This window comes from Nesoenas mayeri (assembly GCF_963082525.1).
Source record: "Nesoenas mayeri genome assembly, chromosome: 5".
Lineage (NCBI taxonomy): Eukaryota > Metazoa > Chordata > Aves > Columbiformes > Columbidae > Nesoenas > Nesoenas mayeri.
Genome location: NC_137548.1, coordinates 60,047,707 through 60,191,885, shown reverse-complemented (window position 1 = coordinate 60,191,885; position 144,179 = coordinate 60,047,707). Strand labels below are relative to the sequence as shown.

The window sequence follows — 144,179 nt, the reverse complement described above, 5'->3', positions numbered from 1 at the left end:
AGGATGGTTCTGCTTTCCCTGAATAAGCTTCACTGTTGTATAAGAGAGGCAAAGACTTAACACAATGCCAGCTTTGTGACAGTAATGTGTCTGCACTGCTACAGGAAAGAAACAAACCACTCTTATGGAAGGGGGGACTGCTGGAATCGTAATTAGCCAAGAGGCCAGGACAGCTGAGGGAGCGCTGCTGAAACCTGCTACACTGAAAAAATATAATGCAGAATTAATCCACTTCAGTTAAAATTATATTAAACAGGATAGACAGGATGAACAAGCTAAAGATACTTGCAAATTACAATTCTCTCCGCATTCTAGTGGTACAATAATATCATAGTAGTATCAGCACACCATATATCAAACAATACTGAAAGGACTATAAAATGATTACACATGAACACTGCAGCAGTAGCAGGACCGTGGTTTGTATTCTGTGCTTGGCAGGTGCTGCTCAACCTGCCTCTGCTTCTGCCTGTGCTTCCCGAGGGGGAGCAGAAATTGCACAACCCCGCTCTTACAGGTCCTTTCCCTTCACAGCACCAGGGCAGGGCCATGCTCGCCTTCCCATGCACTGCCTGACACTGCTTTTCCCAGCAAAACACTGGATTACAGTGCGTGCCTGCAGAGTCTTGACTATTCCAGGTCAGGAATAGACAAGAAAGAAGGTAACAACACTACATGGCCATAAATGAGTAAACGGGGTCCCAGATGCTGCTTCCATGCTGCATAAAGCCATCCAGACAGCTCAGGTTGAAAAACACTCGCAGACTGTTAAAAATTCCACTGACCCTTTTCCCAAATGGTTTAATGATGCTGCAATAAGCAGTGCTACAGTAACACTTCTTGGTATCAGTATTATGAAAGATGCAAATGTTACCAACCATTGTAATTTTGACCACTCCTCTATGTGACCTATTTAAGGTGACTACCTCAAAGCTGAAAGACAAGAAAAATCCAAAAGCAAGCCAAATTAATACACAGCCTCTGGATCCTTGCCAGTTTTAATTATTTTTTAGCATGTTCAGGGATGTTTCAAAGGCGTTCTACTTCCCCTCTTGCACCTGGGGCATATTTGCACTGTAAAAGTGAGGTCCAATTTTTTATCTGGATTATCTGCTATGTGATTCATGGTCTTAAGTCTCATGCATAAGCTTAGAAGACAACTGAAATCAGACATAACCCTTCACAAGGTCAAAGAATACGTCAGTTGGTAACAGGGAGCAAAACGTTTTAACATTCCAAAAACAGTATGAACTGACGCTAGGCAAAAGGAAATTCTAAAAATGAGGATGATTATCATAAGTAATAAAATTACATTAAAACATCATGTAAGTTAAACATGCTTAGACTGTTTAGATGGAAGTCAACATCATTGCAGAGGGAAGACAGCAAACAGTGGCGGTTGAAATACAACCACTCCACAAACAGCGACAAGTGTGTTTTAAATACATTGTCCATGTTACAACTACTCGAAACTCTTTATCTCACTTTCTGCTAAATGTTTGCTGTTTAGCCAACTCCCTAGAAAACTGACACAATCAGAAGTACTCAGCACGTGAATGCTGTGAAAGAGCTGTGTCAGTATCACACAAGTGGAATGATGCGCCTGGGTGAAAACGAAACAACAGAAACCCTTATCAGATTTTGGATCAGCAAGGTACTCAAAGTGACCAGTAAACTCCCAGTGACCATAACTTGCAGCACTTTTCACATTTCTAGAAGCAATCCTGGAACCTCTACAGATACAACAAAAATTTGCACCTTTTGGGAAAGGTGGGAGTCTTTGTTGTATGTTTTTGCTTCCTTGGAGACTTCCTCTACTTGACATTTTTGCAATCATAAGCATAGCATCAGAGAACGATTTTAAAACAGGAGCAAGCAGAAATACGACATAAAACGTATACAAATGGCCTATTCTATTGTTTTACTAATAGAATTAAAATAGATGAGTGCTTTAAGTATAAAAATACCTTTCAAACTTTGGAGAAAGAGTATTGCTTTTCTCAATAACATTTTTGTTAACCTCGCAAATCCCTGGTATGTAGAAATATGCACCAAAAATATGTCTGGTAGTACTAGCCAAAACAAGGTAGTTTTAATCAACTCTTCTACTTCCAGTAATGACAGAAAGAATAAAAATGGGAAATTGGTGGGGTTCGGGGTGGGGTGAGCTGTTAAAACGCTTCCCTTCACACTGAAGTTCCCTGAAGGGCTGATAACACCCGTTTTCACCTCTGCAATGAGGTGTTGGGAAAGGCAGGGCTAGAAGGCGACGACTCGGCCAGACAAAGCCCAGCAGTCCCTGCAGGGAACCAGGGACCGCCACAGCTGCAGGAACCGAGGTGCTGCAAAGCAGGAGGCCATTGGGTGCGGGCCAGGAACCCACCACAAACCTTGAAAAAGGATTCACCACCACTGTCCCTCCTGCCAGAGACGGTGCCGTGCTGCGGAGCCTCGGGGCAGCCTTCGTTTTACGCTCACTTGAGGGCCTGGCGGAGGGCGTCTACAGGTGCGCGCACCCGGGCTGAGGTGCCGCCGGGACCTGGAGGGTACGCACCTGCCTGCCAGCCTCACGCTCCGCAGGGGCGCGTCTTTGCGCGTCCAGCCCTGCTGCGGCCGTCCCGAAGCGCCCCGGGAGCTCCCACCGGGTCCGGGCCGCGGCGGGGGGGGCGGCTCTGAGCGGATCCCGCCCCCAAGCGCTCCTGCCGCGGCCCCTTCGCACCTGCCCGCTCTTGTTGCGTGGGGGCGGCACCGCCGGTCCCCGCGTGCGGAGCGGGGCGGGAAGCGGAGCGGAGCGCAGCCCGGCGGGCGCTGCCGCTGCCAAGGTCGGTCCCCGCGGGCGGTGCGAGGCGGGGGCGGTGCTGCGTGGGAGGGTGCTGGGAGGGAGGGTCCTGCCTCCGCGGGCAGCCTTTGCGCCGCTTGCCCCGGTGTTTCGGGTGTTCCTTTGGGCGCGGGTGAGGCGGCGGAGCGCCGGGCCGCGTTGTCCTGAGGCGGGTCAGCGGGGCACCGAGGCTCCTGGCCGGTTCTGAGGCGCTTGGGCTGTTTTTTAAAAGAGGATCCTGTTTTTTGACTGCGGATGTGACTGCGACGCCTGTTGCTTCTCCTTTTTACATACTTTGGTATCGCTGTGAGAGTTAAGGACTCCATACTGTGGAGAAGACTCTTAGATACACGCGGCTCCTGTAAGTTAAATATTTATTCTCCCACTGAGCAAAGCTTTGAAACTTGAGCTCGGTAAATAAACCGGTTTATTGACATAGAGCGGTCGATTCAGAAACTCAGCTGTCAGTAATGACATCCAGCTGCAGCCAGGTTTCTGAAGGGGAAGTCAGGTGTTCTCCCTCCCAGGTTTGTAATTGAAAATTAATGCAGAAAAGAGGTACGTGGGAGAAGTAAGATAGTTAATAGGCTGATGAGAAAAGAACAGCTGGAAGATGAAAGTGACTTTATGGGCTGTTTTACCAGCACAGAGATAAGGAAGGTAAAAGTATGAGGAGATGTCAAGTGATCTCCAGTTTTATCATTCAGCACTCATGTTATCATGCTACTATGATAAAAATACCTCTCCCTTAACGTTTACAAGAATGATAAGGAATCAGACACCTTTGTGTATGATCATTTGTTCACTTTTGCATGGGGCAAGATGTTAAGTATTAATTTGGTAGGTCAGTAACTGCAGATCTGGCTGTATATAGATGGTTTGCTATTTGTGTTTTTAAGGATTTGCATGCACAACACATGGTGTCATAAAGGTCTCCTATAATTTCAGATTTTAATTGCAGGGTTTTGGCAGGAGAGGGAAGAGTGAGGGACAATTTTCTGTGGTTTGTCTGGGGGGTTTTTTCTTGTTCTTGTTCTGGGTTTGTGTTGGTTTTTTAAAGAGCAATATGTGAACAGGTGTATTAATGGCTTCATTCTGAAACTTGTATGGAAATGTGGGAAGAGTAGATGGGAGAGTAAAGAAGGCTGAATTTCAGCTTTCAAGGTTAATTGGTTTTTTTTACTTGTGTTCCTGACTTTGACTTGGATCTGCTATATGAACTTAAGTAAAACCAATACACCTTTATGCTTCCTTGTATCTGTGTAGCGCAGAAATGCTTGGAGTATAACTCAGTATACCAGAAGAGTGAAAGGACAAATTGTGACAAACCTAAGCACATATGCGTTGGTTTTAAGTTATATGGATTTACTCTCCATTTGCTGATAGTTTCAGTTGGAGGCAATTGTAAGGGCCTCTTGAACCTAAAGGAAACCCAGTATAAGTTAGAGGAAGAACTCAAAATAACCTTGTCTTCAGGACAAGTATAAATTGGTACCAGAATATGAGGGGAAAATAGTATGTAAACAAATTATAATTTGTAACATAACATATTTGTTGTAACATAATTTCAAGTCCCTAATAATAACCCTTAAGCTGAGGGATAGCTCAAGACTGATCTTGCCACTGGCTGCTGATGTTTATATCTGTTGTAGACATGCATGATACACCTGTTTCAAACCAATGTTAGCATCACTTTTGAAAACTTAAATGCTTTGTTTACCTAGGCCAGGTAATGCTGAAGTGTCTTGGCAAAGCTTATAGTAGTTTATTTGTCATACATCTAGGACTCTGCGCTATGAAAAGCACCAAATTAAAGGGAGGGGGCATTAATCTCTGTGGCTGAAGCATGGTAGGAATTGAGCTGAGAGCATTGCTCCCTGGCTCTGTGTTCCCTTGTGCTTTCATCTCCTGCCCCAGGAAGTTGTGGAATTAGAGGAATGGTGACAGAGGGCACTGCTGCTACCATGTTTATTTCACTCCAGCAGCCTCATCCATTTAGGATTATGCTAGAAGCAGGGTGGACAGGAAGGAAGTAGGGAAGAAATAACTAGAGATAACAAGCACTATCCTCTTCTCACTCCTACTGTATCTTATCTCACTTCATCTTTGTTAAGGTGGTACCAGTGTTGTGGAAAAGTGATCAGAGTGTGTGTATCTGTAAACAAAGGGAGAATACAGCAGTGTAGGCATAGACTAGAGAAGTGCTTTTCTAGACTGTCTGTGCAGGTGCTAAGGCAGCATAATGTGACTTAATGTGGTAGAGTGTGTTTGAATGGAGGATGAGAAGAGAACAGACTGGAAAGAGTAAGTGAAGACCTTAGGAATCACCTTCCCTGAACACTTTGCCCCTTCTTTGCTGACTATATCAAAGTCAGAGTGATAATGTGCTATGAGTGGAAAACATGGGAAAATGAAAAAGGCCAAAAGACAGTGACCCACCTTTTTTTCCCAGGTGCAGCTCTGCTTCTAGCCCTCATTTACTTAACTTGTTTCCTGTTTGCCTCCTCCTTGTCTCTCTCTCATCAAAACAAACAAAGAAACAAACAAACTCCCACAAAAACCTGTAAAGCACTTATCCCTAGACACTCTTCTCACTCTTATTAAGCTGTTCAGAGACAGTTCCCTTTCCCCACAGCTAGGGATATGTTTGAGCCTTTCTGCTCAAACAAATGAGAGCCTAGACCTGGTAAGATCAGCAAAGAACTATGCTCATGCAGGTGATGCAGAGTCTTAGTGGGGCTTTGCTACTTAGCAAAAATCCACTTTGCCCTTTCCACCTCTCCTTCAAAAAGATATTTAAAGGAATAGGATGAAACCACTTCTTGCTTTACATATCTCTAGTATGATTCAGAGGATTTAGTGTTTATCAAAGCAGAGAAATCATGCATAAGGAAATGTGTTTTGTAATAATGATCACTCAGTATGGATGCAAACATGTTATCATTCAACGTACTGTACTAAGCAAAGCTTTTCTTCATTCTCCAGAAATACCTAATAGGGTAGAAATAGTAATGTGACAGAAGATTATGTTGTTTAGGGTAGTAGGTGACAACCTTCAGAAGAAATTTGTCTGCTAGTGAAGTTATATCATCCAAATTTTTGGAGATGTTTATCACGTCAGTTTGTCACCTCATGCTCAGAGTTCAGTGAATTCAACTTCTTAAGAAATAGTTTGGAAATTCTCCTAAGCTACTGAACAAAAGTTTAGCCAGCAGTGGGTGCCCTTGGAGGCACATGTGATCAGTCACCAGAGTTCTGTAGATGTGTACGAAATCATTTAGCTTCAGTAATGTGATCCCTCAAAAAGTGGAAAGTTTAAGCCATGAACTACTTGAAGTTCTCTAAATTTTCTCCAGTTTGCTCTTGTCTCTTCTGTACTATCAACTCACCTGTTACTTCGAAGAGATAAAGAAACTGAGACTCCCACCTTTGGGCAATCTGTTTATTAACTTTATCTAAGCACCAGCTCTGAGGTGATAAACTTTGATAAACTGTGACAGCTTGGAATTCTTCTTGCCACCTCTTTTCAGTATTTTATAGTTTGATGTTTAAATAGATGCACAACAACAACAAAATAAAGATACTTTTGTAGCTAGATGACTCTACCTGTATGCTTTAGCACAATGTTTTTATTTCAAGTCTTGCGTTACTTTTGTTTCCCTGCATCTTCGTGTGTTTATTTACTATAAAACCATTTCCGAATAGCACTTTGCTCTAATTTGGCAATTCATTGATGCAGAGAACAAAGAAGTTAAATTACAAAGATAATTCCTTTCTGAAAGAAACATAAAAAGTCAATCCTAATGGTACTGTTGCCAGTCTGGGTCAATTTGTGGATTTTATGTTTATATTGTGCATCTGCCAAGTTACAATGTAGTGGTTTAAAGGACTGTAATCATGAGCTGGATTTTAAACTCTAATTTGATAACCTGTAAAGCCAGATTGATATGAATACTGTGTAGCTTACTTAGTATTTCTGGAAGACCTGTAACCCAAAGCTACTGAGCAGAAAGAGATGCATATTTTTGTAGTGATTCAAGAGGAACATTTGGTATCTTCACATGCAGAAGACAGTACTCACATGCAGTTTCCCTTTCCTGCTTCCCGAGTTGCTCAAAGAAATAATACAGTCTCAGTTATGTAGGATGCATCTTTCAGCATAATCTTGGAGAGAATGCTATTCCTCTTTATGACAAATAATCCATTTCCAAGGCCACAGTGCTCTCTCATTTTGGAGTTTTTCATGGCTTTCTTGCTGGGAGCATGAGTCAGTTTAATTGTTTCCTAAACAGGTTCTTAAATGCACTGAATCTAGATCAGTTTCTTGCCCTTGAAGTTGTAAGGTAGTATGGTATCCTAAATTAAATTCATAGAGAAGTGTTTCGATTTATAGAAGGAATAACAACCAAAGTTCCAATACTAACAGATAGAACTGTGAAAATGATTCTTGACATTCTAGGTGTTTTTCTGTCATGTTTTTGTTTTCTTTTTTCTTAATTAATTTCTTAACGTTTTTTTTTTCCTTCCACCAGTAACGTGAAGTCTCCATATCCTCTACTGACAAGATTTCACATACTCCTTAATATTTATACAGAAAAATGGATGCTCAGTGTCTGCATGCATATTTTCTTAAAGCTCTTAATATGGCTGGTTCAAACTGAACAGGAGATAATGATGGCGCTCTTCAAAAAAATCATAACAAGTTTTGTCCAAAGAATAACCCATAAAAATCAGATGAGACAAGAGAAAATTATTTCTTCAACAAACTAGTAGGGAGCCATTAGTGTTTTTATGTGATACATAAAACATATTCTTACATTTATTGTATATCCACATAAAAATATATATTCATATGTCTAACTGAATTACCCAGGTAAAACCTGAAGTAACTGAAGACAGAAGTTGATAATTGAATACAGGAGAAAATAGAGCTCTCTGTGTTTTAGAAAGGGAAAAAGATATGTGATGGTGACCAGAAAGTATGTGACAGGCAAAATACCTGGAATGGTCAATGGGTGGATCTGACTTCCAAAAAGTTGTAATGACAGAGCGTGATTGTAGGAGAAGTCTTTTGCACATCACCCAGTGATGTGGTGCTAAGTTGATGATGGTTTCCTGAAGCAGATGTGAATTTGGAGAAAACAGATCAGTGGGCCTGATTCTCCTTCAGCAAAATCTTTAATTAGACTGGAGGGGTAAAATAAAACTGAAGGCTCGAAGTCAAGACATGCTGGATGGAGTAGAAAGGTCCAAAGCCTGGCTCTGTTTACAAGCCTTGCTTATCAAATGCTGACTGGGAGTCTTGTTTTCATTAAAGTAATGATGTAACATGTATGAATATTCATAGAGAATGATTCACTTGTTGGCTATGTCTTCATACTCTTTAACATCAACAGATTTTATGCCAGTTAAAGTAATTGCTAAAGATAAATCTAAGACGCTGAATTCTAATCTGGATTTCAAACACTGACAGTATGGGAACTGCTGTTTCACTTTGTCCTTTTCTGAAAACAAGTCTGGTTGGTCTCCGCATTCAGAGGTGACTTAGCTGGGAATACCTTCTTGTTTCCATCTGCTCATACAAAGAAGTAATTTTATTTCCAATTTGCACTATTTTCAACCCAAAGTTTATTTTGAAAGTCATAGTTTCACAGAGGAAAATATTTGTCAAGTGTCCATTGAATATAGTGAATCATATTTTTATTCTACTACCATACAGCACAGATGGTAGCATTTGCTTTAATAACTCATAATCTGAACATCTTAATCTAATGACATTCCAGTAAGATTTATGAATGTATTTCTGTGATGATGATAAACTAACACATGCCATCCAGTCAGCTCCTAAATTGAAGAATTTTGATGTTTCTCTCTGGAGTAAAAAAATTCTCTAGCAAAAACCTTGGGGGAGGTAAACCCAACATCTTAAATAGATAGAACACCAGCATAAACCATCCTGGAAAGCAAAGTTTTTGCATTTCACCTGGATGGTATTTTCTGCGTGGAGTATTAGACAGGGGATGTAATAAGATCTTCTTGCATAGGACTTCTCTGTCTTTTACTTAAAATGTTCTATCATTGTGTAGTCCATAATGAAATTTCTGTTAAATCATCTTATTCCTATACATTCAGTGTCTTGGTGACATTCCAGCAAATGTTAAGCTACATACTAATAAAAACAAGCTCTTAGAAATTGAAGTAGGTGATCAGAGAGGGTACCTTCTAACCTTAGCTGTTCTGTGACTCAATTATTCTGTGATAATACTCTGATATACTTTATAAAACTATTCTCATTAGGTTTAAGTGCAGATCTTCACAATATAGTTAGCATAAGCTCTTACCTGAAGTTTAGTATTAATTCTATTCCTTTCTTTCATGTGGAAAACTTCGTCTTTCAAGGTTCTATGCCCAGCCCAAGGTATGAAGTTGTGCTCTGGTTTATTTATGATTTTAACCTCTCTATATACTTTGCAGTGAGGGTACAAGTGAAACATCACATACACAAGGGTTTTCTTGCGTTGGCTATACCATTACTCCCTAAACAGTTTCACTGGCAGACCAGGAGAAAAAATGGCAAAACAAGTCACTGGTTCTTGAGGTGGGTACAGGACATGCGTAAGTAACTTCAGAAACAGTAAGACTGTAGGAAATGTGGTAAGAACTTCAACTTAGGTACTCAAAGACCACAGCTACACTTGTTAATTGTACATTAAATGTACTTACTACTAAAAACAAACATGCAATAAAAATCAAAACAAAGGAACACCACTCCTTCCAAACAATAAACACTCCTCTAGCTGAACTTAAGATACGTTTATTCAAGTGCTGTGTAAGCATACATACATATAGAAGCAAAGCACATTTTGTAAACTCTTTTGTAATATATACTTTAGTAATTGTTTCAAGAAGGGAAGAACAAATCTTAAAATTCAGAGCCACTTACATTGACCAGAAACACAGATTGGTTGTAAACGATCAATGAAAGTAGGACATATAATTCTCTTAAAGAATGTGTAAATTGCCTCAAAAAAAAAATCAAAATGAGTCAAATAAATAGTTTTCTTTTCTTGAACGTAGTCTTCTGTAATAAAAAGTATATATAAAAAGTATTTTAGTACATATTATTTTAAAACTCACTGTCTCGGTCATAAATGGTTAGTTACATATTTATTGAATTAAAGTGTTCTTCAATGTAGTAAGCTGAATGTATCCAAAGCAGTAATTTTATCTGAAACTGAAAAGATCAATTAATGGTCTGATCTGGCAAACGTTAGATGTACAAAAGGAAAATCATATTAGAACCTTTTGTTACTAGCAGAAGGGAGAGTTGTTACAACAAGCTTTTGTGCAAGAAGAAGATCTGTTCCGGTCTGCTTTGAAGAACATACTGTGCTGCTCTGAAAAATACTTACCAGTCCAGAATAGTTACTTACCTGTACTTTGTCAAGTGCGTATTATGTTTCATAACAGTTGTAGATTAGGATAAGGATTAAAAAACTGTTGCAAGAATTGTAGTCTGAATCTGTTTAGCTTTGATTGTATTCTCCATTTTAATTGGGAAATTTGGTAGGATCTTCAGTTTTGCTTATAGATTGTGAGGCCAAGCTGGTTCTCATTTTGCATAAAGTACTTGCAAAAGGACAGACTGTAGAAAGCTCCTTATATATATATATATATATATGGAAAGGAGTTTGTGCTCACAGTAAATTATTTGATACAAAGAGAATTCGTGCTCTAGAATGACTTTAGTTTGGATTCACCGGTCATTATTAGTTTGGGGGTTTTTTGTTTGGTTGGTTTTGGGTTTTGTTTGTTTGTTTTTTTTAATCACAGCTTATGATTATCCAGGGACTAATTCGGAAGAACAGGACTAGCAGCTGCTCATTTCCTCTGGAAACCCAGATTTGAGTGCTTACAAACAGAGGTTCCAAATTAGTTGAGACAGATAAAACAGCCATGCTAGGCAAGCTGCCTAGTTTGCTGGGTAGCGTGCCTGTAAATATCATTGTATAGTGAATACATTTTATCTGCTTTTCTTAACTAAAAAAGTAAACAGTACTGTTTATGTCATGGAGCAAAGCTACCGCTTATCAATAAGGACTAATACAGAAGAAACAATTTCCTCATGAGAGCATTTCAGTGTTTTTTTAACATCTATTTCTTTTCAAGTAGGAAAAGACTGGATATATTTTCTTAGGGACATGATTTAGTGCTAGAGTTAGGTTAGGTTATGGTTGGGCCCAAAGACCCTGAGGGTCTCTTCCAACTGGAAGGATTCTATGATTCTATGATTTTGTTGTTGGTGGTGGTGGTGGTTTTGGGATTTTAATTAATAAAACTGTCTTGATTATTTCCACTTGGAGTTTTTGAAGACCAGTGTAACACAGGGGACTAAATCTCTCTTGTATATAATACCAAATCAAATTTTACTTACAAATTTAGTATGAAAGTATATAACATGATCACCTATATGGGAGCAGACTTAGATCCATTTTCTGGAAAATGAAATAAACTGAAGAAGCTGTCAGTGGACTCTGATTTCCTTTTCTCTCCTGAAATAGAAGAAAAAAATTAATTTCACCCAATGGATGGTCATTTGAATAGTTCAATCTTCTTTTTTTTTTTTTGGAGCGGGGGGGAGGGTTGTTTGGTTTATTTTGGGTTTTGGTGTTATTTTATTTTAATGCACTTTCACTTGGCCCCAGATATAAGAAAATTCTGAGATAGTTTTCATAAAGACAAATCTTCTTGTTGCTGTTAGGGATTAAAGGACTTTGCAAGTCATTAGCCTGAAATAATTTCACTTTGTGGTTGTTTTAATAAACAGGTTCAATAAAGGCATTGTTACCAAACAGTAAAATACACAATTAAGTTATTACCTCAGGAAACTCCATAGGTCTATTCACACACAGTTAGACCAAATATGAGTAGTAAGCCTTTCAAACAGTTCTAAAAAGCAGCCGAGTCTTAACCTGAAATACTCTGCGGTAAGACAGGATGTGTCAAAGCCTGACACTCAGCATCCCCTCAGGTGTCATTGCTCTTGGGGACTGTGACAGTGCACTTTAGGACTTCTGGCCTTACAATGGAGACACCTGGGTCCTTTAAAGTCATATAATAATTCTGTTTCACTTTTCTTCTAGGTTAGTACAGATGTTTCTAATTCACTTATTTCAGAGCCAGTCAAATTTGACCAGCTTTCTAATAATAGGTGGCTTCAGGTAGTGTTATACTCTACCATTTGCAGTAACAACTGCAATTTTTCTATTTATTTCAGTCACATGAAAGAGCTTTTCTTTGAACTGGAAGTAACACATAGTAGCACAAACATTAGGCTACAGCTTTATTTTTTTTGGCAAATACTTGTGGGTTGTCATTGGTGTTCAAGTACTTAATTAAAATACTTACCTGAAAATGAATCTAGAGAAATCCTATGTGTATTCATTGTAATGGTTTGACTGATATTGTTTCATGCCTTAAATGTAATGGGAATTCACTATCAAAAGAGAACAAAAATTACCTTTTATACATACCCACTGGTGAATTATGCTGACAGCATCCTGAACTTCAGATGTAAATATGTATATAAACCCCAGAAGAATACTGAGTTTATGAATGAGTCTGTTTCTAGGTCCAGTTCTTGCATTCAGTTTGTATTGAGAAAGGCATTTTTTGATTTACAAATCTTCCAAAAGCTTTTTGAATTAAGTGTCCTAGCAAACCTGGAAGCCAGAATGATTAAACTGGAATATGGTAGCTTTGGAGGCTTGTACATGGAATGAGTTTTACTGAGCAATTAGTCTCTTTCTGGAAACTATGTATACTTTTTAAGTTTTGCAAATTCAAATAGGCATTCTGATCTATGGAGCTGCATTTTCTTATCTCTTTCTTCGTCCTACACATCATGTATATTGTATAGGAAAAAATTCAAATAGATTTGACTTACCCTTGATAACATGATTTGACACAGAAACTTGTTCACTTTACATTTGTATGGAACTGAGAATATGATTATTGAAAAGACTAGCGGACGTGGCATGATGGGCTTTGTGGTTGTTAAGACCTTGAGAATGCCTAGCACAGTTGATAATAAAAGGTGCTATATATAACAGTAGACTTCCAGAATCTCTTTCGTATCCTATGCCATCAACTGCATCCACTTTATGGAAGTAGAATTCTGGGCACTTCAGCACTCTTTTGTAAGCCTAAGAAAAGTTTGCACCAAATACTCCAAACTGGATGTACAGTTACCTGAAACTTACTTGTTTCAGCTGTGGCAATAGAGCAGAAACAGTAACAGTGCACACAGATGTATGTGAGATACAAAAGCTGAGCTCTCCAGTGAGTTTTCAGTGTGGTGTTTCTCTTTAAGTCCTTTGCTAGGTTAACATGTTTTTCTGTGAGCAAATACAGCTTCTCCATAAAATAGGTCATATAGGGAACCTATATATTTAGTCGCACATTCATTACAGCCTGCCTCTAAAGTCAGCCTGTGCTCTCAGTGGGTGCTTAATCTGTCTCTAGTCATATTGATATTAATTTTTCTCCTAGTATCCACTGGAAAAACAAGAATAAAGGATGTCACATTTTTCTTGCCACCTGTAATAATGTTTCTTCAGCTGGGAGATATTACAATTTTCTATTCCCCTATGTGAATCTTGAAAATATTAAATGTTGCTTTTAGATGTCAAGGTAATACTGTGTCTGTCTTGTAAGATTGCCTCTCTTTATAATGTTTTTTTCTTATAATTAGAAAATTGTATTAATCCATTAAGTATGGAAAGTAAATATGATAAAAGAATATGTCATTCTCTGATTTAGAAATCAGCTGTGGCACTATGTTCGATACAGCTACTTCCCTACTTGTTGACCAGTTCTGCAAGGAGTACAATGTCCCATATTCTGAGAACAGAGGAGCAAAATCAACCAAACGTGTCATTTTAGATCAGAATTTAACTTGCCATGGAGAATTTTTACCTCCTGCTTATACCTATTCTTTAGGCAGAGAAAGAGAAAAGCTTGAAGATGATTTTTTCTAAACATAATTTCATTAATCTTCAGGAAGCAATCAATATAAGAATGTTTTGTTTCTAAGCAGAAGCATTACATTGACACAGCTGTTAGAATTTATATTTTCATTGATGTGATGAGTAATATGGGATATGGTGCTTTTGATAGTGATCCATTTGTTGTTCCTACTTTAATGCTTTTAATCCAAGCAGATTCATTTATGTTGAATTTGCTGTTTCTAGCAGAAGTATAGTTTTCCTTTCTTTGTTTCCCACAGATACTTTCCTCAAAATAGCTACTGAGGCTTAAGTTTATACAGAAGTACTTGATACTGTCAGTTCCTGTTAGTGTGAATTCAGCATGTTTGTGTTCACAGATGCAGGGTGGGTCATATTAAAACAGCCTAGTAATGTTTCCAGTTATTTAGAAATTGCTGCACAAAATGCTTCAAAGAGGGAAAAACGTCAATATGAAATTGAATTTTAAAAGCTGTCTTTGTAGTATTCATTTTTAAGCCTTATGTCTAAAGCTGAGTTTAGACTTCACATAAAATCTTCATATCACATTATTAAAGTTTAGGCAAATTTGGGGCAGAGTTTTATAACCTGAGTAACCCAGGAGTAGATCATTTCATAATGAGAAATAATAATAAAAAATATCTCTCCAAGTTGTGTCTGGGTTGGATTGTTTCTCTGTGTAGTCTAACCTAGACTTCAGCTTTTTACCTTAGAAATCTTCTGGATGAAAATTGTCACTCTTCATTAAAGGAAACCAGTTTTCTAGCTTGTTAACCCTCTTCTTTGTTCTGAGGTTCTATTGCAGAAAAAGAGATCTTGGGTATCTCAGTGTCCCCTGGTGCCAGTTCCTCTACCAGTCCTCACCTACTTTAGTGTTTGTCCATTTTAAGGAATGCTCAGTGCTCTCTGATCTTCTAATCCTCCAAAGTGAGTTATTTCTGTAAAGTTTCGTTCCTTTTAGTCTGCATGGAAACATTCACATATTCACTTATGTCATCATGTATTTCTTTTGTGGCATTGCTCTAAAGGTCAGAAATGCCCTGCAACCTGAATGTAGCCTTGGTCAACTCATCTCAACAATGGTATAATAAAACAGGAAAAAGTATATGGAGAAGCAGCACACTGAAAATTGTGGACTGGGTTTACTCTGAGGAGTGACTTGCAGAATAACAACTTTAGTTAAACAGGGGTGTTTTGGGGGAGAAAAAGGAATAGGACTGGAAAGGGACTGAAAGACAGTGGCATGCAAAAGTAAGCAGTGATTAAACAGTTTGCTTTTTTTTCTATTATGTCAGAGCATTCACTGAAAAAATATACAAAATGGGTTTGAAAATAGATAAATCTACAGAGGGTAGGTACTTCAACATCTTTGAAACATGATGGTTCCTGTCCAGTCTCATACTTGCTGATTATTGGGAAAGGTGGAGTAGGAGACTGATCACTATGCACCTGTGTTGCACTGAACATCATCAGAGACAGAGCACTGGGCCAGACAGACTTTTAGTCTGAACAAGCATGACTGTTCTTACGGTGTTGTAAGAGTTTCAGAAATACATAGCTGTTTTCTGCCTCTGAGTCATATGAATTGGATGGATACCTGTCTTGATTACAGTACAGGCAATAATAAACAGAGACACTAGGACCAAGGGCTGTATGGGTTCTACAGACTAAGTCAGTTGGCTGAGTGTTTGCTGTTCAGTGTCAAAGCAGCTGATTTTTACAGCAGTCTTCTGTGTATATCAAGGAACTGAAGAAAATGGATGCTGTGAGCACATTTGAAAATTGGACCTCATTATATTTCTTTGAGATATCAGATCTTCTGGCCCTGTGTTAGCACTGTCCTCCTTCAATGAGACATCTGTGTTTTGAGACTAATATTAAAATAGTACCTGTATAAGGTAATACAAAATCTGTTTCACTATGCTCATATACACTTCTGTATCCCTAGTGGGATTTATACACGTGTACTTAATAGATTAATAAGGTAAGTTTTTAGTAGAGCTTATTCTGCTGAGTTGGTTCTGTAACAGCTTCTGGGCAGGAAGAATTATTTCTGTTTACAAAGCTTGCTGAAATGCAGAAAGGCAAACAAAAATTGAACACTAGGGTTTTCCATAAGGATCTGGGCCTGACCTAGTAAGTTATCATGTCCAGCCTAAGAAGCCTTTGTTACAGAGAGATTTGAAAAAGCCTGAGAACTATTTATGAACCATAAATGTTCCTAATTTTCAGGGTTTAAGGGTTTGTTGTTGTTGTTTGTTAATTTCCAGCAGTATAGCTTGTCTAAACTTTTAGGATTTTTATAAAGGATAGCTTTGAATACTTTTGTTAATCACGTATACCTAATGTCTCTCAATTTCTGTCAAGGTCATGTACTCTGTTTTACTCTAGGGCAAAGAGTTCATTCATGCATGAATTCTGTAATTTTGTGTTTACTTTTATTACCATTTCTCACCTTTCAGTTTACTAGAGCATGAATTTACTTTCATAGGCTCATTCATTATATCATTTCCCAGCTTAAATTTTTCAACTCTTGCATGGTTTTATTGGTTTGTTTTGGTGGTTTGTTTTTATTGGGGGGGATTGCCAAGGGAGAGGGAGGGGTGCATGCAGTTTCTCAGGCGTCGGAGCTGGAATGAAGTAAATTTGAAGACCTAGCTTCATGGAAGAAAACTTGAAGCTGTGACCTTGAGAGCAGTGAATACCTGTGATTAGAAGGGAAAAAAACAACAACCCACAAACTCAAAAACAAAAACAAACAAACCCCACATAAACAAAACCCACCATAATTTATTTAAATGTCAAAATTTTGGGGGTCCAGCTCTTCTTAACTCTAATATTTTTATAACTAAATGTGAACTGTAGTACCCAGTCTGAGTTTTGCATGCCATTCATTTTGCATTTAAGACCAGAAATGTTCATGTTTTAGTTCAGAAATTTTCCTCTGATGTATTTTACCAGTTAATGCTTTGTGCAGTTGAAGTGTAAATGCAAAACATTTATTCACTGTGGGTTGTTTTGTTTGTGTGTGTGTTGTTGTTTGTTTGTTTGTTTTTTAATTAAACTAGCTAGAAATTGGAACTAGTCAGGTGATAACTGAACTAAAATAATTAGTTGTGGGTTTGTTTTGTTTTGTTTTTTCCCCACTTAATATGATAACAAATAATGAATGCAGTTCTGGTTTAAAGATTTGCAAAGTTGGAAGCTACAACTTTTCGCTTTATACTGAAAAATCAAAATATCAGGTAACAATTTAAAATTAAATTATGAAGTGCTTTTTCAAGCTTTTAGGAAGAATGTTTAAAACAATACTGAAGGAATGAAGGCCTTTCTGCAGTGGATAGAACTGCTATAGAGAAGAGCTGAACAAATCTCCCTTTGCACATGCCATTCTATCAGCGTCAGCTTTTATATGTAGGGATGAGACTTTGTACAAACATGAGTCAGGAAATTCAGTTATGGTACCAATAGCAACTGTAACTTAATATCCATGGGTCCTGTGGAGGAGTTACTATGAGGTGATTTGTGTTCTTAAAGCATCATAAAGTATCAGTCAAATAGTTTAGCATCTTTTAAGGATGCTTTCTTTTTTCTTCCCCATTCTTTCTCCCAAAATCAAAATTCAGACTTGTATTAGCAAACTTAATGGGTTTATTTTTGAAAACAGATGTTGGCTTTGACTTTTCTACTTCATAATGCAGTAAATCTAACTGCATTCAGTTCCTTTCATATTTTAAATCAAATTATTTAGTATAATATTTTTAAAAGTGACATAGTTCTTACTGCTTGTCACTCCTCTATCATCAGCACACAAACATGGTTTTACAGTGCCTGGGTAATACCCAACTGCCTGCATAAGTTAGTTTAGCTTATTTAGTTAATAAGCTTAGTTAGCTCATTTCCCTCATGGAGGTATTATACTAGTACTGTGCTTCACCAAAGGATGTCCCTTCATATAAGGACTCCCACAATATGTTGACTAGAGACTTTACCAGTTCTTCTACCACCTGGCCACAGTAGTTCAGTATCAATCTGTTCAACTATCAATCTGTTCTATATTTCTCTCTTGAGTTCTCTCCCCACACACTTTATTGTGGACCATTTACACTTCCTAGCTGAAAGAAGTATTTTTTTTTATTCCCATTCTTCTTAAGAAAACCTTCTCTATTCTTGTTTTTATGTATTACATAAAGGGTAATCGATGAAGGAAGGGTTCTGTTTACCCTTCTGCCTATTCCAGTGAAGCATATGAAGCAGAAATAGAGCAAGTAGTGTCTGTATTAAAAAAAATAAATTAAATTTAAGCTATAATCACATGAATAGGATTTCTGGCTGAATAGTCCTGGAGGATGCTGTACAAGTAGTGTTCCTTAGGCAGTCATTCTAGTGATCACCAGAAACCCTTCTGTTCCCAGCAGCTGTGGATGGTTATTTAGAACTCAGGATTAACTTAATTAGAGAGGTATGCCAGATTCTAAAAGGCCAGGATCCAAATATGTATTTATAACTTTTGTATTTGATGGTGTCATGAGAACTACTGAGCCAGGTTGGAGAGATGAATCGGCAGTTGTGTTCCTGTGGAGTGACCGGATACAATACAGCAAGTGGCTGGGGAGAAGCAAGATGGGAAATGGTGGGGATGTCAACTGTGCACATTTGTTCATTCCAGCTCAGGAGTCATCTTGCAGCTGAAAAAAGCGTGGAGGACTTCTGAAGCTTACCCAAGCCGCTTGATATTTCATTATACCATTAAGTACAAAGAAACGTGATAGTTGAATTTGAATCTTTAAACTGTTTGCAAACATATACTTATTCAGCCTCGAAAAATAAGTGGTGGTAGTTAATTAATAGGTGTGTCTTCTAAATGTAAGAGGAATTTGTAGGCCACCCAAAACATTGATATTAAGGCAAGATCCAGATTGTAAGATTTCCTCTCAAAAACCACACCCCTCTCCATAACGGAAAAAGTTGACAATTTCATTATTAGGAGCAACCTTGGAAAAACATCTGACTTATGAGTTGTCTAAATGTTCACATTCTTATCTCAAGGCAGCTGCTGGTTCAAGGCAGCTATGAAAGTTTAGAATTTAATTAAGGCTTTTCATAATTCTGAAGAGTATCTTGCACATAGTGAATACATCTGTTAACTATTATGTTCTTTTTGGACACAATAACCTATACATGCAGAAAGTAGGTTAGGAAATTTGCAAGGGATATTGGCTCTAAGCACAATAGTTCTACCAGAGTGTTTTTTCATTTTATTTGAAATGCAAATCTCAGATTGGGATTTATAGGGTATAGCTAGCTGAGCAAAATAAATCTATGGCATTCAGATCAGTTTGCTCTGTCTGCACTTCCTGGAAGATCTTATTACTTAGGTAATTATACCAAACAGGGTTGCAATATCTTTGTCTGTGGGCTGGGCTCTAAATTAGTATGAGTGTGTGGCTTAGAAGGGATGATAATAATTTAGACTTATGTCTGCTTAACAGTAAAACTTTGGCTATTAGTAGTGAGCAATTTTTACTCATCAGACAAAAAAGTAAATTCTTTTCTTCTTAGTGACCTGAAAAGGTGAGTAGATTGGTTCTTGTATTTTGCTACTATATAAATTAATTTAACAAATCCCGAATTTAAAATTTGCTAATACTAAAGGTTGTACTGTAATGTTAGAGATAGTTTTTGTTCAGTGCTTACCAAAGCTGAAAAAAATATTTTTCAAAATTTATGTATATTTTTTACATAGGTAGGAAAGTCATGGTGCTCTGCATCTTTTGATGTAAAAGGAATTGCAGTTAAACTACCAGCAATTTTCTGGATCTTGTTTGAGGTACTCGGCATGACTTGGGATTGATACAGGTGTCTTGTTATTTAATCATAATAAAAAAAAAGAATCCACAATTGCAGGTATTTCTATAGAACTAGATCAGAAATGGTAACTGAAAGCATATGAGATCTAACAAGCTCTTTTCATAATATTGCTCAGAACAGTCACGCTGTAAGAAGGGAGTGTCTGGGAAAGTAAGACTTGCCTGAAGCAGTAGCAACAGGTCTGTCTAGAAAAAGATGTCAAGCAAGTAATATTACATTATCGCTCTGGAGCAAAGAACATTGCTTTTAATAAATCGTTGTTTGATCAGCAGGTTTTACTCCAGCTTAATGCAGTTAAGCAGCAAAACCACTGTGGGTACAGGTGAGAAAACAGGCAGAGTGTGGAGGCTGGGAGGAGATAGAAGACTTAATTCTGGTGCCATTTTACAAAAAAACTCTGTTTTGTGCCAAGGTCTTGATTGAAGGTTTTTCTATAAGTAAAATGTCAAGTTTGTAGTGTAATGTATTGGCATTTTCAATATGTTTTTCACTACAGACGGTCAAATACTATATTTGATGTTTAGAAGTAATGGTAGTCCTGCATTTCTTGTTAATAACAACTGTATATTGCTCCAGCTGCTTTAGGGAACAGTAGTTTATGGCACAAATAAGAGCATGCAATAGCAATAGGAACTCTATGCTCTTTTTTGGTGTTTTTCACTCTTTTTCTCCCTTCTAATTTTGAGCCAGTCTGCTGTCGTGAGTTACCAACACAGCTGGTGGCCATAGGTTTCCGGGGGAGTGGCTGGTGGCCACATCTGCCAAAGCAGCAAGGGTAGCTGCGGTGTCTCTTTGGCAGCTGCTTAGTGGAGGGGAATTTCCTTTCACTGTGGTGATTGCTACGGATGACATGGTTACTTTGAACTAGGGGAAGTATTGCAAGGAAAGAGGCTTATTGTGCTCGAGAATGAGGTATCTTTAAAGTATTCAGTGAGTCTACTAAGCTACTTGTAGGTAAATGTGACAACAGGAGATGGAAGTCTGCCCAAACCAACAAATCAAAGCAACAGAATCAGAGGGAGTGTCTGTAAAGTTCATGTGTAAGCATTCTGAAATTTTAAGTTTATGTCAGCTGACTTAATGACTTTCCAGATTATTCTGAGCATAATTTGTGTTATTTTCATTACCATTAAATGAAATATTTGGCTTAGGTGCATTTTGGCGAAATTCAGTCACATTTAGCATTGTTCATACTTCAATTATTGTTTTAACAAAAATTGAGAGACCAAACCCAACCATTAATTTACATTAATCTATGTCTTGGGTGACAGTAAAGATTTTTCTTCCATTTTCTGATAAGGCATTCTCACATTGCTCTTCAGATCAATTTTATCTGAAGTTAAATAATGGCTTACCCATTATGACAAGCTATAAATGGCAGAGCTCAAACTCCTGCATTTTACTCTTACTCCTGCATCTGTTGCTCTAGATAGTGGTGCTGTATACATTGACTAGAATGGACATGTGCCACACACCTTACTGACAACACAGAGGTTATTAGTAAATTATCATTCTTTGTGTATATTTCACCAGCACCAAGGAGAAAAGCCCATGTCTTAGGATTCTTAGTTTGTAAGAGAATGAAATAATTTTGTTTTGTTAGTAAAAACTTTCCGTTGCATTGGGCTTATTTCTGAGATTGAGTATTTTTTATAATGCAGTAATTTGGACTCACCCTTAAGTGTACTTTTAGGGATGTATATATATATTTAGATATATATATAGATATAATTTTTTTTTCTGATGAACCCTCTGAAACAAAAAATGCAAGTTTTTATTTTAAAGCTGACTTTATCCTCTGGCTTCTGATTCTACACTCTAGTCCTTAGGCAGGCTCCAACGGAGAGAGTAAATGTGGGTGGTTTAAGTACCAGTCATGTCATTGGTCGTGGTGGCCAGTGTCTGATCTATCACTTGACGAACACCACACAAAAACATTTTCATCTATGTGAATTGCCATTAGAGATTATTATTTATTTAAATTCAAAATAATTTAATTCTTAGCATAGGTAATTGCATGATAAATACAGATAGTGACATTTCAGTGGCATTAGAATAATTAGCCCTGCAAACATATGACTGTTGCCTATACATGTATGTACAACCTGCATCATTTGAAGGGTATCCCTAGCCATTGTCAGGGGTGTCTTGTGGTGCTTATAAAACTGTCAAAATTCAGCAGTTTTGAATCACAGATTTTAAAAGTCAGTGTATCAGGAGATTAGATGTCAAAAGACTGAATTGCATCCTTCATGGAAGAGAAATTAAATTCTGTGACCCTTTAAAAGCTCTGTCAGTATTTTGAGTGATGCGTTGGAGCACTGCAAAAGTTATGCACATGTCCGATGCCTGTTCATTGCTGTGTGGGCTCTGGTTTCATATTTCAGCGATGAAGTGATGTGTAAAAGGGCCTTAGTTCAGAGAGAATTTTCTCACTGGCAGTGAAATGGACAGCGTAATTTCTTTCACCCTTTGAAATGTCATCTGTTGACAATAGTGACTGCTACTGGACTAAGAATCCAGCAACACCAACTCACAAGTAGAGACCAATTTTGGAAATTATGTTATCCTTAATGTCAGATGGCAACATGAATGTCTTTAATCCTGTTTTAAAGAGGCAGCAGTAACTTTCATACTTGGAAGTATGAAACAAGAATTTCATACTTTTGGCCTTTTTGTTATAGAAACAGAAAGAATTGTATTTTTAGTGTCATGAAATAAGTGGTAGAAAGGTTGCATGAGGGAAGGAGGAGTAAAAATTATTTCAGAATTGCTGGACCTGGGGTGCTATAACATAGAGGTTGGAGATGAAAGGAAATGAGATACAGTTACTGTTGGAGTTGACCCAACAACACGTTTGTATCTGTTCGTTCTTTACTCTTACGGCAGCAATCAATAAACAGAGCGCCTACAGAGTTCTGCTTATAGGTAAAGCATGTTTTTCACCGTGTTCATTCCTTCACTGAAACTCAGTCAATCCTCTTCTTTCCCCGTAGTGCAAAAGGTTGAAATGCACTGAACTTCGAATGTAGGAAATCATTGGTAGCGATGAGGTGTAGGGGAATCTCAAGCTTCTAGAATTTTAGATCTTTTTTTTTAATCTGCATTTCCTTGTGTTAGTAAAATCTCTTAAAGAATCAATGATGAATGAAAACCTCAGAAATCCCAAGTCATTTATTGAGAATAGGAACAATTCTGTTAGTTTTCACATTACTAGGCTGTATTTTTTGCTAGTGCGAACTTTTGCTTGTGTGACTTAATTTACAATGTAACAGGGACATATATTTTCTATCAGGTCTGGTTTAGTGTAATACACATGGTTTCATCTGTCTTTTCAGTAGAAACACTAAAAGTCTGAAGAAATCACAGATGATGGCTTCTGATGCCAGTCATATGCTGGAAGCAGCTTTGGAGCAGATGGATGACATCATTGCAGGTATAACAATGTTTTATTTTACAACAAACTATTTTGAGATTTAACTGCATTTGTCTTTTCCCTTCCTGCAATTTTCCTCTTTGTTTTTGTTTGGTTTTTTTACTTTTTCATTATTGTTCTCTATTTGTCAAGTTCTCTGTGACACACAGATTTCTGTGGTTCAACAGTTATGTGAAGAAAATTTAAAGTAAAATAAAGGAAGAAAACTCACAATCCCGCCTCAAACATGTGAACATTGAGCTAAGATGGAGTTACTTGGCTGTAATGCCATATGGTAACTTAAACATTCTAATTCATGAGGTAACATTCTATATTGTATGTGTTAGGTTTTTGGTTTAGTTTGTCTTTGGAAAGGGTTTTCACCAAGGCTTCCAGTCAGCTGGATAGTATATATCTGTGTTTTACACACACACACAGATAGATATATATGTCTCTATTTAAAAATATACATAATTTTATTTATGATGTATATATTTAAAATAGCTTAGCTATTAGTTGCCTTTATGAGCTAATGAGTTAGAATGTGTATCTTTTTTTTGATATTTATATCTAGGAATGGAACTATGAATTTCTTTTTACACAGCTGTCCACTAGAAAAGGCATCTGATACAAGACAGAATTTGCTGTGCTCTCATGGTGAAGCAATTAAAAAGACGTTCTCTCAACATTGCAGCATCCAAGAAGAGAAGTCGATTTCTGTGGTTAGGACTCGGTAGCCTTGGGGTTTGTGCTCACACACCATTCAGTATGAGCTCCTAAAAGAAGTATCTGGGTAGGGCCATGATCTCACTTGTGCATAATGGGAAAGCATTCACTAAAGCTTTACAAATTTAAATAGTGACACCCATGCTGTGCCTTAATTTTTTTTCCCCTCATGATGAAGATGACATCAGCCTTCTCCTTTCTTTTCCTGAAAGCAAAACCTCATTCAAACAAGATTTTAACCAATAGAAGTTAATTGGGATTTTATTTTTTCACCTCTTATAAAACACATAGACAGGGAAGCCTTTGCCTTCCCTCAGTTATGTAAAGAGAGAACAAGAAAAGCAAGTCTATAAGAACTATAATTCATAAACTGAGAAACTGAAATAATTTCTTAGCCATTGCAAACATTGGGTTATGATCCTGGTTAGTGCTATAAAAGAGACAAAGTAACATAGAAGTTCATGTCCTTTTGATTATGCTATGGAACCTGTGCTCATAAATCACCTGCATATATCTGGACATTTTAATGCAATGTCTGTCTTCTGTGAAGACTTATATAGCCCAGCATACACTAATTCTTCAGAAAAATCAAGAGAAAGAAAAACAGACATATTCTATTTAAATTGATCTTCAGATTAGACACTTATTTTCTCCCAGGAGTTGTCAGAGCTTTGTGGTATGTTTTCATTTGAAGGAAAGGGTTAGAAAACTTTTAATGATTTTGAGGATTTTCAGGTTGGGCATTCCATAGGGTTTCATCTGCTTCCATCTTTTCCATTAATAGATCGTGCTTCCAACATATCTCAAATTGTCCAGTATTTCCTATTACAAACAATAAAAGACCATGTATTTAACAAACGGGTCTATCACCTTTCTTATCTGAGCAGTGCAAAATCAGTTTTATTTGAAGATGCCATTTCATATTCCCTTCAAAAAAGTTTTGCAGACTTACAGTCTATAGGTTTTCACCACTAAAAGGATAACATTGCTACTCAGTAGCACTTCCATGAATGGAAGCTCTGAAAAATGCTGGTTGTGAGGCTAGTTCAGGGTAAGACAACGGGTGTTTACTGTTGGATATTTTTTTCACGGTATGGAAAGATAGCCTTGTAATATATCGCATAACTGATTAAATGGCAATATATGACTGCCTAAGAAAATAACTTATTTCTTCTAGTTTCGTAGAAATATAATTAAGTTCAGAAGACAGGTTTGATCTTTTGTTGTTTTTAATATTCTTTTCCTCCATTTCTTTTTTAGATTGATTGTGCCCATGACTTTTGGGGGTTTAAAGTTGATAAATAAGCAAGAGAATAATTTTTTCCAGGTTTCCAAACAGCATTGCTTTTACTTTCCTCACTTAGTTGCCATGATGGTGAAGACAGTGATAAAGGGAAGCAAAGCAAATGATTTAAGAAATATTCTGTGTGAATCAGCAGATTGCACATCCTATTCACAAGTGTTTTGTGGTGATGCTGGTGCCAAAGACCTAAAACAGAAAGATTCAGGCATGCTAATGGTCTATAGAGTTTGTTTCCACAGTGCGTGGAAAGGCCATGAACAAATTCGCAACCTCTTCAAGAAACTTCACCTTATGACTTCACATTACTTACTTTAATGTCCACTGATATTCAGTATAATATGGAAAACAGTCTTATATAGAGGTACCTAGTGGGGAAAAGAACCAAGATGTTTCCCAGACAGTGCATCTGTCAAGTCTCATCAATGTTAATTGAATACTTCCCATATGATTTCAGAGTTATATTTACCTGTAGCAATAAAAAATCAAATTGCTTTATTCCTTTACTTACTTTATAGTTATAAAGTAAAAGCTCGATTGAGTGGGAAGGTTGTTTACCTTGTTTATTTATTTATTATTTTCCATTACTAGGAACAGATAACACATTTTAAGACAGTTTGACTGAAGTCTGTAGCTGTCGTTCTCCTCTAGGTAATGTTCTGTGTGTTCCAGAACTGTTTCTTGAACATTCTGTTATGATTGAAGGACCAAATCTATCTGCTGGAGCCTATGCTTGGATATGTTTATTATCCCAATTAATCTCAAATTGAGGAACACAGTAATTATTCAAGTTTGATTCTCTCTTAATTCAATCCACTAAGCTTCTGTATGCAATTTGGGCAGGGACTGGAAACCAGGAATGTTCTCTCTTCCTGTGTGGTGAGAGAACCAAATACAGTAGGAAACTCCTTCAGAAGGAGGTTTGTCACGAAACAAACTGGGACCAAAAGTCTTCTAACTGCAGATTTAGATATACCAGATTCTGCAAATATGGGACAGATCATCTGCGCAAACGTAGCTGCTCTTAGAGTAGACTGGGACTGCTCCAAGAGTAGACTTGTTCAGAGCTTGTGCTATTTCAGTTCACTGTGTCCAGATTCTGTAGATCTCTAGGCAGCACTGAACTCAAAGGCTAAAGCTAAACTTTGTGAGTTTTGGCAACTTATGTAGCTGATGAAAAATGTTTCCTCTAGCATGAGGCCTGAGTGGATACTAGGAGAGTTATGCTCTTCTCTTGCCCTCAGAAGCCTTTGCTCTATGCACAAAATGAGCATTAATCACTATTTTAGAAAAGTGAGAAGTCTGGAGATGTGTGATTTGCAGTGGTTAATTTTTGAAGCTTGAGTAGATGTGTACATATACACATGCAAAACCAGCATTCTCTGTTTAATGAGAAAACAGTCCTTATTTTTTTTATTAGCTGTAGTTGTTATTAAAATACGAGATTGTGGTCTTGTCCTTTAAGGTAAGAACTGGCGTGCAAATACATATTACAAATATTTACAGATTTGCAGTCCTACTTTGTCTTCTAATTTAAAAAGTCATACCCCTTACTCCAAATTATTATAGCTCATACATGATTCTCATTAATCCAAATAGAAAGTTTCACTGTAGACCGTGCATCTCAGTGCAATACAAAATATATTACTGTTAGAGTGCATAAGAGTAGGATTATGAAGCAAGATGAACAAATTGAATTTCATTTGGCTTGATCAAATTTGACAGATAGGTCCGTGTTCCCAAGTCTTTTATGCTTCAGTACATCTGTACTGATAACCCACCCTCATAGCTACATAAATTAGGCATGCTAAATGATTAGTCTTATTTGACTAAAATAGCAAAAAGGGCTAATGTGATTGTCAGTGAACATGACTTATCCATTAGCCAGAATGACTTGCACTCCAAACAGAGGCTTTCTCTAAAGAAAGCGCCCATATGTCAGACCTGTCTATGTATTCTTTATTTGAGGTGTGTGACTTGGGCATTGCTTCCCTCTGAGGCTGGACCAAGTAATTACTTTCCCTTTGATTCGGCTTGTACCCATTTTTTAAAATGTTTCTTTATAGAACTCTAGATTTTGATTATTTTTCTTTGCAATATATCATATTGAATTAAAATAATTTTTATTTTACTTGTATTTTATATCAAACTGCTTTACTCTATCGGCAAGCTGGAAATCCTATATTTCCTTTTGTGAATAATTACTATGATGGTAAGATCTAAAAACTCCTGTCACAATATTACAGTCTGCTGCAGCTCCAGAATCTCTTCAAATTCATCAAGTAATCAGTGTAATTATTGAGCTTCGTTTTAACCAGAGCTCCTGCAATTGTTGCCTACTGAAAACTAATGAGAAAGTTAAATGTGTTGTCACATGGGTGTGTACTGATATTTCCATATAAGTACTGAAAGATTAAAAACTATAAATAATCAAAAAGTTTTTCAAGAAGCTGTCCAAGAACTAAGCATGTTTAAATTCCCTTCTCTTGAGGTGGCGGAAAGCTTGTGTCCAGTTCATGGCTTTGGCTGTATGCTACAAACCCAACCACTTCCCACACCCTTGCTGAAAAAGTGGCCTTAACAGGAAATTATACTTAAGAGAATAACAAGATTTTAATTCAAGTTTAATATATTTTCGTCATGGGATCTATTTGCCAGAATTTGAAGGAGGACCTATTGGGGGGGGGGGGGGGGGGGGAGGTGTGTTTGGTTTTATATTATTTTTTTCTATATAATTTTATTATGAAAACAATAGAGTTCAAGCTCCAGAGCTATGCTAGGTCCTTGAATGTGTTAGATTACTAAGTCATTTCTAGTTAAGTGGTTAGAACTTGGATTACAAATGTAGGAGTGGACAAAAATACTAATACTCTCATTTGAACCCCTTTGGATGATTTTTAAGGTTTTGTGGAATAAGATTTTTCCCTGAGTTCCTACATAAATAATAGGAAATCAAAGTATTTCCTAGTGGCCTCATCCTTTACCCGAGAACAGTCATATACATCACCACAGGATTCATTCAGAATGTAAGGACTGGTTTCATAGTACTTTAAGCGAAAAAGATGGATAACTCTGTCCTGCTTCATAAGGAGTTGAAATTGTCCAGACCAGACAGAGAGCACTTAATCCTGTTTTTTGTGGTGTGTGTTGGGGGGTTGAGTGGGTCTTATTTGAAATACACGCTGGGTGACATGCAGCTGATGAGCAGTACAAGCCTCTTGCAATTGTGTAGAATTTTACAGAATAGCTTCTGTATTTTCTTTTCAATTTGTGTACTTCCCAATGGCTTTATATTTTCATCATTTTTGTCCTATTCAAGCTTCACAGTATTTTCAAATTCAAAAGTTTCTATAGCAAAGGTGTATAACTTTTTATCATTTTAATACAGAGATCTTTGTAGCATTTCCTTTTAGAGGACTGAATTGACACAGCCAGTTAAAATAAACATGAGAGAAACAGAATAGTTTAAATAATAAGCAACTGCTTTCGGTATAGATCAGAGTAGCTGAACAGCAACAGCTGCAGTGGTTTTTGTGTATATTCTAAATAAATTGTGATTGTGTTAATGAGCTGTGCTTCAGTTCTGATTAGTGTATTTTCATTTTGTTTTCCCTTTTTTTCAATCATTTAAGCACTTTTTTATGAACAAAAGAAATAAAATATATCTATCTTGTCGTCTGTCTTGTAGCTGCTATGCATTAAGGTGAGCATTTGTGAAGTTCTACTATACAAAATACTATAGTGACTTATCTAGAGCATATCTATGCATATATCTTATAGTAACAGAGATATGAAAAGGAAATTAAATAATAAATTACTTTAAATCAGGTCTTTCATAGAGAAATATCTAACTTCCTGTCATAATAGTTACAGAAAATTATGTATCAAGAATATTGTGAGGGGAAAAAAGTACAAAAGTAGTAACCTTTAACTATCCTGGAAATTAAAGTGGAAAATATAAAACCTCAAATATTTAAGGTTTATAATTTGTAGTTCAATATTTATCTTTATTGTATAACATTTCTCATAGCTTGTTAGATGCTGACATTCAGTTTCAGATACTTAACTTTGGGAATGCTAATTAGCTAATTCCTTAGATGTTGTCAGCACTTTGAAAATATAGCAATTCACTGTCTTTCTATTTATTTAATCCATAATTTTTCATGCCAGTTGTCTGTGGCCTTTATTTTACATTTGTTAATGACATCTAAGACACGGCCTCACAAACTGTGTGCGCACTTGAATAACCTTTACAGCCATTTGATACTGTGTTTTGCAGGGGCTTTACAGAGACCGTAGCCTTCAGGTTAAGATTTTGCGTAACTATTCAGGTGCACGCTTGACCTGTGTTTTAAAAGCATGTGGAAATCACGGCAACTTGCGTGTTGATTGCACGTGTGCAAGCATTTTCTACTCATTCCTTACCCAGGGTTACCAGAGCAACCTGAAGTTTGGAATTTCCTCAATTTTGAGTGCTTAACCTTGCAAGAGGTCATTATAGCTATTTGGGCTACTGTCCCAAAACATGCTTCCCATACTCTCACTATCCCAAGCATGTTTTCTCACAGATAGTGGCGGTCTGAGCACAAGATATAGTGAAGACTGCCTAAATTCTGTTAGTAGTATTGACGGAGTCCCTCTGTAAGCAGGGCAGTACTACAGAATCTTATGGAGCTGAAAGCACTGAGAATTTGTTTTCTATAAACACTTTTACAAAAATAGTTGCTTAATATTGTTTTGTATAAGACGAAGTTGTTCTTTGAAGGTCCAAGTCAAACAGTGGTGTACTGATCCAAGTAGGTCTTTGACTTCCCTTACCCGTGTTCCTGCTTTTCCAGTAAAAAAAAAGAATTAGAAGTTTTCTTGAAAATAACATTGAAGATTAATTCAAAATGGAGAAATCTTTGCAACTGAAATATGTTTCTTTAAATTCCTTATCTCTGACTAGAGATAAACAGGTCTGTCAGTATAGAACAAAAAAATAGTGATGTCCTAGACATCTAAATCAACATACCTAAAATGCAGTACTGCATAGTGTTTATGCAAAACAAAATCCATACATCATAGGTATTTGTATTAAGTTTTCAAAAAGGATGGAAAAGAAACAGAACTGTGGAAAGCTGCAGATACAACCTGTAGCAAAGAAAGGCGATTAAACCATGATGATTATAATCACATAGGACCGAAAATCTGAGACACAAAGGTTCTTTTGTGGCTTATGACGTGATCTGTTTTTCAGTACATGAGTCACTCAGTTGTTTAACAGACTAGTGGACAGATTTCTAAGGTTTAAATTTAAGCAAATTATATCAAGCACAAAACATAGAATACCAGGTTGGAAGGGACCACAAGGATCATCTGGTCCAGACTTTCCTGGCAAAAGCATGAACTAGACAAGATTTCTTTAAATTCAAAATCATAATTCTCAACTTCCTACTTTTAGGCAATTAAATTGATTTGAAAGTATCTTTAAAAAGAAATGAAAATAGCGTAACCTTTATAAAACAAGATGCCTTTATTTCCTCACAAACTGACTGCTCTTATCTTCCCAATGCTTTCAGAGATTTTTTTTTTTTTATTAAACAGTATGCATGTTACTAGTAGCTTACTACTGCATACTACAAACAATTCTGGATTTTTTAATATAAAAATAATAATGGAATACATTAAAATATGTATTTGTTGTCTCACAACACTGCTTTAGACTACTATCGAGGGTTTTGATTGCGGGGTGACAATAAGACCCTGGCAGATGTATTGTTAACCTCCTCTCCCCCGACACACACTTCCCCCTTCCCACTCAGGCCAGGCAATCGGGAGGGAAAGGACAGAGAGAAGAGAGTTGGAAAAATTAAAAATGTTTTACTAATGTTACTCATAAGAATAGAGAAAATAACACAAAATATACAAAACCAATCTTGAAAGCCTCAGCAACTGCAGAGCCGGCACCCAAAGTCCTGGAATGGACTCTGCAGCCAACCGGAGCTGGATTCAGTTTCTCACTAGGCCTCAGTTCGCAGGGATGACTAGCAAGGTCCTCTCCTAATGCCAGTCATAAGCAGAAGGGAAAAGGAAGAGACGAGATCCTTGTGATCTCCCACTTTTATATGAAGTATTCACATGAATGGAATGTTATACTCAGTTGGTCAGTTTCTTAGTCACCTGTTTCTTGTTGCCCCTCTCGTGAGATGTCCATCCATGCTTATCAATAACTTCACATTCCATTGCTGTGTTTACCAAAACATGTATCTGGTTCTCCAGGAAAATGCAGCTAATATGAAGGCTTTAGCTGACAGGCAAAGGAGGACAAAAGTGGTGCAAGTATTTGTTCTTCTTTGTCTTTAATAAAATGTGTTGATCCTGTTTTTCCTGTGTGACTGAGAATCTGCCTCAAATCTCCACATCATAGCTGCATAATCCATTTTCCTTTTTTCACCAGCTGTAAGGTTGCTTAGCTTGTGTTTCTGGCTAAGAGAGATCTTCATGTTGCAGTTGTATATACAGTACCTAATGTGCTGCACATCACAGCTCACAGTCTATAAGCATGTAAAAGAAAAAAGGTGGAATAATTACATAATTTGCATAAGAAATTATAGACAGGTCTTGAAAACTGTCTCAAAGATCCCACATGTGGTTGTAAAAGAAGTTCAGTTGGAAATCATCCAGGCTACATGAAACTTGCACCTGAATGTGGTCATTAATTTTTCTAGTCTTGGAAATTTTTTCCTAGGGCTTCCTGCTAATCCAGCTCAACAGTTACTGTTCCTTGTAGTTAAAGATCTAAAAGCTGAGATTTGAGAAGAAGCTTATATGAGCTATGATTCAAAACACACCAGTTGTGATGTATTTTGCATTACACTATTAAAAGGAAGGGTTGTATGAGCTACCTCTTCACTCCTTTGACAGAAGGCAAAGGGACAAGGAGGCTGAATTATGTCCCATCCAGACCTTACTACTAGTTTACATAAATTCACGTTTTCAAGGCTGTCTTCACGAGAAAGAGAGACTTGTGCTTCAAAGAAAATTACACATTGTAGTCTACAAGGAGAGAGGAAGAACTTGGACAACCTATATGCTCATTGAGTGAAAACTCAGGTAAAAATAAAAACAAAAACCAGGAAAGTTTTATAGCAGTATAATGACTGGCTGAAAGGCCAGAGAAAATGTATGTTTAAAATTTTATTCTAACCACTGTTGGTCAGATATCAAAACTGTTATGCTTGAGTAATTCAGCTTTATAGAAAACCATCCTTACTCTACTGTAGAAGTAGCTTTTGGGGGTTGTTATGGGGCTTTTGTTGTTTTTTTGCTGTTGTCTAGATGAAAGGAGTCAGCAGTTTTAGGAAAAGCTCTTTTTAAGTTGTGTATTACCAGGCTTTTTTTTTTTTTTTCTAAAACAGCCAGTTTTAGAGTGAAAAGACTGAGATAGTAAGAATGAATGCAGGGGATCAGAAGTTAAGGAGCAAGAAACAGTGAGAGATCAGAAAAGGTATCTATTGCTAAGAGTGATGAAAGGTGGGCAATGGATGAATGCATACGATGTAAGCTAAGGAGAGTGGATTTTCAGACTGGCAAGGATTTCTGCTTCTTTCTTTACTTCTGCTTAGTAACTTTTGTGAGTTACTGGTAGTGCTGTTTTTTGAACAGATTATGTGTTTGCTTAAAAGGAACATTTTTTTGAAGCCATGCAGTTAATTGCAAAGAACTTTGAACTCAAAAGGTGCTTGTGTGGTCAGGGTGTAGGAAATGTGTAACTTGAACTTTTTTTTTTTCTGCTTTCTTTATTACTTTTATTATTCTTTCTACCATACATGCAGCAACATTTAACCTCCTTCATTTGCTGTCTGTATGTGGAAGCCAGAGCTGATTGAGCTGATTGGAATGTCTTAGATCCAATACTTACTTTTCTTTCTGTCTTTGTTTCTTTCTTTCTTTCTTTGGTGGACATTTATGATGATTAATTGTATTCCAGTTTTACACTAGGAAACCATGGTGTTGAGTATTATATAAACATAATGACAAAAGGTTCCCCCCATGTGCTGTTGACCCCTGGAAAGACTGTGACTTACTCAAGGCTATACAGTGAGTCTTTTTGCAAGAGTTCAAAACTGTACTCATTTTTCCTGAGTATCTATAAAATTCTACTGCTTGAACGACATTCTTCTCCACTTCAGCTATCTATAATAAAGCTACACACAAATTAATCACTGTTAATGGTAGAGTATACTGGTAACCTGTAGTGTTCTGTTTGCACTGTGGCATGGCTTTTTTTGCATCAGTCTGCAAGAAGATCCAAATTCTTACTGTCTGGTGCTAAAACGTAATGTCCTTTGTAGCGTGATGATGTAAAGGTTTCAACTAATGCAAAGAAATATAATTATTTACTCCTACGCACTTTTACTTCTGTTTTCCAGGGTGTGTTCTTGTTCCTCTGGTGAGCAATATATATTCTACTTCATGTGAAACTACATGGAAAACAAATAAGAGAAGCAAGGCTTTGATTCATTTGAATTTGAGCAGTGAAACAGGAAGTTTTCTGAATTAAAATGCTGAGTTGAACTCTGCATTTCTGCTTTTATATCACTTCTTTACCTAGCATAAAGAGGAATTCTTCATTCTCATTTTCAGCCAGGAGAATAAAAGAGACTACAGTGGCAACCCAAGGCAAACCAGTTTAAAAATCATTTCACTAAGAAGTGTATGCGGATGTGTGATGGAGAGGTGTGAGGGGTCACGTTGTCTCAGTGATGCACTGAGATCTGTGGGCAGCTCCTGTTCCAGACAAGGAGGGTTGCTCAGGGGAGGGCTTTGTAACTTTTGTTGAGTACTCTGGCACCAACCCAGCAAAGTAAAGCACTTTTAAGTCCTTGCTTAATATTTTGGATCCCAGTGACTTGAAACTAGTGGAATTTGGATTGCTGAAAGCTAGAACCTTTAGCACTTGTCAGAATTATGCCTTCTATTCTCAGCATGACGAGGGTACAGATACCATTTGAGTTTTTGGTTGGTTTTCTTTCTGATAGTATCAGACATGGGTACATTCTTCTCTCAGCAGTGCCTGCTTTTTGAAGTCTAAACAGAAATCTTGGGTAGTACTGATATATATATATTTAATCATTTCTTTCATGGATAATAACCTCAGTTAAAGACTTAAAATTATGAATTAAATCAAGCCTTTCAATCTCTACTTCCTTCATTTAACTTTAGTTGGTACTAATCAAAGAGATGTTTTTCCTTTCAAGGTTTAATGGAACTAGTGCATATAAGAATTTACAGACAGTTCACTTGTAAGATCATTGCGTCTTTATTCATGTAAGCAAACACTGTGCTGTCTGTTTACTATTATTAGCTAAGAAAATTTTGAAGTATCTTTACAGACTTCTGCAGTTTAAAATCCTCTACTATTTATGCTCAAAATGAATTCCCAGTCATAAGTATGGGGTAAGTCATCAGATATTCCAGCTTTTGTGTGTTTTTAGGCAGTTCACAGAATCACAGAATGTCAGGGATTGGAAGGGACCTCGAAAGATCATCCAGTCCAATCCCCCTGCTGGAGCAGGAACACCCAGATGGGGTTACACAGGAAGGTGTCCATGCAGGTTTTGGATGTCTCCAGAGTAGAGACTCCACAATCACCCTGGGCAGCCTGTTCCAGTGTCTGGCACCCTCACTGAGAAGAAGTTTCTTCTGAAATTTAAGTGGAACCTCTTGTGTTCCAGTTTGAACCCATTATCCTTTGTCCTACCATTGGTTGTTACTGAGAAGAGCCTGGCTCCATCCTCATGACACTCACCCTTTATATATCTGTAAACAATGAGGTCACCCCTCAGTCTCCTCTTCTCCAAGCTAAAGAAACCCAGCTCCCTCAGCCTTTCCTCATAAGGGAGATGCTCATAAGGGAGATGCCCTTCGTTGCCCTGCGCTCAACTCTCTCTAGTAGTTCAGGAAACAGGAGTTTGCCATAAGGATGTCTTTCATTATTTTCTTCAATTGCATGTCTTTTGTTAGCAATGAGTAGAAAAATATTTCCTTCTTCTGACTTCTTTTTTATTTCTTATTTCATGAAAACTTGAATGGAGGAAAACTTGAGGCAGGAAAGGGAGAAAATATTAAAGATTATGACTTCTACTTCATACCTGAAGTATTGGTTGTGGGCCTGAAAGTTTGTGTGGTTTGTTTGAATTGTGTGGATTTTTGTTTGTTTTTTTTCTTTTGTCTGTATATAAAAAATATTTGTATAAATAACATGAAGAACGCTACAACAGAACGCTCCACTAAGTTTTCCTCATTCCTATCTTTTTTATATAGTCAGTTCATTGGAAGGATAGCTAGCAAAGCTGATCACATAGTAACTCTGGGTCATGTCTGCTTTTCTGATGTGTAAAGTACTTGTTAAGCAAACAGGAAAAAAAAGAAATAGTATGGATTTTTCAAAAAAAAAAGAGTGAGAAAACTAGTTTAAAAGTCGTAATGTCACAATAACCAAAGAAGCCACATCCTTAAACATGGCAGCAATGCTACTTGAGAAGGGAATGCCAGATTTCGGTTCCTGTGTGTATCTACTTTGGAAAGCAGTGAGCCACTCTGAGTGAACGAAAAGATTTAAGAGGTTATATGATCCAAATGGCTCTTACACAATCTGGAAATGTGCTATTTTTAGTTGCTAGGGTTTAATATTAATCTGCGTTAGGAAGTAAATAAACAGAAACAACAAAGCTGGCATAAGTAGCTGGGAGTATAGAAATACACAAGAAAACATCTTTTTAGTGCTTAGAATACTCAAATGCAGCAAACCAGTTAGGTGATCCTCTTCTCAGAAGGAAAAAGTCAGGAAGACAAGGTGATTTACGAGGTGAAGTTGTCTTGTGTAGCAGTCTTTCTTTGTAGCACCGGATATTGAAGAAACTTTATCTCGGACATGGTCTTAGCCAGAAATTAAGATGAGATCTCACACTTGAGGTATTAAAATAAACTCATATGCAGCAGAAGTCCACAGAACCAAACAGGGAATATTCTGAGTTTGAAAAGAAGTTAAGACTATACGAAACACGCCAGTAGTGAAAACAAAGAGTGTTGCTTTAAAAACAATAAAATAAGATAAAAAATAAAATCCCTACTACTGAGCCTTGCAAAACATTGGAAATTTCTAGGGATGTTTTTTCAATGTTTAAAACAACCAAACAAAAAAAATATAAATCACAGAGTAGAATTCAAACCACACAATTTTTTGCAAAGATAAATGATGTGATAGAATTCTTTGAGTCATTAAGACCGTAGTTCATGAACACCTGGTTAATATTATTTAGGATTTCTCAAAAATTTTGCATAAATGGTTCACAAAATGAGAGACAGAATATGATCTCCAATCAAAAACTGATTGAGATGGGAAACATAATTAGGATTAAATGATCAGTTAGCATTTTGGTTAAAAGCTCATCTAGGTGCTGAAGTCATTCCAGTGTACGGAGACCTAGAGTGTCAGTGTATTCAGAAGTGATACTCAGGTATTTGTTGTGTATCAGACTATACATAAAATGAACCATTGGGTTCAAACATAATTTGTAATGTCCAAATTGTGGTAGATAAATAACTATAGCAGGCAAACTAACATTGATTAATTCGAAGTAGTGTTCATTCAAGAGGAAAATTTGAATTACTTATATGTTTTGGCTTCAAATTAGACACATCTGCTCAGGAAAAAACTTAGCAAATAATTTTAAAAGGTGAAGATTTCTGTTCCTTTCATAACTAAGATGTGAATAATGTTAAACACAGGAGTAAAATTAAAAATAGTGTGGAGATTATTATAATCCCCTTGTGCAGATCAATGATACAGTCTTCTAAGGAATACTGTATGCTGTGTGGATCCAACATACTCCTGTAAAATATGTTACAAAATGAAAGGATGAGACAAGTATAATAAGAATGATCAAAATCCTAAGAAAAATATTTCCCGTGAAGTCAAATAAAGAGGAAAAATTTGATTGTTTATGCCAGAGGAACAGGAATGAAGACATGAGTATAATCTGTTATGTACATGAGGCAATGAATTGTGAATAAAAACTGTAAAAAGTAGAGCAAATAGAAGTTTTCTACCCGACCAGTTCCTAAAGAAACAAAGGGATATCAAATAGAATCAAGATCTGAAATTCAGGACTCATTGTAGTGCGAAGTTCATTGAAACGCAGATTATTAAGACAAAAAGATTTGGTGATGTTAGAATTTATGTTATTTATCATTCTTCCATCAAGTGAGATATGTTTGCTGTGCTTATTGTTCTCGAGAAAATAATATTGGTGCTGGAGTGCTGGCAGGAGGGAGATGGTGTAATTTAGAGAGGTATTTGTAATTTAGAGAGCTAGCAAACTTTCATGAACCTTTTTTATTGCTAACTTTTTGGATTTTGTTCTCTGTGGGAGGGGTTTAAACCTACTCAAGGTCACATATTTTTCTAGTTCTGGTGACAATCTATTTTCATCTAAGTTTCTTGTCAAAGGACTGCATCAATCTTACATTGCTTAATACTGCTGTGTGGAGACTTCTAACTATGTAGCTGAGAAGTTAGTGACATCTCATGGTAACCATGGAAAATTACAGGCAGTTTGTGGTAAGGGTTTTGTATTCGTAATTTAATGGACATTGCAAATGTTTCCTAACTAAAAAATATTTTAAATATGCTTGTACATACCTCTCCAGTGTTTGTTATTTATTTAGAGACTAACTCAAGTATTTCCAAGCCTGAAATACACACATTTGTCAGCATATGAAGCCTGAAAGTTGTAGTGTGTGGAATCTATATATTTTTCACTTACAAAACAATTATTTAATGTTGTCTCTCCTGGTTTTACTTGTTTTAGGTACAAAGTCAGCTACAGAGTATGCTAATGGTGGTTATGATATTGTGTCACCTGCTCCATCAGTATACTTGGGCACATTTCAAATTTTGCATCTCCTGGAAGATCTAAAGATGGCATTGGAAATGCTAGAGGATCCTCAAGAGAAAGAAGCCCTGCGGAATCAAATTCCAGGGGCCACAGCAGTGTGTATACGGGAATGGCTTGAAGATAATCTGGTGAGTAGTAATTTAAAACTTTTCCATTTTGTTTGCAAACACCATTGATTTAAGTATTTTGATACTTCTGTTATTTTTGTAATAACTGAAATCCGCATCCTTAGGGAACCGCAGGGGATGGCAGCAAACATAGAAAGCTAAAGATATTACCACTTCATGTGCTGATTACTAAAACAATGCAGATACAGGAGTATAAGAAGCTGGTAGCAGATCTTGTGTTTCCTTGGTGAGAGAAAATACAGTAAAAATGAACTACTGAAAAAGTTACATTTTCTGTAGGAGTTTTTTTTGTTTGGTTGTGGTTTGTTGGACCTTTTCTGGAGATAACAGACAGTTTTATGACTAACTAGTTATAAGACTTTTAATTTGAAAACTACCTATCTAGAATATAGTGGCATTGTCCATTGAAGGGACAAGTAGGAAAAACATGGATAATTCTGTGCTTTTCTTTGCTACATTTCCTTTACCATTAACTATCAGTATTATGAATCTCCAGAATACCTTGTACACCAGGCAATGGTAGCAGTAAAGCTCTAACTTCTGCATGTGAGACATTCATATTGGGATAGATGAGGAATAAACATTTGACTGTATTGGAAAAGATGGAGGCTCACCAGGTGAAAAGCAGATCTTTGGACAGACAGACCTTACAAAGAAAAGACCCATTAGATGCAAAGGAGGAGAAACAGCAGGTCCTGCCAGAACACTCCTCTGCACCAAACCTGCCTTTGCAAGTGAATGGTGGTTTCCTAAAGAGTAAAAGCTATTTATCGCTTTCTCAACTTCACATAAGTTTTCTAGACAAATGGATTTTCTTCTGGCTTTATCAATGCATGTTACTTCTATGTAATTGTGTCTGTAGCTTCTGCTTTTGCTTTTATTTGCCAACTGCTGGTTTGTCGGCGTTCTCCACAGAGCGCGTTGTCTATAGCTGGGAAGTCCTGTTTGGGACTGTATGAGAAAAAGGAATGAGAATTTGGTACCAGCTTTGAAAGCAAAAGGTGGAGGCAATGTTAAATTGGATTTATAGTGTTCAATTTTGAGTCTGGAAGCCCTGGAAGGTCTCTGAGGCAGAGTATGAGCACACAGCAGTAGTTGGGATTGCAGGTTTGAGGACAGAAGGTGACTTGAATGTTCTTTGTGTTGTTGGTTTGTATTGGAGTATCATCTAGAAACTAGAGCTCAATTGTACTAGAATGGGAAAAGTAACTTCTGCAGAAAAGTGCCCCTTGGCCTTATAATTCAAGTAGCTTTGCAGCTTTGGTAATTGCCACTTAGTGTGCTGAACTACACCTAGTGTTTAAATAAACCAGACTGTGGAGTTTATCCATTTGATCAGCTTTGAGGTGCATTGGCTTTTTACTACTCAGTCAGGAACTTCTGTGATGATGACAGATGCCATAGCTGCTCTCAATACAGTCTTACCTTCCTTCATTTCCATAGTACCAAACGTTGGAATTTATCAGTCATCAAATATCACCAAGTTGTGTTTTGTGGGGTTTTTTTGTTTTGTTTCTGTTTTATGGGGGGTGGTGTTTTGTTTTTGTTTGGGTTTTTGGTGAGTTTTGTTTGTTTCTCTTTGTATGGTTTGATTTGTTTTTTGGTGAGGGTTGAGGGTTTTTTTAAACATTTGTAACTGTTATTTAGTCTGTCTGCTATAGATGTGAATACGAAAGATGTGGGAAAATTTACATATGCCTAGATTGTGAAAATTTTAGACATCATGTTTCATACCTGATACTACCCTGATTATTCCCTCTTTTGAAAACATCTGCTTCATTCCTTTTTTTTTATGGAACCATTGGTAGGCATTTGGTGTTGCAGTGATTTGGTGGAGTTGGATTTTGTGCTTACAATCTACAATCCTCTAAGTAAAAGGAACACCATTTGTGGAACTAAAGGTGTGCTTCTCACAAAGGCTTCTTTTTGCATGTCTGTGGTCAGGGATCTGTGAACATATCAGGTTCTTGAGTTTACAGTATAACTGGGCACAGTAATTGTGCTGCCACTGCTTTCAGATAGATGAAATGGGTTTGACAAGGTTAGCGCTGAATTTAGAAAGATTACTACTACATATCATAGAATGAGGATTTAATAGTTGCTGGAACTGTGCAAATCTTCTGACAAAGCTAAAATGCAATAAAGCATCATTAATTATGGACTTTTAACTACTTAAGAACTGTATTGAAGTTTTTGCCTCGAAGTGAATGTCTGGAGTGTTTTACATGCTTTACAATTGTGAATTCTTTGGCCTTAAAAACAGAACAAAAAGACCTGAGCATTACCATGGAGAGTTCATATAAACCAATTTTGTTTATAGTTTCAATGCTTCCTGTTAAATATTTTAGTATTGCAAGTCACCACAGGACATATCACAAAGCAGGTAGTAATTTCAGCATTAAAAATTAACTGCTGCAGTAGCAACTGACTGTGTTTGACTTGATGAGCTATGAGAGAATGTATTTAGTTATAGTTTCATTTCATAACTCTACCCCATTTTTTTTTATGCTATACATCTTTATGGAACTCTTTTCTGAGTAAAGAGGAACCCTAGTGTTCTTACAGTGGTCCTAAAATTACTTTAAACCTGAGTGAAAGAAAGCCTTATTTCCAGGGTCACAAAACATGATCTTCCTTCCAGCAGAACATGTATATTTAAAGCAAGTCACTTCTCCACGTATCTTTATATACTGACCCTTAAAGTGCTGATTCTTGAAACCTCATTAGTATTTTCCTGATCATGTTTTTTCTTGGAAGCCTAATTCTTAAAATCTAAAAGTGTTCTAAATTTGAGAAAACAGGAAGAAGAGCAGAAAAAACAGTAGGGGAATGAGTTCTAGAACTAATTTGTTAAAATAATTTTATTTGCCTTATGATATATGCTGTGCTTTGTCTCATTTAATTCTCTGTGGTTTTTTGAAGTGGTAAAACCAGGCTTTTTAGCAGAAATATGATAAATTTCTTAGAGTCTTTATTGCCATTTGGTCACAATTAACATTCAGAAGACATTGTTTCTACTGCATGTTAAAATCAAGGAATTTCCCACCCCCCCCAGTGGCTTCACAGGGACAGGAAAACCCCAGTTCAGAACTCTGACTTAAGTGGAGCTTGTGAATTTTGAAATTACTTCAAAGCTTTCTGTTAAGTGTGTTGTTAAAGTGCTCCGCTCAAACGTAATCACTGGTCTCTTCATTTCACTTTTGTCTAAGATTCATTTTACAGAGCTGCTGAACAGAGACAGAAAATTACTGCAATACAGGGCATTTCAATAGACTTGAAAACTTGCTTTTATGAAAGTATCAATAGTATTTTTCAGCAACAGCTGAGTGGGAAGAGAATATGTTCTGAGCAATGCCAGTTAGAGCCAGTACACTTATCTGCTCGTCGATTTGACTGTGGGACTAGTCAACTGTTGAGAGCTGCGATGGAGCTATATATAGCTGAATCTTCCTATTGCCAAGTGGTATTAACACGTGTTAAATTGAAAATGGACCAGTAGAGCCTGCTTGGGACAGTGTAGAAAAGTCGTCATTCTGCAAGCATTCATGTTTATTTTTGCCAACTTGAAACATTAGATGGATGTGTTTTCTGAGCAGTAGTCAGAGTTGGAAGTTGTATGACCCAGGTCTCCACTGTACTCCAGCTCCTTTTCAATGAGTTGATGATGCAAGGGAAGTCCTGAACTGGGAGATCTGGTCCTCTCAGAGTTCCCCAAGCATGTTAGAGCAATTCACAGCACACAAGAGACATCGGAGAAGTGTCTGTCATGTGTGCAGCTATTTATGAATACTAGAGAGTGTCTTGGAGACAGTGGAAAAGGGGTGTACACAGCTTGCATGGAATTTTTCTAAACCAGACCTACTTTTGTTGATGTCCTGTGGGGTTGCTTTGTCTGGGAGTCAACCCTAATATCTCTGACTATGACAGCAGAGGTGGGAAAATCTTCTCTGCATGAAGAACTAATAGAAGCTTAAAAGTGAGTAGGGCTGGTTTAGCTTTCCTTCTTCAAATGACATGGTGTGATTAGTTTTCAGCATTTTCTTTCACCCTTGTGGTGATCAGTAATGCCACCTTTAAACTACAATGACCAGACATGATTAAACAGAGCTGTGTTATGGCCTTAGGCTTAGAGTGCTCATGGAAGAAAGGTGTTACTCCTGTTATAATAGCAGGGCCTGTATTTTTATATGTTGTTTTCCAAGATTTCAAGGTTGTCTACCACCATATTGTGAAGTTTAGCCCAGGGGGCAATCCTCACCTACCTGGGCTGTTCACATCTTGATACTCACAGAGGAAATAGAGGACTGCTCTGTAGGAAGCCATGATTGTATACAGAAATTGCATGTTAGCCTTCACAAGGATTAATACGATTTATTCAGTTCCATTTATCTAAGACTCTTTCAGCTGCTGGCTTCAGTGCTTTCCTTTGCACCAAGTTAGTTCATCTTTCCTTTTGTGTCTAAGGTTATGCATGGTGTCCTTTTTTCATTTTGCACTATGATCTGTCACTAGGATTTCCAGCTGCATTGCTTTTCACTGATTTAAAAATAATACCCTGTATTACTGAGGAAGTTGATGAGACCTTCTACAAGCAGCTGAGGGCAGCCTCGCAGTCACAGGTTCTGGTTGTCCTAGGGGATTTTAACTACCCTGATGTTTGCTGGAAGGACTACTCAGCCAGCCACAGTCCAGGAGGTTCCTCGGGTGCATTGACAATAACTTCCTTATGCAAATGATGGATGAGCCAACTAGGAGAGTAGCACTGCTGGATCTCATTCTGACTAACAAGGCAGGTCTGGTTGAGGGCTGCCTTAGTTGCAGCAACCACGAGATGGTGGAGTTCAGGATCTTATGTGGCAGGAACAGAATACCAAGCAGAATTGCAACCCTGGACTTCAGCACGGCGAACTTTGGCCGTTTCAAACAATTGCTAGGGGAAATCCCATGGGCAAGGATATTTGAAGGTAAAGGGGCCCAAGATAGTTGGTTAGTCAGAGACTGCTTCTGCCAAGCTCAAGATCAGAGCATCCTGACACATAGGAAGTCAAGGAAGGGAGCCGGGAGACGTGCGTGGTTAAACAGGGAACTGCTGAGTAAGCTCATGTGGAAGAGGAGAGTTTAGAGATCATGTAAGGAGGGTCTGACCACTTGGGAAGAATATAAGGCTGTTGTCAGAGGTTGTAGGGAGGCAACTAGGAAAGCTAAGGCCTCCTTAGAATTAAACCTGGCGAGAGGGGTCAAGGACAACAGGAAGAGCTTTTTCAAATACATGGCAGATAAAACTAACACCAGAGGCAATGTAGGCCCACTGATGAATGGGGTGGATGCCCTGGTGACAGAAGATACAGAGGAGGCCTTCTTTGTCTCTGTCTACTCTGAGGGAAGCTGTCCTGAGGAGCCCCGTACCCCTGAGGCCCCAGAGGAAGGCAGGACAATGGAGGAGTTTGCTTTAGTTGATGAGGACGGATTAGGGACCAATTAAGCAATCTGGACATCCATAAATCCATGGGTCCAGATGGGATGCACCTGTGGGTGCTGAGGGAGCTGGCTGAGGTCATTGCTGGACCACTCTCTGTCATCTTTGGTGAATTGTGGGCAACAGGAGAGGTGCCTGAGGACTGGAGGAAAGCAAATGTCACTCCAGTCTTCAAAAAGGGCAAGAAGGAGGACCTGGGTAGCTACAGACCAGTCAGCCTCACCTCCATCCCTGGAAAGATGATAGAACAACTTATCCTTGGTGCCATCTCAAGGCATATCAAGGATAAAAGGGTCATTAGGGGCAGTCAACATGACTTCACCAAGGGGAAGTCGTGCTTAACCAACCTCATAGCCTTTTATGAGAACATAACGAGGTGGATAGATGATGACAAAGTAGTGGATGTGATCTACCTTAATTTCAGTAAAGCATTTGACACAGTCTCCCACAGCATCCTCGCTGCTGAACTGAGGAAGTGTGGACTGGATGATCGGGTAGTGAGGTGGACTGCGAACTGGCTGAAGGAAAGAAGGGCATAATTTTTAAGTATTTCTGTCTATAACTTTTATTCAGATTTCACAGAATTTGCACAGGTCAACCTATCTCATTTGTTATATGTTGTCTGTTACGACAAACATAGCAATAGTATAATTCACAACAAAAATATTTTTGATCTTTTTTGGAGTAGTATGCTAATACTAGTGGTAAACAGACCTATATTTTTTCAGGTTTTGTGATTTCCAAAAAGGAAACCAAATTATGCTTATTTCAGACATACTATTCAAGATGTTGGCATGCTACTCTTCTTCATATGTAGATAAACATGTGCACTATTTTCCTGAAATAATGAAAAGCTTAAGAAGAAAATAATGTTTGTCTGTTCCTCATCCGAAATAAGGGATTGTAAATGTTTATCTACAGCTTACTCTGGTTTGGTTTGTTGCTTTTGTTTTGTTTGTTCTTTGTTTTGGTTTTGGGATTTTGGTAGTTTGTTTGTTTAATAATTTTTCTTGTTCTGAAATTTAAAAGAGAAAATCTGATGTGTGTCATACTGAGGAGGGGCAAAATGTTACCTGATAATGTGATTAATGTATATGCAAATATTTGGTAAATATCCTGTTTCAAATATTTCATATATTTATTTACTGCATACTTAGTAATTTTAGCATTTCTTTGAAACCTTTCAGAGTGAATTATTTTAATATGTTGTCTGGTAGAATGTAAATATATTTCTTTCAATATTTCCTTTACAAATCAGTATACTCTTTCCTTGCCTACAGCAGCTGGGGTGGGAGTGTTCAGAGTGATTTTGTTGTTCTGTTAAGCAGAAAACATTTCTTAGTTGTTGTGCAGAAACATAGTACTCAAGTTTCTTACAATCTACATTTTCTTCTGAATAAGTTTCATGCAAAAACTTACAGTTCTTCTAGAACTTGGGCTGGAAAAAGTATTTCAGCGTATGGCAAGGAATGTTTGAAACTGCCAAGAAAGTGCAAATGTCTTAGATGAAGTTACTGTTTGTTAATTCATCCTAAGTATTGGCAATACATTCTTTATGCAAGCCAAGGGAAGAGACCTACTTATTACTTGAGCAATGACCAGAGAGTAACAGTAGAGCTAGAGATCTGTGATTTCACATACCCTGCAGATGGGGATGACTCCAGAGATGTCAGCACCTGTTTAAAGTATTACCTGCCCTACACCATCCCTAAATATGCAATAAGGGTGAGGGTTGACTGTGCTGAGCTGGAACTAATGGCCATCTAAGTCTGATTATTTCTGAAGTACAGTTTTTAATCAAAGAATTAAGCCATTTGGATTGAGTGCTTTTTATGCTGGGAAAGAAATATTTGTTCACGGATCTACATAACATTATTTCTCATCTGTTTCCCAGGATACTTGTTGTGGTTTGTTTATTTTTTTAAGTTATCACAAATAAAGCAAATGTGCCCATATACAGATTTTTCTTTTTCCCCATTTCCTCTAAGTGTTTCATCTTTCTTTGTCACTTAGGCATTATCAGCTAGTCATGATTAAGACAAATTATCTTACTGGAAATGCTTAATCTTCCTCACTATGTAGAAAGGATTTCTTCATCCATTGTCTTTTACGTAAATGGCCTAGATTTCGTTTTACACAAGTATTCCTGTGCAGGCGTATTCTCTCTCATCACTCTGAACCTCCCTCCGTTTTCTGCAGCATGAGAGTGACAGGTGTGTGAAATGACATGCTGAGGAAATTTTTCCCTTTTAAAATCTGGTGCTAATCCCTTTGTTTCCAAAGCAGTCCAAACACTAGGCTTGGGAAGAGCACAGAGTAATGGATGTAGGAAAAGTTGATGCTACTTCTTGGGAATGAATAGATGTTTTTTTGTATGTCCATCCCAGACTCTCCTGATGAGGTTGGAAAAATGCATAGTGGGTCATTTCAGTTCTTAGCCTGAAAGCCCAAGTGTACGTTCTTTTGGTGTTTTCAGACATCGATGGGTTTGAAACCAAAATAACTCAGAAGTCATTGCTGAAAGGAAGAGAGGTGCTGTGCACACAGACCTGGACCTGGTGGAGGCTGAAGAGCTTCTTCTCTGCTGCCTGATCCCCTGCCCTCCAACCTGCCAGACAAGGCAGTGCCAACACCAGAACCCTATTCACACTTTGCTTCTGTGCTGCTCTGAAAGATCACAAAAACCTGTGTTTTAGCACAAATTTAAGTGAATAAAAGGTAAAATTGCTAAAATAACAGTAATAAATATAATTTCATAGTGTTCATAGGGCCTTAGCTCAGTGGACGAGACAGTGGAAAAGCAAACAGCTCTGTGCTTCTTCAGTTCCAGTGTTGGTAGAAGAAGGGGGAAAACACTGGAGAGTCAGGTTGCCCTTCCCTTAACAGTTCTAAGAGGATTTGTGGATATTTCCCTTGCCTCTCCATAGGTCTGGTATAGAGCGATGTGAGAAGGGCGACTGCTTGTTTAAAGCATTCTGTTACTTTCAGTTTCAAAGCAGATACAGCATGTATGTTTACTAGTTGAAACAGATTTAAAATCTTGTTTGAAATACTTAACATTCTGACTAATACAGTAATGTGTTGCTTAGCTGAGTGTATTTATGGGTTATGTATCAGCAGACATTCAACATTGCATTTATATTGCCAAAATGTGTATTTTGATTTATTTTTGGAGGTAGAGTTGGAGAAAACAAAAAATTTGTTGGGGGAGTAATAAGGAGATGCTTCTCTCTGGGGTAACACTTGAAGATAGTGGTACTGCAGGGATTGTGGGGGATTTTTGTTTGTTTTTTAATTCTCCATTGAACCAGAAGTTAGTGAAGAACTAAACACAGATGTGGAATTCCTAAAAATAAGAATAAAAATAGTGGTAACTCAGTGAAGCAACCTTCTAGATTGCAACATATTTTCCATATTTTCACAGTGCCCAGAGAAGCTAACCTGCTTTTCCAGTGAAACGGAAAAGTATACTAAGCAAATCTGGGGCAAGGGATTTGCATTCAGGTGATGTCTGAAACTTTTTCAGGCCAAAGCTCAAACAGGATGTAAAGTTCAGCATGCAGGTGACAGGCTAGAAGTGAACATGTGACTGTCTGGAATGTGTGCTGTAAACATTCACGGCTGATAAGATGCAGAAAATTCAGACACGTTTACCTTTTAATCAGGAAGAATGACTGTAACAGAATCAAGAGGCCTTTGCTTGAAATCCAGTATAAATGACAAGGGAGAAATAAGGTATGTTTGTAATTTTATATACTTTTAAGAGAAGAAATGGATACTCACCAAGCTGCAGACACTACACTGAGGCACTAATAAGTGGAATAATATCGTTTTCCTGTATTTTTTTTTAATTGAAAGCAAAATCATTAAGAGGTAATGTGTGATGGAATGTTTTAAGACAGGTATGTTTCCTCCTTCATTAAATAAGCCTGAAATGAATTGTAGAGCCTGTGTTTTGAAATGGATGAAATGTGGAACTTCTGGCTCCGTAGTGTGGGTGCTATAGGATATGCAGTACTTTGAGATAAAGTTTTATGTATTTGCTGTTCTCTATAATTAGATAACTAGTTTTCTGGCCGAGGGGAGGAAAGGCCTTAAGCTGTAGGGAGTTCATGTTTTAATGTCAAGAGAAGCCCTATTCACTCTTCAGTTTGTCAGCCATGACAGAGGCTGTTGTGCATAGAGAAGTGTACTATATTAAGTACATCTTAATTTTCATAATTTTCTTTTTTTAAGAATGGACCATTGACAGTGTGCTAAGACTTTTGCCAGATAGTGTAAGCTATCCAAGCAATAGCTGTTCTCATCAACTTTAAGATAGCACAAAAACTTGTACAAGCAGTGTAAAATAAGTTCTATGTATAGAGCAACATAAGTCCTCTTCAGATCAGTCTTGAGGCATAGTGTACTTTTGCAAACTGACAGTTATTTTATCTTGTCACATTTACTGGGGAATTTAGGTACCCTAGCACCTCTAGATGACTTGCAGTGCTAGCTTTCTGAAAAGCATTCGTATTTTTCTTGTCATGTGACTTTAAGTAACAACAGGTAATTAATACATGAAGAAAGCTGGAAGTCTAGGTTTATATCCTTCCCTCTTACTTTTTGAGAATGGTTGAAATAATAAAACCCCACATCCCCTACAGAAAGTCTTTAATGTATCTATGACTTCCACAGTTTGGAATGTGAGTAGATGGCTGAGGCAGGTCCCTGTGAGAACTGCTTTTCAGGGCATTATACAGCTTCAGGCTTTGCGTTCTTTGTATTACATAGATCATTAGTACGATGGGCAACTTTGACACTGGCTCTTCCAAATTGCTGGTTTACTTCAGCTTAAATGCAGGAGTGACTTTGGGTGTAGAAACTGAAGAAAACAGGGAGATAAGTAAATGTTCTGAGATCATCACAAAAATCCCGTGGGGACAGTTGTGTTTTGGTCTTACTAGGCATTGCCCAAGCAGTTGTCCTTGTGTGTGCAACAATCCGTTCTCAGTTTAAGGCCAAAGTCACTTTTACCCAGTGGCAGATACAGCATTAAAACTGGAGTTTATTAGGAAAAAATAAGACTTAATCATAACTACTGTGTGGAGGCACTAGAGGACACCCCAGTAACAGGCAATACTTTTAAACTTCCTTTCTTGCCAGAGCATTGCTTTGCATATGCATTTATCTTGGTGTTGCAAGTTTGAAAAGTTGCCATGCTGTGAGACTTCAGCTTCAGCAGAGGCAGACAAAAATCTTCGAAGGGTATCATCATCTTCTGTTAAGATGGAAAATTGCCTCTTTGGCAATAGCAGCATTTATGGGATAATTAACTTATCCACAGGCTCGTCCTTGAATTCCTCCTCCTTTATAATGTCTTTTGAGACGACAGGCAAGTAATTCAAAGAGCAAAACTTATTTTTAGGTTTAGTCTGAGCCTGAAATAAACCGAGAAGGCTGAGTAGTGTTACGATAAACAGGGAGTAAAACAGAGACAGGAAATAGGGGGTCTTAGTAATGAGTTCCAGGCACTCTTGAAACAGAAAGCCAGAGAAGGCATTACTCGAAAATAGTTTCTCAGTGACAGCTTAATAATTTTTAGCTTGTTATTCAACATTAAAAGGAAACAGTTTCTGTGGATTTATACTATTTTTGAAAGATCCTTTTTAAAAGATCATTTAGCAAGTTAAATTTTTGACATTTTTAGAGTTACATTGTTCTTGTTGCTAACCGATCTGCTGTTTAAAAAAACCAGATGTTTGGGGGAGAGTCTGAAGTTTATACAGTTGTGTTTTATATATACATCTGTGGGAAGCATTTGGGATAAGAGTGTGGGACAGAGGCAGATTTAGCTTAAAATGCGAACACACATTCAAGATTTTAGAAGTTGAGGGTTGAAAGGGGCGAAGTCACAGCGATATTCTTTAGAACAAAGCGGTGTGCTTGCTTCCAAAAGTTTCTTTTAACCCTGGGAATGTGACTGCTGCAATGGGCCCAAAGCATGGATGGTGAGATTGATATCTACAAGCACTTCACGTGGCTAAAGAGGGTAAGTGATTTGCTGGGCTTTGTTTTCTCTTTGTAAATGCACTTTAACAAATCTTAGTCAGAATTCTCAGCTTTGCGAAAGGGAACACGTTGAGTGCCTCAGACATAAAATACTGTAAGTTTCTTCATGAGAAATGAATTAAAGACGTTTCTTCATGTAGAAGGAAGAGGCTTAGGGAGGGGGGAGAGAATCAGCTGTCTTTGTCTTTAGAAATGAAGCTCTAGGATTAAACTTTGAACAAATGGCAATAGATTCTAGCAAGTGCTCATGCTTTCCTGAGATTTTAATACGACAAAGCAAATCTTGTGTGGGAATGTATAACAAAAAAAGGAGAATATGTTGTTTACCATGTTGTGCTTCAAAATGAAAAACTATTTGAGCTAGTTCACTTAATTCTTCATCGCAGTAAGTATACGAGACCTTTTAGGATGCCTTTGTTTTGGATAAAAATGCTGGTACTTTTTTTCCTGCACGTTACTCTGATAAAACTATATATTTTTTTTTAAATAGACAGTGCTATTAAAGTCATAATTTTGTGATAAACTGTCTGAACATGAATTAACTGTCTGAGATCATTTTTGTCTTCCTATAAAGGAAAAAATTAGGTTTGTGCAGTTTTATTGTCATCTTGGAAAAATCACTTCATCTTTGTCAGCTTTTAGATTTTTTAGATTCTAAGTATTTAATTTTCAGTGTTTGAAAAATACATGGATGCAATGTGAATAGATTCTCCAGAGTATCAATTTATTTAATTACAATATCAATTTAATTGTTGTGTAAGCAGCACACCCTCTCATTATACTTTTAAAATCTGTATGAACCTGTGTGTACTTTTCTTGCAAATTCTACACACACCATTTATGTTAATGCTTCTGTGTGGCACTGGATTAAAAACACACATTTATATATATGCACATGCAATCTATTTTTTTTACTAGCTGTAGAAACATAAAGTGTAGGTAAATACTTATATGAAATGCGGTTAGAACTTTAATTTGGGTAGTTTCTTGAATGAATATAAAATATTAATGATATGTTAGTCTTTAATAAAAGCTTGAGACTCTTGATGCTAATTTACAAAATATTTACATCAGGTTCTGAAAACTCTTGCATTTCTGGAGTTTAGATGGGGGGGGAATAAATGGGGAGTGAGTGGGACAGTGAAAGAGACAACAGACAGTAGCAGTTGGTAACACTAACCTGTGCTCTCTACAGTTATAGTTAAATAACTCTTAGTGTTTTTTGCATCACATTAATTTGTTATTTAAATGAGGCTTTGACTATAGTATGTCTGCTGCCTTTGCTTCCCAGTTTAAATTTCATTTCTAAAAAGGTAGGTTTGCTAACAAAAGGCTAAGGTGTGCTGTTATCAGGTTGTGTAGCATTCAGAGTGCACTGAGGTCAATAACATAATGAGAAAGGGCTCAAGAAATACCTTCTAGTAACACAGGGTGTCTTTGAGGTTATTTTCAAGTACTGTGTTTAGAAATTATACTATGTTCAAATGTAGCACAGGCTTTTACAGAAATTAATAATATTATCATAGTCGCATGTAGTTCTTTTTATGTAGCGTACACAGAGTATCAGTACAGCTGCTTTTCCTTGCAAGCTCTTCAAGGGGGTGAACACGTGGGGGAAGGGAAGAACTGAAAATAATCTTTGTTCACAAGGGAACTTAAGCAGTCAGCTCCCAAATTCCTTTGACAAGTGATGGGGTTTTTTTTAAAGTTGGAACAATCTAAGTTGCTTATTTAATTCTCATGTTTAAGAATCCTAATGTCACACGTCTGGCTCTGATTGTGATAGCATATGAAGATTTCAGGCCCTGCAGTCATGAACTGTTGCTCTTTGGCTGATAATGAAAGTATGAGTACCCTCCAGAGTAACAAATGGCACTTAACAGAGAGTAACTGCAACAGACTTACATAAACCCTTGATGAAATATGCTGAAGCTGGCTCTGATTTCATCATTAACAGAAATCACTTCAGAGACCAGGATCAGTTTGATGTTGAAATTGGTTGGCTAAGCTAGATTTGTATGGTATCTGCTGCTTGGACTGGGTTAGGACAGCAAACAAAACAATCATGAGATCCAGTTGGGCAAAATGAGAGATACAACTGCTGTTTTCAGATGTTTAGAATAGAGGATCTGGTTTTAAGCAGTAGTCTTGTAACATAATGTATCTACTAGCATCATGCAACAGCAGTGAGGATAAAGCAGTATTTAGATTAAATAGAAATAAGTTGTCCTAGAATCATAGAATGGTTTGGGTTGGAAGAGGCCTTAAAGTTCATGTAGTTCCAAGACCCCTGCCATGGGCAGGGACACCTAGTAGAAACTAGTCCAGGTTACTCAAAGCCCCATCCAGCCTGGCCTTGAACACTTCCAGGGATGGGGCATCCACAATTTCTCTGGGCAACCTGTTCCAGTGCCTCACCGCCCTCATGGTGAATAATTTCTTTCTTATATCTAATTTAAATCTCCCCTCTTTCAGTTTAAAGCCATTACCACTTGTCCTACCACTACATGCCCTTGTAAAAACTCCCTCTCCAGCTTTCTTGTAGGTCCCCTTTAGCTACTGGATAAGGTTTCTGTAAGGTTGCCCTGAAGCTTACTCTTCTCCAGGCTGAACAATCCCAATTCCCACAGCCAGTCTTCATAGGAGAGGTACTTCAGCCCTCTGATTATCTTCATGGCCTGATGTATTCCGATAAGTCCATGTCTGTCTTATGTTGGAGGCCCCAGAGCTGAACACAGCACTGCAGGTGAAATCTCGCCAGAGCAAAGCAGAGGAGCAGAATCACATCCCTTGACCTGCTGATCACGCTTCTTTTGATACATCCTAGGATACAGCTGGCTTTCTGGGCTGCAGGTGCACATTGCAAGCTCATGTTGAGCTTCTCAGCAACTAAGTCCCTTCATCCTGCTCCTCAGAGCTGGTCTCAATCCATCCTCCACCCAGTCTGTATTTTTGCTTGGGATTGCCCCAGCCCATGTGCAGGGCCTTGTGCATGGCCCTGTTGAACTTTGTAAGGTTTGCACAGGCCCACGTCTCCAGCCTGTCATGGTCCCTCTGTATAGCATCTGTTCCCTCCAGCATGCCAACCGCACAACACAGCTTGGTGCTGTTGGCAAATGTACTGAGGGTGCACTCAATCCCACTGTCCATGTCACCAACAAAGATGTTAAACAGCTGAATGCTACTCGTCACTGGTCTCCACTTGGACATGGAGCCATTGACTGCAACTCTTTGAGTGTCACCATCCAGCCAGCTGGTTCTCCACCACACCTCAGCTATTTCCATTGGAATTTCTTGATGTTAACATGACCTATGACAAGAACAGTGCCGAGAATGTGACCCACAAGGATCATTGAGTCCATCTCCTGTCCCTGCACACGACAACCCCACAGTTCACACCGTGTGTCTGAGGGTGTTGTCCAGTCTCTTCTTGAACACTGTCAGGCTTGGGGCTGTGACACCTCCCTGGGGAGCCTGTTCCAGTGCTCCAGCACCCTCTGGGTGAAGAACCTTTTCCTAATGTCCAACCTAAAACTCCTGGGCACATCTTCCTGCCATTCCCTTGGGTTCTGTCATTTGTCACCAGAGAGAATAGTTCAGCACCCACCCCTCCTCTTATGAGGGACCTGTAGGCCATGATGATGTCTCAGTCTCCTCCAGGCTGAACAAATCAAGTGACTTTAGCCATTCATCCCATGACTTCCCCTACAGTTCTCTTAAAGTAGTTGGTGAGCAGTTTGTGAGAAGTGTTTTGCAGATAACTGACGTTGGGTTCTTTTATAGGGACTGAGTATAAATTCGTCACTGTTAAAAGTTTCTTTCGCAAGCTAAGGAACCTGAGACTCTCCCCACACCTGCAGCTGGAAGTGTGTCATCTCTAGCAAACTTTCTTTGGTTCTCCCAAAACATTTGGGTTAGGGGGTTCACATAAAATTTCATCTGTTGTTCTGCTGTGTTTTTCTTATCTGGCCTTAATTGGAACACACCATTCCGAAAAAAAAATGGCACAGCCTCCATTTTGGTACTTAGGCATGTAGGTATAGCCACAAATAATTAACAAACATCACAGATGTAATATTTACTGCAAACAGTATTACAGGCTCTCTAAGGACACTGTAAATTAACTGTGCTGTTGGAACTGCAGTGGATGGTCTGTAGAAAAAATGGAAGGCCTCTTGCCTTTGGAAACTTTGTACAGTGGTAAGGTGTCTTGTTTTGAAAGATGCCTTCATGCGAAATGGAAGGCAACTGAGGGCTCTTGTAGCTTGCCTTAGACTGACTTTGTGAAGGGCATGCAGCACAGAGCTGATGGCTGACCTGGGAAAGGTATACATTATTCTTATGCTTTTCTTTCTTCTGGACACTGTTCATAACCTGTACTAGCAAGAGATGGAGCAATCAAACCCATGCTGTAGCCATTAAACTCATGATATTGAGGATGAATCTTATGACTTTGGTAAGGGTGTCTTCCTTTAAGTAATGTAACTGGAGGAGAAAATAGGTATTAAAATTAGGAAAAGTTATCCAGATAAAATACAAATGTTTGATCAAAATTCTTTTTTTTAAAGAAATTTACCTGGCTCTGTCCTTACGTAAATTCAGTAAATGAAGTAATTTCAGACTTTGTGCTGTTAGCTTCTTCAAAGTGACTGCCACTGTCAGTGAACCAACAAGGAACAACAGCAAACAGAAAATCCTGTTGTTGCTTTATTAATTGCCTTCAGATGAAAGGCAAGAATTATAGATTCAGAAATCATGTTCCAGCCTTCTCCTCCTCAAGTACACTGAGTGAATGTACATATACACAGATGGGTGTGTATCTGAGGTAGCGCTAACATGTCAAGAGATTAAAGTTGTATTATTATATATCCATAGTCAGAAGCCAAAATAAAAATGTTTACTGTGTAGGCTACTCACTCATCACTACATAATAGCAACTACTGTGACTCATAACATCAATTCTGCTGACCCAGAAAACTAATAAAGAGATGGAAAGTTCATACTCTTCTAAATGTTATCAATTCCAAATAGGCTAGAAAAAGTCTTGTAGTGTATGTTTTCTTGTACTGAAATATAATACTATGATCTCTGTGCTGCTGATAGTTTGTGGGAAAACTGACTGGTTGTACTCTGTGGCTATATGCCTTATTTTCAGTTTTCAAACTGCGACAAAAAACAATACATCAAGCATGTCCCTAATCTTTCCAATTAATGCAACTATTGTAGTTGCCACAGGCATCTTATTCAATTATCAGTGGAACTGAAGGTGATTCATGTGACTGAATAAGAAGAGAGGAGGGTTATGACATAATCTGTCTTCTAAAAGAGGCAAGCGACTTGTTGAAAAAGCTCACAAATCACCACTCGAACTCACTGCCAAGTTTGTTTTCCCAGCTCCTCCCCCCTCCACAGCCCAACATGAGATCCATGGTCCTAGTGACAGATTTCTGTGCAACAGCTTGCTGATCAACTTCAGAAGTTGGTATTTTTTGGTTTAAAATGAGCTGTATTGGAGATCCTTTGAGCTGAAACTGAAACAGTACATGTGAGAAGAACATACGCTGGCCTGTATTCGATTTTATTATCTTGTGTATGGACTTGCTTTAAGGGGCTTACTTTGAGAGGCTATTGAGATTGAGCTACAAGTTCTGTTACAGAAGTTTGTGAACAGAACATCTGTCCAGAAGCACTATACAATGATTGTCGTTCTGTTCTGACAACAGGCTGTATTCTGAATTGTTTCCTATTCAAATACTATACAAGAAAACTTAACTTTCCGTTCTTACTATTCTCTGAGAAGGCTGTTGAAAGTAAAGATAGCTGAGTTGATCAAACTTTTCTTCCCTTTCTTGGCATATGCTTTTATATTTTTACTCATTTTCCCTATTTTAAATTAAAGCTGTTAAATCATACTCTGAAGTCTGATTTTTTTTGTGTGTGTCCTATATTCTGGAGGAATATTTCAGTCTTTTTCTTGGAAAATGACTCCGTAATGACTGGATCACGTATGCAATACTTACACAGTCAAGTTCCCAGCAGCTAGCAATATTATGTTTGGGTTGGGGTAAAGAGCATGCTCCAAAGAGAGTTTTGGAAACTAAAGATGAAGAAGAAATTGAAGTAGGTTATGGAATGCAAAAGCCTTTTTTTGTTTCTTTCTTCTTTTAATAGAACCAGGAGCAACAGTTTATTTGGAGTTGTTTCAGGAAACATTGTATGTTAATATCTGATGCGCATTAAACTGTATCCAAAATCTCTATGGAGACTACAATACAGGTACTTCAAGAAATCGCTTCGCACCTCCCTTAGAACAAATATTTATGGTATACAGGTGACTTTTCATCTGCAGTGGTACTACCATCAACATAGTTTCAACCACCTTGCCTCAGCATATCTTTCCTTCTACTTTGTTATCATGTGATATCATGAACTGTTTTACATGTTTTATGCAATTTCTCTCATTCTTTCTTTATAAGAAATATAATTAACATATTTAGCTTAGACTTGTGGAGCCAAGGTAATGAGTTTTGGTCTTTAAGGCTACATCTTCTGAAATAACATATCTGTGGAAAATCTTTGTGATTCAGCCTTTTGGTCATGTGGTTGCACAAGTCCAATGTTTGTTGTTTGTGAGCTCTTACACCAACTCGAGTCGTCTGTAGTCTCATGACTTTATTTTTATAGGTCATATATTCAGTTGCTGCTGGTACGTGCGATATCTAACTATACTTGCTTGGTTTCCTCTTGGTACGGACTTTCACAGCTGCAGAATGCACTCCAACCATCCACAGATGGCCTTGGTTCATGTTACGTTGTTTTATCTTGTCTTATGCATGCCACAAAGATTTCCCAAGTCTTAAAACAACTGCTGTGTGTCAATCAGCCACTTTTATTTAGCAGATCATTTTCTGTCTACTGTACTTTGTTGTACTTATCTGAGCACACTCCGGCTGATCTACTGGCAGGGTTGTGGGTTTTTTTCCTTCCCCCTTTTCTGTTCACACGAGTGTGATTCAGTGGCTTTATGTGGGTATTGAGTACTGGAGTTCCAGCAGAGGATATTTCACAGTCACTCAGTGCAACAGCCATCATTGGAGGCTATACCTTTGGTAAATGTGAGTGTAGTAAAATATCTTATTTGTGATTGGGTGTTGAACTAATCCGTAATTACTGATTATATAAGATGCTGAACTCTGTTTTGCATTCATGACAGATTGATTACGTAAAAATGTGCTGGCAGTAAGGCAACTCGCTATGCTTGTAGGGCTGGGGAGGGGAGAATGGTTACACAAGTGGTTACAGGTATATTTCTTAAATCTGGCATAGGAAAACAGCAAATGACAGCAGCAGAACGGGTGCCAAATCTGTCTGACTAGACGATCTTCATCACTAGCTTTTGTTGTTGAGAAGATCTTTTCCTGCCTAGCAGTGTGCTGTTCTTCCCTGAATGCCTGATATTCTAGGTGCAAGATAGTTTTCGTTACCCTTGTGTGAGCCAGAGACAAACTGCAGAAAGCCTGTGGGCTCTCCATTGAGAAAACTCATTTAATGGTGTGTAATGGAGTTTTAACCCTAATGGAAACCTAACTGGCAAGGCTAAAGATTTTGGATTCTAAAGTACAGTATTTGCTCTGCAAGGGGATTAACAGCTCAGGTAGACTGGCTGGCAGTATGTTTGAGGATGCATAGCTGAGCTCAAAGAATTATCTAGGCAGACTTGCATAGAAATGCATGTTGTTTACTTATGGGCATTCTTTATTTTCATTATAGTACTACAGAAGTTAATAAGGGATGAACTCTTAAGACCATATGGACTGACAGACTGACCAAATTTTAATACAAAGGGTTAAACTGAAGGTGCATGTTTTTTATAAACACAGTAGAGGGGTCTGGGGGTATGTCTGGGTGTGGCATTTTAAAAATAAAAGTTAATGATTTTTAAAAATAAAAATTACATTCCAATGCTACGAAATATGGAAATAAATGTTAGGAGACAGGAATTATGTAAAATGAAAACTAGTCAGGAGAGGAAGAGGGAGTAAAAGCACAATTCCTTTAAGGGCATTATGTACTTATACAGTGCTACTGTAAAATGTATTAATGTGTCCGAGACCTCTGTGTATAAGTTATGCACCCAGATGTGCATATTTAGAGCCATTTCTGTAAGGTCTTCAATCTTAGTTGGGCCTCCTATAAACTGGTCAAAAGCTAGTGAGAAAAGTATATTCTGATTAAAGATATTCTTTTCCTCAGGGCTGGTAAGTTGTGGAGTAAGGTTCTACACGTTCTTTTCTTCATTGTTCTCGTTGACCCTCTAAAACAGCAACTAAGGACCAAGCGTAGTGAATTTGTAGGTGATTCTAGTTAAGCAGAGCCTTGCAGCCATGCTAAAGGACATGATAAAAACTTAAGAAGAGCCCGATACACAGGAAAACAGTATAAATAATAGGACGCAATTCAGTATAGACTAGTGTAAGGTTATACATTTAAGCAGAAACAATAAGTAAACACAGGATGAAGAACAGTATGCTGGCTAAGTAAAAGTATTAAAAAGGGATTTGAAAGTTACGTGTCCTAGACTGAAAGTATATCAGTGTTAATGTATGGCTGGCACGAAAATAAATATGCCCAAGAGTCTGTGAAAAGGTTTTTTTCCACTCTTGCTATTTTCAGCTAGAGTCCTCTGTTTACTCTTAGGCACTTAATTTCAAAAGTCAAGGAAAAATTGGTAGAGAGGAACCAAAGGAAAGCAACAAGACAGATGCTGAAAAACTAGCCTGTGAGAAAGACAGGAAAACTCATGTTTCTTTAGCCCAAAGAGGGACATGCTAATTTAGAGATCTACCGTCTTCAAATATGTAAAAAATTTCTGAAGCGAAGGACGTTTTTCTTATCTGTGGTGTTATGATAAGAAACTGTAGGTTGAAGTTGAAGAGATGATGATTCAGGTTAGACATTTTTCTTAATGTTCTAATGATGGGTAGCTAAGAAGTAGATTATCTGGGGAGGTTGAGTAATCAATTTCTGGAAGTCTCTAGGATTGGGCATGACAAGAATATTGTAAATAATCATCTGTTCTAGGATGGAATAACGAACCAGATGACCTCTTCAGGCACCTTTCAGTCCTGTTTGTTGATGTCTTTGTGATTCTCTCAATTCCTTTCAAAAATATCAGAGATAAGGGTGCTCAGCTTCTCACAGCTCAGCTTATAAAGATGTCACACTTAGATCTAGTTCAGCACTTTATGGCTTTTGGTTGGATAAATATTTGATTTCTTGATTTATATTAATTAACATCATGTTTATTTTCATCGTCTGTTTTACATTTGGGCCCATAGACCTCAGTGAAGATTACGAAGCCATTAATATATTTAATATTAAAAACATACAATTCACAAATGTTCAGTTGAAAAAGAAAGGACAGTTGGGGAGGGAGAATCATGATTATATTGGTGCCATTGTACAAACAACTATAAATGAGTAGTCAGCTGCAGACTGGTGTAGTTGAAGAGAACTCAGTGAAGTTGGGTACTTGGCGTTAGCTGGAAAGCCAGCCAAAGTGGTTTATTCCCCAGCAGAACTCAGTGAAGTTGGGTACTTGGCGTTAGCTGGAAAGCCAGCCAAAGTGGTTTATTCCCCAGCAGAAATGCTTTGCCTGCGATGGAGCTGGGAAATGAGCCACTACGGGCTCATGTTACTTCTGATGCTTTTAGCAAAGAGCTCCCTTCCCACAGCTGCACAATGTTTTAGTTTCAGGATGAAGCTGTGGGACTCTTCTGAACTTCTAAATATAAATCTGCAGGTTTGTTTATTGTTGTTTGGAGCTTTTTGTTTGATTGCTTTGGGTTTTGTTTGGGGTTTTTTTGTGTGTTTTGTTTTGTTTGTTAATTGTGGTGTTCATCTCTGGAGTATTAAAATTCATGGGAAATGGGACATAGTAGTTAGGAATGGGCTATGTTTTAGAAGGTCTTGCTCCTTAGAGCTGTTTAGAAATCCATAAGTGAATACATGGCTGGAATAGCTCCTGAATTTGATAATTTAAATAATCTGTTAACTGCTAACAAAAAACAAAAATCAGTTGTTTCTTTCCTAATTTCTAGGAATAGTATAATACATATGACAATCTTTACCATTTGAAAATAAACATCAAGGTTCCTCGACATTTGCAAAACACTGTTGAGACCAGATATTTCAAATTAAATGTTTTATGTCTTGATAAGATGGTGTTTCCTAATTAAGTGATAATTTGCTAGAAAATATTAAATCTATTCTTATGCCATTATTGATTACTGGAAATTAGAAAGTAATCAAAATCCATCTAAAAAAGGTACTACAAAAGGGTTAATGCATAGGAAATACAGTTTTGATCCATAGACACATTTTACATCAATTTAAAATAACTATCACTTGAATTTTGAATATTAGCTGCAAAAATTCTCATAGCACTTTTTTTTTCCCCTCAGTCACAGGCGAATCATCATTCATCTAATAATGAAACTTATCAAGAAAGACTGGCACGATTAGAAGGTGATAAAGAGTCGCTCATATTGCAGGTATGTCTTAAAGAGAACATTGTCTATTTAGTTGGTATTTAGTGAATAAATGCTGAAGTGACAAGAGTATTTTCTGTTGAACAAATGTTAGCAGGTCACCAAATCTAACTGATATTCAACCAGGAATTTATTTATAATTTGTATAATCTATATGATTGTTTATGTTGTGAGGTAACTGGGTAAAGGAGGGGGGAGTAACAACAGTAAGACTGAGAAAAATGATAAGGGAAGAAAAACAACTTAAAGCAGTGAAGTCCCAAGATGGTGCTGTGGTGGTGGTTCTCATTCATGGTTTGCTAGGTTGTACCAGCTGATTTTCTAGGTTCTGCATGCCACCATTTTTAATTAACTGGAAGACTGGTAGGCAGAGAGAGCTGATATTTTTCCTGCTTGTATACTGTACCAAAGTTGCTTTACATTATCCAAAAGCTTAAGGGGAAGTAAATGGATAGAAAGAAAACATGACAGTAAAATGCATGCCTAAGCTCTTCCAGGTTTCCCATTTCTCAGTTTAGCAAGTCTTTTTCAAACAGATGCCGTGTCCCGTGTAAGTTTTTCTCCTGTCGAAAATGTATGTTGTACAACTTAAAATAATAAAACTTAATTATTATTTTTTTCTGGATATTTTCACTATTACTAAACTGTATGTTAAATGCTTTTTAAAACTGAAGCTGGAGATTCTTTAAATGGTCTTTGCATATACGTTCTTTTTACGCTTACAAAAGCATACTATAAGCATATATGTTTATATCAAACACAACTATAGTGGGTAGGTGTCCTCCCTACTTTCAGTTACTAGTTTCTGTAAGCATGTTTTATCCTGTATGTTCTGTTCTCACTTGTGATAATTTACTGAGCAGAATTCTCACTGCTGTTTTTAAACAAACAATAAAAGGTTTGTGAAACATAAGTTTAGGCTCGGTTGGATTTTTTTGTTACTGTTAAACTAAAATTTCTATTACCAAATTTAGGAAAAAAAAAGAAAAGGTCCTGAATGAAAAAACAACTTATGGTTGGAATTTTAGTGTTTAAGTGTGTGCTGCAAATTCCCTTTCTTTCTGATGGAGAATCAGGTTCAGAGAGACAATGTCACAACTGTGATTTATTAGAACAACTTTTATTAATCAAGTGGTTATTAACTGTCACATCTTCATTCACTCAGTACATTCACTTGTCACACAGTTCACTTACACATGAGCAACTCATAATTGGAGCAACAATTAGGAGACCAAACCCAGGTGTTTACTCAGAAGCAGAAGGTTGTACTGATGCACCTGTGGCTGTGTCCCTGAAGGACTTTGTTTCATCACACATGTGTAAGGTCCTGTAATCTTTTTCTGCGGGTTGCAGCCGCTGTCGTCTTGGATGTGGTTCATGCTACACAGCTGGTTGATGGTGGTCATGTGTGCTGGTGGGCTTGTACAGATTTGGCAGAATCTTGGTGCTCAAAGTATATCAGCTTTTGAGGATTTAACAGGACAGCTACTCTGCAGTGCTTCTAAGTTCCTGAAGACTGCTCCAGGCTATGGATCAGTATGTACATTTCCTGTCTTTGTGCTGCTGATTTGTAGTAACTATCCAACCAACTAGGTGCCCAAAAAGTGCAGCTGGCCAAACTCACAAAGAAGGGGTTTTTATAACGTAGTTTGAAGACTTGCCTAGAGTTTTTTCCAAAAGAAGTGGAGGAAAATCAGATGTAGAAATTGTGTCTCTCTTGCCTTTTACTTCCATCACACCCCCATCAAATCAAGAGGCTTAGCCAATAGTTATGCATTTTCCTGTTCCACTGCACAGTGTTGAAGTAGAACTCTAAAAACCCCAGGCAAATAAGATAGATGAAAGCCTCAGTCTGGTAGATGAACATCGACAACAACAAGGTGCCAAGGTGGAGCTGGGGTCAGAACCTGGTTCTGCATATGCTATCTAGGCAGTGGAATATGAGGAACACAGGCAAATCCCATGCTGAGATTACAGTGGCCTGAGGGAGTCTACGGGTACAAACCTGCCTTCTGGGTGTGACTATTGGCACAAAGGACGAGAAAGTGATGAGAAACAAGGCACCTCTGTTCTATAGTTCGTGTTGCGTTGTGCCAGTGGTCCACAGCTGGAATCTGTAGGGAGTATGGGGCTGGGAACACTCCAGTCCTGCATCAGACTTGCTGCAGAAGCTGCAATACAAGGCACCTTGTCATGGCTGCAGATAGTGCCCGTGATCTTTGTTCCCCACGAATGTGTCAAACTGCACTTTGAAACCTGTGTCCACTCGTCAGTCTGTAGTGGAGGCTGGAAATACTAGAGCAGCTGGGATCAGCTAGGACACCTTCTTACAGCTCAGTGCCTGTGTAGAGTAGCTAATACACTTTAGGTGTTTGGTTTGGTTTTAGTTGGTTTGGTTTGTTGTTGTTGTTTGTTCGTTTGTTTTCCCCACAAAGATCTTTTAAATCTTTATACTACTTGATTTTTAGCTAATTGTTCAATATGCCCCACTTCTATAGGTACTTACAGAAAATACATTACCTGTGGGCTGACTTTTGTGGGTGTTGCACTATTATAGGCAAGACGGACTTGCCAGCGTAGCATACGCTGGGGTTATGTTGTGTGTGCAGCCTACTGAAGAGTCTGGCAGATGTGATCCTGAACAGAGGGGAAAATATGAGCTCAAAGTGGCTAATGTGCTCTCAGCCCAACTACTGGAACATCCAGCACATGCTTCTAAAGCTGCTAAGGTTTTACTAAATTCCTTTGCAGGTCACACTTAAGAGACAGAGTTTTCCTTACAGGACCCTTTAAGTAGAGCTTGTTTTCTTTCTCTGAAACATGCATCAGACTGAAGGAGAGGATTCAGTTTGTTTCTTCTTGCTTTCTGACCTCGCAGGGTTTGTGTGTGTGTGCCATCACTCATTTAATGGGAGCAAAACAAAAAAGGAGCTAAACAACAGACTTCCTTGTGGGGAGTTCTCCCCCTGCCCCAGCTCGGATGTGTCCTCCTGCCATCTGCCTCCACCCACTCCTTCCTATCATCTCTCTCCTAGAGCCAACTACTTTAAAGGCATAAAAAGGCATAAAAATAAATAGACCTTTCTTCCTATTTCTCTGTTCCTTTCCCAGGGGTGCTTGTGATTATGTTTGCAGGTAAAACAAATGCAGATCAGCCAGTCACACCCTCTGCAGCTTCCCTGAAGTGAACTTGGTTGTTCATCAGTTGGGCTTTAGAAATGCTGCATAGTGGCTACATCTTAAAGATTTCACTTCCACATATTGTACTTGTTTTTTTAACTCTAAATAAAGGTGTTGCAGGGTTGGATGTGAGAGCATAGATAAGTTTTTCTTAACGCATTTCATTCAGAGTTTAAACACCTAAGGTTGCTTTTTTTTGTTTGAGATAACATTTTTCTAGTATAATCAAGGCTTTTAGATAAATAAATAGTAAAAATGAATACACGAAGTGTATGTGCTGCTTAACATAGGAATTAATACTTGTTTTTCTTCACATCTTTCTAATGTTACCCTGAGAGTAGTTTTTTCAGCTTTGCAAGCTTTGAGTTCGGCTGCTGGGCTTTTCTTATTACGTCCTCACTGGTCTGTACCACCATTCCCACAGTTCTTTACCAGTATTGCTTATTGTTTCTTTTCCTGGGATTCATTGTCTGTATCTCACTTCTTTTGCTTTCATGTTTTGGCTTGCAAAGCCTGGGAATTCTTCTTGGAATAGAACTTTGCCTCTGCTAAAACATGCCTTTTACTCATTGCATTCCTTGTAACTTCAAAACGCTTTATTGATAGGTAAGCTGTGTTTCTGTTCTTGTAAGAAGTAAAATAATTGGTTGGTTTCCGAATGAGCAGTTTTATTGTTTATCCGTTTTAGGGAGCGAAATGCCAATGGAACCTGAAATGGCAATGCATGCTCCAAAGCCACTTAAAATGGTTTTAGTATCCTATGTTCTTGTTGTTGCATTCTAATTTTTCAGACTTCTGCATGAACTGGCTCAGGCTACATATCAGTAGTCTTCCATCTCTTCTAGAATGCTTCTTTTATATATATATATATATAAAAACAAAATAATCGGCAGGTGGGGAGGGGCAGAGGGCGGGGTTGAAGCAAAACATAGGTAAGACTGAAAAAATTGTCTATCTTGATAGAACAGGTTGTTCAGCGCACAAAATCATTAAGCCACTGAGGACTTTAAAGAAGGACTTGCTTTTAAAAATGTGCATTTGGATGTTAATTGTATAAGGTAATTGAAACTTATTTACAGTCAGTTCGGTAGCATTGTGCTTCTCTTCTCAAATTACAGGTGAGTGTTCTTACAGACCAGGTGGAAGCTCAAGGAGAGAAAATCCGGGACTTAGAAATCTGTCTTGAGGGGCATCAGCTGAAACTGAACGCTACAGAAGAAATGCTTCAACAGGTAAAAATCTGTGTTGGAAAAAATATTGCATCATCTTCTCCGACAGAGGGGTGAACATATATGGTCAGCTTGCCTGCATGTGTGAGTGACTTTGGCAACAAGATAAAACAGGGAGAAAAAAGCCTCTTTTATTGTTCTCTTGCCACTTTGCACTTTTTTTTTTTTTTGCAAGAAATGTTTCTTTGTTTTCTTATTGCAGAAACGTTTTACAGCCTGGTTGCATAATACTGTACGTGGCAGCATGTAAAATGAAACTATTGTGTCTTATTTGTACTGTGCTGACGAATTAAGTTTGGACATGGTTGAGTAACTGGTTAGACAGGTTAAATGTATCTAATATATGTAGGAGTTATAGAATTAAGAAGTTTTATTTAAATATCTTCTATTTTCACATGACTTTGAAGCTGAACAGGTACAAAGTTGAAATTAACTACTGTCTCAGCTTTGGTTCGATAACAATTTTTGCTTAATTTAAAAGCTTTCCCCTTATTTTTGAAAGAAAATTAAGATAGAAAGATGTATTTTTCTTTATTTCAATCAACAGTTTCAGGCTATGAGATTAAATTTTTGCTCTTTCATGTTATATGTTGAGGGAGCACAACAGATGATAAATTCAATACCTCACATTACATGTGTTACTGCAGAGCTGGTGGGTCTGTCAATGCACAAGAACTTTCCCAGTGCTATTTTCTGTTATTACGGGTGGAGATCACCCACTGGTAGTACAGTACATAGATCCCTCAAAATCTACACCAGAAACCTGCAAGATAGATATTGCTCTTGATGAACCTCCCCACCACCCCCCCAAATGTTGTGTTATAGATTTACTCTTTTAGTCTATGTGCAATACACACTTCTTTCTATGAACTATTCATACCTTTAAATTATACTTGCGTTAATCTACATAAACTTATTTTACTATGGTAAGGATCCATATATGTAAAAGTAGCAGTTTCTATAAGATAAAATTGTATCCTGAATCTTTTAAAGTTCAAGTTCTCTAAGCTTCTCTACAAAAAAACTTGTTCTTACACAACTTTTGCAGCCCAAAATGCCTTCAGCCGGGAAAAGCTTTATTCTCAAATGAGGGGACATTTTTTAAAAATGCAAATAGTGAGTGCATTTAGTTTTTCAGTGAGATCTGAAGTGAAATTCAAAGAAAGGTAACTGTTTAAATTATTAAAATCTGTCTTCAAACTTCAGGAAGGCATTCACAATAGAGTGTACAAGTTTCCTGTTTCAGTCTAAAACTAAATGGTTGTTCTGCGACTTCTGCTAAAACTGTTTATTGTTTCTCTGACTTAAAATTTTCTGCCCTGATTGTCTTCTGAGGAAACTGTGAATTTAAAGCTCGATTTAATAGGACACCGAAGCATCTGAAAATAGAATATAATATACACGTACATTGCTGTTTCAGTGAAAATGTTTGAATCTACCTGCCTGGCATTAACCACATGCACAAATTGCTGACAAAGCTGATCCTAAAGGGATAGGCTACAAAGGTCTGTACTAAAGCTAAGGAAGTCAGAGAATCTCCAAATATGTTTAACATAAACCTTAAATTTGTATTTTGAGATCACTTTGGGAGGTTGTAATTTTTGTCAAATGGAAGTAATTTCAAATTATTTTATTTTCTGTACACGTATTAGCAATAAGCTCAAATTTCTTGATTCTTTCGTATCATAGTTTAGAGGTCTTGCATTTGAACATAACTTAAAGAAATATTGACAAGCGTGCTTGTTGATTGCTAAATTCCTGAGTGACAGATCTCTCACGTTTACAGCATATATGAGAGCTCAAGGTTTGGTTTGGTTTGCTTTTTCAAAAGAAAGAATTATCTAGGCCACAACTTGGTAAAGATTTGTGTTTCATTTTAACCCTATGAGTTTGTCCATTTGAACTTTGCACAGAGACAGATGTAAACAAACGCATATGCTTAGTATTTTAATTTTAGTGTGAGTGATGTATTTTCAATAACTGAGCCAAAATTAAAAAATACATCCAGTTTAGAACTGAGGTACTTAAAATTTATGTTCTCACTGGAATGAGAAAAAATGATGTTGAGTTATTTTAGTTTTGTGAACAGTAAGAAGATAAAATTAAGTGAAATAGTAGAGGATGAGGAGGGACAGGTAGTCATGGTGTCTTTCTTACATGGTTTACATCCCCCAGTAGACAGTGAGATATGGGAAACCCAAGTTAAGTTTCTCAAAATCTCAAGTCAGAGAAATTATACATTTATTATGGCTCAACAGAGGGCCCTATTTCCTATAATTTATTTTCAAGGTTCTTTTCTCAGTTCATCTTGTTGAAAAGATTATCCTCTGCAGGGAATGAGCTGAGATTTGGAGAGAAAAGAATGACTTGATAATGTGATGATGATGACGTTCGTGTGAGATGTGTGGCCAACAGGCCTTCTTGCAGTTAATTTGTCAAAAGTAGAGTGAGTATCTGGCCTGAGGGACTTCAACAGATTGATGGATCAGTCAGGTTTTGGTGAGAGTTGGGTTCAGACGTTCTCAGCCAGCAGTTGCCAATGTCCTATATGAGTGCTCATGATGCTTAACAGAGAAATAAAACTTACTGCAGTTGTCACTGAGTTTTTCTGGTCAGAAGTATCTAGTGGGTCACTCAAGACAGCATTTGTTTATTTTTACCATAAACTAACGTATTTCTAATAAGAAAAAATAACCTCGTGCTATGTACTTAAATAAATCATCTTTCTTTTTCTGAAAGACTTCTATTATCTTCCTGAGGTCCGTGTATGTCATGGTTTAACCAGAGCTAGCAATCAAAGCCATGATAGCCACTTGCTCGCCCCTACATCACCTCCCCCTGGCCCCCTTCTCAAAAGGGAGAAACTTGGTTTTTTACCTTTGTGAACTTAAGTCAACTGCTTCTTCTATATGGAAAATGGAACATTAAAGATACTTGCCCTAGCTTGAAAAATCAGTAATGTATATTGGTAGAACTAAGCTAACTGCAGTATCGATGTGCATATTGTTTGCTTATCTGGGAAAACACATACCTGAGTCCAGGATAAGCTCCGTCTTTTAAATTTTGGGAACCACGAGAAAAGTGACTCTTAATTAATTCTGTGCCCAAAATGCTACAATAAAAACAAAAATCATACATTTTGTTGAGATAATTTAATGAAGATCCCCTTTCTGTTGTGGAGCTGCCAGATATGTAATGCTGCCCTGCAAAACAGTTTTTGCTGAATCTGTGCTAGCAGAGACTTGTCCACCTTGTCAGGGTGGGGTTACTGGCTAAAACTCTTCTGGCTTATGATTTATGCACAGTTGTTTTGAACCCTGCTACAAAGTGATCATGGAAACACTTTGGAAGCAACAGCTAAAATAAACTTTATACAAATGACATAAAATGGCTGTTCAGCAGTTAGGGTGAGAAATAATAGCAACAGGCACTGCTGCTGCTTTGCAGAAGATCTTGATTCTTCATCACTCTGAGAGGACAGTGCAGGGTCCCTTAGTCAAAAAATGTGAGCTTCCAAGAAATGGGTCGAGCCAATCTAAAGGCCACTGCTACAAAACGGAGAAGGCCTCATTCTTCTTTCATCCTTCTACCCATTCTCAACTATCTGCTTCTGCAACTTATTTTATACTGACTCTCATGCTCATCAGATATTTTCCTCAAAGTCTAGGAGGAAAGTAATTTTGGGTTTAAAAAGAAGGGGATGTTTTCCTGCTGGGTTAGTGAGCTGATACAGCTCACAGAAGAGGTCAAGGTGTGTCATAAGGACAATGGTGAGATGTGCATTTGGCCTGGCTGTTTATGAAACCACAGCCAAAGAAAATACGGCTCAGCAGCATTTGAGAAAGAAGAGAATCCTGTGTAACAGATGCAGAGATGCCCTGGTGTGCACAGCTACAGATAATGCTTGTGAGTTTTCATGAGATGTGGTGCTTATGGTGTCAAACTCAACACTTTGCTTTTGTAAGTGTATTTGTTCCACTACAGGCTCTAATCAAGGAAAAGCATTTTTCACCTTGAAGTTGTTTGCATTTTCTTTCTTTTAAACAAAGTAGGTCTTTTGAAAACTCATTAAAGTCAATGGTAAAATTTTAAATCAGTCCTTAAGTATAGTTCCTCTCTGGGACACGAAACATTTCCCTGGTCATCCTTCATAGTAAATGTTAAGAGAAAATTTTCTGGAGCATGACTGGGAGCAAGATGTCTCACTGAATTGCCTTCCAGTGGTATCTCCATCGCACACTGAATGTGTAAAGAATATGGAAATGTCAGCCTGTGTGAGTAAGCTCCTGCCTGGCGCCTTAGCATATTGTAATTAATGTATTGAAATAAAACAAACCAAGTAAAACAAAACAAAAAATAAGAGGGGAAAAAACCACAAACAAACTCCTAGAATTACCCTGTGAAAACAATTTCTGCTGTCACAGTCCATTTCCAGTATATCAGCTGCTTTAAAATGTAAAATTACAGCCAATTTTAGAGAAGAATGATGTCTACATGTCTTGTTCTAAGTTAGTTTGTAGCATTTCTAAGTACTTTCTTCCAGTCAATTTTAAGAAATAAATATTTTTTAAGAGAAGAGAGGATTTTGAACATCTGCTATGTTAGCCTTAGGGGAACCTCCTATCAACTTGCTATCAACTTTTCTTTCATGTGTACTATGTACAAGTGTAGAACAGCATGGGAAAGCAAAAGTGACTTTTGCTCTATAAAGCAGCCTAAATTGTCCCATAAGAGAAAGTACCAGCCGTGCATAATGTAAACACATCAGTGTTATGGAATCTGTGCTGTCAATCTTGGCAGCTATGTTAAGTCAGGTTGAAAAGTGAATTTCCTGCACATACAGATTTCACTCCACAGTTCTTTTGAGTGTGTTTGTTATGGTAATTCTCCTGAGTTGGAATAGCTACCTCTTTGCTACTTCAGCGCTACATTGGATTTATATAGCAGATACTAGTCCCTATGGAAGCTCTGTGGCATAAAATGTAACAGCGGACACTTTGCCAGTTAGAGTGCTTGTCTGTGTGGAAATGTCTCTGCTGTACCTGACCTGTATCAAATCCTACATGTGATTGGATTCTGTGTTTCCATCTTATTTCTGACACATAGTTGCAAGAAGCAATCCAGAGAACTCTTGTCTGATGGCTGCACTGTGTAAACGTGATTGTGTCCTCTATCAAGTAAATTCTGTTGCAAAGTACAAAGCACTTGGCTTTAGGCTTCCCTCTGTCTTAAAAATACACACGGAAACTAAAATGCTTGGATGCAAACAGGAGTGAATTTGTGTTTCTCACATCACTTTATGGCCAACTTCTGCCTGGGTGCAAGGAGCAGGGACAGTGGGGCAGCCGGTGCCCGTTGTGAGGCACAGTGGAGAACTATTTAAAAACCAGTGGGTTAAAAGAATGCAGGGAGGAGCTGTACGAGAGTAGGAACTTGAATCCAATGCAGTCTAGTGTGTACCTGTTCTGGTTTTGCAGTTGTCTGATACTCAGGGGAGCCAGAATTCTGTCTTGGAGAGTATAAATCTGGTATGTATCTGTTTGCTTCTCAGGAACTTTGCTGGCTGGCAAGGATCATTCCTTCAGCTTTCAATTGCCTGAGTTATCTGATCTTAGATGAATTTCAGCACTTGTTTATAGCATGCAGTAACTTCTTTCCAGCAGCTAGCTCAGTGTTTCAGAGTTTGAAGTGTGCTCTGTGAGGCATTCAGGTTCTGAGTGTGCTCTCAAGTCGTACAGCTTATCTATACAGGTGAGCATTACCCTGCTTTGTTATTTTACAGTTAACGGAGGCATGAATCTGCTCATCGGGCGTATGCAAAGGGCTGTTCAAACTGGCAGCGCAATGGGAAGTTCTGTCCTTTCCGTTGCTTAACTATATTATGGGCAAATGGTGATTTGGAGGGCTGTAATTCACTCTGTGCCACTGACTTGCACCACTTCATGGTGATTACACATGGACATTGCTCTCAGCTGTGTTTTCAGTTAAGCAAATATCTTGTTTCTACCACAGCTGACACACAGCACTTGAAAAGTGCAGTCCTCATTAGTGGTGGTTCTTGCTGAATTTTGCTTACCAGGTATGTAACTTGGTCAGTCTGTCGGTCTCTACTATTTTAATAAGGGTGAAAAGTATGAAATTCTATAAGTGTTGTATTTTGTACAGTGCACAAGTGCAAAATGGGATCTTTGGGGTATTTTTCCTCCTACTTGACTAAAATCTTACTTATGGTTTCTCAATCGGTGTATGGCATAATTGTTTCTTCTGTTTTGTGGAGTGCTGAATATCCTGGAATCTTCTGTGCTGGCAGCTGGCAGCACAGAATAGTGCAGTGTCCTATTCCTCAGCTATTTTCTGTTGTATTAAATTTTATAAGAATTATGTATTTCTAAGACAACAAAATGTGAAAGTGAGATATGCAGCATGTGCTTCAGTTTCATTGAGAATATTGAAAAGCATGATTAAATATTTTAAAAGTATACAGTGTGAATCTTAAAACTACAGTTGTGTTTACAAATAGTTTACTGTTTATTCATGTGTCTTATACCTGCATATCGTAGCTTCTCTGTGACTTGTCTTTGTACTTATTCTAGTCTACAGTAGCTTTTTCCTCTTAGTTTTCAAAGTTAAAAATTGATTTAAAAAGAAAATAAAATAACTTTGATAAATTAATTTATAGTACATTTTAAAATCAAAAACAAGTATGTCGCTTATAAATAAGATTCCCTAGAATATGTTCTATTTCTGTTCTGTATTTCAGCTCTTTAAGATCCTCCTAAAGCTGCTGCAGTCCAAATTACTATTTTGCATGTCTTATACTATCCTTTTTGCTTTAAAACCAATAACATAAATTTGTATTTTCTTTTTGTACAATTGCATATTTATTCTGGCTGAATTCAAGTTGCATCATACCACTGAAATACACTATAATTTCTCTGTAACAAAATGGGTCACATTCTTAATGAGCTGTTCACTGTGAGCATCTGCTTGAAGATGAAAATAATTGCTTTCAGATGTTACCATTTCAGGAGGGGACATTTACTTTAAAGGGCACTTTCTTTCAAAGCAAAAGTTAGACTCTCTAGATGCAAGAGACATTGTCAGCTGTTTTAAATCAGTGTAGCTCCCTGGAAAACAAATGAGAGATAGTTAGCTATTTTGCCTATTTTAAGGCAAGAGTTTTATGCCAGTTTACACTAGCTGGGAATCTGATTCTCCAGCTGCAGAGAAAACAGTAAAAATCTGTTTGACTTGGTAAAAAAAACCCCAACAAATAAAAAGTCAGCTGCCTTTGTGCTCCTTTATACCAGGCAGCACCTTAGAGTTCACATGGAGCTACTGAACTCAGAATGTGAGGAGTAGGGTATTACTCTCCATTGCATAACTAAGTGTAATTTGGGAGCCTATAGAAAAAATAAGGAGTAACACAAGATGGTGCACTCAAAGGATAGATCTTTTGTTAAAAATCTCTAGGGGATTCCATGTCTCTTTGCCTTATTAAGAAATCTTCCTGTTGTATCGTGGAAAGCCATGTCAGTGTTGGAAAAAAAAGTCTGTGTGTTGTTTCAGTTCAACAATGCATAGAGTTGGTCCATGTGGCCAAAGTCACTTCAGCCTGCTCGCTTTTCTGACGTTCAGTGGCCTTATTTCACACCAAAGTTCTCATTTATAGCTATGTCTTCATCTGAAAAGTCTGCTATGTTAACAGCTGTATGGTCCCTGTTCCAATCTGGAATGGAATGGGCTTCTGGAACTCATGCAAACTGGTGTGTTTCTGGAAGATAGAGGAATTTGTATTTTCAGTTGAAATTTGTAATCACCTTTGTAGAAAGCAGCTACTAGTGGGATTTCATTAGGTGACTGCTTCTTCGAGTATCTCAATAAAGTGTCGAGGGTTTTGATTGTGGGGTGACAATAAAACCCTGGCAGATGTATTGTTAACCTCCTCTCCCCACCCTGCTTCATCCTTTAGCCCCTCCCTCTCCACCCTTCCCACTCAGGCCAGGCGATCGGGAGGGAAAGGACAGAGAGAAGAGAGTTGGAAAAATTAGAAATGTTTTACTAAAGCTACGGATAAGAATAGAGAAAATAATACAAAATATACAAAACCAATCTTGAAAGTCTCAGCAGAGCCGGCACCCAAAGTCCTGGACTAGACTCTGCAGCCAACTGGAGCTGGATTCAGTCTGTCACTAGGCCTCGGTTCGCAGGGACGACTAGCAAGGTCCTCTCCTAATGTCGGCCATAAGGAAAAAAGAAAAGGGAAAAGGATGAGATCCTCATGATCTCCCACTTTTATATGAAGTATTCACTTGAATGGGATGTTATACTCGGTCAGTTTCTTGGTCACCTGTGTCCATCCATGCTTATCAATAACTTCACATTCCATTGCTATGTTTACCAAAACATGTATCTGGTTCTCCAGGAAAATGCAGCTAATATGAAGGCTTTAGCTGACAGGCAAATTCACTAAAAGAGAAACTTGTTTTTTAACAAAACCAGCACAAAAAGTCAGTGCGCTATCTTTTCCTGATTAGTGCTTGATTTACTTCATTCAGGAAAAAAAGAGAGAAGCTACATTTCTGTTTATTTTCCCATCCATACACAAATATAATTGTCAATGTCAGCAGGAATGGGCATGGCACTGGGAATAGTGGGTGGCTTAGATAATTGGTGTTGCAATGCAGATGCACGTTTAGTACTATTTTAAATTTGGACAGTATTCCCCACCAGACTGAAACAATTTACATGTAAAGCAGATTTGGGTTCCAAATAAACATTAACTATATAATTTTTAAAATTTACTTTGTGGCTTCCTTGGCTCTACACCATAGTCTACAACATATGATACAGTTTCTGGAAGAGTTGAGAAAAGGGTAATGGACAGGGCAGTTTCTGATCACTCAATAACATCAGGACAGATCCAGAATAACTTCTGTTAAGTCATTTCTATGTAATTCAAAGCAGAATCTGCTGTGATTCCTCAGTGCATTTCATACGATCAAAACACCACTGTGAGTTATGAGTTGCCATAAAATTTTGCAACCATTTAGAAACCTACATTCTTTTGCCAAAATTAATTAACCACTTGGAAACTTACGTATGGATTTTTTTAGTAAGGCTTAAACTCCTGAATGGATTTTTTTCCTCTTTGAAAACAGAGGCCATCAGAAGCATTTTATATATCTAATACACTCTGTTAAATTTTGTAATATTTTTTGCTTTCTGAAAACTGAAAGACGCAATGAAGGTGTGACTATTGAATGTTTTCCAAACACAGTGATATCGCTCTGTCCAAAGTGTGCCTTTCTCTGCAATCTGAAGCACAACCTTGGTGCACACAAGCAAAAGTCATGGCCACTTGTTCCTCCTTTACGCGGTTACTCATTTTAGACACTGCCTTTTAGAGTCCGGTTAGGGCATACACTGTTCAATCGCTGCTGTTCTCTCCATGGTGTGTAGGCTTCAAAAGTTAACAAGTACTACATGGTGTAAACTTTCATGTACTTTTAGCATGACTGAAGAAATGCTCCTTGTCTTTGGCACTCTGTTTTGGTTAGGGTGCTCATTCTGTAATATGTACTCTCTTGAATAACACATGGTAAAAAGTTCTAAAATGTTTCATTGTAATACTAAAATGCAGCTCTGTCTGATGAGTATTTTAGGAAGTAGTGAACCGGTTTGTAATGTGTCACATGAAGGTCTCTATGGCATTATGCAGTTTATGTTTGTTCAGCCTTAGTAATGTTTTCTGATTTCATGTGTCACCCAGGGATTAACTTTGCCACATTTTCTTGAGATGGGGAGCGAGACACAGTGGTTTAGTGATTAACACAGGAGATTGCTTAGGTGAAAATAGCTGCAGAACCTGAGAAACACACAGTTCAAACAGTTCCAAGTGTACACATCGTGAAAAGAGGTAGAGAACTTCGCTTTCACATGAATTTGCTGATCACTCCATTATTTAGATTTTAGTTAGTTTTTCTTCTTGTAGTAAACACTTAAATATCTTGCTGTGGTGTTTTGTTGCATTGTAAAGCACTAGCTAGTGTCAATTTTGAAGAAGAAAGTAATTTTGCTTTTGTATTGAAAGCATTAAACACTGGGTAGAGACTTTTGTAGGGGTAAATCACATAGCATTCTGTCAGTGTTCAAACAAATAACTGGAGAAAATGTTCTGCTTTGGTTTCAGGAGTTGCTAAGCCGAACATCACTGGAGACTCAGAAATTAGATCTAATGGCTGAAGTTTCAGACCTGAAGATTAAGCTGGTTGGTATGGAAAAGGAACAGAGTGAATATGAAGAGAAACAGAACAAAGCTGAGGTAAGTTTCTTTCATTAGCTTGTTTTATTTAATTTTTTTTCATTATATGTCTATGGTATGCTGTCATACACCTGGACTTTAGGCTGAAATCATCAGCATGCAACAGCCTTTTCTGTGCTTACAGCACAGTCTGTATCACTGGTGCTATGAATTCAGTGAGGAATATGATTATGCATTTTTGGGATGTGGTTTCTTTTCCCCTCTCTCATTATACTTCAAAGGTTGCTGTTTGGCTTTAATCAAGGCACAAAGTCCCTTCCAGAAGCCTACGTTACAATTGGTGTTCACTTAACCCTTTCCTTTCCACAGCAGCTGCACTGGCCTGGCTGTGTGAGGCCTTCCATAGCTCTTCTCTTTCTTTGTTCATGTGGCAGAGAAGACTGTCAACTCAGTAGTGTCAGGGGTGCTGCAGGTTACAGAGACCCTTTCTCATTTTAATGTGTTCACGGCACTTGGGAAGGAAAGGTGAGGAGCAGGGCATTTTCCCCAACTGAGCCTTTCCCCTTGTGGTTACATAATAAATAGAGAAAAAAAAAATTACTTGCATTGGAGGAAATTCTAATCTTTACTCCCCTTCAGATGTGGTGAGTTCTGGACATCAAAGCAGCTTTGGTTTTTACTGTGCTTGTTAAGAAAGAGAGTGTGAAACAGGGAATCATATGAACAACATCCATTTCATGGTAGTGAGCAGCAGGTGGGAGCTGGGAAGGGAAGTGATTATGGAAGACAGTAATTCACACGAATTGCCATGTGTTGACTTACTCAGTGGTCCTGTAGAGGGACCAACTAGCAGGAAGGATTACCTGGCAACGGAGAATTATTAGGGCTGTGTCTTGGTCCAAGATTTATATGTTGTTGACCAAAAAAAACCCACTTTCCACATTGATTTAGGAGAATTTGAAATCCAGGCAGTGTTAGAAAACTGTTTGCCCTCCATAATGTTGCTAGTGGAATATTTGTTATCTATGCATAAGTAATTTACCTGCAGTGACATAATATGTTTGGGGTGTGTTTGTTTTCTCTGACTTATTTATCCTCTGAAGTTTTCTTTAGAGATTAAAAGATAGCTTGAAGAGTGCAATTTCTGGCAGAGGTTGCAAGCCAGAGAGGCACCAGCTGCTGTTTTTACCAGCTGTGACCTTCTGATGCTCTTTCCCCCACAATTGTCAGTGTCTTCTCTACAGAAAGCCTAAGCACTCACTCTCAGACCACCTGAAAATCTAAACAGGTCTGTGCAGATGGCAGCCACCTTCCTGAGGGGCCTTCAGCACCTCCCATTCATTACCTGTCAAATACTAGGACCAGGCTACTTCAGTGTTCATAGGATGTGCAGAGTCAGCCTGACTCTGGGGGGTGGTTAGTAGATCAAGAGAGGTCTTCCTTCCCCTCTACTCCGCCCTGGTAAGACCACATCTGGAATATTGTCCAGTTCTGGGCCCCTCAGTTCCAGAAGGACAGGGAACTGCTGGAGAGGGTCCAGCGTAGGGCAACAAAGATGATGAAGGGAGTGGAGCACCTCCCTTATGAAGAAAAGCTGAGAGAGCTGGGTCTCTTTAGTTTGGAGAAGAGGAGACTTAAGGGGGGACCTTATTAATGTTTATAAATATATGAAGAGTGAGTGCCACGAAGATGGAGCCAGGCTCTTCTCGGTGGCAAACAATGATAGGACAAGGAGTAATGGGATCAAGCTGGAACACAAGAGGTTCCACTTAAATTTGAGAAAAAACTTCTTCTCAGTGAGGGTGACAGACACTGGAACAGGCTGCCCAGGGGGGTTGTGGAGTCTCCTTCTCTGGAGACATTCAAACCCCACCTGGACATGTTCCTGTGCGACCTCACCTAGGCGTTCCTGCTCCAGCAGGGGTATTGGACTGGATGAGCTTTTGAGATCCCTTCCAATACCAAACATACTGTGATACTGTGACTCCTGGAAAGCAGCAAAGCTTTTGAGTGTATTTGCATTAACAGGACTTCTAAGCACCCCATAGGTCTAGGCCTGTGATGAGGGTGAGGCTATGACCCGCAAAACTCTGCTGCTGCTGCAACAAGGTGTGTGGCCCCCTTGGATGGAAAAGTTGAGTTTTACTGGCCTGGAAGCCTTTGTTGTATTGTTAAGTGATAGGAAACATTCCTGCTGAGATGGAAAAGGACTCTAATCTGATGGAAAAGTCGCGAATCATCGAGTTAAGTGTGCCCTGAATTATTAACTACCCCAAGATGTGATTAGATTTCTGGCCTGTTGAAAGTCACAAACCTGTGTATATGAAGCAGGGAAAATGGATGTTTTAAGTAGAACTGTGGGAAATAAGCAGCATTGTTGATTTGCTCATTGAGCCATTTTCCAAAATTATTTCAGATTGTCCTGAATAAGCCTTCATCCAATTTGTCAAGATAAATAGGGCTTGTTTTCAGTCAAACTGGATGCTTACTTTAATACTATGTTTTAACCTTATTTCAACTCCTTTTACCATAAATTTTACTAATTTTCAATACAAGCACAATTTCAAACATCAGAATGAAATTTATTAATATATTTTCTTCATACTATTAGACAACAACTGCTACTTAAATTTGGTAATATATTTGCTCATCTTCCTGAACTCCTTGCCTGCACTGCCCAACTAGATCTTTCTAGTGAAAGACCTTATGTACGTGCAGAGTTTACCATTAGTTTGTTCTTGTTCATACATACACAGTTGCGTTGTGGTAACCTAATTGCTTCAAGTGAGACAGTTCTCCACGCTGACAGTGACTGAATGACATTAATCTTGCTGTAATTGTATCTCTCAGTGTCATGGCTACTACAGCTTGCTCTTACAGTATATATGTAATGCCTCAAAATTTCAGTTAGTACTTTTACATAAGTGGAACAAAGCTGTGGGTGACAGAACTAGAACAGAGACTGTAGCTGGCCAATTGCTGTTTTCAAGACTGAGTTTAGGATTGACAGAGGTGAGCAGAACAGTGATTTGATATATTTCCTGCTATCAGAAATAACAGCCCTCAGTTTTCACCCTAGTGCATTTGTTACAGAGGCATCCAGTAGTTAAACCATTTTAAACAGCCTGTTAATTATACTTCATAGCTGACCCTGCCATTTCTAAATATAATAACAGGCTCTAAAATGTTTAAAATTAAATGCGACGTTGCAGAATAATTCAGCTAAAACATATTTGCTCTGTACTCTAATTTTGTGTCAGCTTATATCACAGCAGCTGTTTCCAGTCATATAGAATTTATCCGTAGAATTATTTCTCTGCTCGAGTTTGGAGGAAACAAAGCAAATTAAGATATTCTTCTAAATATGAGCAAGTTTTAATATGTCAGATTCATTTCACTTTATCTTGTGCAGCTGTGGTTAGTTTTGGTTTTACTTAGCAGCAAAGAGTTTATCAAGCATCTCTCACCTCCTCTCTAAGGTATTAGTTTCACATTGGATGCCACTTGTCTCTGGCTCTTCAAAAGCACATGCTAAATTTAAAGTGCCATTTATATATACATATAACACAGGGGCCAGGAGAATAGTTGCTTGTAGATGGACAGTCTCTCTCTTGGCTTTCTCATTTTAATTCCTTTTTTATTTGGAATAATCTACTTTCGCCACAATGATGCGGTAAAGGTTGGTTTCTGAAATCCCACCTGAGGGAGTTTGTGTAGCTTTCCTCCTATCAGAGAAACCTTAGAAATTTTGGAAATGTGTTTTCTTGATGTAGCAATGTATGACAGAGCAGCGTTGCTGAGTGATTAATGGCACCCCAGATGCCTGCTCTACCTGAACACAGGCAAAAGAAACACCTGTCACTACCACTAGACTGCAGGATTAATTGTTCATTTCAACTTGCTTAACAGTCCTTTTCCTCCCCTACTTTTTCTTTCCTAGCATGGGACAAGTTTTGTGGGTTTTGCAAGTTTGCTATAAGCTGTTGAGAAGTGGTTTGTGGCTCTTGTGTGGACACCTCTGAATTAAGTACCTAGTGCATAGTTACTTGTCATTTCAAAGAAACTGGAGTCAGTGAGCCACTGACTCCCACTGGGGAGGTTGGTGTGTTGTCTCACTGTATGTTGAATTTGATTCAGGTATGTTTGTGTTAGTAAGTTTTCATGCTGTGAAAGCATCTTGAACATGAGAAGCCTTTTCTGCCTTGAAACTATAAACAACTGTCAGGCAGTTGTGCAGCTGGAGTTCATCTATTTCTCCACCATCAACCTCTTATCTTTCACTGGAATAAGAATTTCTGCCATTTCGGTACTCCTGAGTTAGCCCTGAGGGAAGCCTGCATGGACACAGTGTGTTTCCTATTCCTGTTTTTTATGTAAGGCAAACCAGAAGGGAATTACAAGGTGGCAGCAGAAGGGTTTCTGAACTCTCCCACATTGCCACAGCTGGAGCAGCTGTCAGTTTGTGCATCTTGTTTGAGCAGTGGTTCTCCAGAACCTCGAATGGGTTAACAGTGCTCTCTGTCAAAGATGAGCGGAGACTAAAACCATGGTGCCAAAGAAAGCAAGAGATGGATGTGTGTCCTGCTGATTCCAATCTCAGTGAGGCAGTAGCTGTTCCCTAGCTTGGAGATTATTTATACATATACATATATATACACAAACACACACATATATTTATTCATATGAGTCTCCAGCCAGGGTTGTGCATTGTAATGAAGAAAACAACAACAAAAAAATTATGTTCTTCTATCCACTAAAGACTCTATAAGAGTCTCTTATGGTAGATGGATTAATCTCATCAAATTTATTCCTCAAGTGGAATAAAACAAATTGTTAATGTACGTGAAAACATATTGTTAATGTACATGACAATTAAGAGAAAGGCACTCCAAACTTGTAATACCTGAGAAAATACCCAGAGCTATTTGCTACTGAGTTAAGGAATTCAAGTGAAATGTTAGATAAATTTTAATACTTGCCTTTGGTCTGCTTTCTACAGCTGGATTTCGTGTGTGTGTGTCACTGATAAATACAAAACCAAAAAGCTGGCCAGCACATCAATGCACTTTAAAGTAATTATTTGTTCTTCTGTGGTATCCCTTGATTTCTCCTATGTATATTGCTTAACTATTTCTCCATGTCAAGATGCTGCCCAGCTGACAAGCTGGGTAATGGAGTCATTCTTCTGACCCATGCTAGACCTGGAAACAATTGTTTTACTAGTAAACTCTGTGTATAAATTGTGAAAGAGTCAGTTATGGCCCCAACTGAGCACTTGGCAGTTTCTTCCTAGTGGATGATCTGGAGGTGTAAATGAATGTAACAAGTCCCATTTCAGCAGAACTGTGCCTCTGAGCCAGCATATTAAAATATGTTCCAGTTTTTCCTCATATCTGGCTTCATGTGACTGTGTACATTTCCAAAAATGAGGGCCCAAATTCTGATCTTCACATTAGAATCAGAATCATGAATTAGTCTGGAATATAGATTCTGTTCTATTTAAACTGTAGCCTTCTGCAGCATTCCAGATTTATACCTGTTTACAGATACTTTATCAGAAGTGAAACACATAACCTGGGTTTTGTTTAGTTTGCTTTTCATGTGCTTCATGTATTTCTTTGGGCTGCAACTATAGAAATATCTTCTTTGTGTCATTTTCTTTCTCATGTGTCTTTTTGTTTGTTTGTTTTCTTTTCTTCCCATGTTTTCAGTCAGTAGTGAACCTGATCAGTGAGCTACAGGAGCAGATGTGTAGACTGCAGCTGGAAATTAATAGTAGAATCCAAGAAAGAAAGTCTCAAGATAGGAAACCAGACTTGACACCTAATGGTCCTCAGTCAAGTTCAAGATCAGTGGTAGAGACTCTGAGCCAGAAGAACTGTTCTCGGTGTGATGTACGAGCAGTACAGCTTAGCAGACGCCTGTGTATTGCCTCTTCTCCTAAATTCCACTAACCAGAGCTATGTTGTGAACTCTTGACATTAATCTTTGTGGCTTTCATTAGCAAAGAGTGAGGTGGTCATAAAAATTAAGAAAAAAACAAAACAACAGACACCCCACCCCTGCTTATTGAGACCAATTTGGTCACTGTTGACGTCTGTCTACAAAAGCACAGATATCTGTAAGACTCAGTCACCTCTTTTAGGGGTTTTTTATGGTTTTAATTTTACTTGTAGGGCTGCACTGCTGGTGTGGTGTGGTTGTTTTGTTTGGTTGGTTTTCTTACTTTGGGTTTTTTTTCCCTTAGTTGAGATTGGTCTATGTGATATTCAGCATGCTGGCATGGTTTGGTAGCTTGCTAATCTTCCTGGCAGTGCCACCCTAGCTGTGCATGATGGTGCACCCCTACCAGTCCTCTGATCACAGAGTAATTCCTGAATATCTTAAAAGCTTAACACAACTATAAAATACAGTTTCAGGTATCTGAAATGTATTCTGTTAGAATGATAAAGTGAATGAAAAAAGCCATAATAAAAATAATTTGCTTGTACCTTTAAAACAGCAAATGCAACACATTTGTTTTTATTCTCCGACATTAGCAGTTGCCAGAAAAGCATTTTTGAATTAACATTACAGATCCTAGTTGTAATTGATCAAAACTATGTCACATGTCAAAACAAAAGCTATGTTGCACAAACTGCTTAAATTTGCTGAAGGTGGAATGATACTGATATGCCTAAAAAAAAATCCTTTTAAATATTTGCTTTTTAGTTAGTTTGCTTTAGTTGCCATGTCTCTTTGGTTAAATCTTGGATCCCCAGAACTCCTCTTATAAATAATCTGTTTATATTTTGAGGGAGTTTTTCAGTGTTTTTTCTCATAGGTTTATTTTACAAAAATAACTCCTCTGGGTATGATGCTTATTTTGAAAATCCTGCTTTTGTTTCTCAGCTTGCCTCTGTCCAGAACTAATTATTGAACTGTTAGACTACAGCACAAGTTGCATTTTGGAAAAATAATCCGAAAATCAACTATGGGAGTCATCCAAAATCGACATTAATTTAATCCAAGATATTAGTATGGTTGCTTGTAGTGTACAGGATTCCGAAATTGGGTTACGCTTCCAAATGTTTCCTCTTCTCAGTTCATTTGAAGACATTTGGTCTCATCAGAGCTCCATCCATGTAATAGTATTGTCCTTCAGAATGAACATTAAGATACAGTTCTATCAAGGAAAGGGAGAAGGGACGTTTAAGAGACAATGTTGTCAGAGGAACAGATGGAGAATGTTGGAGCCCTGGCTGGCTGCAGCATCTCAGTTTGCCAAGTGTCAAACACCAGTGCTCAAAGTAGCATATTTGTAATCATATTGGACTGAATGTATGCAGTATTAAACACCTGTAACTTGCCTAGATACTATTTAGTCCGAGTGTTATTTTTCTTGGTAAGCAGCTCAAACGTTTTTTCGGGAGAGGACTGTCACTTTAATGAAAGTTAGTAATCTTTTAGCACTGCATGCTTCTACTTTCTGAGGAGGCTGAAAACCAAACCAAACCAAAAAACCCCAAACAAAACGATGATAAAAAAAACCCCAACTCCCCCCAAAAAACCCAATAGTTACTGTTATATGAGACTGCAGTTGTGGCAGTTTGGGCTCATTCTCCCTGAGACACACATGATTTCACCAGGATCAGCTCTCTTCCTTAACATCACTAAAAATTTGCTTGTAATTTCGGTTGGAGAGTTTGAGACCATTTTCCTTATCTCTCAATTCGAAATAGTTTTTGTCTTCTTACACCAGGTCACAGTTTTTAATGTGTTGGTTCCGTGTTCCTCACTATATGGTTCATGCATGAACTTTAATTGACGACTATGGAAAATTAAAATCTACCACAGTAATCTTACTTTCAGCTGTTATTCTTCCTTTGCAGGGTTTGCTACAGGAACTTAGACATCTCAAAATTAAAGTGGAAGAACTGGAAAATGAAAGAAATCAATACGAATGGAAATTAAAAGCAACCAAAGTAAGCAGAACACTTGGCATTTCCTAATGACAAGACTTACTTCAGCTGGAAAGAGCAATGCTCCACTTCTCATCAATATTTACCTTTCTTACAATTGGGTTGTGTCAGGGCCTACTTTAAAGCCGAGTCTTCTTTAAACCAAAATACTTATTCCAAAGATGGTTGAAGTTTTTGTAGCTTCTTTTTTGTTCCTATGGCTCCCTCCCCACTGTTTCCAGTCTCCTACCTTTTTTGTAATTATTTTTCTTTTTAAAAAGGGCTATTTTGACTTACAAAAGCCCTGTTCTGAGGCAAGGCCTCTTTGAAGGTCTTCTGTCTTTTATTTGTGTAATGGTGACAAGCCTCTGTGGAATATGCTTTCCAGACTGAGACATGCAAAACTGGTTGGGTGTTCACTTACTATGGAATTTATTTTAATAGACATTAAGCCCAAAATACACCATTAGATCATCTGCTTTGACTGTGTCTATGTGAAAGTGCATAGCTGCCTTACCCTTCTGTTGACCTTAAATCCTGGAAAGCTGTTGGATTGTAATCTGGAGAAACTCAACTTTTGAAACTTTTCATCATTTTCCTCAGGAATTTATTTTTGTAGTTGAATGTTTTCATTGTTAAACAGTTGCATTTTATTTCTAGTTTGAATTCTTAGTCTTTTTCCACTAGATTAAAAGGCGCTTTATTATTTTCCCCTGTTGAGGGACACTTTCGAGCTGCAATAACATCTCCTTCTCTTTGTATAGTGCTATAATCCCTGTTCATATAAATGACTTTTTTTTTTTTTTGAGTCATAGCTGGATATTGGAAAAACATTTCAAATTATTAAACTGGGTTTTCTTTTTAATACTTGGTAGCTCGATCCAGGAGTGACAGCTATTATTTGTATTAGCATTTCTTTATTTTGAGAATTAGATGAATTTTGAAATGTTGCTATCATGTCTTTTTTCCTATTAAGATAATAGCTCTTATATCCATGAAAATGTTTTCTCTGACGTAGTGGAAATGAACGGTCTTTGGGAAAATATTTGCTCAAGCAGAGTGTGGCCAGCTGCCAAGACAGATAATGATTATGGAAAGTGTACGAGCAGAATGAAAATAAGAACGAAGAATTGTAAAAACCATTGTGTGAGAGAAGGTTCAGGACTAGAAAGGAAGAAAAGTACAGGGAAAGAGAGAAGAAGAAGAAAAATAATTGTAGAGATGACAGGAATGAGACATGAAAGGAAAAGAGGGCATTTAAAAGAGCTATGAGATCAAATAGACCAGGGGAGGCAAATCCAAATCTGGTATAAAGAGGTCTGTAGCTTTTGTCTTCCTGTTGTTCCAGCTTCTTGGATGAGAAATTGGAATATTTCCATGGCTGGATATAAAAAGCATATTAGTCACTGGGGAGTCTAGAAGCCCTTCAGAGATGCAACAAGGCAGATTCTTCTATTCCATATGGAATTGCAGGCAGAGTGTGATCTGCTGCTGCCATCCAGCTGCATCATTCCTGGTGAAAATAAGTTTGTGTCTTAGAGTACATTAGTCCATGTCTTCCCCTGTTTGGATAATGTTGTTCAGTGTTTTGCAATTTTTCCTGCTTTATTTTAGTATTTTGAGAAACTAGTCACATTACTGATTTTTTTGTTTGTTTTCTTTAGCTGCAAGAAGGTTTGGTATACTTTTGCTGGAGGAAATGCAAAATATTGATACACAAAGGCTTTAAGGCTGCTGAAGAAAATGTTAATAAAGCTACTGACTTAGTAATGTATGCTGGTGACAGTTTTTCTCACAAATACAGAAAAGAGATGAAAGTCACTGTATCTCAAGCTGGACAATCACAGAATTGTTGAGGTCTATTCTATGTGATGATCTGTCCCAATCTGGCAGCAGCACAAACTGCAGGAACTGTAAATGAACCCCCGATATTTTGTTGCATGTATGTGAAGGTTTTCCAAGCCATGCTTTGCTTCTAGCCTATTTGCAGCACCATCCAATGTGAGGGAGAATAGTTTTGTCATGCTCATGAGGGCTCAGCTTAATGATTTCTCACTTATAAGTAATGATTAGGATTAAAAAAAATATTTTTAAAAAATGCTTTGTTATCTTTTAGTGGTCTTAATGCAAAACTCCAGAATTGCCCTATAATAGTCATTATTATGTGACCAGTATAGTAGCATTGAGAGCTTTCCAGAGTTTCTTTACCTACATGAATCCCTGAAAAATGTTACCTTTCTGTTAAGTGTCTCTTTTCCAAGAGATAATTGGATTGGAAAAAATGAGCTTTTGTATAAGGAACAGGATAATAGCACCATGAAACATGTAAGGTTGTTATAGTGTTTATGAAACTGGTTTTATGAAATCGGTGTTTATGAATTGGTAGCAGCACATCAGTCAAAGTAAAGTGGTATGCTTGGAAGTCTCTGGTTGATGGGAAGGAATGACAGAGAATCGGTGATGATGTTATTGTGAATTTGTTGTACTCTCTTTCAGGCTGAGATAGCCCAGCTTCAAGAGGAATTAGCTCTCAAAGATGCAGAAATAGAACGCTTACAGTGTCAGCTGTCTAGGACCTCATCACACAGTGAAGTGGCAGAAAGAGGTAAGAGGAGAGGAATTATAATTAAAAATCCCAAATGCTGCTTTAACTTCACTTTAGTAACAGCTTGCCTCAGTATTTCAAAGCAATACAAGGAGATGCAAGAATCGACTTACAGAATTTATTTTGGGAGGAAAAATGGTGCAAATTTATTTTGTCTTCTGGTAGAGGCCTTTAATGTGTGAAATTCTCCATTCAGAGGCAGCACAAATTACAAGAAGTATCCTAAGAGCACTGAAACTTTTTCTACTGGAATTTTATTTATAATTTGAAAGAGTCATTGTAGTTCAGTGGGAATATATTTTTTGTGAATTCCTTCAAAATTTCTTTACAAAATCTTTACAGTTTCAATTTTTTAAGAATAGAACGCTGTCACAGTAGCAGCAAAGCATCGTGGTTTAATGTCCAAACATTCTAAAATGCAGTCATTGATTCACATCTTTCCTTTCTTTGGGACTAGATCTCATTTAGGCTCCCTCTCCTATGAAAGGTTGGACCAGAGGTCTTTCAAGGTCCCTTCCAGCCTCGGCTGTTCTATGATTTTATGCTATTGCAGGTTTCTGTCTTAAATCTGCAGTGTTGGTACAGGTCAATGGCAAAAAACCCCAATATTTTCAGCCTTTGGTCTCAACCAGTCATGTCACAGTTCTCTGAAATATTGAGCGCCTGGAGCTTCCCTCAATGGCTGGGCTGTGAGCAGTAGGGCACTGGTGATCTTTTTCTTCCATAATACCATGCAGGAATATTTGTGTGTAGTTTGCCACAGTGCATCAGCTTAGCTGCACTAACTTCTTTTGTGGGTGTTAACTAACGCTTCCAAAGAGTGCCCTTGTTGAGATGTGACATTTACAGGTGCTTGGTGCTTACCAAGCATCTTCTTACAGGAATTAATGCAGATGTGTCTTCTCTAGAAGACTCAGTATTTTGACTGTGGTTTATTCCAAAGAAGTGACTTAACATATATACTTGGTGCTGATTTCACTCAGCTGTAGAGCTTGTGCATGTGGACAACTGCATGTCTAACTAGAAAATTAGTTTTTCTAACAGCAGTGTTTTGTAGAGGAACTCTTACTAATAGAATTTCATATTTTCTATGATATTCCCAAATAATGTATGATATTTCAAGGGAAAGGAAGTGGTATGGCAATAAATTAAGAGCTCGGCATCTTTCAACTTCTAGTAGTGTGTCTGATCCTGTTCAGGCTGAAGATGAGTGAAACTCTCCTTGATTTCAGTGGGAGAAGAATCAAACCCTGTACAGATTCCTTAGGCTACATTTAAGGAAACCACTTAGACTATATTTGAATGGAAACAGTATGCCACAGTAATAATTCTTCTGCAAAAAAATACCAATTTATCAGACTTTTAGGTGGTCTTCTCAAATAAAGTTGAAAAATAGTATCAATGTACTTGTACACTAGAATGCCTATTCTAATTAATTGCAAAATTTATCTAATATGTGCTTTTTCTACATACTTTATTTGACCCTCACCATTTACCTTCGTAGAGGAAGTTTATAGGAGAAGGCTAAAAGAAAAACGTAAGCCTCCCAATTCACTTTTGGCTTTATCTCACTGTTCCTTTCACACGAATCATAAATGCATTCTGCAGCAATAATTCCATGTTTGTTTAGATTTGGCTGTCTAATTGTAAAATACATGAGGCGTTGCTTTCATTGCTTGCAGCAAGGAGACAGCTACTTGCCCTGTTCAGTAAGATTTCACTTCAGAAAACAAAAAATCAGACGTTCACAAATCAGATAGGTGGACTTCAAAGGGCCATTGTCAAGGTTAACGAAGCCAAAACTTAACCTTTACCTCATTTTATTTGTACATATACATACACCACATATACTGTCTGGAATGATGGCTTTAATGGAAAACCTTCTTCCCTGGTGGGGAAGGATTTGGGCTTTTTTTTCAATCAAGGCACTAAATTAAAAAAAAGCAGTCTGAATAAAAATGTTCCCATATTGATGTTGGTATAAAAATTGTAAGTAAAGTTTGCTTTAATGTGCTTAAAAATACCTTGACACCAGTTCTTTTTGAAGTCTAAAATTTATAAAGAGAAATTAGTAGGACTGTGATTTTTACGGGCTCTTTAAAAATCCTTCACTTGCTTGCCCCCTGCCTGCTGGTTTAATTTCTGATTTGGCTGTGTCTGTGCATGTCTTCTCTTACTGTTTTCTTTGGTGAGAGAAATGTTTGCAAAGTTCTTTTACATGTTTTAAAACTTAATAATTACAAGGCATGTATTTTTCAAAACTAATTCTAGCTTTTGCCAATAGCGTAGATAAGACATTTTATGTTCAACATTTAGTTGTAGAAGAGTTTTTTAAAGATGCGCTTTAGCAGCATTGATTTTCTGTCTTCTCTCTTACTTCATGCCTGCCACATCTGGTTTTCATAGTCTTTTGTGAAACAAGTGGGTCTGTTTTAATGTCAAAGCATGAATTCCTGGAGTGGCAGTTACAAGATAAACTATTTCAGGTTCTGTCTCCATCATCTAGACTTTATTTGGTGTGAGCTATTACTGAAGGACTTGCTAGGAATAGTGTGTACAGAAGAAATGAAAGATTGGGTTCAGCAAAGCTATGATGACATGATCAACCACCTTACAAATTTTCAGTGTGTTTGAATTGGTTTTGCCTATAACATTGCTGAATAACCTCTATCTTGTAACACTAAATTGTGCGTGAGGGAATTCTGCATTAGCTCTTGATGCAGATTTTAACCCAGTTACCCATACTGAAATGCTTTAAGGAAAAAACAAATCCAAATTAGGTTTTGTTATTTTTCATTTTCAAGCTTCGTTAATGTCCTTGAACTAATTCTCATAAGCGGCAAATGTTTTTCCCAGATGGAATATAATTAATTTTTCGATCATACTTAAAATTATTTCCTTCAATGTAGAACAGAAAATGCATTTTCATATTTTGCAAAATAAGTTTCAATGTCTCCCTTTTTTATTACTCGACTTTTAGAGTATAAAATAATATTATGTATCCTTTTATAAGCAAAACCAGCACATTTGTGTTGTGTGGTGCTTTTAATATTTCAGCTTTTTAAAAGCTCTAATTTAAATGTAGTTTAATTATTAATCTAATTAAATCTAATATTTAATTAGTAATGTAATTTAAATGTAGTTAATCTGCAATGCCACTGACATGGTTTCAGTTACTCATAGGAACACAGGGAGAGTAACACAAAACATATATTGTTTACACTAAATATAGCAAGTATATTTTTCTTGTAATATCTTTAAAACATTTCTAGATCAAGAAGTTCAACGGTTGAAGATAGGAATGGAGTCGCTATTGGCTGCAAATGAAGAAAAGGTGAGAAAATAATCTTGGCTCTACATAGCAAGAATGAAATTATGGGTCTACATCTCTGAAATTATCTGAATAACCTATCTTTAAGTGTGGTGTTGCTCTGGTTTTTGGATTATCCGATGAGATTGTGACAGAAGGTTGGTTTTTAAATGGAAAGTGTGGCTGACCTTGCTAACCTGGCTGCAAAACTTGGGAGGCTCATTAGATTCCACAGGGGAGTAGAAAGCCGAGGCTGTAATGAGCAGAATCTCCTGGTTTGTGCTATCGAAAAGATCACTGAGGTTTGGTCATCTCTGGCAGTTCTTCATCCTCCAACCTAATCTGAAGTGCATTGATATCCCCAGTTTAGATTATGATATTAAAATAAAGTCAAAGTGACCTTTGAATTAGACACAAACTTTGGGAGAAAAGGACCAGGATTTAAAGAGACAAGGACTAAAAAAAAAAAAAGAAAAAGTACCAAGAGGGGGAGGAGGAGTGAAATCACACCCTTTTAAATGGTAAATATGAGTTTTGTCTCTTAGCACCTGTGTGCTGTTTGCCTGTTGACTGGATAATTCAAGTGCAGGGTTAAGGGCTCACTCTTGGTTCCTTATTTTTTGGAGGGGAGGTGGGGGGGTGACAGGGATTAATTACTGAGGAAATTGTAATTCTTGATTTAAGATAATAAACCAGGTCACTGGATTTATCTTTATGGTTAAATGCTCATGTATGATCAAACAGACAATAATATACGTCCCTAAAAACTTCCTTTAGTATGTGGGGAATCTGGACAGGGCAATGTTAATTCTGGAGAACATTTATGTGACTCATAATAACCTTTAGTTCTTAAAAACTCAAAAAGCCAAAACTTACATCTGGAAAATAAAAGATGTGACATTATCTCTTGCCAAAGTTCTTCTACGTCTGTGTAAGATTTTTGCATTTGAGGGGAACACAAAACACAAAATATTGTTGCTAATGTCCTAATATTTGGATATATCACAGGGAGAGAGGGGTTTGTATTTTCTGGGGTTGGTTTGTTTGTTTTGTTAGTTTGAACTGGGGTCAAAGAAACAGGACAAACTAAGAGTGCAGATTGCCAGATCGTACACTTAGTGACTGACAGCAAGAATTCATTGTAATCAGGGACACAATATTGTATGTAGAGAGAAATGACAGATCAAATCCACTACGGTTACTACCCATCGCTGTGTTGCATCTGTACAAAAGGCAAGTCCGCTGCCTGAATGCATGAATCAAAATGCTTTCCATACATAAAAGGGAAAGCGTTGGGTGTAAGCAGAGTGGGATAATGCATCAGACATTCATGAAACCTCATTTCTTGGGTACGCTACAGGTTTGGCTGCCTCAGTTCAAACAGGTGTGTCCAAAACTGGACTAAGCATAGACGCGGGAATGCAAGAAGGTACCATACAGAAGAGGATTAGAGATCTTGACTAGACTATACAAAACATAAACATTATTTACTGTATGATTACAGGTATGACGCTAGCAAAAAAACAAACACTGCCCACTTGAGGCAACTAAGGTACAACTCATCATATTCCCTTCACTCTTAGAAGTGAAAGCAGATTTCCACATTATGCTTCTGTAAATAACTAATTAACTAGTCATGTCAAACTCTTCTCGTTTCCCTATAGCCATAATTTCACACTGTCCAGCAGATACTATGTACAATGGCAAATTAAAGACAAGAAATGTTCTTTACAAGGCATGTGAGTAGGACCTGTTCCTGCTTTCTGGAAGACCAGCCCAAAATCACAGAAATTATTGTGCAATACAGTGTTTCTGCAGGTTAAAATTGTAGGATTTAAAATATTCTTTAATGCTTTTCACAGGACCGTCGAATAGAGGAGTTAACACTACTGCTAAGCCAGTACAGGAGGGTCAAAGAGATCATGATTGCAGCTCACGGTAAAATGTCTTGTGAATAATTTCCTGATATAAAGTCTTTTAAAAACTGCATGTGCTACAACTGCTGCTTGTTGTCCTTTTAAATATATGTATATCAGTAATATATATTTCATTATGCATATATTTGTATCATGCTGGAGTGCTATCAGATTAAGTATACGCTCTTTCAGATACAGAAAGAACCACAGTATGTCTTGACGAGGCTTATGTGTTATTTCCTGTAGCTTGTGGAGATTTCCTTTTTGTTTCCTATGCTGTAGGCAATACAAATAAATAGGGTCAATTCTGTCTGGAGATTTAGTCACAGTGTTACTATTCAGCAAGCCTTCTGTGACTGAGTCTTATGCTTGACTCCGTAAGTCATAACCTAAAATTTGTTTTACATCAGTTAACAGTAAATCCCTCCTTGTGTGCATGAGCAAGGAGCAAGCCTTATTTTGGTGCTATATGTTGAGATGGTGTCATTAAGGATTCTGGTTGATAACGAAGGATGACTGATGCGATACAGCTCTGGCTGCACAGCTGTGTGCACTGTCTGAAGTTCTGCAGTTACCCCCTTACATGCCAAGCAATCTGGCACCAGAGGCTGCTTCCTTTAAACACTTTGCTGTGTCCTGCAGTGGGGTAGGAGTGTTGATTGCAGAATCCCTACAGCCACAGAGCGATGGCTGGGGGGCAGCTGGGCTACGGTTTTATTAGCAACTTCACACGGTCCTGTCCCTCATGGCTGGGACTCCTGCAAGTCTCCCACAGTGCAGGCCTATGATGTATGTCCTTCCTGGCCAGAGCTTCATGCTTCCATCTGCACTGCTGCTGGCTGCCATCCTCTTTGTTGTACATGGGTTGTAGAAACCAGAGCAAAAGGAATTACAGTGAAAAGGAGAGAACAAACAGCAGGACACTCATGCAGACAAAATTTATCAACATGGGGGCAATTGGGAAAGTTCATTCAAATTAGCTAAAGGTATGAGTTCACAGTATTCTTATTAAATTGCATTATATCCCTCTGAAGAATTCATTATTCAAAATTAAAATGATATTAAGTTTTATTTAAATTAATTCATCTTTAGGAGAAGAATTAAGCATACAGATAGGTATTAAGTTTGTATGGCATTTCCTGTGACCATTATGTTATGAGTAACCACTTTTTATAGTGCAAAATGATATCCGGAGACCTTAGCAGACGATGAACGTTAATTAATTAAATCCATCCTATATTCAGATTTCCTACATCACAGTTCAATTCATGAACAGCAGTAATGTTCAGCTGCCAGCCAGCTAGTGTTAATGACATAAGGTTTTCCATTTATCATATGTTTTTATACAGCATTCATAATGAAACTGATCTCACGTGCAATTTGATACTGTTAGGAGGACTTTTTTTTTTCTTTGCTAAAAGGAGTTGCTATGAATGTAATAATTCCTGATGCTTTTCCATCCAACTAAGAAAAGTCCTGAGAGCTGACCGGGCAAGTTCTGATTTAGAGGAAACAATGGAAACCCGATGGTTGCTTTGGTGCATACGATAGTATGTATTTAGCTCTCAAAATCTGGGGAAGAATCTTTGTCCCATTTATCAATTATGCTGCAGTGACTGGAGTGGGTTTTAGGAGTATCTCGTTTTACGTTGCCATCTTAGTTTTCAGTAGTAAATTTACTATGGGAAACTTGACCTTCTGAGAGTTTTCTTCAACATAGATCATAACATTAACAAACACAATATTTTCAGGTCTTGTACGGCAGAATGGAAACTTGTATTTAACACACAAGAATAGTGAACAAGAGACAGGTAATTCTCTTTCTGAATGTTCCTTTAAAAAAAAGTCTCTCACTTGAAAGTGTTCTGCAAGGAAACCCAAAGGTGTGATTGTAGCTTTTGGATGCGTATTGACGTTAACTCCCTGGTTCAACTGGTACTGCAGGGAGTACGATAGTGTTGCTGTATGCTAGGAGAGATGTTAAATACAGTGTAAATAAACAAACAGTGAGGCTCAGCATAAGAAAACAAAAACCAGCCCCAAAATCTGCGTAGGAACTAGAGTATATACAGAGCTTGCCCACAGTGAGGTGCATATGTGATGGCTACAATATTATCACTGCCCAAATGAGATTGTTACGTTAGGTGTGTCTCATGTTTAGGTTGCCCTGGTTATTTCTTTAATTTCTAGAAGTGTGTTTTAAAGGTTTCCTTTGAAGTGTAATCCCTGCTTGAAAACTTGGTAGAATCCATGGGCTGAAATATTCTGTCTCTGATCACTGTTTCAAATAATTACTTGACAGAAGCACAATACATTGTAAGCATTTCTGACTTGTGCTAAGGCAAGCTACAAATCCTGTTGACAAAAGGCAACTGACTCTTCACCGTAGGCAGCACATACATTTAAAAAAAACATCTGTTTTGGATTAAAATAGGGCAGCTGCTTGAACAGCCACCTACAGTTGAGTGAAACATAAAGGTGCTATCCTGAACTTGACTACGGGCAGCTCTTTCGGTGTTACTGATCTGTGCTACTGCAGGGCTGTGTATTGGGAACCACAGCATATGGTTCACTTCAGGTCCTCAGTATCAGGTTTGTTGGCAGCCTTGGGAGCTGAGCAGCCTGATAACCAAGCCCATGTCTAATGAGTCTTCAAGTGATCTCTCTTCTAATAGCGCCAAAGCTAAACCATAAGACTTGGTGGTTTTTCATCACTGCTTGGAGCTGTTGCACCTCTATCGCGTAAATAAGGAATTACTAATGTGCTTAAAGGTCAATCTAAATTTCTTGACTGTGGCCTAGGAGCTGTTCCACATCCTGTATGCAACCCTGTGCATAAGAGATCTTCAGAAAAAAAAAAATTCATCCAAAATACTGTGGAAGTTTGCTGAGCACTAAATATTCAGATCCTGATTTAGCTTGGACAATTTGGAAATAAAAATCCTACTAAATAATGAATTTGGAGTATTTCAGTACTTGTTTAGATCCAGAAAAACCTGGAGTATATTTAGGATGTTCATCCTTGAACACAGGGCATTGCATTATGACACAGATTATGTCAAACACGCATATACTCCCTGTAAAGCGATGCACTGCGAGTATGAAAATGGTAGCAACTTGAACTTGCCTCAGAACACCAAACGATGAATTAGATGGTTCAGAAGTGCCCCATAAGCAGCTCAGCTACTCACAACAGAGCACAGCGTGTAACTACAAGTGGCGAGGTTGTTGGTCTAGTATAAATCCATTCACTTCTAAGTTAGAGTCGAAGGAAGGGTGGGAGCAGAGAGGTTGGTGAACTACACCCATCAGATGAAGACTGAAGGGGAATTTATATACTGAAGTATTAAGGCTGTCTGATATCATCCTGAATGTTATTTCTTTTGGGCTGTTTCTCTCCCTTTCTACTTCTATTATTCTGTGATTCTAACCTTTAATGCTCACAGGCTCTTCCATCTCTGGTGGCAGTGAAGAGGAACTTGAGACGACTATAAGGAAGTGGAATATTTTGAATAATCCTCAAGGAGAATCATTTAAAACAGAGGTACTTAGTTAAAGATGGTTTAGAAGTGAGTTCTGCTGTATATATGATTTGTTTGTTTTGGTTTCTCTGTAGTAGCTGATGCAGATGAGAGCTCGGCCCTCGCTGAATTTTTGTGACTCTTGGTATAGGCGCTATAGATGCAAAATCAGGCACTAGAGCTACAGGCTTGAAACTCTTACACTTTACATGTTTTACACAGGCCTCTTCAGGAGAATTGTCACCAGCCATGCTGTCTCCAGTGCCCCACACAGCCATGGAAATCAGGCAAGACCTTTGCTTCTTGGTGTTTGTGTCAATTGTCTGAAGTCTGTATTACTTAATCTGTGTAACTGTTGGCATCTTGTCTTGGCTCTTCCTGGCTTTGCAAGAACTTTTGAGTAGTTGTGAAAACAGTGTTTGCCATGGGAGCGTACAATACTTAGTTGTATAAGGTTTGAATTACAGGGAGAAATGAGCACTTTTCTATGTCAGAAGATATATGTATCGTAGTACTTAAACCAGTATCTTTTATTCTGATTTAAAGTGGAAGCAGTCCAGTATCTTCAACTAACTTAACTTCTCCACAAGAAGAATCTTTGGAAATCACAAATAGGTAAGAATGAGTAACTTTAATTGAAATATAAAACATAAAGCCAGATTTTAAAAGATCTGTTTTTTTCCATTAAAAATATTCTTGTTAAAAGCCCTTCATGTTGCACACTATCCACAGATAGTTATTACTCTCTACTTCTGCATGTTGAGAACTTCTAAAATGTCACCTGTAGATATAAGGTTTAAAACTGTACATTGAACCTTGTTACATTTTCATTGTTGATCAAGGGATGTCTTGTTGCTGTTCCTGACTTCATCTATTGCAATTTTAGGCCAAAATAATATCTCAAAAGAATCTCCTAATTCTGAATTAGACATTATGTGATATATACGGCTGTCATATGATGCAGTTGTGGCATATGCAAACATACTATGTTGTATTAACTGCTGGTTTTTTGCCTGCCATTATTCTAAGGGCTCCACAGAAAAAAAAGTCAAGTAGTTTAGAAGACTTGCAGAGTGAATCCCTGGAAAAGGTTAGTTCATTCGTAATCACAATTTCTGGTGTTTAATATCATGACTAAAAGATAAAGGTCAGGTATAAATATTCTTTTTGTTTCACATATGGTAACCTGAACCACCACTAACAGTGGATGTGGAGGAAAAAAGCCCTAACGATGAAACAGTTCAGGTTCTTTTTTTTACCCCATTGCAAAGTTTAGAATAAACCAACTAGGTGGCACATCCATATGTACATATCCTCAAAGAAGAAAAGAAAAATATTAAAAAAATATATATAACAAATAGTGTTAATGAAGAGTCATTATTGAACTGCAGTATTATTTTTTTATAGATGTTTTAAAAATAACTTTGACTTCCAAACTGCTAAAAATGTTAAGACAGCAAATCCTCAATGTAATGACATACTGAGACTGGGTATTTCCACATCAGAGTGTTTGCATCTAAAAATAAGTATCACTCCCTAACTTACACTTCTGATATAAGTGACGTTCTTGAAGATGGTAATCATGCTGCCTTAGTTAAACAGCCAGAGCGCTGTTATTAATTGAAAGGTTTAACTCCATTCCAGAATAAAGACTTTCCAATCTACAAAATCTTATTACCTTATGGTCCAGAGTCTTGTTTTGTCAATATATAAACTGAAATTGTTCAGCACTTGTAATTATGCTTTGTGAGACTGTTATTGACATTTCCTATACTCAAATTAAGCTTAATTTTAGATTACCCCCACCATAATGCCATTTATAATATTAGTAATGTGATTGTTCCACTTCTTCAAATTTTCTTAATTTTTTCTTAAATCTCTGAAGATGTCAGTGACCAAATAGAATGTTTGAAATTTGTGTTGCACTTATTTGATTGTGGTCATATACGTGACAAATCAGTTCAGAACTAACATTTCATTCCATGTGGACTTTATGAAGGTCTGTTTTCTTTTCGTAACTTCTAAATTATCTTCCTGTCTTACATTCAAAAACTTAATTTGTTTCTATGATATGAGGTGACACGGCTGTACCTACACATTTAGGCTGTAAATCTGTTCTACCTGTTAAACCAGAATCCACAGAGGAACAAGAAACTACCCAAGGATATGAGAGAATTGTAGGAAGACATTCAAATTGTATGCCCTAATCTAGGCATGAGGCTGCTTAGTGAAATAAATGAGACCTCCCTATGTGTGCGAGTGAGTAGTTAAATGTGAATTAGTTACAACCAAAACTAAGACCAAGAAAACTGTTTTGCTGACTTAGCACGACAAGACATTGTCTTTGAGGCCAAGAGAACCTGTGCTAGCAGCACGGTTTATTGGAGCTGTTCTAACTTTGCACAAAACTCACATTCCAATTATGCCCAGCAATAACAATAATAATGACAATGATGAAATGTATTGGTGTCTCTGACCTAGCCGTGCTGGTATTTTTATTGCATAATTTCTATCACAAGTCTTTATGGTTGCAGCTGGATACATACAGTGTTGTGTATGTTCTTTTTCTGTCAGTCATGTTCATATTGTTTGAACTGTTAAACAACTGTTATGTTCCTTGCTTAAAGTCAGTCTAAAGGGACCACTCAGACGCCTGAAAATAGAACGATTCCTTTGATCACAACAGAGCCTAAACAGGGCCCAAATTTTGTAGAGTGGTTTGAACAAACACATTTAGTATTAAGTATTTTATTGAAACGAAGAGATAACAGACCTTGTAATATATTGTCAATGCACTAAGTAGCATCACTATAGTAATAAGACAACAATTGATGTTCTGTGTATGTATGTTAATACTAACATTTGTCTGTTGCTTTTTTCCATAAAACTTTGAAATTACCCTCCCTGCAACTCTGTAGTATGTAGACGGAAAACCAGTACGGCCTGTTGTAGAACAAGAGGTATATTAACTGTGAACTCTCTTAACATTTCTCTGTTGTGATGTGCTGTGATGGTATGGCTGTGTTTTAATTTTATATTCATTTCCTTTTTAAAATGTTTGCATAGTTCAAGTACTGACAAACTCTGAGAACAGGGGAAAGGCTTTGAGATGGGAATCTTTTTTTTATCTAAATGCTTTCGTGTGAGGTTAGAAGCTGAAGTCTATCAGTTTCAGAAAATACACTGCTAATGTAATAAGCAATTTCTCTACTCATCTGATTTTTGGCGCAAGTCAGGATGAGCTCCCACAGTTGCCAAAACAGTAGCAGGAATTGAGGAATCTGGACTGCAGTTATATTATTACAAAGATCCCTTTAGGCCTTGAAATAAGAATAGATGAACCAGTGGTTATCTCATTAAATATTTCATGTATCATTCTGTCACAGGCAATGTTTTATTTGTTTTAAAACAATTTTGTTGGAATGGGCTTACTAAATAGGAGCATACTATATGATTCTGTATACTAAATGTTTTGTATATTGTTGGTACAATGTTTTCCTACATAACTTCCTTTCTGATACTGAAACATCTACTGATACGAGCTTATTTCAAAATACACACTGAACATACACCACTCCCGCTAATGTCAATTGGAGTTGCAGGTTCATTGCTTCTCTGGAAAAGCCTCTATATTCCTTCAGGTTTGACAGCTGTGGGATATATATTTTTGTCCAGAGTGATGGCTCCTTCATCTGTTCATTTGGATTCAGTATTGAAGAAGTCTCAACGTGCCATTTCCAAAACTGTAGTCAAGTGTCTCTGTGAAACACATGCTTCTTAGGCTCAAAATGATCTGATTTATATGCAAGTTCTAATCTACCCTTGTACAAAAAGCAATGTCCCCAAGTTAACTGATCACTGAAGAACTAATGCAAGGAAAATCAAGAGATATTCTAGTTCTAGCAAACCCTCCATACCAGTTCCCTTTCAATCCAATGCACTGAGACTCTGAGGACCAGCTCTTGTGAGCTCTATTGCTGGAGGAAGGTCCTTCCAGCATAAGTAATCTGACTGATGCCAGTGACGCTGTGTACATGTCCCATCCCTGTGGGCAAACACGCAGGAGAGTATGGCAGCTTCACATGGACAAAAATTAGAGTCAGCAGCTGTTCAGATTTGCCCTAGAATACATGTCAGTCTATGCTTTTTTTGCCCAGTATGTATCAAAAGTAAACCTTATGCTCAGGTACTATAACAGAATTGGCAATTTTATATTTAGCTATATATTTGGCAACTGTATATTTAGCTATAGTTTTTAAAACCTCACATTTGTAATGTTACCTATACAAAGAGATGTTAATTCTTAGAAAAGTGAAATTTCTGTAGCCTGACTTCATTGTTGATTCTTTTACTGTTATTAACAGTGGTGGGCAAATATATTTGACCCAATTTGAGTTCTACAAATACTTTTGGCTTAAATTCCAGCTGGATACAATTGTGAGGCAGAAACACAGACAGTCTGGTGAGATACAGGGGGAAAAATTGAGAGCGCAAAGAATGGGCTGAGAAGTAACTAAATGCATTTCTGGCACTATCAAAGTTGACCTTGGAAGGACCAATTTATTATACAGTGCCAGAGTCCTACAGAGACAGCTAGAAATATTCTTATGAGAAGACCATGTAATATTCAATATATATTGTAATGTAACGTACAGTCTGGCTGAAGTGGAAGTGTCATATGAGAAAAGAAGGTTCTGTCTTAGCTAGAAAACTTTGTCATCTGACTACTGGATTGAAATTGAATTATCCGTAAGAAGGAACATAGAGGGAGTGGTGGTGTTTTGAATGACAAACTTCAGATACTTTTTTTTCGACTCTTAAAATATGGTGTACTGGATTGCAAATGCTATGAGTGATTGGGTTTTTTTTCCTTTCCCTTTTTTCCTCCCTCTCTAAAAAAACCAGAGTAAGCCAGTTGTGAAAGGCAGCAAGTACCAAACCTTGCCAGGAAAGCTGCCTCGACCCTTGCAGAACGGAGAGCAGGGAACATGTAATTTGCCGGATGGGTGCAGCACAACCGACCAGGAGGACAACGGCATCCAGGGCCTCAGTAGGTATCCCAGCCTCCCGAGAGGGTCCTGTGGAAAGGTCTGAAGGATTGGGATGTGACACAGTGCATCATCTGCTGTGCCAGAATAATCGACTATCATGTTCACATGATTCAGTTAGGGAAAGTTCTACTGAATTAACAGTCTTTACACAGGTTGTTTTGTTTCATGCATGTGCAGTAAACTCGTTATACCTCTAATTCTATATTTCAGAGGAATTCAATGTAATCTTAGATATTGCTGCATTTCAGATATTCTGCATGCTTTATGGAGCTCTGTAGTATATGCTTAATGTGTTAAAATTGTCTAAGAATAGTTTAAAAAGACCACAATACATAAATGATGACCCGTACAGAATTCCCGGGGCTTGCGCACCCCAATACGTAGTCACTTTCATGTCAAGCATAACTGCTTCTTGACTTTTTGTTTCTGCTTTTAGTGCTTAGCTTACTCCTTTGCTCTTCTGTGACTTTGTTTTGCTGGTGTTTTATATCTTCTTTGCTTCTTCATCTGGCTTTCTGCTTCTCGGGACGACTGAAGATCGCATCAGGAGTGTCAGTGCACCAGTGCTAGGTACTGTATCAAACAAGATGCAAATTTAACAGACATTTTGCTGCCTATTTTCTTTCCTTTCATTTTTCCCTTCTTTTCTCTTTCTCATTAAATACTAATAACAGGTGGGCCACGCAGACTGAATTCCTTAAGTCTAGTACTTGAAGTGAAGTAACAGCTTTTGCTCTATGGCACGTGGATGGGATTTTTTTTTAAGATACTTATTCCTTGTTTCATTCTGTTTTCACTGACGTCCACAGAAAAATTCCCACTGATTTCCATGGAGGAGTTTTGGCATTAAGAATAGGCAAGGCAAGAGTATGAAGGGCCTGCTTCAGTCTGAAGACTTTGAATAAGTTAAAATAATGTATTTAAATACAAATGACTGAAATAGCAATACTGTTTTACCCAATGCTTTATTTTCTTTTTTTTTGTATCAAATGCACAGCTACTATTTTTCACCTTCTGAGCATGTTGTGGTTTTTTGTACAAGAACGATTTTATAGATAACTTTACTTTTTTTATTATGTTCTACATTTAAACATTAGTCTCCCAGATAACAACTCTGTTAATAATTAGTATAAAATGTGACTGTTACTGTTCTTAACCCAGGAGAAACAGAGAACGGGGCTGGTACAGTAGGCATGGATGAGCTTTCGCCTCTTTCTTCGGGAACAGATTCAGGTCCACAATCTCCATTGTCTCCAGAAAACAGAAAGAGTCCAAAAGGGATCCGGAAAATCTGGGGAAAGTAAGATTTTTTTTAATATTTTTTTAAAAATTTTCTTTTATTTTTAGTTCCCTGTCAAAGTATTCCAGCTGAGAATGAATCCAGTTCTCAGCAAAAGCTACAATATCTATAGCAAGAATAAAGTAAAATTCAGGAAAAGGAGAGAAAGCAGCTTGATGATTGTATGGGTGTGTCTCTATGAACACATGGGTGTAGGAAAAGGGATGTTGCTGTTCACAGCATCATGCTCTTGAAAGAAAGAATATATTGTGCTGTTTAATTACAATACTAAATTAGAATGCCAACAGTTTCATTAACTATGAAAAATTAAATGATAGCAAGCTTTTCATTAGAGAAGCTATCAGGTAAAAAATGACAGAGAACAGAAGAAACAACAAGCAAGGGGGACTGTTTTATTGGGTTGGCTTTATCAGCTTCAGGCCAGCAGCCATTTGATTTCTGGCCTCCAGTGTGGATTATTACTGGGGCTGAAGGGTTGTGCCTGTTCCGCAGAGCTCTTTTCTTTTCTCAGAGCTAAAGCTAGACAGTGTTTGCCTGGAACTTCTTCAGCTACCACTTGAATTCAATGTTTGTGGTTTACAGGAAGATTAATACAGCTTCTAGTTGTCATTATAGTTTCCATATGATACAAATATTCTCTGTTGCAAGCTAATAGTACTGTCTTGGCACTCTTGTCTTGAAAGAATAAGAAGAACTCAGTCAGGTAACTTCCCTGCAGACGACCTGGGCTTGGCAGAGTTCCGCAGGGGTGGTCTCCGTGCAACAGCTGGACCTCGCTTATCCAGATCAAAGGAAACCAAAGGCCAGAAAAGGTAATGATTCCTTCTTTACCTTGCACAGCATTTATGTGGTATTGTTAAATATGCCGAACATCCAAACCCTCCTCTTGTGGAGTATGTTTTTCCCAACATACTTCATTAATGGCATGTGGGATTCCACAACAACTGGAAAGAATTTTTCTGGTAGAAAAAGTATCCTGAGTAGCTCGCCTATCTGCACTCCTTAAACTGCAGGTTACAGCACCACCTGTTGTTTGAAGCATCAAAAATTTCACCTCGTTAAAGAAGAAAACTTATCTCCTGTGGGAATATCTGCAAAGAGATGAGGATTCAGCAATTCCCTTTCTCTTTGTTTCAAAGAGAAATCAGAAAATTCTTATTCACCTCCCCACCCTTCCAGCTGTTCACAAGTGGGCAGCCACATGAACAGGACAGGAGTACCACAGCATACGCTGCAAGGATGGCTGCTGGCTTTTATTATTGCACAGAACAAAGCACACTGATATTTCTGCCTCTGGCACATGATGAGCTTTCTGATTCTAATATTTTTCAAATATTTATTTTACTTTTCAGTGACTACAATGCTCCATTTGCTCAGTGGAGCACTGAAAGAGTTTGTAACTGGCTTGAGGACTTTGGTCTCGGTCAGTACGTCATTTTTGCACGACAGTGGGTGACTTCAGGCCACACTCTGCTAACTGCAACACCTCAGGACATGGAAAAGGTAACAATCTGCAACTGTTTCTGTCAAGCATCCATACCTGTTGATTCTGTACAGCCAGCCCCCTTCAAACAATTGGCAGTTGTACCTTTCTGAAATACATAGTATACATTTTTGTAGATGCCTAATGAGATGAAGAGCCAGAGGCAAAGCAAACTGTTGATGGTTGTTATTGCAGGAAATGGGAATAAAGCATCCACTGCACAGGAAAAAATTAGTTTTGGCCATTAAATCAATAAATGCAAAACAAGATGAGAAGTCTGCACAACTCGATCATATCTGGGTGACACGTAAGTGTTTGAACTGTCATGGAATTGTTTGGAATGGAATTTCCCCCACCACTCTGGATGGGCTGCCAGATATGTGTTTGTTTAAGCAGTTACAAAACATGTTTTTTTTAAGAGCACTAAGCTTCAACATAGTAAAATTTTGCACAGAATAAGGATTTGTGTGTTATTCTTGACATCAAAATATACAAATATATACAAATATTACAGTATGATCTCCCAGGGGGAAACTCCTGTCATTCAGATTGCAGGGAAGTAAATGGCAGGGGGAGACTCGATCTAGCAAGAGCTCCATTAAGCTGCAGAAGGGATGTGCTCAGTCACACACTGTATGTAAAATATACCACAGTGAGTCTGTGGTGAGAGCTGTTTGATGGGAATTGCTTTTAGGCTCCTGGCTGTCCTCAGGAAAGGTGAATAGGTAGCAACAAGACAGGCCAGACGAGGAGGGGAGAAGGGCTTCATTCTCACTGCTCCGGATTTAGGTACCCCACTGTTCTTGTATCTGCAGGATGGCTTGATGATATTGGTTTACCTCAGTACAAAGACCAGTTTCATGAATCCAGAGTTGATGGGAGAATGTTGCAGTACTTAACTGTGGTAAGTTAAAATCATTTTTCTTCCATTTAACCAAACTTCACAATGAGCAAAGAATTTTACAATTTTCTTTTGAACATGAGCAGTTAAAGAATTTTTTGCAAGACAGAAACAGTGCCAGTAGTAACTCATTTGTGTTGTCTAGTGCACAATTCCTATTCCTGAGGTACTTAAGTAATAGGACATATCATAGCTAACTTCTGCAAGTCTTTCTTTCAGTATCACATAGTACACCATAATTACAGGTAAAATGACCTATTTTGCACGCAGCTTCTAGAGTATGCTGTTCTCCACACCAAGTTAGCAACAATATTCAGTAAACTAAAGATAAGCAGCAAATAGTAATTTGTACAGCTCCGATTGCATTAGCAGCAAACCGTGTACTACACGTAGCCACTGTGTTTTCTTACAGTTTCGCTGCCAAAGTTTGCATAATCAAGTTTGGTTTTGTTATCTGTGCTATGAAAAAAATGCCTAAGTCAGCTGTTGTCAAAAGTACAGCCTTGTCTATGCTGCTTAACAGTCCCTACTGTTCCATGGTCAAGTGTGTGTTGCCAGCTGCAGTGATCATACCCACAACACAATCTTAGCCAGATCAGAAACAGTCCAAATATTTTAAAACTATCCATGAGCCAGATTTTACTGAAGAGGCTACAAGTTCTTCTTAATTTTTTTAGCCAGGTCTTGCTATGGTGCAATGTTCAAAATAGGGAAAAAAAAAAAAAACAGCAAGAGCCCCCAAAACCCCCATCCTAACAACTCCTCTTTAGAATAAAAACTTTTATAGTTACTGTGGTTTATATGAAACAACATAGTAAGCTTAAAATCTTGGGTAAAGTCCCTATTTCGGTATGTAAGCTCTGCTCTCTCCTTTACAGAATGACCTTCTCTTTCTGAAAGTCACCAGTCAGCTGCATCATCTGAGTATTAAATGTGCCATTCATGTGCTGCATGTCAACAGTTTTAACCCCCACTGTCTACGCAGGAGACCAGTTGAGGAGGTAAAAGTATGTTTAAGTAAATTAATTTAAATGAGTACTAATGACCTGCTTCCAGCCAAAGGGGATAGAAATTTAGCAGTCTACATGATAAAATAGAATCACTGCTACCAGGGAATTGTGTCTGAAGCAGTAGCTATGCTGCTTTCCAGCTCTGGAACGTAACGTGTACTCACCAATAATAAAAATCAACTGTCTTGAAGTGCTTGAGACACTTATTAGTTGAATCTCACACACTTTCCTTTTGAAATTATTTGCTTAGTCTAAGAGAAGTTAATTCAGCTTCTGAGAGAATAATGTGGAATCTTTTTTTCTTTGCCTGTCTTAATATTTAACTCTCAAAGACTCTAAGGTCTGGTCAGCATAGCTGATTTTCTTAATGTTAAAGGCTGACAGCAATGCTGTTCTCAAAATGCTCTGTTCTACACCCAGCAGCTGTAGTCTCTGTTATACTACTTGATGCAATGTTGGGAGGTTCATCTGTACCGGACTATGCCTGCCATCTCATCAGAAGATGTTTGAAAGAGGCCTTGAATAGAAACAATTCCTTAGAATCAGGGAAAAAATACTGTGCTTTTCAGATTAAAACATCTTTCCCTCTCTTCTGCGCTAAGGATACATATTGTGAACATGCAGTGACAGTGCAGGCTATATTGTCATCATCTTTTCTGGTTACTTTAACAGAACATTTCACCTTCTGACGTAGTTCAGTGGTCCAATCACAGAGTGATGGAATGGCTCAGATCAGTCGATCTGGCAGAATATGCACCGAACCTTCGAGGAAGTGGAGTACATGGTGGCCTGATTGTAAGAATTCTTTTTAACATTTTACTACATATTTACTAAAAATTGCCAGGCTGTAATGTGAAACATCTTTTGTCCAGTGTTTGTCAACTAGAAGGAAAAAAATACATTTTCAATATGACAGCATGATGAGGCCTTCTAAAGAGCCTCTTTACCTGATCCATGCATCTTAATTTTACAAAGGAAAATTAAAAAGGAACTGCTAAAACATTTTTATAATCAAAGTCAGAGGTCTGAAATACTGTGATTCTAGTGCTGTAGCATTTTTGCAAAAAGGAAATAGAAAAAAACTGTGCTAAGATTAAGTTTATAATCTCAGGGTACAGCATTAAAAATAGGGTAGAAAATTCTGAAAACAAATTTGTTCAAACAAATGTAAGGTTTGATGATCAACATAATTAAGTGTTTGCCTAATCACCCTCTGCATTTTTTAGTGCCTACTTTCACATATTTCCCAATCAAACCCTAGTGAGTATCATATCATGAGTGAGTTATAAAAGGTCTAATGTAGCTTTGGAAGCATAAGAAATTCCTCTGATATAAGCACTGAAATGGTTTATTATTGCAAATATTTAACCAGATAACAAAAATAAATATTCTGCTACTTTTTAATAGATTCTCGAGCCTCGCTTCAATGGCGACACACTGGCAATGCTGCTGAATATTCCACCTCAAAAGACCCTGCTGCGACGCCACCTAACAACCAATTTTAATGTATTAATCGGACCAGAGGTACAACAAGAAAAAAGAGAAATAACAGAGTCAACAGCATACACGCCTCTGACCACCACCGCCAAAGTTCGGGTATGCTACTGCTTTCAAAAAGGAGATATTTCAGAATTTCAAGCTTCCTCTCCCCTTGTCTTATAAAGAAAATAGGGGATAAACACGAGCAGGGAGAGGTGTTTACATTTCCCTTAATTCCAGATACCAAAGCATCTAGTTTGTATCTATTTAAATCAGCTTCCGAAATATGCACGCAATGCCTTCTGTCTTTTCTAAAATCTGTTGTAACTCCCAATTTGAAAACAAATGTATTTAGTTCAGAATTACATACTTTAAGGATGAAGGTATGGCAGTAAATCAAAAAGGAGAGGTTATTTTAATGTTTAAAGGACAACCTTATTTAAAATTTGTTGTCTTCTTATTTTAGCCAAAGAAACTTGGATTTTCACATTTTGGAAACTTACGAAAAAAGAAATTTGATGAATCAACAGACTACATTTGCCCTATGGATGCCACCCCAGCTGCTACAAACGGGACTCAGAAAAACTACAGTGGATACAAAGGACTTAGTCCATTGACGGATAAGGAACTGGATCAGGTGGGACAGACAGACTGATGCCATTCTCATCTCATCCTCTCCATGCATTCCAAAGCTTGCAAATAACCAAATGTCAGCACATAACAAAGTATTTGCTACATCTGCATGAACTCCTTGAGAAAGTATTGGCTATGGACACTCGAAAATAGTTCTATACTAAGAATGTCAGGTTAATTTTTTTAATCAACATAAACTCATCCATCTTCAAGCCCTTTTTCAGGAATGTAGCACCTTTACACTATGAGGATCGATGTATTTTGACAATTAAGGTGGAGGTTACAGTAAACACAAGACTTTTGTACTTCTAGCTTTCATAGTCTGAGTATGGCTTCATTATCTTTATGGGTGGTCTTTAATGTAATAAATTTATTTGGTCTAATTTGTACAAAGCTATCACGTTATGTATTAAATTACAACTGGACTGTATATTTTAACAGACATTAAGCAAAGAATCCAACTGAATTTTTCTTTCATTATGTACAGTGGGGAGTAGTTATGCTTAGACAGTATCCATGAAAACAATGCCTCAGTAATGAACAAGATTATTAATAAACCAATACTTAAATAATTCACTTTTGTTATGCAGTAGTGAACTTGTGAATGAAACTGTGTCTAGACATCATATAGACAAATGACGAAGACTGAAAACCGAAAGCCATCAAATTTGATTCAACTTTGCTGTTGTGTAAAGGGATGTAAACCCTGAAAAATGGAGCTCCTGGAGGCTGGTATGAGCTTTGGCAAACACAAGAGTCAGACAGAAGCAGCTGGAGTAAACTGTCCGATCTCCAGTGACCTTAATTGAGATAAAACTTTTTAAGCCTAATAAGAGAATGGTCACAAAATTGAAAAGACTAACTGTGAAATTAATTTTTCCATTTGCATGGTTTACTGCATCTTAACATCTCATTTGTGTTCATTATCTAACCATTGCCTTTTCAACCTTAGCAAAAAAAGTAATGTTCCTAAGCAGGGAAAATACTAAATTGGGACTCTAATTTAGTACGGATGTCCACTTGCACAGTTACAAGTTGCAAGTGAAGGCATTAACTTTGAGTCAACAGCTTGCACTATGCCGTTGTTCAAGCACTGTAACAACATGAGATTTTTTCCCTAGCAGCACAGTCGCTCAATGAAGCATGACAGCAGAGCATGTGGGCACACAGGGAAAACTCAGTGCCCCAGAACTGATAATCTTTTTATATAAGAATAGGTGAGACTATAACACGAAGGACTTACCACTTGCCTGTGGAAGAAGACTACTGGAAGTATAAGTGTTACACCATCTAGAAAATATTACTCTTCACTGATAGTATCAGTTAAGCTTTTTCTTATGTGAATTACAGCTCAAGTTTTATGGAATCAGTCTGTCTTAATCAAGATTCTGTCTTCCTATTGTTAAATGTGTTTTCACATACCTTATAGCACGGAGGCATGTTTGTTAATGTGCAGAAATCGGAGCTTTTAAATGTACCACAATTTCATTCATCCAGGCACAGATACCATCCAAAGATGCATGCAGAATGAATAAAGTTGCACATACTGTCTGATTTGAACTAGTTCCTGAATACTTTTACAGATGGAACATTCAGAAGGAACAGTAATGCAAATAGGGGCTCTTTCTCAAGGCATAAGCCATCTTACGGTATGTACAAATTTCATTCATTTTAAAGTCACATATGTATTCTGCTAAAGTTGGTCTTTGCTGGTAGTAGTTAAAGAGCAAGTGGGTCACTATTCTTGTTAAATATCTCTTTGTAGCCTAATTGCAAATTCACAGCCCAAGAAACCCTGCTTTTAAATGGCACTAGCAATTAAGTTTCCTTTAGGCCTGCTTTAACATTACGTGAACTCTGATATCTCTTTGACCCAATGACAGATATTCATCCCCTTAAATGAAAACAATTCAAAGACTTTGTAAGTAACCACTACTTGAATGTCTCAGTCGCAGCAAAGTCTAGTGAAGAGGTAAAGCCTTGAAAATTTACATGAGCTAAAACTCAACAAACAAACAAACCAACCCAACAGTATTAATTCCTGACTATAGCAGCTATTTTTTTAAAGAGTTAACTGAAAGGTATAATGAAGAATTATGTACCATAGTTAAGTCACATGCCACACACAAGCTCTGTGAGAATTTTCTCAAGCAAACAAGTTTATCTAAAGCTGCCTTTGAGAAATTCTTATTAATTTTTTGTGGCTCTAACCCCCTCTGTTGTGAACCTGATCGCATTGCAGTTGGATTTCTTTTTAGCTCTAACTGAATATGCTTACTCATTCACACCTTGTTTTTTCAGACTATGTTAAGTCAAGATGAAATGCTGAATGACAACAGATTTCTAACACCTACCTTTGAAGACTGGAGATGATGTTTCAGCATGACCAAGAACACTAATACCTCATGCCTGTCTAGAAAGGTGAACAGGAGAAGCTTAATGCTGTGGTGCAGAAAAGCTTTATCTCTTTTCTGTCAGTGACACTTGCTACATAAGCATTTAATGTTGTCAAGGTAGCAACACATTTACAGGTAGCTCTCCTCTGCGCTGTTTTCCATATTACATAATGTGAAATAGGTGTTGAGAGGGAAAGGGCACTTATATCCAGAGTCTGGAAAGCAAAGACTAGCACCATGTTTTACCCTTTTATTCAGTTGTCTTTTACATGGTATGTTTACATACTATTATATGAAAAATATTTTGTAATTTTTTTTTATTTTTATAATTAACTTCTAATGTAGGAATCATTAATATTCTGTTATGTGGACTAATCAGAGCCACCTAGAAATTCAGACAGATGCTGGTGAGTGCAGTGATAATGGCCCCCTAACTACTACTGCAGTCTTGCCAGAGACTGTTTCCTGTAAAAGAATTTTAATCTATCATCCCTTTTATTAGCACATGTTGTTCTCCAAGTGCAGTATAGAATGAGAAGAATGGCACATAATCCTATCCATCAAGCTCTTGCTTTTATCAGGAGGATGATAATCAAGATGGCACATTCGCAAATCTTTACCTAACTCAAAAGGATGCTGAACAACTGCAGCAGAAAATGTAACTTTGAGACTACCAGACTTAAAAGCTGCTCCTTCCTTTAAAGGGAGTTTTTTATTATTACGTTATTTTTATATGTGCACTAAGATATTCCCAATCAAGGAGCAATCACGAAACTTAAAAGTTACATTTTCAATTAGCTTAAGAATGGTGTTTGCCGTACTTTGTAGGGTGAGCGCAACAGGATTTCCAGCATGATCCATTGTTTGGTTTTAAATGACAGTTCTTAAATTAGAGCTCTTTCTGTACGCTGACATTTTGTCTAAAATGGCTGGTACTGATGCACATGTGCAAACACTGGGATGCTCAGAAGCCTCTTTGGAACAGTCAAAATGGTTCAGACAAAGTTTTCTGAGCCCCATATCTCGCTACTCTGAAACAACGTACAGGCTCTCAGGAAGCCAGGGATGGTGGTACACCTATTTTCTTTCTATAATTACACCTAATTAAACGTATGACCACATAAACAGCCCTGAAGCCTGGAGACTGCAGTAGAAACATTTTTGTAATGCTTGCATGAGAACTGGTGATGTTGTAAACAATATTGCTGTTCGCTTTCAGTTCTCTTTTCATTTCAGCTACAGATAAATTTTCATATAATACTTTATTTAGTAATAGGAGACAAACATTACTGCTCTGTGATGTGTAAAATATGACTAAGGAATATCAGGCAAGTACCATAATAAAACAGGTTTTTGTTTGTTTAAAACCCCTGACAAAATAAATAGATCTGATGCTACTCTACTGCGCTATGTGGGACTGCAGCACTGGAACAGAGGGAAATGGGGTTTCTCACTACTTGAGGGGCTATTGAAGGGTGACAGTGTCTCCTTTGCAACTGCAATGACTTTTGGCATCTGTTGCCATATGCCTCTCCTGTATTAACAAGGTATTAACAAGATATTTTAGTAAGCAAGAGAAATGGCAGAAAAGAAATCTGCTTGATTGTGATGAAAAGACGTAGTTTGTAAATGGCTGATTTGTGTTACTCTCTGCTTGCTGGCTGCAGGGTGTTGGTTCACATACTAACAGAGCCTGAGGACTGGTCACTTGCAGCCACAACCCTCCCAAAGGGGAAATCTCAGGTACTGTGTGGACTGTGCAGCAAGGGCTCTGCGAGAGCTTCAGTGGCACTTTTTAAAGGTGACCTACGCTAGTCCTCACTCCATGAGGGACAATGCACTGTATGTTCATATTTTAGAAGCTAAAATTGTAAAACAAAGGCAAGGTTTTTTTACAGTCACTAAACAATTAAATGATAGTGGCAAATCCAAAGGAATGAGAACATCAGCAACCTAAAAATACTTAATAAAAGGCATAAAACATACCAGTCAAGTACATCTCTAATCTAGCAGGACAATCAACACTAGTGACCAGATCATGTACTACAGGCATTTGCAATACTTTGTCAGGTTAATTAGCCAGCACAATTATTACAGCACTACAAGTAGGATAAGCTGCTCCAACAGAAGCAGTCTTAGTACCATTATTTCTTTTGATGATGTATTTATAACTCAGTGTGTTGCTGTGCCAACTTGGCTGTGAATAGTCAATCTACAAAACTACTGTTTTTTAAAAAAAAAATATATAACAGTATGAAATCCTAATTAGTAGAACACAAGCATAAATGCTTTTTTTTTGACTGTTATGAATAAATTCTGAATGCTCCTCCATCTCTTGCTGACTGTGGAATGATTCTGACAAATACGTGTGGTTGATTTCTCGTCAGGGATAGATTTCACAGTCTGACTCCCTGTCTGTCTTTGCATTCTAGCTACAAATGTAAGAGATGAAGTACAAAGCCACTATATCAGTTTTTAACTAGTAGATTCCTTCAGTTTTGCTTAGATGAATAAAAATATTTAGTAAACATATTATTTAGCATTTGAAGAAACAAGTCTCCTGGCTCAGTGATTAGTCAGACCCTGAAACAAATATAACATAAACTAATTCCTGGAAATGAACATGTAGTACTTCAGGCACTGAATTAAGAATTAAATGCTATGTGGTAAAAACACTGAAATGAGGCATTAGCTGAGGTTAAAATTGACTCAGCATAGCTTGCAATAGGAAGTAAGAAGGCATGTTTTCTTGTAAACAAAGGAAATTTCTGAAACTGCCAAAAGAGCAAGCACTACACTTGGAGAACGACATCACTGGATATTTACATCTGTATATGTATTGTTGGCAGTGATAGTTTAGCTAAGGCTGTTAAAAGACAGCATGAAGTTATGTAATCCTTCTGAATAGATTTCACACTGATGAGAATAGCTATTATTTTGTAATAAGCAGTTTGCATGTTACCCAAGTTCTGTTCACTCTCTCAATAGCATACTGTGACTTCTTTCTTAGTCCCTTGGTAAAGGGTTATAAAATAGCATTTAAACAAAAAAAGCCTGTTCTTGTACTCTTGTCCCCAGGATGCACTATAGAGCATAGCCAAATAAACCTAGTCCAGTTTTACAACCCTCTCCCAAATTCCATATCCATGCTGACAAACAAGTAGTTCTATTTCTGTCCTAGCTCTCCAATTACACTTAATTTTTTAAACTAAGTTACTTCCACATAATTCAAGATGATCTCTCAGCTTCTTAGTATCAAAACACGCAAAGGTATTCATGAAGTTATAAACCACAGAAATTACATTAAGCAGTTAAAAACACACACAAAAACAAGAAATACTGCACAGTTACACACCAGTTGTCCCTGTAGGAACTTACTTACAGAAAGGTATGAGATGACATCGCTGTTAATAAGCAAATGTACTGCTCTCGGGATAGCCAAGTTTGTTCAGGTTGGGCTGACACGCAAACTGAATCATAGGTGGTGGCCCACACATGAGAATAAGCGTCTCACTGCCCGGGGAAGGGAGGTGAGCTTTAATCATATCTGCAGTGATGAAGCCAGAACTGTACTTCCAATCTGCAATAAAGAAAATAAACTATTAATTTTAATTTCTCTACAGCCTGAAGCCTTTTTAAACTGCATATGTTTAAACTGCAAAGTAGCTGAAAGTTTGCCACCATCAGTGCAGGCAAAGAGAGGGTTAAATCTATCACTGAGCTCAAATCTAATGGTCGTCTTGGACAGGGACGGACCTGGTTGATAAGGGTTTATACAGACTTTCAGACATTCAAAAGAAATTAGACAGCAGGTAGTAATATACAGGAAGAATAAATCAGCTTTTCCAGTGAAGAGAGGTCACCCAGGAGCAGTTGTGAAGGGAGAGGCATTGAGATGTGTGCCATCCAACAACTTCAAAAAAAATATGGCAAATAGATCAAATGATGAGGTGACAGAGTTTGATGACAGAAGTTCTCCTGTGTAATTAAATGACAAGAGGAAAAAAAAAATTGAATGATTTCAAGCAATAATATTATTGAACATATCTTCCATTTAAAGTGAGCCAAGTAGGAAAAATAATCCTGCCTTCACATACAAAAAAACATGTGCTTTGCTCATTTATCAGGAGCAAGATATTGGGGTTATGAAAAGAGCAGCAGTCAAAAGGCATATTAAATATTAAGTACTAGTAGGAAAGGAAAAGGGAACACCATGTCAAAGTGAAAACACTGTTTGCCTACATCTTGAGAACTGCTGTTCAGTTCCAATCTGCTTAGCTCAAAAAGAGCTGGAAAACATTGGGAGAACATGAGCACAGGTATGTAACTACTGTGTGGGGAACAGCAGCAATCTTCACTATAGAGGAGATTGCGCAGTAGCATGATTGATACATCTGTAAAATTAGTAACATGAAGACCTGTTCACACATGAACTGAGGTAAAAGCAAAGCAGAGGAAGTATTCTTCAGACACAAGCGCTAATCCTGTGGAATCAAGAGGCTGCCAAACAACTCACAGGGGCTCTAAGGAGACACAGCAAGTTCATACAGAAGTAGTCCACTGAGGGTTACTGTACCCATAGGGACACATTTAGTTCAGAACTGATTAGGGACTGGAAAGAGTATCAAAGCTGATTACTCTGCTCTGGCCATCTACTCACAGCTATTGCTGATAACAGGTACAGGACTTTGACCTGACTGAGTTTGGCTCTTACATCTGTTAAATCAAAGCTCAGATCACTTCCAACATGCGCAAATGTGAATACCCAAGTTTCAAAGGAGATTCAGTAGAATTCAACCTCTCCATTTCCAATTCAGTGCTACACCAGCCTACAGCTAATGCCTTAATCTATATACATGGCAGCTCTGTTTTACCAGAATCTAATCCAGAGCAGCTACAAAATGAAGATATGCATGTACCATCTACAGATCTTAAACAATTTAATGCCAACAAAAGGCTAACACAACCTGATTTGGTAGAGAGCCTAAGCCAGAGCTGTAACTTCTGTTGAACAGTCAAAACTGTAACCATAAGATCCACTGAGTAATATGTCTGACCCAACAGGAATTAATTATTAGTTCACACTTGCTAAAGGCCACCTGGTTTAGAACAGTTTTCAAAAGAGGTGTTGTGGTAAGGCTTGTGTCTGAGGAGCTAGGGGGTGTCTTTGTTGTTTAAAACAGTGTAAGACAAGAGTGGAACAAGAGTGAAACTGTGTTGTTTCCCTGGAACAAGAGTGAAACTGTGTTGTACAGCAATGAGCAAAGACATTTCCAGTGTGTACCATCAGCCTACCTTGTGGAGGTCTGTCCAGTGTATACCAAAGCGTGAACTGATCAGGATGCCTCTTAGCAATGTCTTCCAGCTCAGCTCTCAGTAATATATCTTTTTCTGTCTGCAAAATGAGACCACTGTTTAGCTCCAAACCATCTCAAGATGCCCTCTGATGTGAGCTCATCTGGCATTCAACAAGACAAGTACAATGGCAACTCATTCAAACCAAGAAAGTGATTTTCCTTTCCCCTTACACGATAAATCTGTAAATTCAGATTAAGAAAAACAAACCATGAGACTTAATAGCCACCTAAACACTGTCTTAAAGATGGCAATTTGAACAACTGCTAAATCCAGAATAAAGTCACAATTAGCTGGATTTGTCTCTGACTCTGGCAAATAAAGCCCTGTACAGACATGGTGAAGCTTAGCTGTAGAAACAGATTAACAGCACAAAACCCTGTTTCCTTGAAGGAGTAAAATTATTAGAAAGATCAGGATCTGTTCACACTATTTATCCCTAATATAGGAATTAGGGAGTACAAGTGAAACTATGAGGAGCCATCTTCAAAACAAACAAACAAAAAAAATCATGGAACTATGAGAGCACCACACAAATATTTATAAAGGGCCTTATGGATAATTTTTTTAGTTAGTTTTTCCTTCTTAAATCACTTTAACACAAGACAATACATTAAGAGCTTACATAATAACCATTTCCTGCTCCTCCCTATACTGATCACTTTTAAATGTGCTATCTCAGATAATATTTTCTTATAAATGGTTGGGTGACAATACAAACCCAAAGACACTGGAAGAGTGTGAAACATGTAGACCAGTATTTTTTCCATGGGTCAATGTCCCATCAGTTTAAAAAGCTCATAGGCCAGCAAAAAAGTAGGCCATTAAAAACGGAAACCAGATGTGTCAGTATACTCACCTGATTAGCAAAGAGAAGGTAACATTTGGTGGAGTCCTTAGGATCATTTGTGATATGACGTATCAGCTGCAACATAGGAGTTATTCCTGTTAAAAAACAAAGCAGTTAAGAACCAGGTATTTCTTTCAACCCCCATAAGGGTACAGTTTCAATGTCTATGCTGCCTGTCTTCAGTCTTCAGTAGGAGTTTAGTCTGCACAGGGCTACATACCTCTGAATTTCTAATCCATGCTGAATGCAGAGGCTAGAGCTTTCTATTATTACACATAGTTTCAAAAAAATCCCACAATACTTGTATCTAGGGCTTTCCTCTTTAGCATTCTCTATCACATACAGTAATTTTACCCTCAAGACATTCCCCTACAATATTTTTTGTTGTCAAGAGCGAAGCTCAGAGATGAAGTGGCTTCTCAGAGGTCACACAGTAAATCAAGACTAAAATTGGAAAGTTTCTAGCTCCCAGGACCGAGCCCAAACCACCAGAAAGCCTCAGTGTTGCCACTCATGAAAAGAAATACAAGTCGAAGTGCTCTGCTGTGAAAGTACAGTGTCTGATACTCCTCACCCACATTCATAAAGCCATCTCTCTTCTCTAGAGATTCCATATGATGAGAATAGTTTTACCTGTTCCTCCAGCTATCATCCCAAGATGCTTTGCAAACTTCTTCTTAGCTTCAGCCTTCTTCTGAGGCTTGATAAGAAAGGTACCTAAAAGAAATATTTCTATGAAAAGTATTCTGTATGAAAAGCACTTGACATACCCTAATCTTCAAAGATCTGTAACTGGTAACAAGCTTTCATAGCCACTATGGTTTATAGCAGCCAAAGCAGAGCAGAAAGGAACGTTTGTAAAACATGCATCTGAGATACAACATCCTCAGAGATACAACAGATTCACTGGTATATTACTCATCATAAAACATCATGATCCAGAAGAGCACTGGGCTTTCACCCCCCTGAAGTGTGAGATAAGTGCACAGTCCCTCTCAGTCATGATCAAAGCAAAACCTTTCACATATATCTTGAAAGAGGATTACTTCTCTAAACTTATTCCATCCCAGTCACCTCAGGCTTGGTTTAATCATGAAACAGAGCTGGCTCTCAGTCAGCAGGTTATTCAGTAACAGCACTGAGAATCCCAGAGGGCATTTTAGGCCACAACCTCACTTGTTTAAGAAGCATTTGGAACTTCTCCTTCCATATGTATAGCTGAGGTATTATTTCCAGTGCGGCGTTCTCAGTAATATAATGCAATAACAATTTTTTCAGATTTAATTATACAGTCCCAGGAGTGAGGCAATAACCTGCTATTCTTTGGACAAAGTAATCACAAAGTGCTCTTTCCCATCAGATGAAGTCTGATGGGTTCTCGGTCAAGTCCAGAAAAGGTGGATTTTCCCTTTTCCGCTTTAAAAAAAAAAGATTTTCTATGAAGTTGACAAGTTTTATAAAACACCTCTGAAAACGACCAATAAAAGTTCCTCCCTTTCGCTCTCCCACCTTCATGTCACGGTACCTGCCCCCTTGTAGACAAGGAGCCCATTTGGCCCTCTGAAGTCAATAACATCTCCAACCTTCATGTTATCTAGGTACTGGGACATCTTCCCACCTTCTGGAAACTTGGGATTTACATTTTTGTGGTAGACCTGTAAAAAAATAATTTGTAGGGTATCAGCCACTAGTTCTACTGCAGACAATATTACAAACTGTAATACTGGAGGTCTGAAAGTTAACATCTGAGAAAGAGACCATTCTTTGCTCTCAGTTATCTGTTGTGTCTTGCACCAGGAAGCTGCCAAAGCAAGTGAAACGTTCTCTCATGCACATGTTGTTATGCCCCCTGCAATGAGCCAGGCTGACAGGCATAGGTGGCAGGAAGATTATGTACTGGTGCACTCATTTCACTAATGCTTTGACAAGAACCTTACGTTACCCCATTTTTGTAATTGCTCCTTCTGAAAATAGCATTGCTTTTTTTTCTTTTTAAGAAGAGACTTCAGCCACAGGGTGTTTTTTTTTTTTTACCTTTCAAAGCACATAGTATTAAGTGGTTAATAACAATTTACCATATTTGTAACATGAAGAACAGAGCATGCAAAAAAGACCAGATTTTTGCCTAAGGATAAACTCTATTGTAGAAAAGGATTAGAAAATCCAGAAGTACCAGGATCAAATCATCTTGCATTCCCTAGCTTAAAGGATTTCCCTGGTTTTTGTATTCCATGTTCTTAATCAATAAACACATTAGCGTAACTTCGCACACTTACAGACGTGAAACTGCAACCTCTGTAGGGTCAACAGTAGCAGTGCTTATTGACTTCTTTTCTACTTAGAGATATTAGCAGTAAGTACAAGTACCAGCATAAGCAGCTTGAGTGATCACTATTTGTGTGTTGCCAAAATAAACCAAAAAACATACGTGTGTATATATCTATCTATCTAACTATATATATATATATGTATGTATATATACACGGAAGGTTCCTGCAGTATTGCCAAAGAAGTGATTTCTTTCTCCATCTTCCCTACCTCAGCTACATCTCAATGACATACAGCAGATACACAGGACACAACTTACTATTCAGGAATAATGTGAAATGAGTTGTTTGCCGTGCAGTCATTCTATTGAAAAGAAGATCAAACAAAATAAACTCTATATTTCACTAAAATGAAACACTTCCTTCCAGTTAGCAATTTATCTGTATTAAAGGAAATCAAAATTTACCTTTATAATTAAATCAACATAACCTTTTGTCTCATCACTGGAAACAGGGGTATAGGCTCGAATCACCAGATTGCCATCGATTTTTGCAGAAAGGTAAACATGTTGGCCTAGGGAGAGGGAATTACAATCTGATTATTTTTTTCATCACCAGTTTCAAACTTTTCTCAGGCCTGGAGAAGCAGGTATTATAACCCATTAAACATAAGCAATGACAGAGAAAATGTTTACCATAAAAATGCTGTATAAAACATATAGCCTGTTCTTTTTTCAACAAATGTTTCTGGAGCACAGATTAACTGAAGAGAGTGGCTATGTTACAGAATCAAGGCTAAGATACTATAACAGGAGAGTAGGAAATTTATAGCGAAATACATATAGAAAGTTTGTTGCTCATTCTTAAGTGCTCTGTATTTTGGGTTCTGCTGTTCTCATGTTCATTAATGAAGTGAAAGTAAGGATGCACCAGTTGACATAGGCAAAGCAAAAAATGCGTATTATGGTTTGATGGCAGCAACCTCTGAGAGCAAACTTCCCAGAGATTCTGCACCAAGACATCAAGAACAAAGCCTTGGACCATATTCCTCCTCCGTAATTCCTGCCTCCATAACGCTGTGGCTTCCACAGCATTGGACACTGCTGCCCACAGAGAGCTCTTTGCCCAACTTAAGGCTCCAAGAGGTAGACTCTGAAAGGCACTTGTTTCTGCTGATTAAACGAACTGAAACTCCTTGCCAAGAGTGGTCTCCTCAGCCAGACAGAACTAACCTACAGGGTTGTATGGAAAAACAAAAAGCAGGAACAGTGCTGGCAGGAAACATTTATTTTTACCAGATTGATCCTGGTAAAAAGTAGAAGGCAGGAACCTTGCAGGAGGTAATCTGGCCCATACTGTTTCAGGATCTTATTCCTAAATTCCTAAGAATAAAGTCTAGATAAACACAGGCACCACAGGGCATATTTCAATTAATTTATCATTTGTCTAGTTAACGTGGACAGTTCAAGTACACTTTCCCATACACGTCAGAAGAGAATTTGGAGCAAGACTGCTGCCCTTGACAGGCAGCATGTGAGAAGGACATGCTCACAGCATGGAATGGGAAAGACCCTGACATTTGCCATACAGCACAGGAAACTATGGAACACAGTACAGAACAGGGCTACATCTGCAGATCAGAAAGGGAGACTTTCCCCTGCATAGATTACCACTAATTTACGGTCCAGGGTTCAATGCCATCAGTTTTGCAGGGTACAGGAAAGAAGGCTGTGCCAACCCTAGTCTGAACTGCACTTCATGCTACAGAAAGCAAGACAGACTTGTACACATATGTATGTAAATTAAGGTTAAGCGTATGCACAGAAAATGCTCTGAATATTGCAGCATTTTCTATATACAGTAGTTGTATTTTTCCCTTTGTTCCACACAAAAAAGTTACAGGTTTCCCAAGCAGAAGAATCTTTCTCATCTAAAAGTGTGACCATGTTCGTCAAAAGCATGAGGGCAATTGACAGTAAACTGAGGGCACACGAGGTGGAAGCAGACTGCAAATAAGAAACATGAAAAAGCTTTAAGATGTACCATTCTGCTTATATCCTGGCCAGGGGTGAATTTCATCAGACTCAGTTCAGTTTCACTGTTCTCCTTCTAAACTACACCACACAATTTAACACAAGCAGAACAAAACACACACAGAAGATCAGAAATACAACCCTTCAGGAAATCTGACTTAGCAGCATTCAGATGCAGCTTTTAACTCCTTGCTTTCCTGAACATTACATTCCCAAACAGTCAGAAGTCCAAGAACTAGGAGTTGTAAATCCTGACAACAGAAAAACATGTAATGAAGTGTTTTCAGTACTTGCCTACAGGTAATCCTAATACATGATCAGGTGAAGGTAGCCCAAATCGGAATTTCTTGGTATCATGACTGATTTCCTAAAAAAATTTAAAAAAATAATAAAATAATAATAAAATCAGAATGGGGTCAACAGTCAACACGCCCACTGCTTTAAATTTCAAACTCTGCTCAACACAATATGCTTTAGTAAGCCTGTTCTTTGTTAGCATGCAAGCCAAATGCTAGGAAGGGAAGCAGAAATGGCATTGAAAAGAAAGTTTACTTAGATCAGAAGTTTTAGAAGCAGTCTTTTCCTCATTAATTGCTCAAGAAGTGCCTTTCACCTGTCTGTGCAATCCCTAGAGTGCCTTTACATAAAAAAAATCTGTAAACCCTCTATTGCCCAAGGCCAGTGAGCACATTTCATAATGAGTGACGAAAGATCAGGCAAGACACCACATGCAGCAGCACAGGCTGTTGGGTTACCTCTCACTGCCGCGCATTGGATAGATATCAAGAGAGAAGCACAGCTCTAAACTAGGATTTAAACACACAAAGAAATGAGCCCACCCTCCTCTTGAAACAAGTGTAACATGGTACTATAGGCGTAAATGCTTTTAAGAATCCTGCTCTACCCTAGGGAAACACTGCAACATGGCTGTGGGAGTCACAGCTGCCCCTCGAGGGCTCAGAGCTCTGCTCTGGCCCCAAGCGTGGGGCAGTTCATAGACAACGCCCCTCCGACCCCCTACCCGGGACAACCCCCGCTCAGACCCCCAAAACAAAGCAGCAGCCGCCCTTCAGACACCCAAACATACGGATCAACTGCTCCTCAGAGCCCCCGAACCAACGCACCAACCGCCCCTCAGAGCCCCCGAACCAACGCACCAACCGCCCCTCAGACCCCCCGAACCAACGGAACAACCGCCCCCCACACCCCCAAACCAACGGACCAACTGCCCCTCAGAGCCCCCGAACCAACGGAACAACCGCCCCTCAGAGCCCCCGAACCAATGGAACAACCGCCCCTCAGACCCCCCGAACCAACGCACCAACCGCCCCTCAGAGCCCCCGAACCAACGGAACAACTGCCCCCCACGCCCCCAAACCAACGCACCAACCGCCCCCCACACCCCCAAACCGACGGACCAGCCGCGCCCACCCGCCCCGGGGCGATGGGCAGCACCGACCCCCGCAGAGCCGGCACGACGCGGGGGCTCAGGCCCGTGAGAAGCCCCGGCGCTCGGTCACCTCTTTGTCCACCAGCCGCAGCGGGTATTTAACGACAGGGTCCTGCAATGTGACGGGGCCGCTCGTCCTCCCCCCTGTCCGTCTGAGCAGCAGCAGCAGCAGGGCGGACACAGCTACCACGGTCACGGCGATCGCCACAGGCGCGTCCTGCGAGGACAAGAGCAAGGCGGTGAGGGGAACGGCTCCACGCGGACCCGCACACGCCGCCTCCCTCCCGGCTCCTCACCGCGAGCGCCTCCATGGCGGCCAACAGCGGCTCCCCGGCGTGCAGCCACCGCTCCACCTTCCCCCTCCGCCCCACAGCCCGCGCCACCCCGGCCCGGCCCCGCGGGGCTGAGCTGCTCCCGGGGCTCCGCCTCCTGGTGCCACGGGCACGCGTGGGCAGGGCGCTGGAGTGTGGCCAGGCGGAGGCTGAGCCGGGCGTAGCGCTGATGGAAACCCCGCTCCTCCCGCAACCCCGCCTGAAACAGGGCACCCTAGGAAAAGACGCCCCATTTGAAGCGTCTGTTTTGTGAAGCTAAGGCATGTTTTAAGAATACTTCGAGGTTTATCAGCATTTCACGTGTCCTGTGCACAGATCTCACTGCGGGACCGTTTTGGACAGCAGGTCCATCTCCCGAGGTTGGGAGCATGTCCCACCACAGCCCACTGCGAGCAACCAGACCCCCTTTGCAGGAAACAGTGGGATAGAAACACCTGCCAAATGCAGTTATCCAGGTGGTCGCTCACTGGCTACAGTCCTTTTCCTCCCCTGCATCACCCTACCTTAAATCTCATTGATTTCGTGTTCAGCAACAGAACAGCGATGCAGGAGTTTTGGTCCAGTCCCAATTTGCTGCAATCTGTCCTGTAAAATAGCAAAGTTCAAGTCCTGTGGGAAAAAGCAGCATGCAAACTTATGATCTAACAACACAAGGTTCACAGGTAGAGGTGGCATTTTTCATTTTCATACTCAACCAACCTCCCTCAAGTCTGCAATAGGTACAATCCTAAGGAAAGGCCATAAAGGCTGCATTACAGGTAACTGAATTACAATGTCAGTGCCTGGCCAAACAACCAATTAACTAGGGAAAGGGGGTGCAAGAAGTCTGACCTTGAGCTAGAATAACTGTGGAAAATTGTTTCCTAATTTCTTCCCCATCTCCTGTGCCAAAATTTTACTTCACAACAAACAGCCCTAACAAAGTATTTAGCATCTATGGACTTCAAATGGCTTGTAAAAACAAAAAGAAAAACAAGCAAACAAAAAATGAATAAATAACCACAAACCAAACCAAAACAAAAACCCTAAAAGAGAGTATCATTTTTCCCCCTACAGAGTATAGGACAGGAGCACATAGTCTGGCACAGTCACAAAAGTCAGTTAAAAGAAAATACGACTCTTTGAAGTTCAAGCCCATACCACAAGGTGAGAAATAGTTTATCTAAAATAAAAGGATGCCTGTATCACATAGATGCACTTTTGTCAGAAGAAAACTGACCAAACCTATGGGGAAGGAATACCAGGGATAATGTCACAGTGTGCCAAGCTGTAGATGGTGATACAAGATAATAAATTGGGTTTGTCAGTTTTTTGAATACTTGAATTTTATGTGACTTGTAAAAAGACTAAAGAGAAAAACAACACCAAAATAAAATTCAGTCTCCTGTGCTACTGAAGTACTGACTATAGAAGGCTGGAGAATAAATTCTCCACCAGGCTCCTTTTTATTTCTTTTGTCAATACTAGCTTTTCCTCATCTAACCACAAGAGCAGGGGATCCACTACCAAAACGCTACATATTACAGTTCCATTCCTGAAGTAAATTAACTCCTTGTGCTGGTGTCACACAGAGCCACTGTCCTCAGAGTATCATAACCAAGCCCAGGCTGAATGACTCGTTCTCCATGATTAAAAAAAGCCAGATTCTCCCATCAAGATCTTGTGACTTCTTATTTTCTGGCAATATGGTAATGGTACCGCTTGTAAGTTTCACGTATTTCACTTTCCTCAACGACCTACCATATATCCACATGGCAAAAGGCTTGAAACTCAAGCAGAATAAAGCAGAACAAAAATAACAGAGACAAGAAACATTCAGATTTCTCAGTCAGAATTTATCCTGAAGGATAAATAGGAACAAGGGAAGGATAAGTAGGAATTTTTTTTTTTTTTTTTTTTGGTTTTGTTAATTTTTCAAATCAGGACTTTCTGTCTACTATGACTAATAACTGCATAGCTATGCAATTACCAGTGGTTCTCTAAATTGTACTATTGACAGGAAGCATTAATCTTCCCTCAAGAACAGAGACAGAAAGGCAAGTCAGGGGTTCTGAAGAGCTTCAGAAACATTTAATTTGTTTCTTGTTTTCTGTATTAACTATTCCTAATGCTCCTTCAGTTTTTGCTGATTATTTTCTTTTCTTTTGTGCCAAAGGCAGAGGTTTGGTATATATAAACATCTTTTTTTTTTTTTATTTGAAGTACCAAACCTAATTATTTCCTCTTGTTAATTTGTCTTACACAGACATAACATCCACAGTTCCTCTGGTGTTACCGTTAAATTCACTCATTTGAAAGCACGTAAAGAACCAAATCGAGTCACTTCAGATGAAGAAATAACAGTCTTTCTGTGTGTCCAACACAGGAGAGTAAATGGACTGCTAAATGAGAAAAAACCTGCCCCTGTGCCACTTGTCCTCAAGACGTACACAGGAAAAAAGGCTAGGGGAAGATCACAGGAGAATATAGTTCTACACTACTACCTCAATAGTATGATTATCAGAAGAAAAGTCAGGAAATGGACAGCATGGATACCTGCAGGCAGAGCACGTTGTGGAAGGCGATGCTGCTGCTGTGCTATCGCTCCTCTGGCTCCATCGGAGAGGACACAGGAGTGCGGTGCAGTACAACGCAGTAACCACTACATTGTCCTGGGCTGGAAAAGGAGGAGATGGCAAAGTAAAAGAACTGTGAAACACAAATTCATAGAGATAATGCCATCAAGTCAGTGATCAACAATGTTTTTAACGTCTTTTGTATCCATCTAACCAGAACCCAGATTTCAGACAATGATTGGTTCCTCTTATGTACTATCACCAGACATGCTTTGACAATGGACAAGTATTTATTCTAAATATTTTGCACAGTGCCAATGAACAATGCAATGAGCCTTCATTTGCTTCCATATAATGTTACAAAGATTTTTTTACTTACGTGCCAAGAGAAGAAGGTGTCTATCCAGATTTTAAGCACACGGGGAACCTGAGCCTACCTCAGTACTCAGGTAGGGTACTAGTATCCTACTTTATGACGGTAGGGTTCAGAAAAGCCTCTTATAACTGTTAAGAATTAAAGTGGACTTGATATCATTTTGTAAAAACTAAAACACAATTTCATTACATGAACTCCATGGAAAATATTTTTTTTACTTTTTTTTTTTTTAATCAAATTTGCATCATAAAACACTTCACATTATTGCTAAAAGATACTGGTAGCTTACAATGGACTAAAAAGATACAAGAAACAAAAGCAAAACTAGACTGCTTTTGAAACCACACTAAGAGAAACACAAAAGGTCAACATCATGCAGTCAAGCAAATGTAAGTACCCAAACAATCAAATCAAATCATCAAAGATAGCACTCCTATTATACAAAATTAATTTTTTAAGCTATATCAATTTATCAGCATATAGCCACTGCATTCAATAGGCCTAGCACAGCAGATATCACCCATAATTCTCCCCCATCTCTTTAGTTTTCTGAACATACCCACTGACATCTGCTAAATAAGCAGGTAAAAACTTTACAGGTATTTAAAATTATCTTGTTCCTGTTAAGCAAAACAGAATAGCAACCAAGTGATGAGACACATCTGCTCCCATAGTTAAACTTGATGTAGTTAGCTAATAGAAACTTCCACCATGACTGAACATTAACAGACTTCCCTAACGAAAAATTGCAAAGGATACTTTCCCTCCATTGCTCTCCAAAGACCTCTTCAAAGAGCTTATCAAAGACAGAACAAGCATACTCTATCAATAATGTAATACAGCTATGCCTTACACTTAATCTGAATTTGTCCATAGTCCTTCCACCATGAAGGTGGAAAGCTCATGCTCTAGAATATTTTGTGGGCTTTTCCCTAAAACTTTACAGGGAAAACAAGAAACTGGTGAAAAACATTTACCATATTCATTTGGGAATAAAGATATTATTTGTTTCGCTAGCTACAGAATAAAATTATATCTTTAAAAAAATCAGAAGTTCTAGAATAATGTCATCAAAAAAGTAGGGTTACTGGCATGAGATGCATGGATGGGAAACACATCTCTAAAATTTTTGCCATTAATATCAATAGAAAAAAAAAATAAGAGATCTTACTTCCTTTCCACTTATTTTATAGATTACTGAGTTAAAGAAGGTTTATACTTGCATTACCTATGGTACTATGATAATCTAGTTTCTAAACACTAAGCCTGTGCACAAAACAGTCTGCAAAGCTAGTTGCAGCCTGCCATCACTATTTCTTGTGTAAGCAGCCATTTGGGCATTAAACAAACTGCTGTTTACAAGAAAATGTGCTCAGTTTGCAGCGTGTGGATTACACAGTGCCTTTTAAATTATATGTATAGATTAATTAGGATAGCTGTCGGTTCTTGCATGGTTCCAAAGGCCCTTGGCCTGTAACACTTGTTTTTACAAACACTTCTTTCTGTTTAAACGACACTCAATTTGTTTAAATAGGAACAACTATATTAAAAATATCCTTTTCCCAGCAATTGGATTGATTCACATGACTAATTACTAGACAATGTTGTTCTGCTCCTCAGTGATGCTGCCACTGCTCCTCCCAGAGCCAGGGGTAACACTCTCATGGACCTGAATGGACAGATGGCTGACTGCTCCTTCAGTCATTTTACACAGGCACTTATTTAATCTCACTTCTACAGTATTTTTATGCTTTCCAGTACTACATTCAAGGATATACTTGGCATATGGTATATAGTGGTTTATTTTCCCCCTCAGTCCTTGTAAAATAGATTATCAGAGCGTCAGAAGCCTGCGAGTAACTTGTATCTTCCCCAAGCACTCAGGTGTAAAGCCAATGTCTCAATTTGGGTAAATCAGCAATAAATTCACCAGGATAACCATCAGTTATTTTGGAATCTGTTAACCAACCATGAACTAACACAGTCTCATCAAAATTTGCTTTTCATGACATTTGTGATTTGGAAATGTTTTACAGTGTCGTCCACCAGAACTGCTCTTTCGATGGTCACACCATGAACATGGGGAGATCTACAAAAAGGAGAAAAAACATGGGGTAAACTTGGCAAAAATCATCAACAAAAGCAGCCTGTAAACTTGTCAAAGTGGACTCAGCTGACATGTGTCAGTTCATGTCTCCCTACCCCCTGCCAGCCCTGAGAAAGGAGGCCGAAAAGCAGCAGTATGAAAACCATATTCATCAATGTGAGAAATGCAGTAGAGAGGGGAATAATTATACAGTCAGAAGAAATACGATTTTCAGAAGTGATTACTGATTAAGATTCATCTGTTTCTGGGCATTCAGCTAGGGGTACTTTAAACAGCTAAGGATTTGGGAAGTGCTGCACACACAAATATAAAAATATCACCCTGGAAAAGATCTCAAACTACACATCTAGCAATAGCAAAAGGATTTAGTTAATTGGGTTTTTTTCATACATACCACTACTATTAACACTCTGCTTGATCCAGTCAACAAAAACAGCAACATTTGTGTATACTCCTGGGTAGCTCTTCCTTCCGCAACCCAAGCCCCAGCTTGTGATTCCGTGAAGGGTGTAAAATCCTGAGTTATCCTCTGAAGGACAAACTAAGGGGCCACCAGAATCACCCTGCACAAGGACAAAGGAATCTTGTGGTGCACAAACATCACTTCTTGTTTTTAAAATAACAGTTCAGCTACAAGAGGTACCAGCTGCCTGTGTGTTTGGGGGTTACTGATTTTAAAAAGCAGAGAAATAATCTTTGTTCAAGGGAAGTACCTCTTTTTACTGTGTAATTAAAATCCTACTAGGAAGGAGTCTGTTGTTTTAAATCACCTATAGCCTTTTCCAAGGAAACAGCTTAGTGAGATCTCAACACCCCCCTTTTCAGCCTTGCCCCAGGTGTCAGAAGGCAAAGGTGATGTGTGCAACTTACTGTGCAGGAGTCCTTGCCTTCTTCCAGAGGGAATCCAGCACAGATCATCCTCTGGGTCACTTTACTGGGAAGATTTATGTAATAGCTCTGACATGTTTCAAGCACTAGGATGGGCACTTCCAGCTGATGCAATTTTTTCCCCTTTCCTCTGTCTTGAAGCAAAAGACATCTCAGAAACTAGCAGAGGCATGAATAAGTTATTCCAGAAAGATTTACTCCTCCCCCTTTCAAATGGTCTCAATCTAAATTATGTGATTTCTTTCCTCCCACCCATTTCCCTGCATATCTAACTGATCTTACACAAGTGAAAACTTTTTAACACATCTGTTCTCCAAGAACTAATGTATAGATTCATAGAATAACTTTGGTTGGAACAGACCTTTACGATCAAGTCCAGCCGTTAACATAACACTGCCAAGTCCACCTCTAAACCATGTATGTCCCTAAGTCCCACATCTGCACATCTTTTAAACACCTCCAGTGATGGTGACTCAACCACTTCCCTGAGCAGCCTGTTCAAATGCCTGACAACCCTTTCTGTGAAGACAGAATGAATGTCACAACACAGAACGTATCAATTACAACACAGCTACAGCATGCTTAGCCTTCAAAACGGCAAAGATTGCATACCTCCTTCATGGGCACCCCATCCTGTGACCACGCACACGCTCGAGGGCTGAACCACCTCCTCCCTGGCGGGGAGGCACACTGGGCGCACATAGTGGTTGAATTCTAAGGGCTTGGCCAGTTGCAGTAAGGCAATATCAGAGTCCATAGTGGTCTTGTTAAAACTTGGATGTATGATATACTGCTTCACTGACCTTTTCTAGGAAAGCAAGGACATTGACATTTTCTAACTTAGGAATGTGAGTATTTACATCACTTTGGTTTTATAAAATTTTCAGCGCTTATATGAGAAGTCTGAAGAGAAAGAAACATTTGAAAGCAGCTGATCAAATCACAAGCTTCCTTGTATTAAAAAGTGAAGATTATGCCTCTGGACATGGATCAGAGAACATGCAGGAAACTCCACCCAGCAAGTGTAGGAAGAGGGTCTTGGAAAAACATTTGTCCAGTCTGGGCAAAGGGGAAAGTTGTGCCCCAAATATTTCTGCCCTGGTAATAGTCACCAGAGAATTTAGAGACAATACACTCAACTCCTACATCCTCCAGGATACTGAGCTTTGGAGTTCATGATTGGTGAAGGCACAGGTCTGTGCTGATACAATTTCTCTCACTGTCACTCAAAAGCTCTTGTGTAAATGCAGATCAAGGTCAGCATGCAGGCTATTAGATTGCTGCATCACGAACAATTTGGGAGATGCATTTACATTAAAAACTATTTTGCAAGATTGATTTATATGTTATTATTAAACAGAACTTACAGTACCTGTCTGTATTCTTGGTCTGTGAGATCATGAATCCCTGTTACCACCATCCATAAGTCTCTGTATACTTCTCTAAAAAAAAAAACCAAACAGGTAAGTACATTCTCAGGCTGGTGTAACAGCATTCTTGCATTCTTCAAACCTGTGAATCTTAAAACCTTCCCCACCCAAAATAGATACAAGATATTCCTAGGCCCCTGAGGCCCATACTCCCATACAAATCTATGGAAATCTTCTCATTGCCTTCTATTAAATATTCTCATGATGAGGCAGCAGGATCTCTCAAACACGTAGCAAACTGAGAGATTGTTTATTTTTACAAGGACTGAGGCTGCCTGGTGCAGAACACGAGGTCTGCATGGTCCGCGTCATCCAGGGACAGTGCTGGTCCCTGCCTTCTTAATGAAAAAAAAAATGGATGACCCATTAAACTATATGAAGAAATGCAACAGAAACATTTCATTTTACCATTTGGTTTCTTAACCAAACCTTCTCACTCCCTGAGAACTTGTCATAACTCCCTGACGATATTAGTTGTGTAGAATCATTAATCCGCGTATACAAATTCTGATGTAATGGCAATGTGCAATAGAGAATTACTCCCTAACACTGATCTTAAAGCAGTGTCTTCAACACAGCACAACAATGCTCTTGACATAAATTTGCTAACTGATATTTAGAAACTCAGAAGCACAAAGTCCAAAATTCAAAACAGCACTTGCATTTCAGATCTCCAGTTTTGTGGGGGTGGGCAAGAGAGTCAAAGAAATCGATAATACAGATGTCTAAACATCTTTGGCATTCAGGGCTTTTGAAAACTTACCCTCATTTTCAAGTAATTGCAACTTTATTTGAAAACAGGACAAAACTACTTTTATCACAGCAATCCTGGGAGGATTTTTAAAATATATTTTAATGACACAATGTACGTGAATTTTAAATTAAGGTCTTTGTGATTAATTTGAAATTCAAAACAGTTGGGTAGTGTTCAGCCCAACAGATGAATAAACAAATTGCACTTTGGAAAGTATTTTAAAGAGTCTGAAAGTCACACAGACCATCCTTTTGACCCCTCTTAATAAAGACAGAACATTTTCTATGTAATCTGATTTAAAAGATTGACAGTTATTGATAAAAGAATGGCATTAACGTTGAGCACAAAAGCCTCCTGTATGTCCTCCAAAACCTACAAAAATTCAGTAATTTTTAGATTGTTTTGATAGGTTGAGTCTATCTGGATGAAAACATGCTCGGTAAATAACCCACATACAAAGTTGTTGCCCAAGAGTGATGGATGACAAGGGATGTATTGTCTCGTAATCTTTTCTGAAAACTGAAATAGGCTCCTTACTTCCTTAGTAGCCACTCTAATCCTAGTATATGTGTGTAGAGCAAAAGAATCCTATGCTAGTGTGAGCTGCAAGTAGGTGGTTACCAAAACTCTGCCAGCCACCCTGGGCAGAACCACCATGGCTGCAGAGACGCACGGTGCGAATAGAGAAGTTCCCAGGGAAGGGTTCATCCCTGCGTACTTACTTAGAATTAAAGCAGTGAGCAGCTGTGACAACCCATTCTTTGGCAAGAACTGCTCCTCCACAGATATGCTGATCTGAAATTTGTACACTGACCTGCCAAGGCCATGAGTATGGTACAGCTTCTTCACCTCCAATTATCCTACTGAAGATGAACCTGGGCTGATTTGAAGGCATTCCACAAATATCATCTGAAACAGAAAGCACTGCTGTCTCAAGAAGTCTTCAGATTTGGAGAAGCAAAGAACAGTCCATTTAAAAGCTACCCCACAGCTTCTCAAGCTTTCCTCCTCCCCTTTTTTTCCAAAACTTTCAACTTCCTTCACTACAAAGGATCCAAATGTTTAGAGATCGCATGGGGAGATGATCTGAGCCAAAATAGAGCTTCCAAGATGAAAGCAACTGCTTACCTTCCAAAGTTTTAGCCTCAAATCTACAATGAATATGGACTCATCCCATTCTCCATAAAGTACTGGAGGGAGAAAGGGAAGTTCCAAAATATTGTTGACTATTTTCAAGCATCCTCTACTCTTTGCAGCTATTTTCACCAAAGCCAGTAGGTGTAAACTGACAACACAAGCTGAAATAACGTCACTGCGTTGCTGTGAATGACTTAACATGATGAAGGAAACAAGAAAAAATAGGTTCTGCTATTCTGAAGCCAAAGTGTAGAAGTGTTACCATTCATCTTTTTATTTCCTCAAAATATCCTAATGAAAAATTCTGAGACAACTGCATTCGTTACATATTTGGAGAAAACACCATTTAAATTATAGTCTAAAAGGTACTCCCTATGTCCATGAAGAAAATATAACTTGAGTTGGCTTACCTGTTGTAACTTGTGTTTCTTCTTCACTCATATCCATCTCTTCAAATTCTTCACTAGTTGAATCCAAAGTATCTAAATCTAATAAAAGAAAATAGCAAATGTATTAGCAGCCTGTCTTGAGTGACAGTTTCATTACAAAATTATTTCTATTTCCTTTATTAAAACTTTTGTAGAAGAAGTAAATTTCTACAGTAGGGTTCTGTGCTATTACTTCTTCATGTGGTAGCAAAGTGCCATTTAAAACGTACCAAGATATTCTTAAACAAAATAAAACTCTGACTTTTGGGTAGATTCGTTGTTACCCTTCACTCACTCATTAGGCCCTTTGTTTAATGCCTCAATATGTTCACAATATTGTTATATTACAATCTCCTAGAGTAAAATAATTCTGAATAGCCAGATTCACTGAAGAGCCCATTGTGCTGCCTCAAGAGGCAGTTTCCCAAGTTACTTCTATTACCTGCTACATGAATAAAAGAGATCATAGCTCTGAATCCGCCAAAGGTCTCTGTTTCATCGGAGTGAAAGACAACCAGCATCATAGCAGAGGAGCTCAGAACAGGTGCTGGCAGGGTGAATCCACAAGACTTAGCTGAAGATGAGAAAGCAAACATTCACTGCAGATTAACATGTACACGTTCATCCTTATCTCTTTCAACAGTGGGTACCTATATTCTGTGTATTCCAGCTCTCACACAGAAGGGTAAAAAATAACTATGCATGAGAGAGGAGTAGAGAGGCTAAAAGACTGTTCTGTAAATCATAAATAATTATTATAGTAATTATAAAAACAGAGATTCTTGCATTATTTCACAGGAGTTGATTGCAGCACTGGCGTTCATAGCTTGCCATTACACATAGAATGCCCTGGAAACCTGATTTTCCCTTGTTAGTGTTTCAATACCAGCATCTGCTGGTGCTGATATAAGCACCAGCATCAGACAAGTGCTGAAATCGGCTGGCAGTGACAGGTCTTCCTCTCATCCAATGTAAGCCAGGGGAATCTCCAGCAAGGTGGCGAGAGCTACAGGAACATTCATCTGGAGTGAAGAACAACTGGACTCCAAAAAGGAGATTTATCGGGTGCTTTCTGTGTCTGATCATTACTACAAAATCAAATTATTTTTCATGAATCCAGCACTGAATTTCATACAGAATTTCAATACACAAAACTGCTCTGTTCAATGTGGTTTTGCCTCTGTAAGTGGAACAGAAGCAGAAATACCTGCAAGTATTTTTCAAGGTACTGAAACTAGTACCTATAACATCACCTGATACTCTAGAGGCAAACTTCATTTTAGACTGTAAAACAGGGCTAGTGAAAGTCATAAAAGAAAAAGGCCATCCCCAAAATATGTCAAAAAACAAAAGTCAGACCAATTTCCTCCTCTTTTCCCACATCTTCATATACAGTCACAGCATCATAAGAGCAATCTTCACTCTCTTCTACTTCAAAATACTGGTATGTAAGCTTTAAAAAAAAAAATGAAAAAGTGAACTTTGTTGTTAAATTCACACAGAAAAAAATCAAACATCTATAATAGGGTCTTTAGTATTCTTAACAATTCCTTTAGGGTTTGGTTTCTGTGACATTCAGACCTCTCACAGGTGATACATCGCATACTACATTTGCTGGAATAATCTGTCATGAGAGAATTTACCATAACCTAAAGGAGAAATCAAAACCCATCCGGCTTTTGAGATGGGCAGTGATTTCTCTTAACCCCATCCAGCAGCATTATTCAAGCTTATGTTTCTTGATCTTCCTTGTCCTTAGCTGCACAATTTCTTGTTAACCCAATGGTGCCCACTTCCACTCTGTAGGCACAAGAGGCTCATATTATACCTTGATTACGTGGTTCTCTGGTGCATAAACAATCCATTGACAGTCTGCCATGTTGCTGTAGTGCTCTGGATAGTGCATACTTTGCAACATTCCTTCTTCAAAAAGGACAGCTAAGGACTCACAGCCAGAATCTGGAAATCCAGGAAAACAAGTGGAGACACTGTGATTTGCTATTAAATAATTCATTTCAAAATAAAATAAAATAGGATAAAATATCCAGAAAAACTCTTGTGGTGTTTTTACACAGCTGAGGAAGAGAACAGGACAAAGGCAGCAAGCCAAATCCTTCTGTTTGAAAAAGATGCAAGTGCAGTTCAAGCCATGACTCTAGCATTCCCCTTTGGCTAGAGGCGGTGCAGGTAGGCACAGGTACCTGTGTGGGGTGACAGAAGAGCAGAACATGGCCACAACAGAAGAACATTTGTCAACTCTATTTGAAGAGGAAAGCGGAGACATAAAACACAACCAGAGGACATGTCTTCCTGATGGGCTACGCAGTGGCACAGCCCTTCAGAGCTGATTCTTCTCTACATTCTGCCCTTACACTCTGCAAAGGAAAGAAATCAGCTGGAAAAGCTCCAGGAAGAGGAACAACAGGTGTGTGTCTGCAATGGGATTGTCCAGACTCAGCGGATGCCCCTTGGGCCTCCTCCCTCGTGATGGTGAACTGCTCTACACAGCAAAACTGAAAGCAATTCTCCGCGACATATATCTCTGCATTAGCTGCCTCCCTCAGGGCCCCCCCACGAAAGCCCGCTTGGGACTGGCAAAGCAGCTTTCATCTGGAAATTCTGCTCATTTGACTAATCATATTAATGGAGTTCTAAACATTCTGGAAGCGCAAGGAAATGAGATCCTGCATAAAGTGGATGCAGAAGAGGCAAAGTTAAAGGAGAGTATCTATCCTACCTCTTTCTGGCATCTCAGTTTCTCCACAATGTCACATGGCAGGCTAACCACACTTACCTTGTTTGCAACATCACCTGCATAGAAATAATATCATAGGACCATCCTCTGATTTATTCTTTCCTGAAATTTTTTTTCAGGTCACCACACAAGAGTGCAGACAGGTATATTACTAGACTTAGACTTACCAGGAAGGATATCTGGTGGAAGAGCTTTGTAGGTCATGGAAAAGCCAGTTCCATAATCCTTGTTATCAGAAACAAATTTCAGCCTTACACTATTGGAGCCAATCAAAATAGGTAAAGGAAGATCTCCTCCACAGAATTTCCCTGAAATATAATATTAGAGAATAATCACTGTTTAAAGTCTTCAGTCACTTGGAAAAACTTGCATGCACCATTTTTAGTACTCAGCTATTAAAATTTTAGGATTAAAAGGAAATTGCCCCTTCATTCATCTACATTCCCCATCAATCCTCTAGTCCACATAGATGCATACTATTAAAAATTGAAAAACCTTGACACCAGAATGTCATATGCTGGCACAGTTCCCTGCCAGGCATTTCCCATTTTTTCCTCTCCTCCTATACTCCTTGTCTTTTATTTTAGATCATATGTCACCATGTGCTCATCATGAAAATATAAGTAAAACACAATCAACTGCAAAGACTTCATTTAGTATACTTGCTGTTAGAATGAAAGCATACACTGACCGATTATTTCAAAGAATAAGGGGATGGCAACTCACCAACAAGTCTGTCGCCTTTTGAGTAGACTGATAAAGAATCATAGTCACAAAATGTTTCTGACTCTATATCAAAGTGGGAAAAACGAAGCAATATATAATTCCCTTCTGGTACAAATAGAGTCCATATACACAATCTGGAACAACAAATTAGTTCCTATTCACAAAACTGGGAAGAAAAAAAAAACCACAAGCAAACCAAAAAAAACCACAGCACCAAAACCTACACCAGTAGAGGGAAGAACTTCTGAGGAAAGACTGTGTTTTGTTTACTTACTGGTGGTTTTGATAGAACCGTTTGGGACTTCCAGGAAAATTTAATTGTCCTTCACTGTCAGGGAGTTTGCCATCCTGAACGCTACAAAATGCTGCATTGTAGAGTTAAAACAAAATAGAAGGAATCAGGTTTGACACATAAGCAAGCAGCTGTTCCACCAAAAAGCTCAAACATCTAGAGAATCTTGCAAGACTCAAGACTGCTTAGCTCTGCCTTGTTGCTGCTAGTAGACTGATGCTGGGTCTTCCCCTCTCTTTTAGTTGGAATCATGGTAAGTCAGTTTTAAAACAGATAATTTGTGAGCAAAAAAGAAGCACTGCAATGTCATATTTTATTGTAAAAATGGCAGAGCTTGCTTTTATTTTAAATAAATTATTTGTTAAATGAGGATTTCAGTATAAATATTTTTCAGGGAGGAAAAACGCATACCTCAGGACATAAGAAAAGTGTTCATTGCAGCCTATTTGTAATAACGTCCTTAGCTATGTTGCAGCAGGAGGCTTTTGCAAGAATACCATATGTTATTAAAGGCACTTTAATAGAATGAGCAGCAGCTTTCCTCTCCAGATGAGTGTTGCTAGAAACACAATTCCCATAAATCATCTCCTCTTGCCTTTCCTTCACCTTGTAAGGTAAGGCAGTAAGACACTTATCAATAACTATGTATATGACAACATATTTAAGGAGTCATGTTCTTATAAGACTGCCTTACCAGAAGCATCTTGGGAAGATCAGTGAAAAAATTCCAAAAAGACACAAACAGCACTTAAATAGCCAGTTCTCACTGGCCACAGCAAGTCTATACAAACCATGAGCCCAAGCTCGTTTATCATCTGAAAAATCTCACTGTAGATCAGCAAAATTAAAATTTTAAGACCTAGTTCACAGGAGTTGTTTCTAGTGTCTTCATGTGAACTTGTACCTAGATGAACAGTGTCCAACAAGAACATAAACACAGCAGAATCAAAGACTTTCATTTGAAAACGTTACATTTGGGGTTGGGTTTCATGATGGGGCTTGCATTTTATTCATAGAAACCACCATCAGACAAGCAGATAGATTCATCATAGATCGTGCAAAAATACTACTAATTTACCTTATACTTTCTATTTAGAATCTGTATTTTTATACAGAATCAACTTCACTAACTTGATTTCATGCATTGCTTGAGGTTGTGTTCTACATTTTTCCCAATAATTTTATTTGCATTTCAGTAAAATATGGCTTTATATATGTAGATATCTTAAGGAAAATTTCTTTTTGAAGTCACTAGTACATGAATACAGCCCTACATATGTAATTTTCTTTTTAAACAGAGCCATGAGGAAAAAAGTATATATCTAAAGAACACATTTTAAAGTGCTTCTTCGCTCCTTCTATATATTAGACAATTTTGGGGGTCTTTTTATGCTCTAATACAGAAGATTCTGAAAAATTACTGTACTTACCTGTGGAGCTTTTCATTTTCAGATCTAATAAATGGGGGATAGGGAAGGGGATGGAAAAGAAGAATAAATTACTGTAGTTTCATCAATCACAGTGTTGGCTTCATTTTTATCCCTGTGAAATGGTAATTTTAGACAGCTAGCACTGAGGCAAATTGAGGACATAGCGCCTACAATAAACTAGATGTAGCATTAAATCAAAATTGCAAGTTTAGGCAATGCTGACTTTGGAATAAACAACTCCGGAGTAGCCTCTTCTAGAATTAATCATACATTGACAGGCCACTGCTCAGACTGAGCAGCACAGTGCTCTCCTTCTACATACTTGTTGGGTATATACTATACATTTCAGGTAAGGGCAGCAGAATCCAACTGCTGGCATCGCATTAGGGACACAGAGACATTAAGTCTGACAGCAATTACAGTCAAGGTCTTTTGCACTGGTGTGACAGTATAAAAAACTGAGCAAGGAAAACCTAGAGCAATGCAATTGAGAATTCTCTTTTAACTTTACCTATTACATCACCTTTTAGGTTCACTGGAGCCAACAAACTTTAATTACAGCAATAGCTAATCATATTATTTTTTTCCTGATAATAAAATGGGCCAACTAGTACATTTTTAAGAAAATTACTGTCTCTTTTTTTTTTTTAATTGAAACCAAAATATTTTTCAGAAGCTAAACCCTTTGCATTTTTCTCCAACATTATGAAGGTTTCTTTTTTCAATCACCAGTTGGAGCTGGTTTATAACGGGAAGGTTTGGGGTTCTTTTCCCTTGCAATTTCTTTTTATCATTGACTAGCAAAACCTCTTAACACCCCCCCTCTCATTTTTTTCAGTTGTCTGCATAAATTTTAACACAATCTCCAATACTTTTTAATGAAAATAGCCCAAACGGGAAGAATACACTAATTCAGATTCTTAAAGCTCTGAGTGAAGTTCACCCTTGGACACACTGTCACTTATATCTCCAGCTCCATGTCTTTGGAAGTGATGGATAATTTTCAAATGCCTGATTCAACTCATTTTAGCTGAGAAAAATGACAAGTGACTTTGAAGGAGTGTGTGTGGAATTTCAGACACTTTCAATAAGTGAATTTCCACTTTAAAAGAAAAATACCAGGCTAACCAGCTAGCTGGATAAAAGGACCATTCTTAAAAATATACATACACACATACATATATATACACACGCATACATATACATATACATATATATACACACACATACACACATACAGTCCAAGCAGGAGACAAAGTGGAAGAGAAGCAAACATTTACAATGTTCTCAACTTGGTTTTGGCAACTGCCAATCAGTACCATATATTTAAAGCATCATGAAATGCTGTAGTGCTTTGACAGGAAAAACGGGGGAAATGTAAGTGCTATATCTTGAAAAAAAGAATTAAATGTAATATTATTATGAGACAGGAGAGTTGTCAAAAGCGAGAGACACATTACTGTGGAGACTTAATACCAGCACTCATGTTCTCTTGAATCCAGGAAAGCACCACACTGAGGTCTGTGAATATTCCGGGAGATCCTCTGTCGTAATGTTTCTTCTTCTCATTACTTTTCCAGCCACGAGCGCATCCCATTCCCCAGGAGACCACCCCGGCCAGGGTCCAGGCACCATGCTTACGTCGGCACAGGAGCGGGCCTCCTGAGTCTCCCTGCAAAACACAAGTGCAAGCCTACAGCTTAGCAAAGTGCATACATACCACTGAGCAAGCCTTACAGGGTTTATTGCGTTCTCTTCTGTGTCATACTAACAAACCTGCAACATAGGGAGTAGTAATTAAAAAAAACTGTAAAAAGCCTGTGAAGAAAGACACTTGTTTTTTTATAGTGTTTAGTCAGGATTTTCAAGAGGGGGAGAGAGAGACTAATTCCCTCATGGGTGCACATCTTTTGTGTTTGAACATGTAAAAAGGAGTGAGGAGTTTTTTTGTTGCCCCATGACAAGGAACAATGACTTAACCTTTCTCTTGCTTCCTTTCCTTAATGCAATCCAAGGCAATACTTTCTGCTTTGCTTCTTACAGTCCTAGCAACATTAACTAATTCATTTATCAAGTGTTCTGAAGTTAGAAAGCCCTAAGAATTTTTGCACTGGGATACACTGCAAAATTGCTCTCAGGAACTTGTCACACAACTCATACAATAATTAAAATGGAATCACATAATTAAGTGCATTGGCCTATACAGAAACTTCGAAAGAATTCACAGATCAGATTAAATACAGTGCAAATATTGTGGTTTACAATGTATTTATTCACTTAAGTAGACAGAGTCTTGAGCTTCTGAGAGCACTTGTAAGAACACAAGGCTCCTGTTCTGCTGACCTGGCAGGCATCTTTTCCTCCATCTGGAAACCCAGCACACATTATAGTGTCACCGTGGATGGGTTTCTTTAAAGTTGATAATGCTCTTGAACACTCCTCACTGTTTAGGATTGGTAGATTGACTTCATGTAAGACCTGAGGCAGTATTCCATCTGAAATACAAAAAAATTTGTTCATAAGAAGTGCTGAAAGGTGAACTTAATGTCACTGCTAATACACACACACACACACACGAGAGTTGTAAGCTCTCTCCAAGACGTTTTATGGTTCCATAAGCATCCAGTTTTGTGCACCTGGGCAGTTTTACTTGAATAAATTTCAAAACGTTTCAAAATTGACATACAGGTCTAGATATTGTACCAATCAATTCTGAGATAATTCACAGGTAGGCATGGAAGCCAGCAAAGATCCCATCGTAAATTACAGTTCTTATGATCAGCTGATGGGGTTTTTTTCTGGTCGTTCTACGACCTATGCAATCAAGCTCTTAGCTTCAGAAATAAGACACTGAAATATCTGAATGTCAAAGAACAACCTGAGTAGCTTACTCTCATATAAACGGCCCCAACCACAAGCAGTGCAGATGTATCCCGCTTCAAACTTTTCACCTGGATCAGGAAGACATGCTGGCAAAACCGAAGAACCTGCCACACGTGGACATGAATTTTATTGATAAGTATTTGAAAGAACAACAACAATAAAAGCTTCCTTTCTCAGTTAGTTTTTGTAAACTTAAAAGCATTGTCATTTTTGTGGCATCTGAAAACTTAATCTAGCATTTGAAAACGTATCTGTGTCACCACTTCATAGTGTTTCGGAAAGGAAAAAGAAAGCCATGAGCACCACAAGCTTCAGCTTGTGGTCAAATTTTGATCTCCTGCACGCAAAGAACCTTCTTCTCCAAGGGAATACAAGTCTGATGAAGATAATTTAATTCAACTGATATATTTTTCTGACTTACCTCAGATATTTTAAATAACTTCAGTTGCAAAATACTCTGGAGACTTTTAGTGGTATAATCTGACAGCTGGAAATGGGTTTAAACTGAATTTCAAGACCTTTTACAGCACGGAGGAGAAACAAAGGCCTTACCTTCCCCACTGAAAAAGATCACAGATAACTATGGCCTTACTGAAGTTGAAGGCTCCATCCAGCTTCAGAAGGGCAATGTCATAGTTCATCGGCCTTCTAGGGTCAAAGTTTGGATGCTTAATGACATATTTAACAGGGAGTGTCTGCTCGCTGTTCTCCCTGATCCTCAAATCATGGTCTCCTGCAGTGACATTCACATACTGAAGTACATTCCTGTAGAATGAAAAAAATAAAAGTTCAGCTACAGAATCTTCAAAACGAAAGGAAAAAACAGTTGTTTTTAAGCAGAAAAGGTTATTGCTAGTGATATCTAATAACTTTCATCTTCAGAATTACACTCAATATGTACAGTCAGCAAGAGGTGAGTATGCCCTGCAGTAGGAATAGGGAGGTGAAAAGGACTGAGAAGAATGATCATTTAGCTACACTCCTGACTGTGGTTTGCTGGGCCACTAAGGAACCAGGTCCTCTTACTGTGTTTAAAAATGTTCACTCACGCTGCTTTTTGATAGAGGAGGGAAGATGTGGACGTAGGAAAGTACACAAAAAATAAGACCCCTTCTCTAGCAGTCTCAGTTTATACCTTAAAACAACAGTGAAACCTGTTTTAGGGCTCCTAGGACCAGATCAGACATGCATCAAGGAAACACAAAAGCAATTATCATAAACTTTTTATTCCGCTTCAAATTTATTCATCAGACTTGAAGACTTACTTTTGTGTCAGGAGGCTTTACGTTGATTTAGATATTGCCTGCCCTACCCTATTAATACAAACTCTGCAGTTATTGGATAACTTGACCAAGATGTGATCAAATACGATGCCAGATAGAGATCAAATTTATAATGCCAGGTGATCCATTAGTACAAAGATTGAGTATTAACTATAAGGGAATTAGAATTCAATGACTACATCACAGAACCAGGACTGAAACCTTCCATATAACATTTCCAGACTTCTTTTTAATTTTTAAATTCTTTTAGCACTAAGGTTGAAAATCATGAGCATGCAAGAGGTCAGTACTATTCCATTCACCATTTAATTGCATATAACCTGCCAGTTGCCACCTCTGGAAAAAAACATCGCCATCACCTGATAATTATAGTTAGGTACAGATTTTTACCCACACTTCCAAAATCAGTCTTCATCAACTCCTGTCGGTTTATTTTATTTTTAATTATTTGTGAGAAGATCAAAGGTTTAGTTTTTTCTCTCTTTCCGTTAATATACAGAAAACACTAGTAACAAATGAAAGTGTAGCACCTGTAAGAAACTGCCATAAAAAGATGCTACAGCACCCACAGTTCGATGTTTTCTGCACCTGCAGCCCGCTCCTGAAACACCATATCCATACCTGTCCAAGATGCAGTGAGCTGCCGTGACCACCCACTGAGCAGAAACAATGGTGCCTCCACAGAAATGCTTCTGCCTTCGTTTCAAGGAAACCTGCACATCACATAAAGAAGGTGTGTCAAATCAAGAGAACCTTTATATCTGCTCTGACTGCAGCTGAGGAAGAAAGGAGAGAGCACACTTGCGTACTTTGTGAAGATTCACGTAGCCAAAGGACATGCTGCTTGTCAAGCAAACAGCCTTTCATGGCATTCTGATAGTCCTTGGATCTGACAGATCCTAAACCTTGCTGATCCCCTCAGCTGTGACTTGATACTTGGATAAAAGCAACATGCAGGTAATGAATGCCAAGACACTGAGGTATTTGGCACGCTGTAAACATAACTATTAATAATTAGATGAGAATTTTCCTTTGCAGCTCACTGGGAGCACTGCAAATCCACAATGCCTGACAGCAGTCGGGGGCGAGGGATAGTGTCCTTCAGTGTGCTTCTATTTGTGAGCAGTTTCACCCACGTCTCTTTACAATAGACTAATCTCCAGATGTTCTTTCAGAAGGAATGATAAACAAAACAATGGGTTTCTTAGAGAACAGGACAGGTTCCGTGTCCTCTCTGACTGCTTCACTGCTTTTCATAAAAGCAGAGTGGAGCTCAACAATACACCAGTGTCAGTAAGCACAAAATGTACCTGTTTTCTTCTTTTGCCATTTCTAGGAAAAATCAGGACTTTGTTGTGAGGATAAAACCACATTTACTTGTGCAAACCTGCCATGGATGTGAGCCTTGTTTCACCTGGTTTCCCCCAACAATCCGAGTGAAAAGGTTAAAGTAACTCCATGGTTTTGTCTCTTGAACTTTCAGCCCACACTTAAAATCTGAGGAGTAAAAGGGGGGAAAAAGGGAAATATTTAGCGTGGATTTAAATTTTTCTACTTTTTAGTACCACAGAATTGGAAAGCATAGCCTGGAGCAGGGTCAGTGGCATCTCAGTGCCATGACCGCAACCTTCTTATAATTCCTAACACAAACCACCCAGATTAATTGGGCTAAGAAAAAGGAAACGTACTTTATTTTGCAGAAATTCTCCAAATGAGCACTTCTGGGTTTTAATTCTATCACAAATATTAAATTTTGCCTTCCATGAGCACATATGTATGTGTACATATATTTATTAATATTCCCATTAGGTGCATGCTTCCTTGAACTTTCTGACTGTTAACATTCTCTTTCAAGTAAGATTTGGAATTATTTGGGGACTCGACCACTGTTTCATCACGACTTTCAGCAATCACTTTACACCCAGCATTTGTACTTAGAATATTTTTGACAAATAGCAGCAAAATGCACAACATACAGACTTTGATGACCAACAACAGTGGCTTCATTTCTCCAGAAGATCTATCACTGGGCCAACTTTGTTTCTTCTTAACTCACTATTATTATCATCTACTATGGCTAAGTGAAGCTGATAATATTTATGTATTGGTAAAGGAGTATTTTTATAGAAACATTTTTTTATTATAATTACTGATTTGGTACTATTTTAAGAAAGAAAGAAGCAAAATAACCAATTCTGCCAAGCAACACTATGTAATAGAAGAATTCTTCGCAGTGCACTTCCCAAACCCAACAGGAGGCACTTTTTTTCTTAAAGCTGTACAAAAACTCATTGAAGCCAAACACATCTCTAAGACATTTTACTACAAATTCTGTTAAACACTAAATTGAGAAAAATTTAGCATCTGTAAACTTGGAACATCTTTGTTGTTCTGGCAGACAGGTGGCTGCATCCAAAGGATGGACAACCAATAATTGTATACGCTGCCTGGAAAACGTGGAATCCTCCAAACTGTAAAATGCAGGTTACAACACCTATAAAAAGTGGTTTGCAATCATCCTCAGGATTAGCACAGCTGATGCAAGTTATTACAGTGTCACAATAATGCTCACCCTAGATTTCAAATAAAAAAGGCTTTCAATAGAAATGATCCAGTGCATTTATCAATTTTTTCTCATTCTTTCCTAATTCTGACTGGACCCACTTTTTTCCCATGTGCAAAGATACAGTAAGGAGACAGAGACAAAATTAAACAAAATAGGATTTATGTTTTACCAAAAGGAATTTGGTACTGGCTAAATGGGCAAAAATATATAAATAAAATTTAAAATCAGATTCACAAACTAAAACTTTTCTTTTTTTCTTTCAGCATTAAGTCTATTCTCCTAACACATGCAAGGTGAGTTTAAAAGTTACAACTTAATATTTATATTATGGCAAACTTATCTATATTTTAACAAACTCTCAAATCTTCTGGTCTGTGCCATCTCTAAGCCCAAGAGGTTCCTGCCTGCTTTACAGACTCCTTCAGGACCAAAGTTGTTCACTGGTCAGCTGAGAGATTTCTGTGTAAACTGCATCACATCCATCTGCACAGCAGGATGCTGAAGCAAGAGAAAACCATTCTACAGACTCCCGTGCTTTGGGCTGCTTCAGTGAGGATTTAGATACCAAAACTGCTTTGACAGACAAAACGGAGTTTTTACAGTGAAAACAAGTGATCTGCAAAATTTAGGAAATCAAGCTGTAAATTTCCCTTTTTTACTACTGCAAATTTAAAATGGAAGTAAAATGGTTATGAAAATAGTCAAGATCTGATTTCTTCCAGTTCACGATAAATCAGTAGATCTTCATGAAGGAAACAGGAACAACTGCAATCGTTAATTGTTCCAAAAAAACCCCAGCAAATTCACATTGAATTTTAAGAGGGAAGACAATGGAAGAGAGGGCTCACTATATGTTGTTTACAGCCCATGGGTAACATGCTGAAACTTGCTGCAACTCTGAGAGTATTTAATTTTATTTATTTAATTATAAATCATATTTATTTAATGCTATTCATTCTGAAACATCGAGGGATCAGACAAAAGCTTCACAAGAATTACTCACTGAAAGATAACTTTCAGTTACAGACTTGCATTGGAACAAAAGCAAAGAAAGAAAATTAGACTGATTATTCCAATGCTCCCTTGTGTCTAACTTTACAAGGTCTCAGGGTCAAAAACTTTGGGGGTGAAACTGCTGCAGCTTCTTTATTTCAGCACTGACTTCCAAACTTATCACTACCTAAGAACACACCTGTTAGTACTTAGAAAACTGTTAAAGCTGGATGTGAAATTACGATCCTACCTTTCCGAAGAGCAGACGGTGCAGCACGGAACCCTGTAACACAAACTATCCCCATGAGGAGTAAGTGCAGCTCCTGGGGGGCAGTGCGCATCTTGGGGTGCGCAATGACTGAGGGGAAACAAGGACAGTGTTTACAGGGAGAAAGAAGCCCCAATACTACACTACAGAAGAACAGCGACTAACTGAAATAGAAGTTACTCATTAATCCAGCCATAAACCACTTACCTGCACTAATAAATTTTCAAATTTAATGGAGCATGATTCTTTTACATGCCATTACTGAAGGCTCTGCTGTAAAATACTAGCTAAAATCCTCCCTAAAACTAGTTTTTTCAGGCAAAATGACAACATGAAGTTACCATTGCTTGTTTTGCTAGCAACACTTACCCAGGCTGATCTACGCATTGAAGTAGAACACATATGAACAGAACAGCAGCTGCAATTTGCCCCTACAATTTCTACAGCTTTTGAAGAGGCAATACTTTATATTTCTTGCACACTTTATATTTAGCCAA

The 144,179-nt window shown here is 38.2% G+C and overlaps 3 protein-coding genes across 3 annotated transcripts; 1 reads left to right on the top strand and 2 right to left on the bottom strand.

Moving 5' to 3' along the window:
• Nucleotides 1-23,076: 23,076 nt before the first annotated feature.
• Nucleotides 23,077-108,501, top strand: PPFIBP2 (PPFIA binding protein 2; the record flags this gene model as incomplete). Its single annotated transcript, XM_080344658.1, has 28 exons — nucleotides 23,077-23,152; nucleotides 38,015-38,229; nucleotides 60,220-60,309; nucleotides 64,605-64,718; nucleotides 74,908-75,039; nucleotides 80,691-80,873; nucleotides 82,851-82,943; nucleotides 85,416-85,524; nucleotides 87,029-87,061; nucleotides 88,797-88,858; nucleotides 90,697-90,772; nucleotides 94,197-94,294; nucleotides 94,494-94,558; nucleotides 94,818-94,886; nucleotides 95,301-95,361; nucleotides 99,177-99,321; nucleotides 99,860-99,892; nucleotides 100,484-100,622; nucleotides 101,306-101,434; nucleotides 101,975-102,125; nucleotides 102,301-102,412; nucleotides 102,921-103,009; nucleotides 103,885-104,013; nucleotides 104,689-104,811; nucleotides 105,424-105,612; nucleotides 105,962-106,132; nucleotides 107,712-107,777; nucleotides 108,430-108,501. The coding sequence occupies exons 1-28, from the start codon at nucleotides 23,086-23,088 to the stop codon at nucleotides 108,499-108,501; spliced, it is 3,015 nt and encodes a 1,004-aa protein (XP_080200784.1). The 5' UTR covers nucleotides 23,077-23,085.
• Nucleotides 100,011-125,447, bottom strand: LOC308040910 (NADH-cytochrome b5 reductase 2-like; the record flags this gene model as incomplete). Its single annotated transcript, XM_080345289.1, is given in 14 exon segments — nucleotides 100,011-100,613; nucleotides 111,907-112,104; nucleotides 113,820-113,919; nucleotides 114,739-114,824; nucleotides 115,363-115,446; nucleotides 116,255-116,384; nucleotides 117,464-117,570; nucleotides 119,324-119,396; nucleotides 120,550-120,696; nucleotides 120,738-121,025; nucleotides 121,315-121,348; nucleotides 121,350-121,420; nucleotides 123,295-123,499; nucleotides 125,338-125,447. Coding segments are annotated over 13 exon segments (1,608 nt in total). The 3' UTR covers nucleotides 100,011-100,613; nucleotides 111,907-111,931.
• Nucleotides 125,448-125,731: 284 nt separating this feature from the next.
• OVCH2 (ovochymase 2) lies at nucleotides 125,732-143,755 on the bottom strand (the record flags this gene model as incomplete). Its single annotated transcript, XM_080345288.1, has 21 exons — nucleotides 125,732-125,831; nucleotides 126,240-126,412; nucleotides 126,720-126,871; nucleotides 127,350-127,545; nucleotides 128,110-128,179; nucleotides 129,644-129,830; nucleotides 130,469-130,546; nucleotides 130,929-131,060; nucleotides 131,846-131,939; nucleotides 132,315-132,445; nucleotides 133,409-133,549; nucleotides 133,968-134,101; nucleotides 134,242-134,332; nucleotides 135,690-135,713; nucleotides 137,166-137,361; nucleotides 138,033-138,184; nucleotides 138,581-138,676; nucleotides 139,165-139,337; nucleotides 140,477-140,568; nucleotides 141,243-141,352; nucleotides 143,665-143,755. The coding sequence occupies 21 exons, from the start codon at nucleotides 143,753-143,755 to the stop codon at nucleotides 125,732-125,734; spliced, it is 2,613 nt and encodes an 870-aa protein (XP_080201414.1).
• Nucleotides 143,756-144,179: the final 424 nt, after the last annotated feature.